The sequence below is a fragment of the Cydia fagiglandana genome, chromosome 20 (assembly GCF_963556715.1).
Source record: "Cydia fagiglandana chromosome 20, ilCydFagi1.1, whole genome shotgun sequence".
Taxonomy (NCBI): Eukaryota; Metazoa; Arthropoda; class Insecta; order Lepidoptera; family Tortricidae; genus Cydia; species Cydia fagiglandana.
In genome coordinates this window covers 12544296-12663601 of record NC_085951.1, presented here as the reverse complement: position 1 = coordinate 12663601, position 119306 = coordinate 12544296, and the positions used below count along the sequence as shown (strand labels likewise).

At 38.2% G+C, this 119306-nt stretch overlaps 1 protein-coding gene across 3 annotated transcripts; it reads left to right on the top strand.

The window, feature by feature from the left end:
• The first annotated feature begins 36305 nt into the window (after positions 1 to 36305).
• On the top strand, positions 36306 to 107449 carry LOC134674457 (fatty acid synthase-like). Of its 3 annotated transcripts, XM_063532531.1 has the most exons (40): positions 36306 to 36399; positions 40726 to 40878; positions 42034 to 42226; positions 59515 to 59635; positions 62337 to 62540; positions 62953 to 63069; positions 64672 to 64835; positions 70296 to 70438; positions 71265 to 71468; positions 71956 to 72145; positions 73220 to 73379; positions 73703 to 73872; positions 74327 to 74478; positions 75147 to 75330; positions 75559 to 75707; positions 76137 to 76321; positions 77315 to 77434; positions 87155 to 87264; positions 88607 to 88797; positions 89120 to 89289; positions 89858 to 90121; positions 90342 to 90753; positions 90847 to 91290; positions 91652 to 91822; positions 92198 to 92328; positions 92732 to 92882; positions 93210 to 93381; positions 93795 to 93907; positions 95177 to 95338; positions 95774 to 95902; positions 96276 to 96355; positions 97120 to 97275; positions 97706 to 97957; positions 98419 to 98572; positions 98897 to 99104; positions 99520 to 99670; positions 100205 to 100376; positions 102769 to 102948; positions 104517 to 104619; positions 106639 to 107449. In XM_063532531.1, the coding sequence occupies exons 2-40, from the start codon at positions 40726 to 40728 to the stop codon at positions 107229 to 107231; spliced, it is 7278 nt and encodes a 2425-aa protein (XP_063388601.1). In that variant the 5' UTR covers positions 36306 to 36399; the 3' UTR covers positions 107232 to 107449. The 3 variants fall into 3 exon arrangements, with proteins under 3 accessions (XP_063388601.1, XP_063388599.1, XP_063388600.1); XM_063532529.1 differs by lacking the exons at positions 36306 to 36399; positions 40726 to 40878; positions 42034 to 42226; ... (2 more) ...; positions 62953 to 63069; positions 64672 to 64835 and adding an exon at positions 64879 to 64987; XM_063532530.1 differs by lacking the exons at positions 36306 to 36399; positions 40726 to 40878; positions 42034 to 42226; ... (2 more) ...; positions 62953 to 63069; positions 64672 to 64835 and adding an exon at positions 65165 to 65291.
• The last annotated feature ends 11857 nt before the right edge of the window (positions 107450 to 119306 follow it).

The following is a 119306-nucleotide window of genomic DNA, read 5'->3' as shown; positions in this document are numbered from 1 at the left end:
GATAGTAGCATACATAAGAAAGGACAGCATGATTCACATCGTCCCGGAGTCAAACCGTTTGACTGTGGTTTTGTTGGACATTTCTTTTCTGTACGGTACTATTACTTATTCTGTGCCGTTGCACCGCGAGGAACGGGGGAGGAGGTTACCAACTTGAAAACTGATGTACCTGATACTTGACTGTATTATATTTTTGGGTCGGTATTGCCAGTTTTCCGATTTCCACAAGTAAATTTAACAATGAATAATTCAAGTGCCTACAGTATCTTGGTTCACTTGCGCTCATAACGACGTGTATTTTTTATTTTTCACCTCAGCAGCTCGAACAAGGGTACTTTGCTTCTTAAAAACAGTGAGCAAAATGCAATTTTGCTCACTGAGTAATTTTGTCTCACTCAGTGAGCAAAATCGCATTTTGCTCACTGGGTGTGACAAAATGAGTGAGCAAAATCGCTTTTTGCTCACTGAGTGAGACAAAATGTAATTCAAGTGACCTTTATAGTCAAATGTCATTTCAACATGCGGGGTCTAATACAAGTTCGATATACTTGGGTTCTATTATCTCTGTCCCTCTAGGTATGTTCTCACTGCTTAGGGTGAAAAATTTTGTGTACTACACGAGATCAAAGTTATTTACATCTCGTGCGCTTTTGAATCCCTTACTACGCTCAAGATTCTAAATTAGAATTATTATAGAATCTTTCGCTTGCACGGGACTCAAAATAAGCACTCGAAGAAATATCAAACTTTGATCTCTTGTTGTACAAATAACTATTTCCTTTGGCATTCAAAGGGTTTACAAATCCATTTAAAAACGGTATCATATCTAGTAACGGCTAACAATAGTAACAATACTAGAGCATACGTAATGCGGTGTCGCAAACGAGCAATGCAAGTATAATAGAGGTTAATGTCGCTATATTATGTAAATGTTATACTATGTTAATGCATTCCAAACCGCAATGCCTAACGGATAGGTTCTTTTCTATTATTACGGCTACTCCGTTGTCTGTCAAGAGCCTTTGGGATTTGGATTTTGAAATAGTCATCTATTAGATATCTTTTAGACATCACCAAGATACGATAACGATATGTTTAAAATCTAACCTGTCAAATTTGACATTTGCGCGATTCTGGAGATACTCTTGAACGATTTCCACAGGATATGACTTAGAGATCCAATTCACATCTAATAGATATCTCACTCTATCTAACGTAAAGGTGATATTGGTTGCCCGAATTGCGCTGCAAAAGAGAACTAGTTGATATCTAAAATATAACGTATCTAGAATGGATCTAGTACGTGTCGTCTCTTGTAAATATCTTGAAGTTCGAATACGGCAATTTATCTCGGGAACGCGTGGAGGCATCGCGTTGAAATTAAAACCATATTATAAACTTAGGTCTACAGCCCGTTGATATTGTGAAAAAAATTAAACTTCTAAGTTAAGGTAAAAAAAAGGTACGACCGTTTATGCCGCAAAAAACGTATACATATTTCGAAAATTTCTAGGGAATGGAATTTATAGGGTGCATCCCGTTGATCTAGAAACATTGAGATTTGGCAAGTAATATTATCTTACACCATACAAGTACTGGGGAAAATCTGAAAACTATAGATACATTTGTAAATATTAAAATGTAAAATTGAATTGGTGGGCGTTATTTGCTTACCACCGGGCGAATCACCTGGGGCCAAATTCGACATGTGCAACTGTCAGATTTCGCATCCACGTCAAATCAACAGTTGATTTTATTGCGTACTGAGTGTTGATTCCATCAACGGTGGATAATATCATTTGGTACAACCAAAACTCAACTCTAAACTAAGAGTGGTTCGGTTTGGTTTGCTTGTCACCCTAACGTGGATTAATTGTTAATGTCAAATTTTGACATTGTACGTATTCGAGAACTTGTGATTTTTCCCACACCAACGGGAGATCAACACGATACGTCAAACGTCGCTTGTCGAATAGGGGCCCTGCTCATTTGCTTCCTGTATCAAAAAATAAGGTGAAATAACTTTCCAAAAACATTAGCCTCCCTTTTGAGCGGTTTTAGTCTTAGCAACGCATATATTATGATTTCGTAACGATGCATGTGTAACTAGGGTTAATGTCACGATATTGTTAATATGCAAATTAGTTGCATTCATAACTGCAATTGTAAAATACTGTTTAAACTGTTTTATTTATTTATTGTTTCGGAAGAAAAATGTTTTATTTTTATACCTAAGCATGTTTTACTTACAGATGTAGTGCATAATTATTTTCAGTCAGTCTCGGAACAAAAAATACTGAGGTTGACTAAAATAGCATGACAAATATGAACGTTTCCGAGAAAATATGATTGGAAAACAATTATGCATTACATCTGTATACTTAGAGCATTAAATAACCGGAGTCGCCTTTAGGAGCTTACCCCTCTGCCGAACACCTTGCACAACTGTGCAAATTTTTGTATGTTACGTTTATCTGACATGGCTATTTTTACGTTACGTAGGTACAAATCATGTACAAATAGCCATACATTTGACGTGCCCCTCCCCCGCAAAAATGAGCAGACTGTTTTGTACAGAAAATAACAGCCATGGCGTCTAAAGTTACTATAGACCGACCGCTTAAATGAGTCCTCGCCTGCGCGGTACGCGGGCGACGGGGTAGAACACAGACAAAACATCTTCCAGACTGAGCATAGTCACGCTACCCCCTCTGCCACGCAAACGGTAATTTTACTCCATGTTCGAGTCAAAAGTGTCTTTGTATGACGTCCGTGTCTTTGAACGGACCAATCACGGCACGGGACTTCGCTCACCTCGTCCCGCGCACCCCCGCATTTTTGGCATCATCGGTTGCATGAAATAATTGCTCTAAACTCGGTCTAGAGGATTCCTAGTCTATGGGGTAGGACGACTAAGGGTGGCGGAGAAGGTACGGGCGGGTGTACGCCTGCCGCCCGCACCTTCCCCGCCACCCTTAGTCGTCCTACCCCGTCGCCCCCGTACCCCGCAGGCAAGGACTCATTTAAGCGGTCGGTCTATAAACACTTACTTTAAGTCTGAATATGATGCTGATTATATTATTGTTTTCAGTTCTCCATTTCTTCGGAGACGTTGCAGTATTCACCTACTACAACCTGAGGTACCTTCATCCAACGTTGTTCTACACTGGACAAGTTGAACATATCTGATCCACGACGTCGCAAAACTTTAGGCAGATGGCGCCGTTAAACGATTTCATGTGTAGAATCACACCAAAAAAAATCTGTCGTGATTATTAAAAAAAGTCGTCGTCATCAAAAAAGGCATGTACTTAAAAAGGGGCCCAAATATTACCAGTTCGCCGGACGATATCAACCTATTAGTTAATCGTAAAAGGTGACAGTTCCAGACAACTGACAGGCGAATATCGTCCGGCGAACTGGTAATCTGTGGACCCCTTAAGGACGCTTGTAAGCGCGAATAATTGTGTACATTAACTTGCCTGGGCTATAACCGCCAAAATCGAAGTTCGTCAATTACGGGCATTTGTCTCCGTCACTCTAATTACGTCTTAATGAGAGTGAAAGAGAAAGATCCCCGCAATTTGCGAATTTCGGTTTCCGCGGTAGACCCCCTGTTCCTATTTTATCGCACGAGCGTAATTATTTTGCTGTTCGGCCCATGTGCTGGCAGTTAATGCCACTGTTCGGGCGGGACAGTAGTAGGTATAATTATCCGCTCGCGATAGAGATAGAGAATAGAATATGCCAGGTCAATGCACGCAATTCTTCGTGCTTGCCGTCCATACTTACATTATTATGATATTAGGAAATATATAAATCATCCTAAATTAATTAGGAGTTAAGAGTACGGTAGAAATAAATGTTCTAAATTTTAAAGCAAAGGAAAATTAATCAGATAAATTAAATAGATAAATGTAATTTATCATTATAACATCCTTGATAGTTATGATATTTTATTATAATAAAATTATAGTTATAAATTGGCTCTCGATCTTGAATTGAACAATGTCTGTGATTTTAACTCTATTTTTTTTTGTATTTTGTTTGAAATGACCTGATTATTTTTGATTGCCAAAAATATACGTACTCAAAGCTAAGAACTTACTTTTTTTCTACCATCGCCCACACTGTTAACATCGGTGGGCCTTATGCCTTTTGTAATAAGATCTACCCATGTACAGTTAGGAGTGTTGCTGTTTGTATAACCATGAGCACATATTAAGACGAAACAGGAGCTGAGATTTAAATATTTTAGGTAAATATACCCGTCTCGCTAACGGAAGCGGCTTCTAAAACTAGTGCGATAAGGATAAGGCGAAAAATCCTGCGTAAAAATCTCAAAAATCGAGGTTTCGTACTCGACTGTTTCCTCCTCCAAAACTTAACCAATCGTAACCAAATTTGGAAATCTAAATGATTATGAAATTATCTGTGTCGGACCATTTTGATTTTTTGGCTAATTGATATCAGTTTTGAATACCACGCCTCTCATTGCGGCATAGTCAATTAATTAGGCCATTTTGGCCATTTTTGAAGGGCTCTAGCGCCTTAAAAAGCAAAACGGTCCGACACAGATATTGACAATATTAATCTGTGTTGAAAAAATCATTGCTCTAGCTTCAAAAGCCACGGAGGAAACAGTCGAGTACGTTTGTATGGAGAAATGAGTACTCCTGTTGGCTCTTAACATCGGTGGGCCTTATGCCTTTTGTAATAAGATCTACCGATGTACAGTTAGGATTTTTGCTGTTTGTACAACCATGAGATCCGATATAACTGATGGCGACTGTACGTCGTTATAAAATGCTAGTCTGAAACCGCCCTACCACTCGGCTGAGTAAATTTTTCAGTTTTATCTCATTTTAATTACTGAACACTTTAAAAATAATTCTAACCATAGAACTTATTAAAACTTAAAACTCAAACCACGTGAATTTTAGTTTGTAATTCAGACTAATTTCGACATTCACAGCTCTCGTTAATTTTGTATTTAAATTTAATCTTTATATGTCTTACTATAAGGTTTAAATTAATATAAACAATAATAAGTTATAGAATATTTCGAGATTTGTGGAGAACATTTTCACGCAGTAGATTCTCGGAGTAAGACTCATATTAAATTTACGGGAGGTCCCTTTTAGATAATTTAAAGCTAGAAATAGTTTAAAATTGGTAGTTACTAGTTTATGGGGTGTTTAGGAACCCTTATAGGTATATTTTATCAAAAGTAACTATTTGTGTTTGTTTAATATAATATCTTTGGCACATCCTGAATACGGATTTTAAGGAGATTGTATACCTAATGTCAAAGCGCTTTGGTAGATACCATAGGGTACTCTATAATAGCTCTTTTTCTCCTAAGATCATCCTCATCCGACAGCCGATATCGGATTGGACACGAAATTGGACACTGTGAAAACGCTCTAAATCATAGGTACAGTCACCTGCAATAATATGTAACACAACGAAAGCCGCAAAAATATCTGACGCGATCTTATTTGTAGAGCCATAAGAGCGTGTCACATATTTATGCGGCCTTCGAAGAGTAACATATCATTGCAGTTGACGGTACAGTGAGCAAAACTGTTAGCTTAGCACCCCTGTCATATTTTTACGCAAAGCTAATCTGACTGCGTATTTCGAACCATTACAATCAAATATATCGGACCGGTCAAGGTTTTCATAAATATTTAACTCTTGTACAGTGTTTCCGTGCTACTATTAAAAATGCTAAAGTATGTCTGTTTGTCTGTCTGTCTGTTACCTCTTCCTTCACGCTTTAACCGCTGAACCAATTTAAGTACTTAGTTGAAATTTAATATACAGATAGTTTGAGCCCGGGAAAGGACACAGGATAGTTTTTAACCCAGAAATCATCTCTTAAGGGGATGAAAAGGGGGTGAAAGTTTGTAAGGGGAATCAATAAGCAGATAGGGTAAAAAATAGCCACTCAATTTATAAATTTCACGCAAACGAAGTCACGGACAAAAGCTAGTACTCTTTATAGAATACATTCTACTTTACAAACTATGTATGTATGTATCTATGCATGTATGTGAGTTCGATTTATTGGTTAAACTTGTTAAAACTTCAGCTCGTGAATTATATGGGCTACAAGTTGTACAAAACTTTAGTCCCGGGAGACAAAGCCACACTGTGTAGATTCCACCATTTTGGTTTCGTGTAGTGTGTAACATAACTTTATTGGAATATAATACGTACGTTTGTCTACGTCATATAAGGTAAAGGGCCCCTGTTTCGGCAGGTTAAGGCTCTTGAGAGTGAGTTGAGAGTTTGTGTATTTTTTTTAAATATTACTAAGCAAATCAATACCTTGAAAGCTTTTGAATATGTTATATTAGTTCTTTGTCAATAATTTAATGTATAAACTGTAGGGTTTTAGTTGAAACTTTTTTTTATATGAATTTTTTCGTGAACCTCTTATTTGGCTCTCATTTCGTGATACAAATTTAGGTCAGCTCCTAAATTCGTGAATTCGTGTCCCCTGTTTCGGCATAAAGTTTTCTTAGAGTAATTGGTGATAAATTGATAATTTGCTCATAATCATTTTAAATATTTAACGGTCTTACCTACTTACGAATAATTGTAAGGTCAAATTAAAAATAATAATTAAAAAAAAGGTTAAATTGAGAGCTAGCTTAAAGTTTTTTGTACTCGTCGACTTTAATGGTTGAATTAAGACTTAGGTAAACCATATGGGTACTTTAATACTTGATTAAAAGTCAAACTATTTAATTTAATAAAAAATAAAAAAATAGAATTAAAAAAATAAAAAATAATTAAAAATAATAATTATTTACAAAAAATAATTTACTATCTTATACGTTAAAAATAAACATACTTACACAAAAATAAATCAAATTTCAATAATAAATAAAATTGTGCTAGTAGTTAATATGAGAATATACGTGGAACATACCTTAAAATTTTTAACTCGGGTCACATTCAAACTCGTTTTATGAGAATTCTAGTGAAAAAAAACATATACCGAATTTCGCTCATACGAAACTTCATGAAATACATTAATTGTTTTCTAATTTATTTTTTTAATTATCTTTGTTGTTATATTTAAAAACAAGCACTCAAAATGTATCTAGAAAATCCTTGATTCGTTAGTGGCACGAAATAGGAGACACACGTAAGATAAAATGACCGCTATTTCGTGAGTCGATTTATTGCAATTTTAAGTTATTTCTATGCATATATTCAATCTTTTTTTCTTATCAAATCAATTACTAAGGAACCCACAGAAACACTCCCAAAAACTTTTATTCGAATGGGTTTAGCTTTTCCTTCCTATAAGCTTAACAAGTGAGAGCGCGCACCTTACGCCTAAAAAAAGTGCACGCATACAACACAGCTATTCGCGGCCGTCTAACAGTTTCGACCGTCGTATTACTCTTAGTTTAATCACTAAAATATTGGTTATCATTTTATTGAAGAGATTAAATAATACAGATTTTTTTCATATGTATAATTTGAATAAAAGATATTTGAATTCCTTATTATTTGCGCCAGAAAAAAAACTAACGAAATAACGTACTAACACGAACTTGGGGCCGTTTACCTTATCCTGAGAATGCTTCTTTTTTATGAATGACATAAAAATGAGAATCTTTAACTATTATTTTTAGGGTTCCGTACCCAGAGGGGCCAGAGGGTAAAAACCCTTTACTTTAGTCTCCACTGTCCATCCGTCTGTCTGTCATCAGGGGCCCATTTCTCGAACGGTAGTAGACTAATTTTATTAGTGTATTTTCATGGTAACCCATACGATTTGACAGTTCATGGACTAATATGAACCATGATAGCTAGAGAGTTAAAATTTTCACAGATGGTATTAAATTTTCTGTTGCCACTATAACGACAAATACCAAAAATAGTATAAAATATTTTTTTAAACAGGGCTCCCATTCAGCAAACCTGATATATTTGCCGTTGCGTAATGGTACGGAACCCTTCGTGCGCGAGTCCGACTCGCACTTGGTCGGTTTATTCTCTAACTACCACCGGCCGCCTGTTTTGAATTTCATTTTTCTCCTATATATATGTCCCCAAAATATAATAAGGGCCTTTTTCTGTCTTTAATTAGAATGATGATCAAAGAACGTCCGTTTTTTTCGGTACAGTATACCTAATTAGTGGAGAGGCTAATTAAAGCAAGGCCCGCTGTGTTTATGTTATGCGGTTATCGTTATTCTTATAGTAGATGTGCGCTTTTGGTTTTAATTATGATGGAAAGTATGTTGCCGCTACGGACGGACTAAAGGGTTTGTAGATTTATATCTATATGTAGACATGTCGGCGGCCGATCGTAAGATCAGGCAGATCATAATGTTCCTGTGTAATGTTTTGACGATAGTCACATTAAACCAATATCAGGAGTGGCTCACTCCGCGATTTCGTCGCTTTGCTACAGGTAGCTAAAACTACATCCGTTCGACCCCAATTTTGGGGTTCGCCATAAGCCGCGCGTGGCGCTGTCGCCAACTAGCGGCCATATCTGTACTGATCGTGACAGACGCGTTTTGTTAGAGAGTGAGTCTTCTGTACCTAGTACTATTATTTATTCTGTGCCAATATATAGGTGGGATAGGTTCGTTAGGATGCTTCAGATGCCCGAAGGGAAACTCCCCAGAAATAGGGAGCCCCCCCGGAGCCTAGGAGGAGATTTTCACGTTTCACGATATGCCTAGGAATTTCACGATATGCCTGATCTTACGATCGGCCGCCGACAGACATATGTAGGTAATAAGAATTTCTCATACGGCACTTTTCTTTACATCCAAATCTATAATTTATCTATCCTTGCCTGTGAATCCGATGGCCCTGGGCTTGAATCTCGGTAAGGGAATGAACACAAATATTTGTTCCTGAGTCTTGGTGTGTGTTGGGTATTTTCTATGTAAGTATGTATGTATTTATTTATATAAGTATGTACATCGTCGCCTAGCACCCATAGCTTTGTTTGCTTAGTTTGGGGCTAGGTTGATCTGTGTAAGGTGTCCCCTAATATTTATTTATATATATATTTGTTTATATCCAGCCTTTCTTAATATAACCTTAACCGTATAAACACCACATTGGCATGGTGCCGTTATCTACCTAAAAAAAACCATCCAGTTTTATGAAGACCATAAGAATAATACCAATGGCTAAGCCGCGCGATCCTTGCGGTGTCACACTTATTATTATTTATGGGCCCTTGGGATCTGCCAGTGCGAGAAACAATAGGGATGGGAAAATGAGTTGGAAAATGGTCGCGAGACCAGCGAAGACTTGACTAGAGCTCAAAAATGACCCTACGAAAATTAAATAACGACGCGATTCGGGAAATGAATTAGAGATTAACTAGATACGATATCTAGTATAATTTCAGTAACATAACATTTAAAACTGTCGCGTTTTGAACACATTAAATCATAATTAGGTATTTGCTGGGGCTTCAGTTATCCGGGACCTCGACCAGTGAAACCTGTATCGTAACGTCAGTAGGAGAGACCGAGGTGAGTTGTGACAGAGGAGAGTTGTGACATCGTCGATTTTTTGGAATCTATTAATTAGAAACTAGGTCGCAATAGCGTGCGTTTGTTGGCTCGTAACTTGAACTATCTATTATAGATTCCAAAAAATCGACGATGTCACAACTCTCGTCTGTCACAACTTTACTCACCTCGGTCTCCAAAAAGGTAGCAAAAAAGTTTAAATACTAATTTTGATATAACTTTAGGTGCTGTAATCCATTAATCAAACCATTTTTTGCGTTCCTCTAATTGATTATTCTGCCCCAAATCCACGGATTTCAAGAGTTATTTTGCGGTCATTAGAATTTTTGGACATTTTCTCGAGAACTTACCGAATAGACATTCTCGAGTTTCAGAGGGCCTACCGCGAACCACGTTCGACGTGTTGCCTCCCTGTCACACGTACGTACGAATTTACAAGTGCGATACGTGGAACTTGGTACGCGGAAGACCCTCAGGACCGCTCGAGCATTATTGTATCCCATCCCTTCAAGTAACGTGATTTGTTTGTAAAGGGAGCGGTTTTTCCGACGGTTAAGTTGTGCTTAACATATTTTTCTCTCTCGTTTCGCTTAGTAATCGGGTTTTGGATCCAATTATTTTTTATTCAAGTACCTACAACGATGGTGGCGAACACTAACCTGCGGCTACAGTCATTGAAAACCCTGTAGAGTCGGACCAAGAAAAGTCTGCAGCGGATTTGATAGCCCACGCAGTGCAAGTGTCATGTATACGTTATAATTTCATAGAAGTATGACGTTTCCACGTGCACTGCGTGGGCTATCAAATCCGCTGCAGACTTTTCATGGACTGACTCTAAGCGCTTTCCGAGCCGGTCTCAACCCCAAGGTTGAGACTATGAGGGCTTGGGGGCTCGGTTCAAGTCTAAAGGGGCCTACTAATTAACAGTTCGCCGGACGGTCTCGGCCTGTCAGTTAGAACAAAGTTTTGACAGTTCCGAACAACTGACAGGCCGTTACCGTCCGGCGCACTGTTAATCAGTGGGCCCCTTTAGTCTATTTTTACGCTTTTAATATATTTACAGATTCATTTTAGCTCCCTTGTATGAGAGAAATATGAATTGAGCTTAAAATAAACGAAAAAAATATGTAAACCATCCCCATTACAAAACCGCCAGACTCCGGGGCTTAAATAAATATTCCCTATAAAAAACTCACCTAAAAATTTGGGGGAATTTTTAAAAACCACGTAAATCTCCCCGGAATTCAAGTTTGACAATATCAGCCGACATTAAGAGTGGGAGGGTTTTAATTAAACGTGTAAAACGGAAGAAACTGTGCGTAGACGGCTCTGGTAAACGCACTGTGGTTCTGCACGCCCTTGTGTCTACAAGGTGATCTAACATGCAAAGAGACCCAGAAGCAGAACATTATAGTCCGGGAGCCGGCTGCATGAAACAAACCTCATCAAAAAATAGAATATACCTACCCTGTAGAGGTACCTGACATTTAATAGATTCCAACGCACTTGGTCGGCCTAGGCTTAACCTGGCAGATTTTGTACAAATGGCAAAAACGTTGGACAAAAATTCATCAAAAAAAACCTCATCGAAAAATAGAATGAAACTTGTATGGTAGGATACCTGACCTTGAGGACAGTAAAAAATAAGTGGTCGGCCTCACCTTAGCCTGGCAGTTTTTGCAGTCCGACCAGATTTATTGGGTCACGTGAGAGCTACAATTTACCTCATCGAAAAATAGAATGAAACAATTGTATGGTACGATAGCTGCCTTTGAGGACAGTAAAAAAAAAAATGGTCGGCCAAATCCTGTGTTTGCAGGTTCCTGTGTCCGACCAATTTTGTGGTACCACGTGAGAGCTACAATTTACCTCATCGAAAAATAGAATGAAACAAACGGATTATAATAGCTTAAATAAGCCTGTTGACGTATGTCTTGGTCGGCCTCACCTTAACCTGGCAGTTTTTGCAGTCCGACCAGATATATAAAAAAATCATCAAAAAATTTTTATCGATAAATCGTATGAAACTTATATGGTACGATAGCTGCCTTTGAGGACAGTAAAAAAAAAATGGTCGGCCAAATCCTGTGTTTGCAGGTTCCTGTGTCCGACCAATTTTGTTGTACCACGTGAGAGCTACAATTTACCTCATCGAAAAATAGAATGAAACAAACGGATTATAATAGCTTAAATAAGCCTGTTGACGTATGTCTTGGTCGGCCTCACCTTAACCTGGCAGATTTTGCAGTCCGGCCAAATTTATAAAAAAATCATCAAAAAAAATTTATCGAAAAATCGTGTGAAACTTGTATGGTACGATAGCTGCCTTTGAGGACAGTAAAAAAAATGGTCGGCCAAATCCTGTGTTTGCAGGTTCCTGTGTCCGACCAATTTTGTGGTACCACGTGAGAGCTACAATTTACCTCATCGAAAAATAGAATGAAACAAACGGATTATAATAGCTAAAATAAGCCTGTTGACGTATGTCTTGGTCGGCCTCACCTTAACCTGGCAGTTTTTGCAGTACGATCAAATTTATGAAAAAATCATCAAAATTTTTTTATCGAAAAATCGTATGAAACTTGTATGGTACGATAGCTGCCTTTGAGGACAGTAAAAAAAAATGGTCGGCCAAATCCTGTGTTTTGCAGGTTCCTGTGTCCGACCAATTTTGTGGTACCACGTGAGAGCTACAATTTACCTCATTTCATTTCATTTCATTTCATTTCATTTATTAAATACTGTTTACTTTTTTGTACTACTGTACTAATTTTTTTTACTGTCCTCAAAGGCAGCTATCGTACCATACAAGTTTCACACGATTTTTCGATAAATTTTTTTTGATGATTTTTTTATAAATTTGGCCGGATTGCAAAATCTGCCAGGTTAAGGTGAGGCCGACCAAGAAATACGTCAACAGGCTTATTTAAGCTATTATAATCCGTTTGTTTCATTCTATTTTTCGATGAGGTAAATTGTAGCTCTCACGTGGTACAACAAAATTGGTCGGACACAGGAACCTGCAAACACAGGATTTGGCCGACCATTTTTTTTACTGTCCTCAAAGGCAGCTATCGTACCATACAAGTTTCATACGATTTATCGATAAAAATTTTTTGATGATTTTTTTATAAATCTGGTCGGACTGCAAAAACTGCCAGGTTAAGGTGAGGCCGACCAAGACATACGTCAACAGGCTTATTTAAGCTATTATAATCCGTTTGTTTCATTCTATTTTTCGATGAGGTAAATTGTAGCTCTCACGTGGTACCACAAAATTGGTCGGACACAGGAACCTGCAAACACAGGATTTGGCCGACCATTTTTTTTACTGTCCTCAAAGGCAGCTATCGTACCATACAAGTTTCACACGATTTTTCGATAAAATTTTTTTGATGATTTTTTTATAAATTTGGCCGGACTGCAAAATCTGCCAGGTTAAGGTGAGGCCGACCAAGACATACGTCAACAGGCTTATTTAAGCTATTATAATCCGTTTGTTTCATTCTATTTTTCGATGAGGTAAATTGTAGCTCTCACGTGGTACAACAAAATTGGTCGGACACAGGAACCTGTAAACACAGGATTTGGCCGACCATTTTTTTTTACTGTCCTCAAAGGCAGCTATCGTACCATACAAGTTTCATACGATTTATCGATAAAAAATTTTTGATGATTTTTTTATAAATCTGGTCGGACTGCAAAAACTGCCAGGTTAAGGTGAGGCCGACCAAGACATACGTCAACAGGCTTATTTTAGCTATTATAATCCGTTTGTTTCATTCTATTTTTCGATGAGGTAAATTGTAGCTCTCACGTGACCCAATAAATCTGGTCAACAGGTGCCTGCGTCGTCACGCAAGTGTCCATGGGCTCGGCAGGTGCCTCAGCTGCGCCATCTATGGCGACAGTGCTGCTAGGGGGCGGTTGTTCCCTGAATTTGCCCCGTGACCCCTCAAACTTCACGTACACCGAACCCAGCATAAAGCCGAGCCGGCGTCCGCGGTTCACAAGGGGCTGCACGACTGTCTCCGGCACACTGACCACAGCGAACGTCTCCGTTCCCTGCACCTCTCGCCGGTTGAGCAGCCAGCGGTCTATTTCCGCCCACGGGTTCTGGTAGCGGAGGGCTCGGCCTACTTCGCCAAAGTCCTCCCAGACACCCGGGAACAGGATGCCGCAGCGTACTCGTTTGGGTACCTCGCTCTGGCGCTTGACTACCACCTTCTCCCCCTCATCGAGGGTGATGGTAGCCACACTGCGCTTGAGCCATGCTAGCGTAGCCTGGTTCTCGCACCACAATCTGAGGGAGCCATTCGCCCATACGGGCTTGCCCCTGAAGAGTGGGCCTGCGGGAAGGCTTGAGGTGGGCTGTCTAGCTTCCTGCGAGAGCAGGGCTAGCAGCTGCCTCTGGACCTCATCCGATTGTTGCGAGGTCAGGTGTCCCGAGGTGGCAGTAGTTACCGCCACCAGCAGGTCAGCCTTTGCCGCCTCTGCATAATCGGCATGGGGGGTTTCACCAGGCGGTCCAGTCTTCTGCCTCTTAGGCTCTCCTCTGGGAGATATTGTCTCATCCAGTCGGGCCCTCTTGGCAGAAGACCGGGCACCCTGGTTACTTTCCTTCTTGGCCCTGGTCCCCTTCGCCCTCTTTTCCTGGGGAGGGGCACGGTTCGCTGCTGGTGGACCAGCTGCAGCCTGCGCCTGACCCTTCCCAGAGACGCTCTGTTGAGGCGCCGGGGCGGTGTTGAGAGCTGCTAGTCTCTCTCTGCGCTTCCTTCTCTGCTTCTTGTTCAGCTTATGCGGCTTAGCCGCAGCTGTAACAGGGGGAGGCGGGGGCACGGGAGTTTCCACCCGTTTATTGGGCTTCCACCTCCGCGCCTTCCTGGACACCTGGACGGTCCAGCCCGCCTCCAGCTGAGCAGAGACGGGGTCCAGCGCTGGTTCCATCACTGGGGTCTGCTCCGTGGCAGGGGGTTTCCCTCCTGTCGGAACAGTGCCCGTGGATGTCCCCGGTGTTGGCAGTAGGGCTTGGGTACGCTGTGGTACCGAACCTACTGGTTTGGGCGTCCACGTAGCAGGTTTGCGTGCCTTTGGTTTCCCGGCGGCTCTAATCCCTGCTGCGGGCTGCCCCTTCCGAGGCGGTGCTGTCGAGACAGCGCCACCACGGGGTGTGTTGTGTCTGATTTGTGGGGGTACTGTCGAGACAGCTCCCATTTGGTGTGTGTAGCGTGTCGGTACTGTCGGGACAGCGCCGTGTGTAGTGGTGCTTGGCAGGGTTGTTTGTGCCTCCCTGTAAGCACGTGATGAGGAGGGAGGAACTATCGGGACAGCTCCGTCTCCTCGTGTAGTGTTGTGTTGGGTGGAGGTTCCGGGTACAGCCGAAACTGCGCCGTTTCCCTCCGGTGTTGGGGCGCCTTCCGGTTTCCCTTCCGGCACCCGCGGGGTTTGGGATCTTGTAGTTTCCATTTTTTGAAATGTAAGAAATTCACCTCTCGAGCTTCCCACCCTCCATGGAGCCCGCACCTTTGGGGATGTCACTTTGGACACCAGGAATACCCAAGAGGTATAGGTGTGTAGAGGTGAGACTCATGCGCGACATCGGGAGCTGCAGACACGTGGCTGAGAGAGACGATCCTATCTCTCCCAGTGGTTCCACGCGCCCTTGCCCCGTCAGCATGGCCGAGCCCCTGGCATCCTCCCAGAGAACGCCCCTCCCCACACCTCGCCTGCGGACCGTACCACCTCGACCGTACGGGACGCGTGTCCAATACCCTGCAGTGGCTAGTTGCAGGGCCACCGTTTCGCCGGAAATTCGGACCAAAAAGGGCATATTGGCCCACAGGGGATAACTAACCCCGACCCCCTGCAGGCCTCGGCCCCCAGGACTCCTGCATCCCCGCTTACGGCGCTCTACTGCGCAGGACTTACGCAGGCAGGTGAGTATAGTCCGCTTAAGTCACCTACACCTTAAGCGGAACCGGGAGGTCCGTATAACATAGCTAGCAATCTGATCGAAATCATATTGCTAGCCATGCCATTCGGGCTCTCCAGAGTGTGTCATAACCCGCTTGGGTTTTCAGGTCCTCACGGGTTATGACTGAGGTCCGTATAGCATAGCTAGCAATTTGATCGAAATCATATTGCTAGCCATGCCTTACAGGACTCTCCAGAGTTTGTCGTACTCCGTTCGGGTTTTCAGGTCCTCACGGGTTACGACGTCGCCTTCATACTCAGCTACTGGTGGTCCGGGGCAGATGGAATGTGCGACGCCCGACCGACCACCAGCATTACCAGGGTGTACGACCCACCCCATGAGTGGGATGGGTTCGGCCATGGCCTGCGGCGGCAGAGCCATGGCCGACGGGGACGTGTATGATAGATTTGAGGGAGTAGGCGTTGTAAGCCCAGCGTCGCACACCTGAACTACGTACCTACCCCCCCCTACACCCCTAACAAGGACTGATACGAGACGAGTACGGCAGTAGTCATTTCATATTTAGACTTACTAAAATTGAGCGGTTAAAAAAGCGCCACTAAAATCCGCCCGTCTCCCCGCTCCGTGCGTACGCCTAATAATTGCGATTCAGGTTTAAGAGGTTATTTTCGCCCAGCAGCGCTTCAACAAATTTATGACGCTTCATAAAACGCTGAGCCGTCTTACAGTGCGTCTGTATTACACATAAATAATGTTCATATTAGGTAGTTACCTACTAGGCTTTATTAAACGTATATTTTATTAGTTTTATTACATTACCATACCTAGTACCTATCTCTTTGCTACGAATGTAATAAAAATTAGTAAGTATAATTGCTTATTTATTTGTGAAAGAGTAATTATGATTTTTTTGATATTCATTCAATTTTAATTTATTTATGTACGAGTATTACAACCAAGTACCAACACATGCAACTCAATGCAAGTTTTAGACAGCTGATGTAGATGGCGCGGTATGGCTTCGTGCTAAGCGGTAGTTTTCGTTGTCAAAAGAACACACAAAACGTATATACTTATATGGTGCTGCACAGTCAGCAGCAGAAGTTGCTATGCGGGCGAGGTGTTCAAGATTACCTTGTCACGCTCTTATTCTCTTAACAATGAAGTCGTGTCAAGATCATTTTGAACACCTCGCCTGCTTAGCAACTTCTGCTGCTGACTGTACAGTCACCTGCAGTTACTCTTCTAAGGCCGCAAAAATATGTGACACGCTCTTATGGCTCTACAAATACGATCGTGTCAGATATTTTTGAGGCCTTCGTTATGTAGGATATTATGGCAGGTGACTGTACATCACCGTCATTTCCTTAAGGGGCCCACAGTAATAGGGTACTGAGGTTGTATGGTGAGAACCGGGAATTCCCGGTTCCGGTACTGTATTTGTATAGAAAACCAGTACTGGGAGCATTCCCTAGCCCACAGATTACAAGTTTGCCGGACAGTTGTTCGGAGCTGTCAATTTGCGTGTAAAGGGTCCCACTGATTAACAGTCCGCCGGACGGTATCGGCCTGTCAGTTGTTCGGAACTGTCCAAATTTTGTTCTGACAGGCCGATACCGTCCGGCGGACAGTTAATCAGTGGGCCACTTAAATGACAGGCTGATATCGTCCGGCGAACTGGTAATCTGCCGACGTATTATGGATAGCTTTATCCACGTTTATCCACGTGATAAAATATCTGTCACTTTTTAACACCGTAGGATAGAAAGTGACGGATACCATTTTATCACGCTGTCACGTAGACAAGAACGACCAGCATATCTGTGCCCCTTTACACTGTGTCGGTAGCGTTAATACGCCAGTAAGTCCCTCTACCGGGTGTGGCCTGTAATACGAGCAAAAAATTAAACTGTAGGCTGTACTCCCCATACTGACCAACATTTGTTCAGCAACTTTTAAAAATAACTTGTGATTTGATTTTTAATACACTTTAAAGTTTATTCTAAGACGCAATGTATTGCGAATTATGTTATGTTTAAGGCGTGACAAGCAACGTCAATCACAATTTATGGCTTGGCGATGGCGTCCATTGAAGATAATATTTATTTTGTATGAAAAATAGGGACTCTAAATACTTCATAATTTTTAAAAGTTGTTGAACAAAAGTGTCACCCTTTGAGGCATACAATCTATGTTTTAATTATTTTCTCGTGTTACAGGCCACACCCGGTATATTAAATATATGTGTTCACATCGAGCAGATAGATGTTATTATGATCATTTTTTCAAAGCGCGCACCCCATTAAGTTTATCTCGCGGATGTGCTATCTCGGCGGATCTCGAGTTCCGGCGCGGTTCCACCTGGCGCGCGTTTCCATTGGCTCCCTTTCCATTTACAAGTCGCAGATTCGCCCTAATGGCGAATACCATCCTGTACCATCCTGTACTCATCTGTGGGCAGGGGTATCATGATGTATTTGTTGCGATTCTGTTTAGGCCCTAAACTGAATTGCTAAAGGACGAAGCTATACAGGGTGATTCATGAGACGTGATCAGGACTAATCCTGCACACCCAGTAACTGATATTTGATCGATCACCGTCGTCGTATTTAGGTGAAACAACCACACTTTTTCTTATTTTTTAACTTTTTGCTGAAGGCAAATTCAATTCTCTACAATCATGGTCGGCTACAACACTTAATTAATAAATATAAAATGATAAAACCTCTTTAACCGTAATGCCAGCATTTTGATTTCGAATAAAATAAACTGTCAAACTTGAGTGAGATACGAGTTTTCAAAAGTAACCGGGACAAAAACATTATTGTGTTACGTCTTTCCTGTAGACATACACAAGAGTTAAGGGCTATAAAGGTTAATTATCTCATTTAACCCTTATCCACGTGAAAGGTCCTCCTTTTATATAGAAAACTATGATAAAATCATTACTTACATGCCCACAGGAGAGAAAACTAGTGTGTTCGCGCGAACTGTACATTTTCCATTTTAGATTTCAAATTGGGTTAATAAATACAAAACATTCCGTTACACTGACAATGGAAACACGTCATGTTAAAATAACTTGCTGAAATAGAGTACATTCCATATTTTCTGCTAGACGTCGGCTTCTCATGAAATTCAAGCTAACATTTTTAAGAAGTATCTAGAAATGATCAAATTTTCATAAGAATCGTATGACTGTTAAGTCCTTTCGAAATAATTGCGGCTGTTGAGATATTTCTATCTTACCGAATGAATAAATGATGTTTACCGTACAAATGTTACGTGTCTGCAAATGTACAGAATTAAACTTATGAAATGAAATTAAACTTATTTCCATACATGATTTAAGTTTCTAAATTAACGCCATTAGAAACTTAAATAATGTTTGGAAATAAGCCCCGGTGGTTTCCGACGGTTTCGGATCACAGAACACAGACATAGCCTAGTGTGGGGCCACAGGATATTGATATTTGTTTACAAGGATTCTTCTTTCAAATAAATTATATTCTTATTCTTATAATTACGTGACTTACGTGACAGACAGATGCTATGGCATCTGTCTTTCTCTGTAAGGTTGCCTCCAGAAACTCGCGAACTAAATTGACATGAGTTTGACAAATAAAATGATACCAGGAATAGCAAAGAAAAAATAGTCACGGGTATATGTCGATAAAATGATATCGATAAGTAAAATATTGCACTTTCTACCCATGTCATAATTATAAAGGGGTCACAAACGATTTCGATTTGTATGAATGTGACGAAAAAAGTGGTTAATTGGATTGTAAGATTGTATCGTTACCGATCAAATCAGGAGGTGCGGATGCGAAACTGACAAATTTCAACGTTAGCGTGCAACAACTTGCCATTGTTTATTTCAAAACCTCGGTTGTCGCCATAAATCTCATTTTGGTGATTTAATTTTATACATGTGGCCGGTAGATGATCCATAATTATTTAAATTCTAACCTAATTGTGAACTTAAATGTCCAGTTTAGGGACTGGTCTTTACAATCGAAGCAATAGGGATACCGAGGCGATTTAATTTTTGCGTTCACACCACTCAAATTAAATGAGAAATTAATCGCATTATACGAAATATTTCCCCGTCTGCGCCGGCCTTTTTTGTATTTTGAGCTAAAATCACTGTTTCTATGTTATCAGCTACAACTTAATTGTTACTCTAGCTGTAAGTGTTCCTAACAAATAATAATAATTATTATATTATTCAGAGCCCACTGTGTCCCATTGCTGGGCAAAAGCCTCCCCCCTCTTTCTCCACTCGTCTCTATTTAGTGCTGCCGTCAAATGGTAGAACGCTGCAAGTCAAAAAATGCAGTTTTGAGAAAAACGCATTTAAAGGTTTGAACATTCCGGCCTTTGAAACACCCATTTTTCATAAACTTAATAAGGTTGAAATTTACACAATATATACCTAAGAGTGCATTTTATATAGCCGACCAATGAAAATTTTATAAATTAGTGTATTTATTTAAATATTAGCCATAAAGTGTTTTGCCAATAAGATCCAACTAAAAATAATTTATAGAAGTTCTTAGCAAAACGCTGTAACTCTATAGTTACATCATTTTGCCATAATTATTTCCTAGTTGCATCGTTTTGGCCTTTAGGTTATAACACATAAAGTGATTCATTGAAAAAAGAAAACATTGTAAGTGTAATTCTTAAAATGGATATGTAATTTAAAAAAAAAAAATTAATTAGGTTATTGGATTTTTTAACTTTCAATTTTGATAAACGATATTAATATCAGTTTTTCAGTCTCTTGCCGCGTTTTGGCGTATTCTATGCTCTTAATTTAACAATATTATAATGCAAGCAGAACGCTGCAGGTACCACTTACAGCGTTCTGCTTTACCCAATATTATAATGTATTAATACGACACAGAAATAAACACGCGTTAACTCTTGTTACAATGTTTTGGTATGCTTAGACTATAGTTGCCGCGTTTTGACAGTTTTCTACAGCACCTCTAGCACATCTTGCATCCGCGACTTAGACCGCGACTCGAGTCGCCATTCCCGCGGCTGTCAAATCTGTCGATTTCCGTAGCATAACTTGTACCCGCGACTGCAACAGCCGCGTAGAGAACTCAAAGTCGCGGCGCGACTCGTCAGTGTTACCCGGCGAAATCAAAGTCTAAACAAATCGATATTAGCAAGTGGCAACACTGAATCGGAAACCAGGGATGCGCTAAATCATTCGTTCTTTGGTGGTAAAAAATCTAGTTTTTTGTCGATGGTTAAGTTTACCTGTCAAAGTCAAGGAACTTTCAAATTTTGTCAACATTTAATTACGGGAAAAAATATAAAAAAAGGTAAGTAATAGAGCCTTATATAATTAATATTGATAATATTCCTTAAAATATATATTGTTTAAAAATTTCTGTTTAATAAACCTTTTAAATAAAATATTTTTGTAAGTAACTATAATAATGGAATTGCTATTATTGGGTTTGTTCTCATATTCCTGTTGTAAATAGTGCTTTTTTTTTCAGAATAAGTTCAGCATTATCCTAGACACGATTGATATCCCAGCACCCAAAGGAAAATATTATTAACAGGAACGTGCCAACGGGACCCGAAGTGGAGATTCAGGAAAAGAAACACACTAGGCAAGCTTGTAGGTTTCAAACGCGGAGCTGTCCCCTTTTCTAAATTAACTAAGATGTGAGAAGCGCTTTAGCTTTAAGAACACCACCGACGAAGTGAACTATTAATAATAACCCTAATGGTTATGGCGTACCTATCTAAGCTGCCACAGTAACTCTCAAATAAGTTTCATATAGTTTTTCTTGTGCCAATAATGGATGGCATGTGTGTGTACTGTGTACCTAACTGTTTATGACTTGACAAATTGATATGAGGAGCTTATTTCATAGTCCTCGATGAAGTCATGACCATATTTTATTGTCTTGTTTATAAACCAATTTTCTTTCCAGGGTGATATTTTATTGTCCTACGCCGCATGTCGAAGAAAAAGGAAGAGAGAAAATACTTTTCAAGGGTAATAAAGAAGATTCTTACAATTTCTCTATAGTGGTTCTAGATGTTAATATATACATATTAGGTTTAATAATAAGAAGTCGAATATTGCAAGAATATATAAGGCAAAGCAATATACTATTAATTTAAATATTGTTTTTTTTTCTCTCCTGTATTTTTACCTGAAAAGAAACAAAAATAAAGTAGGTAGGTAAGTACCTAGAACTCCTAGAAGCCATGATTAATTAGCTCCCCAAGGCCCACTTCATACCTAATGCTGACAGCAACGTATCATAGCATGATCGTATCAGGCCCTGTCAAACATGAAGTGAAACATCTAGAACACGGGTTTGATCTAGAGGAGTTTCAATATGGTAGACCATATGATAACCGTACCTATGCTACCTACGCAGACTATGACATGAGCATAATAACTCCTTCAAAATATTGTTGGTCGGCTCGGTCCAATCACGTCACGGTATGGTGTTGGCAGGGGACGGAATGGTTTAGTGGGTGATGACTGATAATATTTCATACAAAGCATGATTTTGAGCCGGACATGATCCTGTTATAGCCACGTATTACATCATTCTGTTACAGTACGATACAGCGGGCACAGGCCACATGTAGGTATGTTTTGTTGAGGTCGAGGAAGGTTCCAAACGGTACCTAAATAGTAAGAGATTGTTGAAATTAGACATCTAACCGTGATCCTAAATATTACTACTAAGACTATGGCTTACTTAATAAGTTGGATAGTTTGTTTTGAACATTTGTACCTACCCACCTCATCGGCTTCATTTATGTACAAGCAAGCGGGCTCCGTTGTTATAGTTCGTTTTTTTTAGCATTAGAAAGAACTCCACAGAAGCAAGCGTGCAGTTTTTGTCAGGCTCTTTAATTGTTAATAATTATAGAATTATCTTATGTAGCATAGTCAATACATATAATTTACTTCAAATGATTACCGCTAAAAGTGCCGGATTTGGAACCACAAGCTTACTTCTGCGAAGTTCTTTCTAATGCTAAAAAAAACGGACTATAGGTTGATGAAAGTTTTGTGTAAGGAAGTCTTAGGATTACTTTTACAAACTTACGAACCTGAATTGAAATTTAAAAATCCTACATATGTACCTAATTACTTAATTGAGTACCTACAAACTAGCTGTTTGAAATTAAAGTTGTGATGGGTGTGTTGTGGTACTTGTAGGTATCACCGTGCATAATCAATATAAGAGTGCGTAAAACGCATTTAGTGATTGTTCCATACTTCCTTATTCCTTAGGGCAATAAGTAATTATACAAATTATATTATTACATAATATATGAAACTTGTTTTTAAGTTATAATTATCATGAGTTTAGTTAAAAAAGTACAAGCAAACCACCCGCGAGAGCGAGTCGCGTTATAAAGTCGCGTAGACTTCGACTCGCGGATTGACATAAAGACGAGAGAATATTTTGTCTCAAAATAGGCAGTTGTGCTACGGATTTTAGTTCAAAGTCGCGATCGTTGTCATTTTCTGACAGTGACACCTGATCGCGAGTTTGTCGCGGCTCTCGCGCGTGAGTTGTGCTGCCAACACGCGACAAGCCGCCAAGTCGCGCCGATCTGTCACTTCTCACGCCTGTCGCGGCCAGTTGTGCTAGAGGTGCAGACTTAATTAAAACAGATATCAAAAATCTGAAAAAAGGGGATGATAGAAGAACATAAAAGGAATCATTTGGTCCAAGGCAACTTAAAACGCTGTAACTTGATTTGCAGCGTTTTACCATTTGACGGCAGAGTGCAATATCTGGCCAGCCTCTCAAGAAGGAGTCCAAGTTATCCCGCCATCGCCGACGAGGCCTGCCGGCTCCCCGGTTAGACTCGTGGGGCTCCCACTCTGTGGTTAACTTGGCCCACAAGTCGTCCGGCATTCGGCAGACATGACCAGCCCAGTCCCATTTTAACTTGGCCGCTTTCCGAGCTACGTCTATTATTCGAGTTTTAGAGCGCAGCGTGGTGTTTCGGACTCGATCCCTTAATTTTACACCTAATATGCTGCGCTCCATAGCTCTCTGGCAAACCCCGAGTTTGGACTTCTGAGCTCCCGTCAATGACCAGGTCTGAGCACCGTAGGTGAGAACTGGAAGTACGCACATGTCCATGAGCCTACGCTTGAGTGATAGAGGTAGGTCTCCCTTCATCAGGTGTTTCATTGACCAATAGCTCTTCCAGGCGTTTTCGGTGCGTCTTTGGACTTCTTTCTCCTGTCGCGCCTGGAAAGAGACTATTTGGCCAAGATAAAGGTATTCTTGGACATATGCGATGTGTTCTCCGTTTATCTCGATCCTACGTTTTGTGCTATTTGTCATGACCTTGGTCCTAACAAATAAAACAAAATAAATATAATAAAATATTTATTTAATTACAATATGTTTATTCAATATCCTTGTCTCTATTAGGTACTATAAAATTGCATAATTTTGGAAATACCGACATTCTCTAATTCAAACTTTTTTGGAAATATCGATATGAACAGCACTGGCCAAACTGTGGTATCATTTATGCACATTGACCTATCAATTTAGTTCGCGAGTTTCTGGAGGCAACTGTAGTTTGTTGATATACGAATTGTCAACTTGGCTGGGCCCCAGCTTTACGCCTACTCTTAACTTGGGCGCAGAACCGTGTTTCCGCCAAGCTTTCATCTTCTGACTCGAGGGCTGTAAAGTTAAATTTAGACCTTTCAGTCGGAACTTGGGAACTCGCTCCGGAAATCCGGAAGGGTGTTGGTAAAGTGTAACTGAAATTTACGGGCGGACCCTGTTCTGGGGTAAAAGGTATTGTGCATTTGTACGTATGTTCATTTTGTAAAATAAAGACGGTAGGTACTTACTTAAAACAATTGTACTAAATGTGTTTTGTTTTTTATTGCTCAATGGTACCTATACTTAAACCATAATAGGCAAGTACATCAGTTTTTATTAAAAAATAAAGAATAAGTATTGCGATACAGCGAGGAAATGCTGCCAGCGTCTACGGCACCATTCCGCAGGGGGATAGTTTGTAAATATTTATTTTAAGATTAGTTTTGTTTATTTTTAGATTTAGTTTTTAACTTTTGTAGGTTAGTTATTTAATTATATTTTGTTTCTAAGAGCTATGTTTTTATTTAAATCGTAGGTATGTTTAAATGTTGACATCTCCTATTTATTTTTACCCGATTACCGCAAAGCAAAAGGAGGGTTATTTTCACACTACAATCACTGCTTTTCACAAAATTTGTTATATCGTATAAGCGATGAATAAGAATACTCTAAAATTTATGGTTCAACACATTTTTATAAAGTTAGATAGTTTTTCTACTCCCGTACTTTTATTTGTCATTTAAAGGGTCGTGCACACCCCTTTAAAACCCTACCTTATAGTTGTCAAGACAAGTCTTTAGTCTGTTTCCCAAAAAAGAATTTGTGCATACACGCAGTATCTTTTTGGCGATTTTACGATACTTCGTGTAATGACCACTTAAAAAATATTGAATGAAATACAGTGTTGCCAGCCTAATTTTAAATGTCATCTCTGACAAACGAGTGAACCATAAACATTTTTTTTTTAATTTCATTCATTCATTCATTCCATTTTTGCTACTTCTTGAATTAAAAAGATTTGTTAAATTTTATTTCAAAGTGCTTGGTCGTAGAAAAAGTATTGTATGCAACGTTGTTTAACTGAGTCAAAAAATACTCGTGGCGTCTTTACTAACAATTTTCGGCTTCGCCTCAAATTGTTACTCACGCCACTCGCCTTTTTTGACCTCTCTTAAACAACGGTTGCATAAAATACTATTTTTTGTTCATGTGGTCAAAAATCGGTGGGCACTCATATTAGTTAGTCATATAATATATTGCACTCGAAATATTATTTGCCTTCTGTATTACTCTTAAGGGGCCCACAGATTACCAGTTCGCCGGACGATATCAGCCTGTCAGTTGTTCGGAACTGTCACCTTTTGTGTTTAACTGACAGGCAGATATCGTCCGTCGAACTGGTAATCTGTGGGCCCCTTAAAGGATTGCGCTTTGCACATAACATGACAGCAGGCCCGGGCCCGCACCGTGCCACTCCCGAGCCCCCCGGTGCTTAATGCTTTCCATAGAAAACGAAGCTCTGGAAGCTCCGGTCCGGCCACGGCCCGGTCTAACGTGAGTCATCCTTCTAAAATGAAATTTTAATAATTGAGATGTGAGTTGAGAACCCCGGGACTAAAATGTAATTAATAATGAACAAAGTCATTAACACCCGTGTCATTAACTTTCGTATATATATTTATTCCGCTTACGTATGCGGCGTGGGTATTATAATTAATTAGATTAATTAATGTCTCTCTTTTCAATGCTAACGACCGAAAGGTATGGAAATACACTCACTACGTACTTACGCGAAATGGGTGTTTTCGAGTCTTCATTGACTGCGGGCCTACTGCGAACCACGTTCGACGTGTTGTCTCTGTCGCACTTGTAAATTCGTACGTAAGTGTGACAGGGAGGCAACATGTCGAACGTGATTCTGAGTAGAAATAATATAAAAAAAAACTCAATTCTAGCACAAACATTTTTGGTATAACTTTAAATAGAAATGCCATGTTAATGAGGGTATCGTCTTGGGTCGTCCCAGTCGTTTTTCGTCAAGTTCTTAAATTAGTCCTATTCTGCTTTAGTCACACATTCTATATTCGTCACAATCGTCGGTGGCTTTCAATGTAGAATGAGTGACGAAAGCAGAATATGACTAATTTAAGAACTTGACGAAAAACGAACGGGACGACCCAAGACGATACCTTAACGAGGTTTGATAACAACACACCTCTTCCTTAGAAAAGTTGAATTGAAAGGCTTCATGCGTTTCAAACTATTATATTCCATGCTTCCATTTACCTAGGCTTTGCCATAATCCTATGATTGTGTTGAACCTAGGCCTAGATCGAAGCTCCGGTCATTCAAGATCGGTACAAGATTAGTTACAATTGTGTGCTTATAATATTATAGTAGATTAAGGCATTAAAATAAGAGTGTACAATTATGAACCGAGCAGAAAGCGAGTTTCATAAAAACATCTTACGTAATGTGTTCCAAATTATGGTTCAGGGATCCATTTAGAAAGGCTTAGCCATAATCCTATGATTGTGTTGGACCTAGGCCTAGATCGAGGCTCAGACTGAGGCATTCAGGAACGGGACAAGACTTACAATTGTGTGCTTATAGTAAAAAACCGGGCAAGTGCGAGTCGGACTCGCGCACGAAGGGTTCCGTACCATAATGCAAAAAAAAAAGCAAAATAAAAGCAAAAAAAACGGTCACCCATCCAAGTACTGACCACTCCCGACGTTGCTTAACTTTGGTCAAAAATCACGTTTGTTGTATGGGAGCCCCATTTAAATCTTTATTTTATTCTGTTTTTAGTATTTGTTGTTATAGCGGCAACAGAAATACATCATCTGTGAAAATTTCAACTGTCTAGCTATCACGGTTCGTGAGATACAGCCTGGTGACAGACGGACGGACGGACGGACAGCGAAGTCTTAGTAATAGGGTCCCGTTTACCCTTTGGGTACGGAACCCTAAAAACGTGCTTGTAGTGCTTGTGTGCTTGTAGTAGTAGTAGTTTAGTAACGTAATAAATTTAATACGAAAACGCTTTGTACGATTTTCAATTGGGTAGGTAAAGTTTTTTGAAGATAGGCAAATTATATTTTTTCCCGATAGTATTCATTATAGCGATCACGGAAATGCAGCTCTTTTATTTTTATATCATTTTATTGATTAAATATAATTTTTTAAATGATCGATATGACGTTTGTGAGGTGAAATGGCAGACTCGAGTAATTAATTCCTTGGCGCGTAGTAAATGGGACGAGATAGAAAAAAAATCGATGTCAACTGTCAGTGTCATTCTTGGAAAATAACTTGCAAATAATTGGAAAATAATGGTCGGACGAAACATTTGTGTTTTCTTGTAATTGGATGTCGGTGTGATTTCTAGAATAAGTATTTTTAACGTCCCTAGCACGATCAACACGGATATTTTGATAATGATAACGATTGCTTTCGACTACTTGGCACTGTTTCTTGGAGAACATTTTCATTAACACCTCCACCACGACTCTTGGACTGCTACACGAGTCATTTTGGATCTCAGTATCAACACAATAGATGGAGACGATCCCGGAAACGTTCGAATGGAAATAGAATATTACAGAGATGAACTCAAAGTGCGTCGTACCGTCTTGTAGGAAGTACAGACGTTACTTTCCAAATTCAGCGTATTTGAGCACACCAAAGTCTTTAACAGCGATTCGGTGCCAAGCTTTGAAGATATATTGGCCAAAATGGTAACTTATACGTTTGTGAGGACTATATAAACGTGATTGTTGTATTATACATACATAATGATTAAGATTGTAATAGTGTTAATAACTAGGTCGTTATTGGCTATTATATATGGGCTCGGCAAGGTGTTCACAATATCTGAACACGCACGCCCTGATAATAGAGGCGTGTTCAGATATTTATGAGCACCCTAGCTGCACCAATATATCTGATGGCGACTGTACTTTAGAAAACTTATAATATAAATCCAAAATAATATAATATAAATCCAGTAAATTTCGTTTCGTTTTATTTTAAAATCCACAAATTATTATCCTTAAGCATTAACATTACAACAGTATATAGAATCACGCTGTGTGGCGTGCCCTTGAAGAGAGTTGAGAGGTTCAAATATGGTCAATATGGATAAGTATGTCTGTAGGGTAAATGTGCTTCACGTTGGGGCCTGTTTACATATTGATTAGTGTTGATTGCGGGTTTAATACATTTGCCACTATACACAAGTAGCAAGTGTATCAACTCGCAAAAATACTACATTTTTGCTTCCATTGAGGTATACATAGTAAGCACTATTCTCAAATTATGTGAGGAAATAAAACAAATTCAATTTAGTAAAGCGTATTTAATAGGGGTAAAGTGACGCGAATACAATTAAAAAAACAACGCATATTCTTAGTTTATATTAAATGTAGATGGCTTTTTAGTTTTCACTTGGTCACAGAAATACGCTAAAAACCACTTTCAGAGTAGGTGTTTCTTGCGTTTTGGCTGTCCTTCTTGTGTCCTTCCACAGCATGAGCATGTCGTAAGTCCTGTTGTATTTGTCCCAGGACTTAGCAGGAAGCTAGTTATTCATTATTAAGTTTGCTTCTGCTTTAAAATGAGGCGGTGCATGCCGTCTATTCCAGGTCGTTTTCGTCACTTGAACTCATTTTGTTTATTACGAGTATTAAAATAACAAGCGGTAACTTATTGAGTATTGCACAACGAATAAACTTTGCCGCCTTTTATTTGCATATTTTTTAAAATTATATTACCATAGATACAAAGCATACGGTACGCGCATGCGTCAATCCGCGCGCACCGCGCAGCGCCCTTTCGCGGTGCTAAAGCGGTATCCAGACGGGACTGATCAAATCGGTCGATTTGATCAGAAATGAAATTGGCGTCAATCTCCAATTTTAGATTTATGGTGATATTAGACCCATTTAAATTGAAAAAATGCCCCATAACGAAAATACTAGCCTCACAAATTGGTGTTCTTGTGTCCGCACCTCATTTTATTGGTCATTATCGGCGGTTGAATTCGGCGAGCCAAATTGGCGTTTGCGTCCGTACGTCCCGATTCGATCGGGCAATTTAATCAGATTGGCGAAAAATTGACTAATTTGGATACGCCTTAAGCAACATCGAGTTCACGATAATTTGACATATAATAATAATAGGTTTTTAGCATAAGTTGCATTTCATAAAACTTAACCCAAATCATTTGTACATTTTCAAGTCAAAGATAAAGACATGTTGGTTTTAAAATTTTAATAAGTATAGACCATAACATTGTCATGATCTTGTAACATTGTTAAAATAAGAGAGTCTCCCATTTTCATTTTATTGCATTTTTTATAAAATGTCTTTAGATTCTCGGGATATCTTGGTCCTAATTCGATTGCTCTTTTTTATGGAAATAATTATATCCTTCAGATTCACAGGATGCTCGAGGCTTAGCCGAATAACACTGCAAGGAAATATGTCATGGCTCAATGGTTCTAATTAGCCATCAGTATAATACCGCCAATGAATGTTTACATCCACCTGAAAATAAGAACAACATTCATAAAATGAGGATAACCACACAAAACTAACAGATGGTTGAAATTGTTAGAAAAAATTAGACCGATTTCTTGTTTACGAACTTAACAGCTCATGGCAATTTAATAATAAAAATCAAAACACAAGTGAAGAAAGTTTTCTGTACCTATGTATTTCACGGATACGTACTCCTGTACGGCCATTGCTCCTCTAATTCAACGGCATTGTGCTTATCACTGTTATGATAATAATTTCAAATTTGTAGAATCTGCTCGCAATCTCGTATGAACTCGCTTATTTTTCTTGCAAAACTCTGTCCAAGGGTCAGCGTAGGGGCCGTCGTGTAGACGTGTAGGGGGAAGAAAACGTTGTCCAATAATTTATGCAGTGCCAAGTTATCGAAAGTAAATTCAATCTTTGTCCAAATACGCGCAGATGTCGTGGGGAATCAGAAGTCCGTGGGTCGTGCTGAGGTCGCCGAAAATCTCAATGATAACATTAATAGCAATTCGCAAGGTAACATGAGGCTTGTCCGTTATTTTTCGGGAATGAGAGCTAAGTGACACTGACAGTTGACATCGATTTTTTTTCTATCTCATCCCATTTACTACGCGCCAAGGAATTAATTACTCGAGTCTGCCATTTCACCTCACAAACGTCATATCGATCATTTAAAAAATTATATTTAATCAATAAAATGATATAAAAATAAAAGAGCTGCATTTCCGTGATCGCTATAATGAATACTATCGGGAAAAAATATAATTTGCCTATCTTCAAAAAACTTTACCTACCCAATTATGCATTAAACTACATATATAGGTATTACAGTCGCCATCAGATATATCGGAACGGCCAAGGTGCTCACAAACATCTGAACACACCTCTATTGTCAAGGCGTTAGAGTGCGTGTTCAGATATTTTTGAGCACCTCGGCCGCTCCGATACATCTGATGGCGACTGTACAAAATACCTACAAATGTACAAACCTACACATTGTGCATTCGGAAACTATGCAATATTGCAAAGTTTCGATATGGTGAAATTCATCATAATTATTTATATAAATATAGGTACGTGTGGGTTAAAAAATATGGGTTCAAAGCTTGATTGTGCTGTAAAGAGCAGAAACACCCTTTTCGAAAAAATGCAAAAAAACTTGGTCCTTATCATACACGCACTTTTTTCAGTCATAAAAGTTTTTGAGTCATAATTATAAGTGTTAGCACAGAATAAATAATAGTACTAGGTACAGAAGACTCACTATCTAACAAAACGCGTCTGTTAAGATCAGGACAGATATGGCCGCTAGGTGGCGACAGCGCCACGCGCGGCTTATGGCAAACCCTAAATTTGGGGTCGAGCGGATGTACTTTTAGCTACCTGTAGCAAAGCGACGAAATCGCACACGACACGCCTGGTGTTAGGTACATGTATTCTTAAAGCAATTTCTTTTGATCCACGCTCACAAACATCAGCTTACTTTCCAATTCCAAATACGAGAATTCTTCTTTTGGCCCCGCATATTCTTAAAAAGTTAATCTCAGTAACACCACTTTTATACATTTAAAAGGTTTCTCAGTGTAATCAGTGTGTGTGTGTATTGCTTACATAGGTTCTTTCAAGTCCATACAAATTTTTGAAAATATACGTGTTCTATGGCGGTAATGTAGGCGCCGGGGGTCAGGGGTTCCCATCCAGGTGGGACTGAAAACACCTGCTTTGCATACAATGCCGAGTACCGTATAATGTCGCTGTGATATCGGTGGATAAGGATTTCGTACAAATTTCTAGTATTTTATAGGGTGACATCAGCCCGACATGTGTTCGCCACGGGCACACTACACCTGCTTTTGCGATCGTGGTTGCCGCTCCCGTATTGGCTTATACAGCCATGAAAAACGTTGTCGCCCTGCCTGACACTGTTTGTATAGTCTGCAATAGACTGAAAGGCCTATGATGATAGGGTGACTAGATACTATAGTTATTGGCCACTCCATAGTAATTGGCCACTCTTAGCTATTGCTATTCTATTCATTGATGTGCGCAATGAAGTACCTATTTATATTTATGTACAAACACCTTAGATATAAGAATGCTAATGCTAACTATGTAGAGAATAAGATAATGAGCTATTATCTATGTTACTAACCATGTAATAAGAATCTTAGTTATTTGAAATAAATGATTATTGAATTGAATTAACATAATTGGGTACTTCCCTATGCTTAAAATAAATTATTTCGTACCGTGCACGAAATAAAGCACCAGATTATTATTAGAAAAACGCAGATACCAGTTATTTTTAAACAATATTTATATTTAATAAATCGGATGGAAGTATAATAAAAAGTAGGTGATTTGACTGTGACGTCACTACACAAGTTTTCATATAAATTCCATATTAGCAAATCGTTTTGACAGTTCTAAAAAAGAAACTGATTAGACTAGTAGGAAAGTAGCTAATTATATCTAAGGACGGGCCTTACTGGCACTTGGAATGGTCACAATTGTAGTATAGGATTTTGAACAGCGCGACAAGTGTTTGGAAGCGTTTTGGAAACTCCAAATCCGATACAAAATAACACTTAACGCTAAAGCGTAGGTCACGCCACGCTATCGTATAAAATGTACAGTCGCCATCAGATATATCGGAGCGGTCAAGCCGCAAGGCATTAGAGTGCGTGTTCAGATATTGTGAACACCTTGGCCGCTCCGATATATCTGATGGCGACTGTACACTAGGGGTATGGATAAGTGTCAGTCAAGGTGTTCACAATATCTGAACAAGCACTCTAACGCCTTGACAATAGAGGCGTGCTCAGATATTTGTGAGCACCTTGGCCGCTCCGATATATCTGATGGCGACTGCTTCGTGTACCTACATATATTCCATATTCCATCGCTGTTTCAAGTAAATTTTTAGACATTTCATAAAATCACTAAAATTGTTAGCCACTATGACATACAACTTGAAATCCAGCCTGAAGTGAGCACATACAGGATGTTAATTTATTTTGGAGTTTTTTAAAAGTGTCAATGAACTTCGAAAACAAAGTAATACACCTAAGCTAAGCAATGACAATAGGAGAATTGCGTGAAAATTTTTGCTTACGTATCATTTCTTTTCTTTCATTTGATGTAGGGTGGACAGTTAAAAGAAACGTTTTATAAGCTGGCGTTTTTCATAACCGTCAGTTATTTTCACTCTCATCTGTATGTTTTAATTTAATTTATTGTAATTAAATTAAATTGTAATGTAAAATAATTTAAACTATATGTCTGAAGCAAACGATATTTTATATTTTATTTATTTAACAGAAGTTTGATAAGTTTTACGAAAGGGGGGGGGGGGGGGGGTTAAACTTTATTTGAATAAATAAGGCTAATGACTTAGCTGCAAGACTGCAGCGCGATTTATTCCAAATTTAATAAAGTCTTCTTCTTATGTGTAATTTTCAACCAAAATGCTACTTATTGTCGGTTTTCAATAAGGCTCTATTTCCACATAGCTTCAATTTGAAATCAACCTTATCGACAACCGACAATGTGGTATCTTTTGGTTGAAACCGTCACATATGTACAATACAGTTTCCACTTTCCATCTAAACCATTTCTGAGCATTCTCAAAAAGTTTGTACATTTCGATCACATCTTAGATTTCTATAAAAATTGGTATGCTGGTAAAGTACATGAAGCTGAACAACTACCACCATATTTCCCAAAATGTCCCAGAAATTTTCTAAGAAACATTACTTTTTTGTTACCAATTGTGTAAGGAAATCTGGTAACAAAACAGGAAAGCTTTATAATAACTATCTGGGACATTTTGGGAAATATGGTGGAAGTTGTTCAGCTTCATGTACTTTACCAGCATACCAATTTTTATAGAAATCTAAGATGTGATCGAAATTTACAAATTTTAGAGATTTACTCTTCTAAAGTAAACACAATCTCGCTGATCTTGCCGAGCGAACTGAAAAGCTATACAGCTATAAATTACATTCTAACTATGCGCCCGATTCTGATTCAAAACTTGTTACGGTTTCGAACTGATTTTGATACGACAATCTTGATGATTGGCGTGAATCTCACGCACAACTTTCGCTTCATAGGCCAATTCGAACTCACGCATTGGAATGATAATATATACAATACAATACAATACCATTTATTTCTCTCATATAAGCTTACAGTAATTCACCAATACGCTTACACGGTAAAATAATATATTTGAATCATGTTGTTTACATTTAAAGTAAATTAAATACCTTGGTCATATCATGCGAAACGAGAAGTATGAACTCCTTCAACTTATTATACAAAGAAAGATCCAAGGGAAAAGATCATCCGGACGAAGACGTAACTCATGGCTCCAAAATCTCCGAACATGGTTCAAGCAGAGCACACGCTCATTATTCCGCGCAGCTGTGTCTAAAGTTCGTATAGCCCTCATGATAGCCGACCTCCGGTAGGAGATGACACTGGAAGAAGAAGAAGAAATATCTAGGGGCACGGCCGTGCCGCCGCCAAGACGAGACAAAGGGCAAAAGGCAGTGCATATCTTTTCTCGGCACGTTTTGTCGTATTTTTCATATTTTCAGGCAACTAAGGCCCATAGAGATACATACATTTACACACTAACATACATACAATAATAAAAATCTTAAAAGCTTTAGGACATTTAACAAATTTAACACATATCAGTGAAAAAATAAGGATCAAAGTCAAATGGCGTTCTAAAAGTGTTAATCATTTGTGTTGAAAGATGGCAGACCAACTACTTAGAACTTGTAGAAATTAAAAAGTGGCAACATCGCAGAGTCGTCCCGTTTTCTTAGATTGATTTGAATAAGGGACGACACTACAATGTTGCTTCTTTTTAATTTCTACAATTTGTTGTCGGTCTATATTAATGTACTGATTACATAATTACTTCGACAATATTCCTCTAGTCTTAATTCTCTTTGGTCGTATCAAAATAACATTATAACCATACAAGTTGACAAAAATCGAAATCGGGCTATGTCGCTTTAGTTCGCGATAATCCGCGTTCGGGGTGTCGTGTCACGTTTAGCGATATCAGTTTTAGTTTATAATTTATGAAAACATATAACTATAACATATACACGGACTATCCACGGACTAGCAAGCGCAGCGTAGGACGTCCACCCACAAGATGGACGGACGACCTTGTTAAGGCCGCCGGAAGACGCTGGATGCGGGTCGCTTCCAACCGGTAGGAATGGACGTCCAAGGGGGAGGCCTATGTTCAGCAGTGGACGTCTTTTGGCTGAAATGATGATGATGATGATGATATAACTATACAATCCTCCTTGCTTCTTTCTCAGTGCTAAGGGTCATGACCTCCTACGTGGAGCACATGATTCCAAATCGCAGATTTCCAGGCAATCCGATCCCTTGGACTTCTAAGGCATCACTGACCTCGATGGATAGCGATTTGCTATCCTGTAGGGCTAAGATGGTCGGTTCTTTATCAGTTGTCAACGTTCCTGTCACATTCTAACAAATATGTAAGAAAGTGACGCATGGCGTGACAAGTGATAAAAATGCGACCATGATACCGCTTCTGTACGGATATGATGGTCGTTCTTGTCTACGTGACTCGTGATAAAACGGTGTCCGTCACTTTCTATCCCACGATGTTAAAAAGTGACAGTTATTTTATCACGTGGATAAAGATGGATAAAGCCATCCATAATACGCCGGCTGGCAGCGTAGCACGGTCGCATTTTTATCGCTTGTCACCATGCCTGTCATGTTTCAACAAGTATGTAAGTGCGAAAGTGTCGGGCATAGTGAGAGGCGATAAAAATGGAACCATGCTGTGCCTGTTGGGGACGATTTTTGATTTCGATCGCTCGATTTCGTCACTCGAAAATCGGTGGAAAACGGCGATATGCTAATTTTTGAAATACGAGCGATCAAAATTTTGAATCTATTGGTATTGACCACTCGATTTCAATTCCATAGTAGTAGTAGTAGAATTTAAATGCCTAGTAGTGGAGATATTATTTAATAAAATACGCGAAATCGAGTAGTCGAAATTCTAAACTCGGCCCCCTGCGGTCGGATTATCGCGTTGGACTGCCGCCCCTTCTCTTTCCTTCCACCGAACCGGTAAATAACTAAACTATACTATAAGTAGTAAAGTATACCTTGCTGACTCTGCACTAAACTGAAAATCGTAATTCAAGACCAAAAAAAAGTAAGACAATGTTGCCACTGCAATAATTTGTTTGTAAAACAGTAAATTCCTTTTTATAAATAATCACGCTAAGATAATTTATTTATTGGTAATTTTACACCTACGATTTAAAAAAGTACTTTTATTTACTTATTTTTACATAAATCCGCCTGTAAAAAGTGGCAACATTGTTACTTTTTTTGCTCTTGTATTACGATTTTCAGTTTAGTTTTGATACCATACCCTTAATAGAGAATCTATCCACCAAATTTTATCAAAATGATGGAAACAAGTCGACAGCAAAATAAAACTCGGCTCAAAAAGCGATTCCCCGACTACCAACAGCCAATGAACTATGTGACTATTCCAACGGCATTGTTTACAAATCACCCTGTATGCAAATCTTTTTTAATTGTCCGTTTTATAAACATCGTCGGGCGTTACCAAGAGTCAGACTCGTAGTGGGTGCCTGCCGGTGTCCACGTCCAAGGTTCAATTCCAGTTCAGTTCTGTGAAAGTTTTTTGTGATTTTATAAGGTTGGTTCTATATTTAGCTTTAAGGAGTTCTGGTTTATAAAAGCCGCCGGGTAGTCGTTACAAATTCAACCCCATTTTCATCCCTTAAGAGGTTGATTTTAAGATCCTACCGTCAATTGTTGACTGACTCTTGACGTTGTATAGTATAATACCGACAGTATTATACCCTCCTAAGGTCCAGGGATCAAATTCGACATGTGCAACTGTCAGATTTCGCATCCACGTCTAATCAACAGTTGATTTTATTGCATACTGAGTGTTGATTCCATCAACAGTGGATAATATAATTTGGTATAACCTAGACTCAACTCTAAACTAAGGGTGGTTCGGTTTGGTTTGCTTGTCACCCTAACTGTGGATTGTTAATTTCAAATTTTGACATTGTACGTATTCGAGAACTTATGATTTTTCCCACATCAACGGGAGATCAACACGATACGTCAAACGTCGCTTGTCGAATAGGGGCCCAGCATACAAAAATGGTTAAATAACCTAGTTTCGTTGAAATTCTTTTGAACTAGAAGAAGAACAACTCTGTTCCAATTTAAAATGGTTCAAAATACATTGAAGTACACTGAGAGAAAAGTACAACAAAAATACACTTAGAATTACAAAAATAAACTTAATCCGGCGACAAGGAGAGTTAACTAATAGGATCAAATTGACTTTTGCAATTTCTATTAGTTCTTGCAATTTCTATTATCTGTTTGTTGAAATTATATTTGGGATTACTGAGCTGTTTGTAGAAATAAATAAACTTTACAGAAATAGTGAAACGTCCATAATTATTACTAAAACTTCATTTTTCCCCCAGTACAGAACTGTTTTTTAATTCCTGGTGATGATTTTTCTCTCAGTGTACATAATGCAAACTTATACCTTACATTCTTTATCTGATAATTCCATTTTCAACATCATTTGTTTTTGAGACACCGCTATTGGGCGTAGGAGAGCAATTTTAGTCAAGAATGGATTAGCCCCTAAGGGAGTGAAAACAGGGTTGAAAGTTGTAGCGATTTCTCCTTCGGAGGCTTGTTATGGAGTACTTAATTATAATTGGATCATAGTTTTAATACTTACAGAGTCTAGTAAATATGTAGAGGGCTGACAGCCCCTATACCATAGCCCACACTGTTAACTGACAGTTCGTAAACCTTATTACAAAAGGCATAAGGTCCACCTATGGACAGTTAGGAGTGTTGCTGTTTGTACAGTCGCCATCAGATATATCAGAGCGGCCGAGGTGCTCAAAAATATCTGAACCCGCTCTCTAACGCCTTGACAATAGAGGCGTGTTCAGATATTTGTGAGCACGTTGGCTGATGGGATATATCTGATGGCGACTGTACAACGCCACCGGATCGTAAATGTTGTAAGGTGCAGGGGGGCAATTTCGACTGCGGGGTAATCGAAATATCTTCCATGTTTTACATTATTAACTAAATAAAATACAACTACCTACTACAAGTAACAACACTAGACATTTTTTTCTCTATTTGAACATACATGGCACTCGAGATATTTCGATTAGTTGAAATTATCCCGCAATGGAAATCCCCTCTGCACCTTCGATTAAATAATAATATTTAAATAATAATTAAATAATACTAATAAATAATAATATTTAATCTAAGGTTCAAAAAATAACTAAAATGTAAAAATAAGTTTACATTTTAGTTATTTGTGCATGAAATTGCCATCATACTGCTATTTGTAATTTCAAAACGTAAAATTGGGCTTGACTGACCGCAGATACAGCTAGAAATAAAAATAGATTTACATCATGAAGCATTTTGAGTCCTAAGCAAATGTTAATAATCTTAAAACTAGATGGCGTTATTAAAAATTAACATTTTAATATGACATCGGTCAGGAACGTTGGATTTTACGTTTAGAGTCTGTGCGGAAAGAGAAGAGTCGTGGAATGTATGGGGCTCAATACATTCCACAACTCTTCTCTTTCCGCACAGACTCTAGTGCCGATACAGATGGACTGCAAACCGACTGCAATTTGTATGGGAACTGCACGCCAACTGCAACCTACAAGTTCCAGTCGGGTTATAGTCCGTCTGTACCGGCCCGTAAAAATCATAAAAGCACTAGATATGTGAGAGATTTTATAATTATAAAGCTAAAATGGAAAACGCGCGGTGTTGTAATCAGGTTTTACACATGCCTAATGCTTTTTCATAACACTTACAAGTCTTACAACGGCAATATTAAAATAAAAACCACTTTATTAATTATGAATGAATTCATAGTGTGTCCATGCAATTTTGCAGGTCACCGTACATAGCTATATATATAGTCCTCATCGATTTCGATGACGGCGACCTCAGCAATTACGGATTACGCCTGTTAGGGGCCCGAATACGGCTGGCCAGGCCGAACTTGGTCTTAAAGACTCTTCTGCAGGTGTTACAATAGAGTTGGCCAGACGCGTTGTATGTATATGCGTAAGAGGGCTTCGGTCTCTCTTTACGTTGTTGTGTCTATGAGATCATTAAAATGAATATAGCTGAGGCACTTTCAGGGCACTTTTGTGCACCTTAGTCTGAAAATGCCTTTGTCCCACGCTCGTAATCTAAAAGTGCCTTCCAGCCTTTGAATACAAACGTTCTTGCCGTTTCTTCTTTTCGTAGGTAGCCTGAAAGCCTTTATTTTCGAGACACTTTGCACCTTTTTGTAAAAAAATATGTATGACATAAAACACATTCGTAGTTTATTCGATTGTATCACTTATGAGAGAGACTTTAGAGTTGATATTCTTATAAAAATCTTGATATAGTTGTGCTATTTTTTTGCAATATCACGTTGGGTAAGTAGCTTTTTGCTTATGGAAAGCTTTTGCGTAGATTGTCCATATCAAAAATTAGCTTTAGTTGTTTGGGGAATGCCTAATAACTATAAAATCAAGTCATTTAAAATACAGTTGTGATGGCAGGATTTAAAGTGCAATCTTTAAAGTAACAGTAACAATTTTTCCATCATTTTGCAGTTTTATAAAATATGTTTGAACTCAAATATTAAACAGATTATAAACTAAAGGAAATGAATAATTTACATGAAAATAGAATGGAAGTTCTAAAAAGGCAGTCGTCACACGTCTGAAATAGCATTTGGTAAATAAATTAATAATGTATAGGTCTAGAGATTGTTTTTATACGAGTTAAATAAAACCAAGGAATTTTAATTATTTAAATGGATTTGACGTCGAAGGTCATTGACGTGTAGCTTAATGATTGTCCGCTGTTATCGATCAAAATAAAAACACTTATTATAATTCCATTAGAAGTATTAGAACAAATTAAAAAGTTTCAGAAAATAATTTAGTTTTTATTTCAAGTACAAACAATACTAGGTATACAAATTATAAGCTGAAATAATGTCATATACTAAAAAAAGTGACCAAGGGCTCTTGTGCCCCAGGCTGGAATGGAACCAGCGTCCTCTGCTATGGCGCGAGGTGCCAGGGGCCCATTTCTCAAATGGTATTAGTCTAATATTATTAGTGTTGTGTTGCCATGGCAACCCATACGATTTGACAGTTCGTGGATTAATAATATTAGTCTAACATCGTTCGAGAAATGGGCCCCTGGTATTATTTATTATTATTTGGAGATCCAACAGCTTTTTATATTTCTATAGGTTTTATACACTGTAATTTTGAATTATGTTACTTGTAAAAGTAAGTTCATAGGTTTTTAAATGAATTCAAATTCTATGTCCATATTTAACTGCCATAAGCAAATCAATCCAATCAAAATTGTACTTTAATTGATAGCAGTAAGGACTAAATTACATTTTCGTTCCTAGCAATTAAACTTACGTTATATACGACCTCAGGGTTAAAAAACGCGAACATATTTTAATTATTCGATTACATCTACATTGATTACTGGTGTGCATATTCCATTGTGTAATTACGTTTGTTATTGATTTAATTTTTGTTGGTTCAACAATATTACAAACAGAAGGAGTAAGTAGTTTGAGGTATTTTGAGTTGATGTGAGGGAAGTAACACGGTGCACAGACGCGTGCACATCTTTTCGGGTCAATGCGAGTTGTATTTCTTCAACCAAAAACGTTTTTTTGACAATGACGGATTAGTACCGTATTGGAATCAAATCGCATAACTAAAACTCGAATTGTCCTCGCTAGACGGGCATCACAATCGCGGTCACAGCTACTATATTTATATATTTTCAACATACTTGACACACGATTTTTCCTGCGGATTGTTTATCTACTCATTTTATTTAATAATAGTTATTGAGATTATTTCAATAATGTGCTTTACCAATCCTTTCTGATTTTAATCCACAGATGGCGCCGACCACCAAAGTCGAAGATCGCCTTGAGTCCGGACATCGGCTGTCGCACCCTCCCCCCGGCGATGAGGTCCTTATTACAGGAGTGTCCGGATATTTTCCGGACTCAGATTCCGTTGTGGAACTGCAGGAGAATTTGTTTAACAAGGTATGTGGCTAGCATATTCTGTCGCACCTTCCCTCCGGCGATGATCCTCATTACGTACTTACTTACTTACTGCCGTGGCACAGCGACCCGAAGTGGATCTTGGCCTCTGACACTAAGGAACGCCATGCTTCTCTGTCTAGCGCCGTTTCTGTCCAATCGACGGCACCGAGCTCGTTCAGATCTTTCACGACCTCATCGCATCAGCGATACCTAGGACGCCCATTACGTAGTGTCCGGATATTTTCCGGATTCAGACTCCATTGTAGATCTGCAAGAGAACTTGTTTAACAAGGTATGTGGCTAAAATCGGATGTCGCACCCTCCTCCAGGCGAAGAGGCCCTCATTACTGGAGTTCCCAGATACTATCCGGACTCATTTCCTTTCCGGATTCCGGTGTGGAACTTCAGGAGAATTTGTTAACAAGGTATGTGGCTAACATCGGCACTTATTACTGGAGTGTCCGGAAATTTTCCGCATTCAGACTCCGTTGTGGACCTGCAGAAGAACTTATTCAGGGGTCCACAACAAGGTTTACTTTGTCCGTGACGTGACGCGTAAGGCAGCTACTTTAACAACCTGTAGAAATCTGTATTATATAGGTACCGATTAATTTAAATTCTTCCTCACGTTATCTCGGCATTTTGCCACAGTTCATGGGAGTCTGGGGTCCGCTTGACAACTAATCCCATGATTTGACGTAAGCACTAGTTTTTACGAAAGCGACTGCCATCTGACCTTCCAACCCAGAGGGGAAACCAGGCCTTATTGGGATTAGTCCGGTTTACGATGTTTTCCTTCACCGAAAAGCAACAGGACCCCTATTCGACAAGCGACGTTTGACGTATCGTGTTGATCTCCCATTGATGTGGGAAAAATCATAACTTCTCGAATACGTACAATGTCAAAATTTAACATTAACAATCCACAGTTAGGGTGACAAGCAAACCAAACCGATCCACACTTAGTTTAGATTTGAGTTTTGGTTGTACCAAATGATATTATCCACCGTTGATGTAATCAACAATTGAAAGTCGCACGCTCTTACCGCTAGGCCATCAGCGCTTGCCTATCAAACCTTATCATACCAAATCCCGACACTTTTCTGGAATACTCTCCACAATATACTCATACCATTGCTTCTTTTTCACCCCCAGGTGGATCTGATCTCAGGCGACCCCCGCCGTTGGAAGCTAGCCCACCCGGAAATCCCGCAGCGCACAGGCAAGATCAACCACGTCAACAAGTTCGATGCCTCGTTCTTCGGGGTCCACTACAAGCAGGCCCACACCATGGATCCCATGTGCAGGATCTTGCTGGAGAAGGCGTATGAAGCTGTTATTGATGCTGGTGAGTTTTTTTACTATTACAAACTTTATAAAATGACGTATAACAGGCCTATTCGGATTTCGAGATAATCACAAGATCTAGAGACGATTTAGAGATCAACTAGATCTACATTAGCTATCAACTAAATGTGACTTGGATATCTAAGTCATAACTTGTCGAAATCGTTCAAGAGGACCTCCAGAATCGCGGAAACGTCAAATTTGACATATCTATCTTACAAATATCTTTAAATTATCCATATCATAACTTCCATCCATATCGTAACTTGTTGAAGTCTAGTAGAAATCTAATTCATTTTCCGAATCGAGCCCTAAGATGGCGCTCCAAGACTCGAATAATAGACGTAGCTCGGAAAGCGGCTAAGTTAAAATGGGACTGGGCTGGTCATGTCTGCCGAATGCCGGACCCTTGTGGACAAGTTAACTGTTTCCTTGCGTCTTCCATTTTCGAAAACTTTTGGCTGTGGCGGGGAACAAAAAATTATTCACATGACACGACAGGCGTGCCTTACGCCATAGAATATGATGGCACGCCTGTCGTGCCATCCGCACCGAAACGGTTAACCACAAGGTGGGAGCCCCTCGAGTCTAACCGGGGAGCCGTTAGGCCTCGTCGGCGATGGCGGGATAACTTGGACTCCTTCTTGAGAGGCTGGCCAGATATAGCACTAAACAGATACGACTGGAAAAAAAGTGGGGAGGCCTCTGCCCAGCTGTGGGACGCAGTGGGCTCTGAATAATAATAAGATGGCGACCCGTTTATTCTTAAACTTTTTTAGGATCAATTATATGTTCTTATTGAAATCATATTTAAATATTTGTCATTTAAACGACGTATTAGGGTATGTAAGGGTAACAAAGATGAATTAACCTATTTAGACCTTGTAAACTATCTTTAGAAAGAAAATATCTGTTTTCAGAGCAGGAGTTATTTTAACCAAGTCCATAAAATACTACTTAAATATCAAATACTGCCGCTATTCCTCTTCTAAACACAAAAAAAAACAATAATATATGTATTATTGTTTTTTTTTGTGTTCTCCCACAAGTTTGTCCATATGTTTGGGTAATTATTTCCAAATCAGTTTTATTTTTACGAGAAGTAATAGCAAAATCCATACATTCGAAATGCTCATTTATATAATGTTTATTTATAATATCTCTATCAGTATAGATACTTTTGACGTGTAATCCGATTCGTGACTTTTGATACTGACTGTACACACTTCCTGTTTACCAGTAAAGATGTTGAAGTGTATCCGGATTTGTACGGTTCTATTGGATTTCTTGTTAGTTTCCGCCCCAATTTCCTCTGGATTGTCATGTCAATATTTTGCATTGTACCGAAACGGTTGATATTCGGTTTAAGAACATTTTATTTCCTATATTACTTGCATAAGCATATTCATACCTAACTAATTTAATTTTTACTTTATTATTTACTAGTGACCCGCCCCGGCTTCGCACGGGTTAACAAATTATACACCTAAACCTTCCTCAATAATTGCTCTATTGATAGGTGAAAACTGCATGAAAATCCGTTCAGTAGTTTTTGAGTTTATCGCGAAAAAACAGACAGACGCGATGGGGGATTTTGTTTTGTAAATGTAGTGATTATCCATAGGTGCTACTTTTGTAAATGCGAAAGTAACGCTTAAACTGCAGAACCGATTAAGATGAAATTTGTTATGGAGATAGTTTGAGGCCTGAGAAAGAACACTGGATAGTTTTTATCCGTCAATACCATCATCATCATACCACCACCGAGACAAAAGCTAGTTGGTTATACTCTGTATTCACTACGAGCAGAAATTAGATATACCTATTTAATTAATTAACTAGTAATCAGCTTTAGTGGTTAAAATACCAACCACGCTTCATTTCATCTGCACTGCTCAAGCATCACTTAAATTGCAAAAACAATCTTGCGTCTCCCACATAAGGTTTATATTTCAATACATAGCTAAGAAGCCCAGAATTTAAATAATTCTGCCATGTTTATTCAAAATAGTGCATGTTGATATGTAAAAAGGTAATGTTACGTCGTTTTAGAAATGAAGTGATGTTCAACTTACTGTGTGAGCTTAATCAGAGTAAGCCCCGAATTAATATGATTGGAAGCCATGTTGAACCAACTTTTATAATTGAATTGTACGAGATGTGTTTAAAAGTTTTTGATGTGCGGTCAGATCAGCCGTCCAAGGAATTAAAAGGTACAATTGCTATAACCTCGTAAGACCCAAGTAAATTTTTGCGCTTTTGAATTTGGAACTTTCTTTTATTTCTATATGAGTTCAAAACTTGAATTTAATTTGTACTTGTACACATTACGATGTTTTTCAAACTTGAAGGGTAGGATGACACCTGTCATTTCAATACAATTTTGCGAGATTTGGGGTTTTTAGGTTATAAACATACAGACAGAAGTTTTTGTGGCAAAAACGAATGTTAGAGAAAATGAAACATCGGTAAATCTGTTATCGATAAGTCATAGGTAAATTAAATAAAGTTTTATAAAATACCTTCAACGAAAATGATTTCAAAAATAATCGGTTGAACCATTTAGGAGCACAGAATCCTCCATTAATATGCGTTGTACAGTCAACAGCAGAGCTATGAATACAGGCAAAGTGCCAAAAATATGTATACACGACCTTAATGTACAGGCAATATATATGTCGCAGTAAGATAGATATTGCCGTTATATAGTTATAACCCTAGGGATATAATTATATGACGTAACATAGTTATACGAAAGCGATTCATAACTATCTTACTAGGTATATAACTATAATACGGCTTTAGTTTAGTGATATAGTTATATTACTGGATTAAGTTTAGTTATATAGTTATATTACTGGATTAAGTTTAGTGAAATGATTGTAGGTAGGAGTGCAGCGGTGCGGCGGAGGTATAGTTATATCCCTAGGGATATAGTTATATGCCGTATAATACTTTTTAGCAATATTACGTAAAAGTACAGGTCGATTCACGAAAGCTGGCGCGAGATTTCTACTGAGTGACAGCTATTTTCATTGAAATTCTGTCAAATCTCGCGCCAGCTTTCGTGAATCGATCGCAATGCCTCATAAACCCTTAAAAATAGCAGCATGAAAATATATATAATAGTTATTTTACTAGGAATATGATTATAATACGGCATATAACTATATAATTATCCCTAGGGATATAACTAAACCTCCGCCGCACTGCCGCACTCCTAATACCTACAATTACTATCTTACTAGGAATATGATTATAATACGTAGTTACGTACTATACGGCATATAACTATATCCCTAGGGATATAACTATACCTCCGCCGCACCGCTGCACTCCTACTTACAATTATTTCACTAAACTTAATCCAGTAATATAACTATATCACTAAACTAAAGCCGTATTATAGTTATATACCTAGTAAGATAGTAATGAATCGCTTTCGTATAACTATGTTACGTCATATAATTATATCCCTAGGGTTATAACTATATAACGGCTATATCTATCTTACTGCGACATATACATATTTTTGACACTTTGCCTGTATTCATAGCTCTGTTGTTGACTGTACAACATGCACTAGGCTGGTTTATTAAATTTGAATTTATTTATTCTGACATGTTATTATTCGGTGCTCATACAAATAAAAGCTAACTCAGTTATTTCAAATAATATAGCGATCCTCGCGTGTCGAGCCCGTTGTAAAATTTCATCGCCCACCCATTAAGGTTTTTTTATGAAATCCTAAAAAATCCCGACATTTCGTCCTTGCTTTTTTCCTACGCAAATTATTTTACGGGTAACGTGGTAGCCTTTTTTGCAGGCTTTCAAAAATATAGGATTTTTCAAGTAAAGTCCTGTGAGTTTCCGTTTAAAATATTTACATAGAAACTGCAAAGTTTTACAAAGACAACGGGTGACATTTTTTTTATCTATATCTATAGCCGGAGTTCTATGTATAGTTCGTTTTTTTTAGCATTAGAAATAAGATAAACAATCTTGATGTGTCTTTTAATTGAAAAACACATTTTAAAAATAAATTACGGCAAATATGTAACAATTATGAATCTAATACGATCATTTATATTTTTCTGCTTTCATAAGTAATCGTTTATGATTTTTAAAAAGCGTTTTTCAATGAAAAGACATGTTAAGATCGCTTACCTTCTTGCAAGTTCTTTCTAATGCTAAGAAAAACGAACTATAGTGTCTAGTGTCCATTGGTAGTTAAATTTGAATCAATGGTATTAGAAAATACAATTGAATTTATTTTGAACTAAACTTAACAATAAATTAAATTGTAATTGATTTATTAATCTTAAATTTGTATCCGATTACTATACAATAATTTAATTGCTTATGTGTACTTTTACATTAGCTATGAACATTGTATTAAAAGATAGTTACAGTGAAACCTGGTTAATTGGCACCTGGATAAATGGAAAACCTCAATAATTGCAACCAAAAGTCCGGTCCCGGTCCCTTGAGACCAAAAGGCCTCTATAATTGAAATTTTGGAACCTCTATAATTGCAATTTAGATTTTAGTGCTTTTCGTAATTTTGCCTCTGTAATTGACCACATCGCAACTAAGACCTCTATAATTGACATTGTGTTAAAAAAAACCGTTATTCTTGCTCTTTTTTTACCTCTATTATTGAAACGAATCTTACTTATTACCTCTGTAATTGAAATAATGTAGTTGTAGACAGCAGAAACAATATTTTAATAGCAATGATCGATCATTTTATTTATATCTTCATCCAGAATTCAATTTATTTATTGGGTATCTATCACAGCCTGTAGTAGGTGAAATAGTTTTGTTAAAATCATAAACAAAGTATGCTTTTTACATTCTAATAAAACTTTCTTCTAAAATTCAATTGAATTTTTTAAACCCAAATGATTAATAAGAAAATGAAGTAGTAATTAATGTAGTGTAAAAGTGCAAGTATTGACAGAAGCTATATATAGGTATATATATAGCTTTTTATACACTAGAAACCCAGAACGTAAGAGTGGAAATCTACTTTCAATGGTTATTTGCACCTCTATAAAAGAAATATGTCAGAACGCAACCTCTATTAATGAAAACCTCTATAATTGACACAACGATTTTTTGAACCTCGTTAATTGACACGACCTGCTTAAATGAAAAACCTGGTTAATTGACAAAAAATGGCCGGTCCCTTGAGATTGCAATTATCCAGGTTCCACTGTAGTTAAACTAAACTGGTTCCTTGAAAGCACTATTAAAAGAATTGCCACTAACCGCAAACAGGTAAAAAGGCAAAAGCAGAAATGCAGGGTTCAGCGTTCCGTAAGAAGGGTTCCGTAACTAATGTACGGAACCCTGAACTGGCCCAATTAAAGTGTCGTTTGCGGTCTAATTTAGTGCCCCCTGAACGAATGGAACGAACGGGTGAATGGGTTCGAGAATGGTTTCGTTATTGTCTTGCGAAGCAATTGAAAATATTTCAATTTACGTCTTTTTGTAAGGTTTTACTTTGGTTGAAGTGAATGTTATGGGCAGTTTAAAGGTTAAAACGACTGTAATAAAAAATATATGTATATATATTTTTATATTTTTCTTGGGCAAAGTTGGGCACCAACGGTGAAGTTAGGGCTCCCTATATATGTACAGTAGATATGTAATTATTGCAATCCCAACCCTGATTTTCAATGAATTGCGAGTTTGATAACGGGGTTTGGTGTGAGTTATACTCTGTATCTTTACTATCTTTAGGTATTTAAATAAAAGTAAACAAACAATTTTTACATTTTTGGTTAGTTATAACATTTATTGGTTAACCAACCAAATACAAAACCGCCTGGATCAGTCACCGAACGACCTGACTTTAACCTAAATTATTTGATCGTGTAATGTTTTCATCTAACCTCAACTGGCTTCAGCCATTTGAGGGTAGATTTTGTCTACTTTTATTTAAATATCTAAAGATGCAGAAATAGGCAGGGTACTACAGCGAGTTAAAGGGTTATTTTGGATATATTTTCGTAACATTTGTTTTTATTATGCCTCGCTGAAATACAATAACAATCCAGCGCGGGAACGCAGCCTGCGTGTTGGGCACACTCCCGAAGGCACCAAATTTTGATAGGTATTTTTAATTTTTAGTTTTAGTTATTTTAATTGTAGTTAGTTTTAGTTTTATATACCTGTTTATGTCTTTTAGTAATTTATGTAATTAAATATTTTGTCAGTGCAATAAAGACTAATTTGCAAAAAAAACAATAGTATATACATATTTAAAACGTTCGTATTTTTGTAACAACACACCTATGTCACCTAAAAAGGCACTGAGAATCCACTCACCAAATGATAGTTTTATAAGTTTCTGAGGTTTTGCAGACAGACTCCATTTGCTACACAAGTCCCCAGGTATCATTATATCCTGAAGTGCATTAAAGTCTCTAGTGTAGGATTTTATATATAAGCTTAACAAAGAAAAACAAAGGAATACTTTTCTCACTTAAACTTCTTACTATCAACCGGCAAACTGCAAAGTACCTCCTTGTTATTTATTACTACAGTCAGCAGCAGAAGTTGCTAAGCGGGCGAAGTGTTCAAAATTATCTTGACACGCTCTTATTCTCTTAACAATAAAGATAGAAATATATTAAAAATACATAATAAAATAATTAAATATATTAAATAATAATACATGATAGAAATATATTAAAACGTGACACGTATTTAAAGTTAAAGATTGCTCGAATTATTTCGCTCCATATCGGTGAGCTTCAACAGGCCACGCGTTGGCGGAGCGACACAAACTGCTGATGTCTGAGTCGGTTATTAAAATGGAATCTAAAGAAACAAAATGAAGAATATTTTCATGAAACTAATTAGAAAGAGCACGTTAAATGGAATCACACCGCGAAACGGTCCGTTTTGCCGTTTCGCCGGCTAGTGCTTATCAAGTACCATTAATATTGGCTTTGCTTCCTTGAAGACCGCATTTTCACTGCAGTGTAATAAATTGGACCACGAGAGTACATGTTACCTACTTACTCATGAGTATATACGTTGGCCACTATTTACAGTTGTACAGTCACCTGCAATAATATATGACACAACGAAAGCTGCAAAAATATCTGACACGATCTTATTTGTAGAGCCATAAGAGCGGGTCGCTAATTTTTGCGGCCTTCGAGGAGTAACATATTATTGCAGGTGACTGTACACTACCTACTCTTTATTCCGGTTTGAGAATTGTTATGTTGTTTCTACTTAGCCGGCCTAGCCAAGGTGACAATCGCTATCGCTTCGACAACGAAACGCTTTGTGTCTCTATCACTCTTCCGTATTAGTGCGATAGTGACAGTTGCGTTTCGATCGTCACGGAGCATAAGCGATCGGCATGTTGGCTACGCGGCCAGAATCACGAGCTCTACCGATCCTATTAGGAGAAAAAAAAGTCTTAAATTTTTCACACATCTTACTTTCCTTCCATTCCGTTACCATCGTGTAAGTTCCTATGAAAAATGGTAACAGAATAAAAATAATCCAGATACACTTTTTCCCTCTATTAGTTATTAGAATCGAAAGAGTTCGTGATTCCGAGTAGAAACAACACACAAAAAAACAACGGGTTGCACTCCGGGAGTGCCGGCAGAAGTGAAAACTCAATGACATTGTAACAGTTTTTCGATCAGGTCACGTGTCCGTCTTACGAATTTTCAATCTGTCGAATCTGTCGGTCACGTGATCTGTCGCGAATTCAACATTTTTTCCCCATCACAAAAAGTGCACATCGCCGCTAAAGAAGTTTTCTCTTCAAAAATTCCAAACTTGCTTACTATGGCTACTCTCTACTATGTATGTAAATGTTCGGTGTGATAGTCGGCCCATTTATAAGATTACAGAACGAATGATGTACTCGAGGGACTCGGACTTTTCCAATAATTAAGATCGGACGTGGGGCCATGGCCACTATTGTCTTGAAATACTGTTATAGTTATTACTGTTATTAGTGTTATTGCAGCTTGCCTTCGCTAATCATTAGCTATACCAAAGAAATATGTAACTTCGTATAAGATGAATGAAGTCTAAGAAAAAAACGTGCCTCGGAAAACAAGAAAAAGTCATTCTTGGATAGATGCCGCACACACCTTTAGCCTATCCTCGGCTAGATGGCGTGAAGACACCGTTTGATATTTAACAATTTTAACACACAGATATCAGTGAATGAACATGGATCAAAATGATATAAAAATGATAAAATTGTTTATCCATATGTATACACTATTTTGATAATTTTATACGTTTTATTTTGAGTTTTAGTCGGGTGTCGATAGATGGCAGTGAATTTACAGTGACTACAAAATTTACTTTGACAGGACCCCTCTATACTATCTATTCTCTTTGGCTATACATACTCACTAGCATACCTCGCAATCGAGCTAGCAAAACCGTAGCAAATGACAGTAGGATGTAAAGGTTAGCGTTCATATGTCATGAATCATCATCATGACTCATGATAACATAGTCACTATTTTTTAAATTTTAAAGTAAAATTTGTGTTTCAGGAAAGTAAATTATTAAATTATTAAATTACTTCTTTAAATTTTTGTTTATTTGATCTCAATTTGTTTACTCTTAATTTGAAATACAAAATAAATTCTACCTACTTATAACGTAATGATGTGTGTATAGCACAAGGATGTAAATACCTTATTTAGCGTAATCACACGCAAACAGATCTTAAACAATTAATTTAAAACATAGTTTTTGTATTTGACTTAGTAAATACGTATATATGCGTCAACCTTAATGTGCAACTGCTACGGTTTTGCTAGCTCGATTGCGAGGTATGCTCACTAGTAATCATAGTAGGTTTCTTTGCGTATAATTTAATGAATGTCGCCCGTTTCTATTAGTCTACTTGTTGTATTTAGCCTTTAAAATTTATTAAACAACAGGGTGTTTATTTAGTCTCCTGCAAGAATTCGCCTAGCCTCGCCTTTGTACTGCCTATCCTGTGCCATAAATGTTTGTTTTTTGTTTTGTACAATAAAGAGTTTATACATACATATATACATACATAATTTACGCAGTGAACATATAGACCAAGAAAAGTCTGCAGAAATTTTGATAGCACTCTTAGTGCAAGTGTTATTGATACGTCATAATTTCATAGAAGTTTCATGTTTAAAATAACACTTGCACTGCGTGTGCTATCAAAATCTCTGCAATATTTTCTTGATCAAACTCTAGCTAGAGTTAGACCGTAAAAAGTCTGTAGCGATTTTGATAGCCCACGCAGTGCAACTGTCATTTTAAACGTCAAACTTCTATGAAATATGAGGTATAAATAACACTTTCACTCCGTGGGCTATCAAATCCGCTGCAGACTTTTATTGGTGCGACTATAACGTCATGTGACGTTAACTTTTCATAAAAGTAGACGTATTTGACGGCTAATCTTGTAGATCTGTGGAACCTGCGTAGAATCTTTGATGCCGTTTACATTTTTGTATGTAACTCCCATGGGGAAATAGCAGGATTATCAGTACTTTAAATAGTAGTAGTAGTACCTACTGTCAAGTGACAATTAGATGTAGCACTAACCTACATCTATTGTCACTTGACAGTACTACTACTACTACTTAAAGTACTGATAATTCCGCTACTCGATGCTAGATGTCGACTATGAAAATACTAATATTTTTGGTACCAAAACTGATGTATGGAGTGAGCACTCTTGTCTTACTATATTTCTCCATGGTAACGCCTCACCTGCTCCACACTCTGACTCACTTATTGAAACCTCCATCCATAATGAGGGTAATCTGTTTGATCCTTGGATTGAATTCTCGGTCATTGGGCGCCAATTCCTTTCCAGACTTAAGTCCTTTCACATTAACCCCCCATTGGGAGTGGTTTCTGTATTTAGAAATGGCGACGAATACGAATTGACATTTCACAAATGTAATTGGGTAATTTACTGGGGTTTTTCAATATTTCTCTTTTAGCGTTTCTTTTTTTTTTTCGACATGTTTAGGAGTGTGATTTTTAGGAAATGGTTTACGCGTATTTCTTTTATATTTAGGGAAGTACCTAGAGTCAAACCAAGAATAGTCTGCAGCGGATTTGATAGCCCACGCAGTGAAAGTGCTATTTTAAACGTCAATTCTATGAAATTATGACGTTATAAAATGACACTTGCACTGCGTGGGCTATCAAATCCGCTGCAGACTTTTTTTGCTCCGACTCTAAACAGTAAATGGGGGCATAGTCAAGATGAAAATCGTACATCGACAAACGCTAAATAAAAAGAAAAAATTTTGGGATGACAGATGTTACGAAAAGTCACGGTTCCATATATTTATTAACAATGTATTTACGTGTCATAACTATGTCGTGTATCGTGACGTCGCGATAGGCAGCGCGCAAAGCGCTGCGATGGCAGGATCGCCATATGAGGATGGAAGTCGGGAGGTGTATTTGTACCCTCCCCCTCATATAAATATATAAATAAATATCCCCTTAATAAATACTCCTAAAATTTGGCCTTGTAATCGTCTAGTAAACAGTTAGGACCCCTGAAGTGGACCGCGGAAACCTAGATCCTTTAATGAGTAATGCTTATTTTGGACTCTGTTTTATTTTATTATTACCTAGTTCATAAAATAGAGATTTTATTACTGAGAATATTTTTTTATTATGTTATTAAAGGAAAATTTCAGGAATATTTTATTAAGTTATTGTCGCAGCATATTCAACGTGTTCTAAGGTAAAATATAAATGGTATTGCTAAAAATATTAGAATGGTATGGTAATGCAGTATATAAAATATTAAGAAAGTTATATATTCTTGATAAAATGAGTTTAAAAATTTTGTTGGTAAAAACCTGCCACACCTATTAAGCCTCCGGGATAACATATAAGTAGCATTCCTGGGCTATGCCCGCTTACACCCTAACTTTACAAGATTATAATTAACTACCAGCTTCTTGCGAAGATGCTACTCATACGTTCGATGCAGGATTGGGGGCTCTTAGTCCAGTCAACAAGGTTAGTCGGAACACCTACCCTAACTTGTTAGCCAGACGGGCTTTTACCAACACTTCGGAACTTATGCGTATCTAGATGACTATGAAGAGAAGTGCCAAATATTCATCAGTCATCAAAATTAATCTTTTTTACATTCAAAAGCTAAGGGATATTAATCCCATTTCCATTCCCCAAACTAAAATATAAGCTGCATTTCTGGTCTCTTAGTAGTATAAACAAAGTACTAAATTTACTATGAAACTGAAAACGAACTATGAATGTCAAAATGAGTATTATTTCACTCAAAGTATCCTTTGGTTTACTCTTGCCTGCCAAAGGTCCCCTAAAACAGCTATTCTTTGATATTCCATCTCAGAATAGACTGCATTTCCTAGCAACTTAATTTGATATTTTAGAATTTGTTTTATAAATACCTTGGAAACCTGATTATGTTACTCAGTACTTCATCTCTACTCCAGACGACCAGAATTTTAATAGATAAAATTAGAATAAGATAGAGAATACCCTTTACCCAGCTAAATTATAAGTTCATTAGCAGTAACAGTTAACTCCGCATAATTTTATAATAAAGAAACCATATTCGAAGGTTTTAAACGAGGAAAAATATCAACCGTTTCAATCTTAGACCCTAAATCTCTAAAGAAACCCTAATTCACTAGTAATAGTGTGCGATTCTACCCTATTAACCCTATCCTCAGTCCCTACTCTAGTATATATAACCAAAGCACAGTTCGTACTTACCATCGACCCTGGTACTTTGGAATATACGCAAGTGTGTCCCTATTAGATACAAGCTAAGCATTCGGCGAGTGACTCCGAGATTGCAACCTATCAACTCGAGTTATTGCCCCCCTCCATGGCGTTTTGCACAAAGGCAGGGAAGCAACATGGATAGGACAGGTCCCTATTGTGTATATAATTGGTATAAATAAATATATTTAAAATACAAAGCCTTCGAATACTGTAGATTTCAAGCAAGCCCAGGTTACCCCGGATGACGCACACGTGACGTCCTTGCTATTTATCTACAGTTGGACATCGAAAAGCTAAGGAGGGAGACGTTTTAAGTCTGCTATGTTGATATAAAGCAGACCCCAAGACAACCCTCATCTTGGAACAAGTTAGACCTCCTTCCATCCGCTGTTTGTCACCGTTAGGATAGCAGATGAAAGGCTAGACTAAACTGTATGTCTAGGCACTGATTTGGTTTTGAATCATATGAAAAAATAAAAATTAGGAGTTTTCAGATTTAGGACAAGTAAACACTTTCCAAACAACTACATTTCTATTGAAAATCTCCTATAGAAAACTATTAGTAAAATGGGCACACTCTAACCAAAGATGCTTAAGTTTCAACAAAGCGGAAACATATTTCCGCCATGCCAAAACAAAGACACAGTTCCAAGTGCTACTCTATGAGATTTGGGAATTGCGTCTTAATCTCGATAAAGCCCAGCGACTCAGAAAAAATTGGACAGAGTATCCCCACCCTTCACCAATAATCTCCGCGTACTATACAAAAACCAAAGTCAGTTGTCGGTCCGGACGCTAGTAAAAGACTAACTCGCGTCCTTCCCCATCAATCCTTTTATACTTTTACCCATGTCGTCACTGAAGACATCCCATTGTTCTCGGACATTCCATCTGTCGTCAGTGAAGACAAAATTGACCTTGGCGAGCGCAACCCATTGACCTCAGACATTCCTTTTGTCATCAGTGAAGACAAAATTGACCTTGGCGAGTGCAACCCATTGTCCTCAGACATTCCATTTGTCGTCAGTGAAGACAAACCATCGTCCCATATTATACCCACTTACTTTACCGAAACATAAGTCTTACATACTTTACTTAAAGCTTATTTTTGGTTGGATAATTTAATAAAGCCGTTTAATGCCGATTCTTGACATGCTTCGCATGTAGTCCCTATGCCTTGTACTTTAAGATTTACTCTTGATTAACCATGATGATTTTAATCTGAGCCACCTATGAATCTCTTACGTAACTACTTAAACCTTATATCCTACATGTTAAGGTCCATATTCTAATAATAAAATGCTGATGAGGGTAGTTTTAAATCTTATTTACGTACGCGCATGCACAACCAAAGTACGTTTGAGTTAACATTTTTCCCTTTATGATTCCAAATATTGCGTTCATACTGAAGTATTTCATGTTTACCTTTATAATAATGTTTTTTAAATAAAAGAAATATAAAAGAAATTAATTATTTAATTATTGTAACCTTTTATCTACCTCACGCTTTTTGAATTTTACGGTTTAAAACAATACCTAAATGGCTCCTCGCCCATACCTGTCAAAGTCAACGTAAACAACCTTTCTTACTGTCAAATGTTTTCGTAAACAAATCCTTGTCGTTATTTTGTTTTTACTAAGTCAATTAGCTATTAATTTTATTGTGGATACATGTGATAAAGACTGGACTATGAAATCAAGTGCATTTAGTTACCAAAATCGCGAACGTAAACACACGGCCGACAAGAAAGCTCCCGAAAGCTTTCCTTCACCGCTAAAATGTAAGTTTTATATTGATAATTAAGCTTAATACTATGTAATAGGCATATGGCCAGTCACATATTGATACAACCAGATTCTAAATAAGACTTTCATTGACATCATTTTCACATTTTATTCATAAAGATCATCGATTATACATTGAAATACACGTTCATAAGCATCTATAGTTCTATACACTACAATACCAGAAGGTTAAGGAGTTGGCAGAGGACCGGACGAGTTGGAGATTACTCCACCGACAAGAGCTCTTAAATATAAAGAAGAAGAAGAAGAGAATGTATTTACACGGCATTACAGTCAAGCCAATACACCGAGAAATTAAACATTGCAAAAATACACAGTACCTATACAAACACATGAAATATATATATTTTTTTGATCAAAATCGTTGATAGAAAACGCCAACTGAAACTTAAACTATCCATGGATACTTGGATACTATCCATGGATAAAACGATAACTTTTTAAAACTAAACACAAACCCATCGTACTTAAATTTAAATACCCATCCTACAGAATCTTTATTTCAAACCTACAAGCGTCACTAAACGGAGCGCACTCTAAAAATAAAACCTCATCACTGGCACAAACAAAATCCAAAGTAAAATTTGCATACCCGATTTTTCCATAAAACCCGCAAAGTTATCCGAAGCCCTATCTCCGAATCCATTAGAGATATAACTGGTGATATAACTTTGTATAACTGGCGATTATAACTCAATATTGCCGACCACTCGGCTTACCATTCAAATTTCTTCATTTTATATTCGGCTGGGGTGCGATTTTCGTAAGCTTTGTTTAATGAAGTCCTTTAATCGACTTTGTAGAATGGGACTTGACACAAAGGACTTGAAGTAGTTTTAAATATTTTGGATGCTAGATAATTATTTTCGTTGTCCTGTTTCTGACCATACGGTCACGCTTGTATTGCTATCTTCTATCAATTAATTAAATTGTGCATATTACATGTCTTTATTGCTGTAGATAACGTGAAAAAAATTAGAAACTTAAAATCGTCTCATACAAAAAAAATACACTCCGTCACAATTTTCGGGGATAAATAACAAGACAACGAAAATAATTTTGACCCAACTACTAAATAGGTACCTGTATAAAAAGTCACATTCATTTGACGAATTTTGAATACACTATCCAATATTCTACTTAATATTACACGACATATATTATTATTGCTATTTAAAACGCTATTGAAACGCGATTTTGAGGAATTCAACCCCTAAAAGGGTTAAAAAGGGGATGAAAGTTTGTACGGCGTTCAAATTTTATTTTAAGCTAGCAATTTGAAAATTGTAAGAAGATATAATATATGATTCAAATACAATGAAACGCTATTATATTTCATGTTATCAAAGCAATAATATCAACCCTACTTTATTATGACTATTCTCATTAGTCATTAGCCAACTTATTTGCCTTGGGTGCGACTAGAATCCAAATTTAATTGCCCCAGAATCAAGCATTCCAAGCTAGGGACGCGATAAGTCGAGGGCTATAAACGTGAAAATCGAAGTTCGCAAATTGCGGGAATCTTTCTCTGTCACTCTTATTACGCCTTCATTGGAGTAAAAGAGAAAAATCCCCGCAATTTGCGAATTTCGGTTGTCGCGGTAGCCCCTGAGATTCGAATTCGAAGCTGCAAGAACGTTGACTTCGTAACTTCGTTAAGTTTTTAGCCGTTTTATTCTACTCCTTTATTTGAAATTCTAGCTCGTTAATCAGTGTTAATTAAGTTTATTACGTTGTACTGTAGATTTGTAGAGATTCATACCAAAATTTAAAAAAATCTATTAGAATCCAGATCACATAAAACTCACAAGAACCTAGCCGTGACAATACCGTCAAAATTACGCATTCATTTTGAAAAGACATACTTTTTACATGAAACTTGGCATAAACATTAACATAACAAGTCTAATGTCTATGTATGTACACGTACAGTAAAGTATAAAAATATAGATGCATACAACTTACTAAAAATATGTCCCATAACTTCTTAATTAGCTGACATAAGGTAAGGTATAACTTTGAGTATGAGTGCACCCATATTTTTACACTTGACTATACTAGTTTTCAATGCTAAAAATAGTTATACAAAGAACATAGAGCGAGCAAAAGTTTTGCAAGTATTTTTTAAGTCAAAATATGTCCAGCAATTTTCGACTAAAAAACGCAAATGATTAATTTTATAATATTTAATAAAATGTCCCAACCCTACGCAATCATGAAAGCGCTCTAATATTGCTGGCTGTGTTAGCAGATTATCATTTCGCTGGAATAATTTGGGCGCCGCCAGCGAAATGATAATCTGATGTAACGTGTCAGCTAATGGAATACTGAAATGGAAGAAACGAACGTCATCTGTCGGAATTAAAACGAAATTTCGATATTCTACAGAATTAATATCGCATTCCGGGCAAATTAGAAATTTAATATGATAATGTAAGCAGGCTTGTTTATTTTCGGAGGGAAATATACGTAATTGATATTTTATGTTGTTTTTATAAGGTTTCCTGGGTGAGGTGCAATTAGTAAATTGATTTAAGAGTTCTTTTTTGGATCAAATTTCAATTAAATTTTGTTTATTTCTCGTTTAGGTTTAGGTACCCGTGCCTTAAATTGCCTACATTAAAAAAATGTTTGCATAACAAACAAAGTTATTACTACTTACACAAAAATGGGATTTGGGAACTTTGTGCTACCTGGTTCAATATTATTTCTAAGATATTGAGCAAAATTTATTCCCTTATTATTTTTGAATTACATACCTACTACTAATTCAACACTAATTATTTTTTTCAGTGCATCTGAATTGTATTACAATACAGACATATTAAATATATTAAGAACGGTCACTCACGTATTTTAAGTCGTAAAACCGTCCTCCTCCTCGGTACGGAGTGAAACTTGTCGAGCGTTTTTATACGTGAGTGACTCGTTCCCCGTTCTTCATATATTTAATAATATATGCCCTAAGTCTCACAGAAGTTTTATAAAAAAATACATATATTATTAATTATTAATAATACTACAATACTGCCGTGTCACGCCAAACTCCGTTAACTCGAGTTACATGAGTTACGGATAACCAGTCTAAATCGTCTTAAAAACCATTAATCCATCCATCCATCCATCATATTTTGAAAATCTTCATTATTTACTGAGAAAAGCATATGACTAACTCATGTAACTTCATTTTTTTGCCGATGGCGTCAGGCACAACTCAGTTAACTTGAGTTGTATGACTGACACTACCAAAATATCAACATCGTTTCTTAAGTTACCGGAGTTAGGCATGACTGGCCGAGCGCTTGATTTATACGACAACAATATTTGTATAGTAATACGTGTCACGTTTGATCACGCGTATGTCATGTAACTTGACTTACATGACTTCGTGTGACCACTATCTTTAAAACTTTAAACGTAATTATCTCGAAACTCATCTTTTAAAGTTACATGAGATGCGCGTGACACGGCAGAATACACACATTTATTAAATTTACACTTGACATCAAAATTTACAACTGCAGATACAAACTCGCGTTTATTGTCAGGTTTTTTAAATCCTCAACTGGGCCATTATATCTAGTAAGAGGGCACTTAAATACCATGTGATGTATGGTCTGTTCCGGGTCATTAAAAACCATACATACACATGTACACTGAGTCATTAATATGTTGTTTTGTTCCCAGGTGTGAACCCCAAAGAGCTGAAGAACCAGAAAGTGGGCGTGTTCGTGGGGGCCTGCTTCTCCGAATCGGAAAAAACATGGTTCTACGAGAAGATGCAGGTCAACGGGTTCGGTATCACTGGGTTAGTATTCTACTAGTTACGCCTACGACTTTGTCCACAATGAAGTCGAAAAACTAACCCTCATCCTCCAACTTCTGTAAAGTTTCAACTCCAAATTTACCCCTTTAAAATACGGATAAAAAACAATTTTATATCTCTTTGAAATTTATACAATAACCTTCATAACGAATTTACTAAATAGTGTATTGTTGTTGGTAATTTCGGTAATAAATATTAATAATGCCCTTGCCGTAAAATCCCAAGCGCAATCAGAGACATAAATCATTATTTAATATATTAAATCTAAGAAATATACTTAAATCTAAAATTTAATATAGGCGCAATCTATAAACCTATTGAAATACCTAGGCTACCCCGGCCCCTCCTGGTGCAAAAATGCCCATGCCCAACTCACTCGCTACGTCGCCGCGTTAAATCGTATTGTACAGCCCATTATATGTCGTCTTGTCTAAGGTAGATACAAACTATTTGTGTGCCAAATTAAATAATATATGCTTAACAAACTTCCATTCATTGAATATTGAATAATTTTACGGTTTAGACTCACTTGTTTTTAGTCACTCGCGCGAATTTCCATTCATTAAATATTCGTCGTGAATTAACAGCAAACATCCAAAGATCCTTTATTAAAATATAAGTTTGAATCTTACAAAAACACCTTCAATCTTCTTTACGGTTTTAGCAGATTCCATATTAAAAATGTCGGTATTAATATAATAATTTATAGATTATATTATTAAATATATTAGGGATGAAAGTCATGTGACGAGAAAGCTATTACGTATGAATGTGGAGGGAAGTACGAGGAAAGGAAAACCGAGGAAAAGGTGGATGGACTGTGTGAGAGATGAGAAACGAACGCAAGTGAATGATGAAATGACGGGCGACAGAGAGGTGTGGAAGAGAAAGACATGCCGCGCCGACCCCAAGTGAATGGGACAAGGGCAAGAGAATGATGAATCTATGGATTATCATCTAAGGACTCAAAACTTACTAACAACGGTAGCAACTTAAAAACTACTCCGAGTCTCCAGCAATTATATTTTTCCAAGCTTGAACTCTGCTCGCCAACTTTTCCGGCCCGCTTGACATTATTGGAAGCTACGGGAGTTCCGGCTTCGATTCAAGTTGAAAACTTTAAACTTTGTGTGATATAAGAGTACTTAACTATATGGAGTTCTTAGCAAAAGGTGTTTAGTCAATTTTAAATATCTGAGAGACCGAGTATTGCTCGTAAAACAGAAAAACTCAAAAATGCGAGTTTTCTCAGAGATAAGGCCTAGCTAGATCGATTTATCGCCCCCGAAAACCCTCATATAGCAAATTTCATCGACATCGATCTAGCTAGGTCTTATCTCTGGGAAAGCGTGCATTTTTGAGTTTTTATAAATGTTTTCCGAGCAAAGCACGGTCTCCCAGATATTTTACAAGCTTTTATTTAGTTTCACCTGACCGTTGTCTGTCTGTAATCAAATCTTGCAAGCTAAATTTGATCCACTTCCCGGTTTCCGATTGAGCTGAAATTTTGCATGCATGTATAAATCGGATGACAATGCAATATTATGGTACCATCGAGCTGATCTGATGATGGAGACAGGAAGTGGCCATAGGAACTCTGTGATGAAACAACGCAACCTAATTGTGTTAGGGGTTTTTAGAATTGTCTCGATGATTGTCTGTCGTAAGAAAAGTACAGTCAGCGATAAAAGCTTGTACCAAAAACAATTTTTTTGCCAAAAACTTATTTTATTTAATTAACTAAATCGACTACACATCACATTTACGTTGTAACTAATGCATTTGCACTAAAATCCTTACCAAACACCTAAAACACACCTTTTCCCACCACATTCAAATATCAACTTTATCCCATTGAACTAAGATCCACTTTCCAAACACGAAGTAAGTTAGAAGTTTGAATTGAATTGCCTGAGCCTTTGCCTTCAGAGTTGCAGATTAGTTAAAATGCTTTTATAACTCAATGTGAAACGCTACAATAAAACAGAGAAACTATGAATCGGAAAGTTATATGAAAAGCATTTAGCTTTCGCCGTAATAATATAAAAGTTACTAATGTGTTGTTTGAAGTTACGAGTAATTGTAATAAATTACTAAATGGTATAGTCAGACCGTAAAAAGTCTGCAGCGATTTTGATAGCCCACGCAGTGCAAGTGTCATTTTAAACGTCAAACTTCTATGAAATTATGACGTATAAATAACACTTACGCTGCGTGGGCTATCAAATCCGCTGCAGACTTTTATTGGTGCGACTATAGTAGTAGTTAATAGAAGGGTTGTTTGGTAAATTTAAGCCACAAACAAAATATCCTCTAGACTGAGCATAGTCGCGCTACCCCCTCTGCCACGCATGCGGTAATTTTACTCCATGTTCGAGTTGAAAGTGTCTTTGAGTGACGTCCGTGTCTTTGAACGGACCGATCACGGCACGGGACTTCGCTCACCTCGTCCCGCGCACCCCCGCATTTTCGGCATCATCGGTTGCATGAAATAATTGCACTAAACTTCCTAGTCTATGATTTAAGCATTCTGAATTTTGTAAAATTATTTGCCGTTAACATAATTAATAAACAGGTCTACCGCGATATAAATACATTGTTTTTAACTTAAAATCCGACGTTGAGTTTCACCCGTTTGTTTAATTAAATATACTCAAACATTAACGATCAACTTTCTCCACAGTTGCTCCCGCGCTATGCTGGCCAACCGCATCTCCTACTGGCTCGGCGTCACCGGTCCATCTTACACGGTAGACTCAGCTTGCTCAAGCTCCCTCTACGCCTTGGAACACGCCTTCAGGGCTATAAGAGACGGCCACTGTGACTCCGCCATCGTCGGGGGCTCCAATCTCTGCCTTCATCCTTACGTCTCACTTCAGTTCTCAAGGTAACTTGTTTTGAAATATCATAAAAGTTGTTTACCTATATGATTCTACTAGTTACAAGTATTATTTTTGTTGACTCGTGGGAAAAGTAATAATCAAAAGCTTTTCAATCTCGTACCCAATAAGGCCACTCAGCAAGTTTCATGTCCTTAACACGGCATTCGACTGAAAAATGAAAAGCTCTCCTTTACATCACAATTATATAAAATACTATTTTTCCTTGGATTGTCCCTTTCACTGCCAAAAATATATTCAGTAATCTATATTCATTAAGTGACGCGCGCGGCTTCAGCCCAATTTCAACCTTCGTGAATTCTGATAAGGTTCATGAAGATGCGCCGGCGCCGCTCACGATGGGCGCGGCATTTAAAGGGTTAAGAGTTATAAATTCTGTGAAAACTTTTTTTTTCATAGATTGGGAGTATTGTCACCCGACGGCCGTTGCAAGAGTTTCGACAACAGTGCCAACGGTTATGCGCGATCGGAAGCCATTGTCGTCGTGTTCCTACAAAAGGCCAAAGATTCTAGAAGGTAAGACCATTTCTTCTTCTTCAAGTGCCATCTCCGTCCAGGAGGTCGGCGACCATATATGTCTATATATGTCTCTCTATGTCCAGTCATGCGAATTAGTTCATCTATGCTCTTCACTTTTAAGTAGTCTCTTATATTTTCATTCCAATACCATTTAGATGTAGCTAAACCTTTGAAAAAAGAATTTGGTCGTATAGTCAGCAGCAGAAGTTACTAAGCGCGCCAGGTGTTCAAAATGATCTTGACGCGACTTTATTGTTAAGAGAATAAGAGCGTGTCAAGATAATTTTGAACACCTCGCCCGCTTAGCGACTTCTGTTTCTGACTGTACCATATGAAATACCCTGGATTGAATTTCAATGACTTTCCTTAGTCTTTGTGAGATGTTAAGATTTTAAAACATAGACTTTAGTGCAATCAACGACCGCTTTTAAGGATCGGTCGATTATATTTTTAGTTATAATAATTATGGATCCTTCTTTAAATATAGGGGTAGGTACATATTATGAGAAAGTTCCAATAGGCTTCCGATCGAATTATTTGATAAAATACAATAATTAAAATTATCATCCTTATTTCATTAGCACAGCTCAAAGATTTTTCACTAAGATATAATTTAGATATTTAAATTTACTTCTACTATCACTAAATTCGGTATATATTATTGACAGAACGCTAAGATGTGAGTTAAACTAGCACTACAATTGCTAATTCATTGCAATATGTTTAAAAAGTATAGCAAGCACATACAACAACACAACGCGGACAAACGTATAATTTTTAAGTTTCTGTAGGCACACTGCGCTACATTTCTTAAAACCATTTTAAAATGAAAACGTTGCAACTAATGCTTTACAAACTTCAATTTTGAACCTTATTTATACACGATTAAAGTTGATATTGCTCGTTATTTTACGTTTCAGTTGTGACGTTTTCTGACTACATATGTAACTTCAACACCCGTCTCACCTGTCATCTTGAATTCAACTATTCTCGTGGAAATGTCTCATCTTAAGAATGAGAACAATATTGCTCTAAGGAAAATGTAGGCTATATAAGAAGCTTATCTACTCGTATTGTAGTCGGTATTTTCTTTAGTTATATTTTCTTTACGTAGACTTGAACTTTCTTGGGTACCTAGTATACAATAAAACAGAATGCAATATAAATTTATATTACGAGAAAATAATGACTGGTTTATTTGGTAACCCTCCAAAACTTATCTCATGATTTGCCGATTCAATTTGATTAACCTCTAGCCGCCCAGAGACCTATAAAAAGGTCTCGTGTTCCATTCTAATTTGAACTTTGTGTAGACAAAATACAATTTCATTTTGCTTGGCAAGGTTTGACGTATGGGCGGCTAGAGGTTAAAACGTTTTGCTTCATTGATATTGAGTGTAATATTGAGAAATCTACTTTGTATATAAATTTCTAAGATTGTCTCTCTGTCTATAATAATATTCTTAGCAAATAAAGCTTTAGTGCTAGGGGCCTAGTTTGAAAGTGCCCCTAAAGTATCTTAGAATACCTACTTCTTAGATACTTTAAGGGTGCTGTATAAGGGCTGTACCTAATGCATTTGTTTCTATTATTGACCAGAGTATACGCCCAGCTGCTGCACGCCAAGACAAACTGTGACGGCTACAAAGAACAGGGTATCACATACCCCGCCGGGCATATACAAAAGATGTTGCTTCGAGAGTTCTACGAAGAGTGCTCCGTGCCTCCTCAGACCATGGAGTTTGTTGAGGCCCATGGAACTGGTAAGACTTATATTCTGTGAACTGCGACTGCTACAAGGATCAGGGTATCACGTAGCTCAACAGGCATATCAAGAAGATGTTGCTTCGAGAGTTCTACGAAGAGTGCTCCGTACCTCCTCAGAGCATGGAGTTTGTTGAGGCCCATGGAACTGGTAAGACTTATATTCTGTGAACTGTGACGGCTATAAGGAATAGGGTATCACGTAGCTCAATGGGCATATCCAGAATATGTTGCTTAGAGAGTTCTACGAAGAGTGCTCCGTGCCTCCTCAGAGCATGGAGTTTGTTGAGACCCGTGGAACTGGTAATACTTATATTCTGTGAACTGCGACTGCTAGAAGGAAAATTGCATCACGTACCCTGCAGGGCATATCCAGAAGATGTTGCTTCGAGAGTTCTACGAAGAGTGTTCCGTGCCTCCTCAGACCATGGAGTTTGTTGAGGCGCATGGAACTAGTAAGACACTTATATTCTGTAAAGTCTAAACTATGACGGCTACAAATAACAGGGTCAGGGTATTACATCTCCGGACATATACAGAAGATGCACTTATTAAGAGTTTTACAAAGAGTGAGTGCTCATTGCTCACTGACCCCTTAAACAAAGCAAATTCGACATATTATGTTGATGTTTAGTAAGCATACAATTAGAAATTGCACGCCTTGGTGAACGAATGGTCTCGCTTTTATCACGTCATGAATGTGTGTGCAAGACAGATCCATGACACGACATTAAAGTTCTCATGATAGAAAATTGAATAAAAATCACAATAAAGCCTCATCTTATCGCATCTCGATTTTATAAAAATTGTTATTCGAAACGTTACCACGAGGAATAATAAAATAAGTAAGTAAATACTTAAATCATATTCCTTTGAAAAATTAAAAACGAAACACCTAATCGCTTTTGTAGAATCTTCTCGGAGATACTACTTTAGATCCACTGCACTATATATTTATGGATGATACTTACTTTGCGGTCAAAAGCAATATCCCAGAACCCCGGATATATCACGAAATGAACATTCGCAAATCCATCTCGAATCTAGGTTACCCGCGCAGTCGGTCATGTTAATTAAGGTGCAAATACAGTACCTACAGCAGATACACAGGTACCGTTCGAATTCCGACTTTCGGAACTGTAACCATTTGCGACTAACTGACAGGCTGATATCGATGATGCCGGCATGCCTCTCAACTAGGTTAATAAAGTTGGTCAAGCAAATCTTGTCAGTAGAAAAAGGCGCGAAATTCAAATTTTCTATGGGACGATAACCCTTCGCGCCTACATTTTTTGAATTTGCCGCGTTTTTCTACTGACAAGATATGCTTCGCCATCTATAGTAATATTTCTCTTCCTGTAGTAATATTACTGCAGGAATCTTCAAATTTAATATACATTTTTCGGTAAAATGGCCTTTTAGAATCAGAATGTTATTGGAACTGAAAAGTCAATTTGCCTCACCCAGTCAACCTAGATAAATAATTAAAAGCAACAAAGCAACGCTAAACCTAGTTTGTCAGCCATTGTTTATTCACGTCAAAAACAGCAATGCGCTTCTCGAACCGACAAAAGACTTTCTTCAATCTACAAATTGGACTTCCTTGAGTCTAAGACCTGGTCACGAATTATATAGACGAAGCTCAGAATTTTTCAGTTAAAAAAATGGTTAACATGATTGACACTAACCTGACACGTATCACTGACAGTTACAGATGTAGTGCATAATTATTTTCCATCGTATTTTCTCGGAAACGTTCGTTTTTGTCATGGTATTTCAGTCAACCTCAATACTTTTTGTTCCGAGACTGACTGAAATAGCAAGGCACGTTCCGAACATTTCCGTGGAAATACGATGGAAAATAACTATGCACTACATTTGTAATACAGTCGATGTCCACTTTGCAAGGGAATGGGTTGTGAATAAATGAATAAATGGAAATCGGCAATCAGAAAATATCGTTACAAATTAAATATTGGTAAGAAAAACTCCATAACGACGTTAAGAATTTCTAAAGAGGAATCGAAAAGTGAAGTCTACAACTCTTCCTACGGCGCTGTATACCCGCCGTATATATACAATTGAAAAACCATTCAATTATGTAATTTATAGCTTTCCGATAAGTTCTACAATTGAATGACTTTTCAAATGTAGATAAAGCCTTTTATACTTAGAAAGTTGAGCTGCACTATCGATAGGTAAGTACTCGAAGCGTTCAAAATCCAAAGTCTTTTAACAACTCTAAAAGGTTTCTAAAGCATTCCTGACCATTGAAAATGTGAATCTCCACGCGATAAGTACCTTCTGCGATATTTCCCGTTAAAATGTGCTTGGAGGCGGATTCTGATTTTACAATTAGATAGCGGTTTTGATATTATTTTGATACGACAATGACGCTGATTGGCACATGTGAAATAAAGTAAGAGTCAAGATGCGTGCCAATAACTAAGATGATCAATTGATCATCAAGGTCCTATCACAATCAGTTAAAAATCATAACAAATGGTTAAACAAATCATAATAAATGGTTAAACAAATCATAATAAATGGTTAAACAAATCATAACATATGGTTAAACAAAATCATAACAAATGGTAAAAAAATCATAAAAAATGGTTAAACAAATCATATCAAATGGTTAAAAACATCATAACAAATAGTTAAACAAATCATAACAAATGGTTAAACTATAATAGACCCCCTGACCATTAAACATGTGAATTTCCACGCAATAGTTTCCAGAAAATTTTCCGTTAAAATGTACGGCTCCATTTAAACAGGGTAGCTAAACGTAAACTAATTGTGTGGGCGTTGTGCTAAAGGCAAAATGGGAACGCGTAGCTGGGTGTCTTTATTGTCTGTGCATAAACGAGAATAGCGAAAATAGATATAGGGCACAATTTCACTAGTGAAACTGACATGTGATGTAGCCATATGACAGTAATTGCTACTCTTGTTAATAAGTTAATAACTTTATAAATGTTTTTATTGTTATATAAAAAATTATAAACTAAAATTATACTAAATTAATAAAAAGAAAACCTAAACTACAATAAAAAATCGCCCCTCGGCAAGGTACCGTAGACGCTGCCAGCATTACCTCGCTGAATTGCAATGCTTATGCGTTGTGCGAGGAAGCTGCCAGCCCTACGGTCCCCAGTTACATCCACCAGCCTCTTTGCTAATGCGCCGAATAATTTTAAAGCACCGAATTTTACTATAACTTTATTAATTTCTGAATATCAGGGTATGAAATAATAAGTAGGTAGAACTTAAAATTGTATGTATTTAAAATTTATGGACCCGGGTATGTCCTTAAACTACGTCCAAGGCCACCGGTAGATGGGCAGCAGCGTCCCTCAAATTCGGTTTACTCGACTGCGATCGCCAACCCGCCTACCAAGCGTGGTGATTATGGCATTCACCCCCCACAAGGGGGAGGCCTATGTTCAGCAGTGGACGTCTTATGGCTGAGATGATGATGAAAATTTATGTGATTTAAAGTGGTACCTAGTGTATATTTTCCATCATATTTTCACGGAAACGTACCGACGTCTCTTGCTATTTCAGTAAGTCTCGGTACAAGACTGAGGTTGACTGAAGTGGCATGACAAATACCTACGAACGTTTTCGAGAAAATACGATGAAAAACAATTATGCACTACATCTGTAAGAGCCAAGGTGACAATGGTACATCGACTAACGCCAAATTAAAAGAAAATCGGAATAACTATGACTATTGTAGTATAGTTGATAGAAAAACTAGGCTACTCTAAACATTGTTAGCGCTCAAAACTGTAAGCATGATGTTAAAAAGCCTTTGTGAAAACTACGCTTAATGCATGAAGAAAATAACTAGAAGATGCAAACTTTAAAGAGCAAAGTGCGGCCAATTTGGCTCGTTTGTGATGAAACTACAACATTGTTGTACAAAATATAACATATAAACATAGACTACTAAGTGTAGACTCCGTATTTGGAAGGGGAAGGCATGGCCTTGCACTTGTAAAAATTACGTAGCTAGCCGCTTGATTCGTCTTGCATCTTACTAGGGACAAGAGTATCAGCTCCATATTATACTACAACATTTTTATATCCAAATTATTTATTTAAATCTAACATGTTTGATATTGGTTACTTACAGTGGCCCGTATTTTGAAAATAATATTAGCGAATTTCTTTACCACTTTTTTATTGAGAAGTTTTAGCGTTTTATAAAAGTAAAAGGCGTTGTAAAACGAGGTTGTAAAATTAATTCAAACAGATATTAAATAACAAAACAAATAAATCATAAATCTAGCCCTAAATTAGCCTGAGGCATTGTTCCCAGGACGCTGGCCGTAAAAGGCAATCTAAATTAGTGTGGAAGCCCCAATGAGTTGTGATCGCGATCTAGTAGATAGTCATCTGTGTGCCGAACGCTAACCTAATAATGCTCACACGGTAAGAAGCGAGGCATGCAGGGTATTTTGTGGTTTTTAAATAGACTGGTGCAGAAAATACAGCTAGTTTTGGCATGAATATAACATGTTGGGGGCTGTTCATAAATTACGTCATCGATTTTTGACGACGACGACCCCGTTTCCACCTACGTCATGCTACCATCATCCGATGTCCAGCCCCTCCCCTCTTCCCTAATTTGAAATGACGTAATTTATGAGTAGCCCCTAGGTACTATTGACACAAGATGGGATAGAAATATGAATTTACTTTCAGAGTTTACAAAAGCTATTGGGTGCTGGAGAACAAATAATTATTATTTATTTTGTTGATAATTTAATTAAAGAGAAACAGTCAAAAAATATTAATTTTCAATTTACGCAGGATCAATTTGATAAATTACTTTATGAACTAGTCTCAGTTTCATGAAAAGACGTACATAATTACGTACTTAGTTAGATTTTTTTTCTTATACATAATAGGATGAACAGCATTTAACTGCCAGGGGGCGTGACCTAGGAACAAACTTGTATGACGGTGGACGCACATGTGCGTCGGGGGCAGTGAATGTGTTAAATAGCATTAGGAAAACTTTAAAAAATCTAATTAGTCATCGTTGTCCTAGCATTTTACTACATCGGCGGTAGCACGGTACCATTTTTATCGCTTGTCACGTCCTAACAAGTATGCAAGTGCTGAAAAAGTGACGGGCATAGTGATAGGCGCTAAAAATAGAACCATGCTGTGCCCGCAGGACACTTTAGGGAATCTAGTAGGTGTCGAGGGAATCTACTGTAGGGCTAAGATGATCGGTTTATTATCATCTGTCATCACATTATAAGAAGTATGTAAGTGCGAAAGTGACGCTTGACATGACAAGTGATAAAACTGCGACCATGATACTCGTAACGCCGCTGGAATCCACTTAGCAATCTCAAGAACTGGCCTGTTCTTACAGACTTTACAGAGTTCTAACAAAATTATACCTACCTTTAATAACCAGATTATTTTCCACACAGGTACCAAAGTCGGTGATCCAGAGGAGCTGGTCGCGATCGACGAGATCTTCTGCACTGGTCGAGACAAGCCACTCCTCATCGGCTCCATAAAGTCCAATCTTGGACACAGTGAGCCGGCTTCTGGTCTCTGCTCTGTAGCCAAGGTAACCACATTAAGATACAAATAAACTTACTTACTTTACTTCTCGTTTGCACATAGGTAGGTACATTGACAACACAAATAATTTACATTCAGTCCGAGCAAGCTTAATTTAATAAAATCAGTTGAGTTTTACATTTGACTCCGCCAGTATTCCATTATGTTCTCCAGCGTAAAGCTTATAGAGCGCTCCAAACAGAACTCGAGCGAATTTCTCAGTAATATATTAAGGACTTAAAGCTTTGTAGAAGCTGGCCATTGTACGTCTTCACAGAATAATTTAATACGCGTTCGGACCAAAACGCTGTATAAAAGTGGTAAAAAAGTGCACTTGCTTTCTTATTTCACGGATAGAGGATACAGTTAGTGAGCCAAAAAGAAATAGATGAATAAAATCTTAATGCATTGCACTAGGATTTGCTGAAAATTGTGCACACTCAAAGAAAATACTTAAACTCTGGCATGCTTTTTTATTCTTACTATCTTGGATTATATTTAGCACTTACATAGGTATGCAAAGCTGTGGTGAATCTGCATAAATGTAGGCAAAAATTAAAATGCTTCCAACTTTTTAAAAATCTTTGAGTCTCCTTTTTACCTACACAATTAGTAAAACTTGGTTGCGAAAATAGAGCAATTCAGCTTCACACTATTTTTTTAATCGTTTTTGAAAATCTGAATCATAGCAAATAACACAAGGCTACGCTAATAAAGCAGAAATAAAGTCTTTCCATCAAAATCAAAATATGACGGAATATTTTTATATGGGATATTTACAAAAGAGACTTTATGTTCATATACGTTTCTTCTAACTTATTTCTATCTCCCAGATGTGCATCGCCTACACCACCGGCTTCATCCCCCCCAACCTAAACTACCACACCCCCCGAGAGGGCGTGGAGGCCCTCGTCAACGGACACCTCCAGGTGGTCACGGAGAAGCACCCTTGGAACAAGGGGATGTGCTCCATCAATAGCTTCGGATTTGGTGGTGCCAACGCTCACGTGCTGCTGAAGAATGTGGCAAGGCCTAAGGTAAGATTAGACTAAAATCTACTAGATTAATTTTTCCCCTCAATAAAAGACAGTCGAAATTAAAATCAAAAGTAACCTCAAATTCCGTTTTTTTCTATTGCATAATTTTGCTGTGCTATAGTCGGGTAAAATCTGAGGTAATCGTGAGGTAGCTTTTGATGTTTTGCAAAACAAGAGAATGTCAGTTTACTTTACCTTCACAATCTGCCATTTACAAGTTTAAGCCAAATTATTAGCCCAAAAATATTACAATTTTTGGTACTCATTAAGTAGTAGCATCGTAAAAAATAGGTGCATTAGCTATTTGTGAGATTCATTAGTAGCATCGTAAGACAGCTTTAAAAACGAACCAAAACATCCGCTTCTGAAAGGTCGGCTATCAAAACCAACACTAAACAAAGCGAACCCATAATTCAGAACATCAATGTATGGCATTTGAAACCAAGTTTTTCTGAACTCTTAGAACTTAAGCATATTCTCTCATCAGATCAACAACGGCCTACCAGAAGACGACCTACCCCGCCTAGTCTGCGTATCTGGTCGTACGGAGTCCGCCGTAGCCAAGATCCTGGACGACTTGGAGTCGCGGACGGTGGATGCTGAGCAAGTGAGGCTGTGGCACGCCATACATGATGAGGATATCGGTGGACATGTAGTTAGGGGATACACATTGCTGCGTAAGTATTTCCTAATGTTTGGAATTGCTAATGTTTGGATTTATATGAATTATTTTCACATTCGATAGTGTTTGTACTCCTGCTGCCAACAAGTTAGGTACGGTCAGCCAAGAAAGTGGTGTACCACTGTTCGACTCTATCAATCAGATGATAGAGTCGAAAAGTGGTAGACCACTTTTTTGGCTGACTGTACCAAAAATCGATGACAGCGAGTCCACTTTGCTCTCATGCTTTTACTAAATCTTAACAAGGTTCATGCGAAAAGACTTTAGATAGTAGCATGAGTATACAGGGCGGTTTTTGAACAACTAGCCATATTGTGCGAGGTGATTATATAGGCCATACTGAATAACTTTTTCTATGGGACCAACTCTGAAATCACAAAATTTTTTTGGCCGTTTTGGTCGAGTGGATGTCGACGTTTTCTATGAGAAGCCCAAATTTTTTTTGGATTTGGGTAAAAGTTGTTCAGTATGGCCTATATAATCACCTCGCACAATATAGCTAGTTGTCCCAAAAACGCCCTGTATTGACAAGATGTCCGCAGCTCTGACGACGCTATGGAAACATAAAGTTATCACAGCTAAGATGCGCCCTTTATCATTCTGTTTCTTGTAACTCGGTAACTCGGTACATTTTCTACTCTATCATCTTTAGCAATGGTCGATACCAACCATTCATATGTTATGTTAGATTTGATCATCATCATCATCATTGGCCACCTCATCTGTTGTAGATGCTTGTTGCGGCGCTTGTGTGTTTATGGGGTCCCGCATCGCCGTTGATGGCTATAAATTCCTATAAGTAGCAGCGCGGGATTTCTTGCCACATCGATCGCACACAAAACGCGAGTCGGTAGGAGGCGGTAGAGGACGATGAAGACTTTTCCGTTTAAGGTTCTCCAGCCAGTCATCGTCATGCTTAGAAGTTCCGAGTTTAATTCATGACGCCACTCAGGTGCGCGGCGCGTTTCTCCCAGCCCTCGGTCCGAATGCCAAAACTGTCCATGCCACGCTTACAGTTAGATTTGATACACTGACAATATGGTTGTTATTAACAAACGTATTCGTGCAGGCTCAACCCCTACAAAGAGCCAGTCTATGGCCCGCAGCATGGAATACTTCTCTGGCTTGAAGAGGCCGGTCTGGTTCGTCTACTCTGGCATGGGATCGCAGTGGGCCGGCATGGCCACGCAGCTCATGAGGATTCCCATCTTCGCTGCTGCTATTCACAAGTAAGTAGATACACCATATTATACTAATTTCTAGTAGATGTAACTCTTTTAAAGCAACAATGTTAACTCTAGTGCGTGATTATAATAGGATATTGCAATTCTTAATTTTCGTCATCGTTCGATATGGCCGTTGATTTGTGGCAGCGTACAACCAGTTATTTTTGTAATTCTAAAGAAGTATTTGTCTTACACATTAAGATGGTATAGTATCAGATGAAGATGACTAAGTTAGAAATTAAAGATATTTGCTACAATGATACTGTTCTCGCGTCGTTTTAATTTAGCCGTCCTTCCCACTAACAATTCTCATATTTTCTTGTCAGATGCCACAAAGCCCTTGAGCCCAAAGGCATCAACCTGACCAGAATCATCACGGAGCCCGACCCAAAGATCTACGACAACATCCTCCACTCATTCATCGGCATCGCCGCTGTCCAGATTGGTCTCACTGATGTGCTGAAGTCTCTTGGCATTGAGCCTGATCATATCATTGGTAAGTAAGCAGTTTATGAATGTAGATTCACGTAAACAGTAAACACAACCTTCTGTGTTGATAGAAATTCTAAAAACCGAACAGATTTAATCATTAATTCGATGACGAGTACTTAAATAATATAAATAAGCAATAATTTAGAAAGTGCCATTAGTTCTGACTACTTTCAAGACTGATTCACAAAATCAGGTTTTAAATAATTTATGCTAATATTATTCACCAATTTTCTAATCATTCTTGTGGCGTATTAGTGCCAAACTCTGGTTCCAGATAGAAGTTCAAATCCAGAAGAATGGCTTTATTTCGTTTGTTCACTGTCCTTTTTCTTTTAACATTTTCTGGCATCCCAGTGAATCATTTGAGAGTATATTTTGAGTCCGTGGGGTATCTTAATTCCGGCTTCTCACCCTTTGCTCTTTATTCTACAAGTCTACAACAAGTTATGTCTTCTCAGGTCACAGCGTAGGCGAGCTCGGTTGCGCATACGCAGACGGCTGCTTCACCGCGGAACAGATGATCCTGGCCGCGTACTACCGCGGCAAGGCCTCTGTTGAGACTCCCTTCATCAAAGGATCTATGGCTGCTGTCGGTCTTGGATACAAACAGGTTAGAAGCACTTTCAATAATTTGTAAAACATTGAAAAATACTGTTAAAAGCTGGCTGGAAGTAGTGATTCATAATAAACAATGGTCTTTCCTACAAAAGAGGATGCAAAAGATCGTTCGGAGTAAAAAAAATAGTGGAACAGCGGACCCGGAGGTCCGCTGTACTTCGGAAGTAGTAGATGAGGATGCACCTAGATAAATAATGAGGGAGACAAAGAAGAAGATTACTTCACTTTTTTGCATTATGGGATTGAAATTCACTTGTAACTTATGGTTAGCCTGCTCTTTTAGACTCTTAACGGACCTCAAATGAGCTGTTCACAACACAGTTGATTAAGCGATGTTTAATGATTATTATTTCCATCTGCATTTAGTTTTCTACAAAAATCTTAGGTCCTTTTCGTTGTTGAACATTTATTCAGTGAGCTTTCCATTTGCTCCTGCCTCTACGCTAAGGTCATTACAACTAAGCCCCCCCCCCCCCCACAACCCCACATCTAGCGTCTTTCGAGCGTCGGCGTCTGTCGGCGTCTGGTCAGCGCTATGGAAAATGACGTCGCTGCGCAGTTGCGTCGACGTTGCGTCGAGCAGCGGCCATAGAGTTGTAGACGCCGACGCTCGAAAGACGCTAGATGTGGGGGGGTCCTAATATCAACTATCCTTACCAGATGAAGACAATGTGCCCCCACGAGATCGAAGTAGCCTGCCGCAACGGCCCTGAGTCCAGCACCATCTCCGGCCCAGCTGATGCCATGAAGGAGTTCGTCGGCAAACTCACTGCCAAGGGCATCTTCGCCAAGGAAGTCCCTTGCTCCAACATTGCTTATCACTCCAGATATATTGCTGAAGCTGGTAAGTCATCATCATTCGCTTGCCCTTTCCCCATTCATTTGGGGTTGGCGCAGCATGTCTTTTTCTTCCATACATCTCGGTCACCTTTCTTTCATTTCATATCATCTCTCGCACTTTATCCATTTTCCTCGGTTTTCCTTTCCTGTCGGTCTAGCATGAGTTACGTTCTCGCGCGCAACTTCTCGACTCCATTTAGTATATTTTCTTCAATTTTGCAATTTTCTTCAGGTCCTACCCTCCTGAAGTACCTCAAAGAGGTGATCCCCGACCCCAAACCTCGTTCGGAGAAGTGGGTGTCCACGTCAGTGCCCCAACAGTTCTGGCACGACAAGAAGGCAGAGTTCTCCTCTGCTGAGTACCACACCAACAATCTTCTGGTAAGTTAGTTATCATCAATGTCTTCTAATACTGTTATCACTACTTATCACAGAATGTCAATACTTAGGACTTTATTCCATTTCAATAAGTAAACTGACGTAACTTAACAAAACGGTAAAAACACCTACCTACGTGATTTCTGAATCTGAACCATGGACAAGTTTAGTGTGAATTGCTAGCGCATAAGCGCACTACATGTGCCTACACTGCAGATTGGGCTGCATAATGCATGCGATCCTTTTGCAAACATATGCATTCGCGACGCATACGCCAGATCTGGCCACAGCTTGAGATATTAGGGCTTGGCAGAGGACCGGACGAGTTGGAGATTGCTCCGCCGACAAGAGCACAGCTCTTAAATATAAAGAAGAAGAAGAAGAGGGATTATATCTTCATCAATCCATTATAACTTGACCTGACCTTCACAGAGCCCAGTTCTCTTCGAAGAAGCCTCCCGCTTGATCCATCACAACGCCATCACGATCGAAATCGCGCCCCATGGTCTGCTGCAGGCCATTTTGAGGCGCTCCCTGAAGAAGGACGTCGTCAATGTACCGCTGACGCAGAAGGGACATGAGGACAATGTCCAGGTCTTCCTTACTGCTTTAGGAAAGTGAGTATTCTCTATTGTACGTATTTACTTGGTCAACCGAAGTTCGGCTAAAAAAACTAAATGGATTTTAACAAAAAGTGAACGCAGGTTTTAAGTTTAACACTCAAACTTGCTCTTCAAGGAATGATTATTCGATATTATAATTTGACGGTTTTAATTACAATACCAATAAAAGTCCAAGTAATAATTAACATCACTTTGATCAACTTTATAGATTAGTGTTAGATTAGCTTTTTAGATAATTAGTGCCTACGTCAAATCATGGGATTAGTTGTCAAGTGGACCCCAGGCTCCCATGACCCGTGGCAAAAATGCCGACATAACGCGAGGAAGAAAAGAGATCAACTTTTTAGATTATTAATTATTATGGTCACGTAACACTCGTAACAGATAATAAAACGGCATTTATTATTAACGGTTCTTATAAATGAATGAATGAATGAACGTTTATTTACAAGAACATATGGTACAGTACAGTGGAAGTTATTGCAGTCTTATTATTAGTACATTAGGGGTCATCCATTAATTACATCACACGTTTAGGGGGAGGGAGGGGGTCAAGAAAATGTGACATATTGTGACATGGGGGAGGGGGGAGACACAAACTTTGTGACGTCACTTTAAGTTCATCAGTAACCGAAAATTTATTTAAATTATTTTAATCGCTGTACATTTAAATAACAAGTTTTTAAAACGATAATCGTTTTTATTCGTTTAATTTTCTTTCCTAAGCAGTTTTGGGTTATAAAATAAATAATATTTATATCGTCAAACATATTTTGATAAAATATTAATAATACTTAGGTACTTACTTAATTCGATTTGGCAATTTCGTAGAAAAAATGTGACGTCACACTAGGGGGGAGGGGTTTGCCAAATGTGACCAAGTGTGACAAGGAGGGGGGGAGGGGTCAAAAAACCTAGAAATTCGTGTGACGTAATTAATGGATGACCCCTTATTGTGCATTATTTTCAAATAAAACTTTCTTTCAGATTGTACGAGGCCGGTTTAAACCCGCACCTGGCCGAAATCTACCCGCACATCCAATTCCCAGTGTCTTTGGGAACCCCGATGATGGCTCACTTGGTGGAGTGGGAGCACAGCGAAGACTGGTAAGAAAATTAATTAGGAATTAAACCCACTACTGAGAATTGTTGCAGCAGTGGTGGCCGAGTGGATATGACGTCTGACTTTCAATCCGGAGGTCGCGGGTTCAAATCCTGGCTCGTACCAATGAGTTTTCCGGAACTTATGTACGAAATATCATTTGATATTTACCACTAGCTTTTCGGTGAAGGAAAACATCGTGAGGAAACCTGCATACATCTGCGAAGAAATTCAAAGGTGTATGTGAAGTCCCCAATCCGCATTGGGCTAGCGTGGGGACTATAGCCCAAGCCCTCTCGCGCATGAGAGGGGGCCTGTGCTCAGCAGTGGGACCTATATAGGCTGAAATGATGATGATGATGACTGAGAATTGTTATTAGAGAAAAGTGATTTACAAATACCTATCCTGTTTTCAGACAGCGAAGGACAATATTAAATATTTTTTGAAACGCAAAAATCGAAATTTTGTTATCTGCCTCTTTATCGCTCGAATATGCAAGAGTGATAGAGAGGTTAGATAACGAAATTTCGATTTTCTTGTTTTGCAGTAGACCCCCAGATTGTTACGGATAGTGATAGTAACGCCCCCTTCGCAGAGTTTCGCGTAATATTCCCTATTATTCACTTATTTGGACTAGGGCTCGCGGTCGGGTCCGGGTTTCGGGTACCCGTTGCCGGGGCCCCGTTCTCGTGCTACACGAAACCGGATTTGTGGCCCGTTCGGAACGGATAATTAGGATCCGTGTAATTAAGATCCGTGTACCCGTGTTACCCGTGTGTCCGGATCCACGGATATTAATTACACACGGGTCCGGCCCGTTCTCGACGTATAGTGACGATGACGATCGATCGCGTTCTTTATAAAAGCAAAGAATCTTATACCTTTAAACGAGCAATTCCATTATATTCAAATACTAAATGTACTATTTAACTAAACAGACTTGTAACCATTGTTACCAATAAACTTTCATTTTCATTTTATCATTTTCATTTTTTCAATTTCTATTTTTCGAGCATTTCGGAAATGGCTCTAACGGTTTCGATGAAATTTGCTGGGCGGGGGGGAACAAAACGAAAAAAAAAACAGAACGGCAACAACTAGGTATGACCAAATGAAAACAGCTGAACTAAGATTAGAAACTTTGACCGACTGAGTGGCAAACTAAAATCTTAAAAAATCCATTACTGAAAAAAATCCAATTCTTGTTTATAAAACAGCACGCGGGCTACTTCTTTAACTTTCCAAACAAAAGGTATGTCGGGTAAAATACCGGTGTCAAAATTGCCACGGCTATTTTATTGCATGTGCCGCCCGCAAACCATTATTATCTTAATCTACACGTGTACATTTCTATGAACTTCGCACGAAATAAAAATTATCTAAGTAATAAGTGGGAACGTGAGAAAAAACTAGAGTTGGACAAAAAAAAGTCTTCAGCGGATTTGATAGCCCACGCAGTGCAAGTGTCATTTATAGGTCATAATTTCATAGAAATTGTGATTGAAAAAAAATGTAGATTTAACCAAATCAATACGTTCATTTCATAAATTAACGTATTGATTTGGTTAAATCTACACTGCAGTAAGCCTATGATTACAGTTCTTATTTAGGTAAGTATTTATTATTTTAAGTGTTAGTTGAGTTTAAGATTATGTTTAGTTCAATTACCTACATATTAGTAACGTGCAACGTTACATTACAAAGTATGACGTTTAAAATAACTCTTCCACTGCGTGGGCTACCAAATCCGCTGCAGACTATTCTTGGTCTGACTCTAGTATCTTAATATTTATTATAAACCTACATGCTCATTATTTAATCATTTTTACAAGCAGTAACATTTAATATACAATTGGTGTCTCATTTAATATAATCCGACTAAATTACATTTCAGCAACACCTCCACATTTCACAAAATAAAATATCAAGACATTATCCACCAGTAGAATACCACCTCTTAAATATTGTTTATTCGAACCGGCCGGGGGAGTCGGTCCGCCGGCGCCGTGTATTCAATACTCGAACGAAGCCGAAGTCCGCGGCTCCGGAGCCGAGCGTAGATCCGGAGCCGAACGCACTACACGGGAACGGATCTTGACGGGTTCTTGTAATTCGGAGGCTTAGCTCCGCCGGGGCTAAGAACACGGATACACGGGTTGGCGTGTAGCACGGATATCGGGAGCCCTAATTTGGACCCGGGTATGTCCTTAAACTACGTCCAAGACCACCGGTGGACGGGCAGCAGCGTCCCTCAAATTCGGTGTACTCGACTGCGATCGCCAACCCGCCTGCCAAGCGTGGCGATTATGGCATTCACCCCCCATAAGGGGGAGACCTATGTTCAGCAGTGGGCGTCTTATGGCTGAGATGATGATGATTCACTTATTTTATTTAGGCGTCTTGTAAAATCAAAGAATCTTTAGTAAAAAGGCTTTCAACGGAAATCTTTGTTTAATCCAATGCTTAATGTACAAAAAATGAGCCTCAAGCGAATCTGCAGCGAGAATCTTTAATTAATCCTTTTGCTAATTATCTTTTCAATGTTTAAAAAAATATCTCGGAATACTTATTTATTTTCTCTTTTACCCATTTCATTTCGATTAAGAACCTTAATGAGAAATTAGCATTTATGCTGCTGATTATGACCGATTTATACTTTTAAACCTGCTGTATTTGTTAATTATTGTTTTTTGGAAGTCAAAAATTACCGCGAACTTTCTCAATATACCTATGCTAGCGAACCGCCCGGGCGTCGCACGGGTTAATGCACTTAAACCTTCCTCAAGAATTATTCTATTATCAGCTGAAAACTGCATGAAAATCCGTTCAGTAGTTTTTGAGTTAATCATGAACATACAAACAGACAGACGCGGCGGGTGACTTTGTTTTATAGGATGTAGTGATTCCATCGCTGGTCTTAAATAAACGATGTTATATTAATTCCTCCAACAAAGCCAAGAACTGGAATATCAGGGATCCTATTGAAAGGGCCGTCCTTTCTATAACAAGGGCCCTCACGCCCTAGGCACTAGAATTAGAGGGCACAAGAATTAATCACAATTAAGATGTCAATCAGATAAGAAAATGAAAAGCTTTAGGCTCTCAGCAACAAATAAATATAATTAATTTCTGTCTTGGCCAGATGCGATACAAGAGATACCTAAGATTTTAATTATAGGTAACTAGTTTCTGCCCGATACTTCGTCTGCGTAAAAGTTAACCCTTAAATGCATAACAAACCGGGCAAGTGCGAGTCGGACTCGCGCACGAAGGGTTCCGTACCATAATGTAAAAAAAAAACGGATAAAATGCAAAAAAACGGTCACCCATCCAAGTACGGACCACGCCCGACGTTGCTTAACTTTGGTCAAAAATCACGTTTGTTGTATGGGAGCCCCATTTAAATCTTTATTTTATTCTATTTTTAGTATTTGTTGTTACGCTACGTCTTACGTAGGCGAACAACGCGCGAACGCGGCGCGGCGCGGCGCGGCGAAAGCGGCCGCCGCCGCGCCGCGCCGCGCCGCGCCGCCTGACATTCGCGTGCAAATCGCGCCGCACCGCGTTCGCAACAAGATCGCTTACGTAGGACACTTCTATGGGCATCAAAGGATTGATTTCGCCGCGCCGCGCCGCGCCGCGTTCGCGCGTTGTTCGCCTACGTAAGACGTAGCGTTATAGCGTCAACAGAAATACATCATCTGTGAAAATTTCAACTATCTAGCTATCACGGTTCGTGAGATACAGCCTGGTGACAGACAGACGGACGGACGGACGGACAGTGAAGTCTTAGTAATAGGGTCCCGTTTTACCCTTTGGCTACGGAACCCTAAAAAACATTTATTCACGGAAACAGTATATTTTTACATAAATGATATGTACAACCTCCGCCAAACTGTATAAGAGTGACATTCCATTTCCAACTGCAGCTGCAATACTGTTCATTTTACTATGGAAATTGACAGTGACAGCGACGCGTTTCCATAGTAAAATAAACAGTATTGCAGCTGCAGTTGGAAATGGAATGTCACTCTAACAGGGGCCAAATTCGACATGTGCAACTGTCAGATTTCGCATCCACGTCAAATCAACAGTTGATTTTATTGCATACTGAATGTTGATTCCATCAACGGTGGATAATATCATTTGGTACAACCCAAACTCAACTCTAAACTAAGGGTGGTTCGGTTTGGTTTGCTTGTCACCCTAACTGTGGATTGTTAATGTCAAATTTTGACATTGTACGTATTCGAGAACTTATGATTTTTCCCACATCAACGGGAGATCAACACGATACGTCAAACGTCGCTTGTCGAATACCACCCCTGGTCCTGTCTTACTTCAATCATCATCATTGAGAGCCGGTTGTGTCCCACTGCTGGGCAAAGGCCTCCTCCTGTTTTTTCCATTCTTCCCGGTTTTTGAGCAGTCGTCGGCCATTCTTTAGGAGTCTAGCTCTTCTCGCCATCGCCGACGGGATTAATTCAATAGTAAAACCTAATCCATTTACCAAATTTTTACTTAATAAATTTAAGTAAACATTTGGCTGTTTCAAACATTTTGGCTGGTCCATTTTCTATGGGAGAGTAAATATTTTTTTCGCCATTTCAGGGTTGGTCCCATAGTAAAAGTTGCTCAGTATAAACCCCAACACCTCCCTAGCAACTCCCAAATGCTCTTATTTTTGGCCACCCTGTATTCGACATTGCTCCTTGCTCTTAATTACCATGAATTAGACTCACATATACTGTGCGTCTAAAGGCTCCTCTTCACGTTGGGCCAACGCCAATGCCAACGAGGGACGCAACCATGCGGTAGAATGAGATAGCAATATCACTTGCTCCCTCTAACGCATAAATGCGTCCCTCGTTGGCGTTGGCGTTGGCCCAACGTGAAGAGGAGCCTTAAAACTAAAATGTTTTCTAACCGTGTTGGCGTATCTCTCACAATCTTAGTGGCTATTTGGGCCATAAACTGGCACATTTTAAGTCACACCCCAGTCCCATTGGCAACTCACCAAGCACGCATTGTCTTTATGAGCTGTGTGTGTTGTTTAGTGAGGAGGAATATTTTTTTTGTTTTTCTAGGAATAAATATTTAATCGACTAGGGAAAACAAATGACGCAAATGTATTAGCTTATAAAATCTTGTTGTTACTATTGGTGATCCTTCATAATAAAATAAAGTGATTTTTACAAGTTGGAAATGTGTAATAAGGCAGAAGTACTAGTGCTCGACGCTGCACTAGTATTCGACATGGGCACTTTATGTCAAAGTGACAAGGATTAAATTTGAATACAGAAAAATCTTGGCCTTTCAAATTTAACCTATATTAAGCACTAGTACTTTTACTATAATTGCTTATGATTAGGTATGTTATTATAGGTATGTATGTTAGTATTTAATCATTTAGGGAATTGGACTTCATCTTGAATTGGAAGAGATCTTTTCCCAGCAGTGGGACACGGAAGGCCCCAAATAATCAGAACAAAATAATTGAAAACAAATAGGATTAAATTGCAAGGAAAAAAAAAGATTAATGTTAAAGATATTGTACCTAAATATTATAAATATTATATTATAAAAATAAAATTATACTGTACACCTGTAACGAGACTATCTGAGTAGATACGAGGGCTGCTACTTATGTATCCGGAAACACAAAAAATAAGAAATATCTATAGTTATAAATGGTTTTATTGCCTTTGTATTTGTCCACCAAGATGAATGATGCACTTTTGCAAATGTTGAAACGACTTTTCATAGCACTTTTTCCATTCTGATCTTGGTATACAAGACGTGCATTTTGTAGGCAAGAACGGCTCTTTCGCGAGTTTTTCTTTTTTTTTAACCTAATGTTCATGTTATATCTTACAAATGCTCGTCATATTATTGCCATGAGATGCCTCTATCTTGCGATATGTACTATAACCATCTTGCATTATGAGCTCGTTCACAGCATCTATATTTTGTGGGATGACAGCCGATTTTGAGTGTTTTTTTTTAAATTCGTCCTACTGTAAATACCGTAATATACTACGACCACAATTTATTCACTAAAACATTGACCTTCGATGGAACTTACTCCCCAAAAGTCGAAAAAAGTCGATCCATGCACTATTTTTGAGTTTATCCATTCCGAACATCGTAAAAAAAACATCTGCACGAAAATTTTCACAAGTAAATCCGTTGAAGGTGCAACAAAGAATTTTTAATAATAATGCTACAATGTAAAACCAATTGATAGACATGTGAAACAAACTGTATTTTGCTTCCAAAGAGTTCCATTTTTATATGTTATATCTATATTTTTAATATAGTTCCAGTAAGTGGCCCATTCCGGATACTGTATAAGTAGCAGCCTATGTACAGAATAGGACAAATTATAAAACTAATTATTAATTTGTATAAATTAAGGATCTGTGATTCTCAAATAATGCAATCTTTTCGGATTTTCATAAAAACTTCCAAGATATTTATCAATTATCATCTTGTTAATTAAGGTCTTATGTATACTCCATTGTAGCATTTTCGGTGAAGCGGAGTGATATTAGCGGAACTGGTATAAACAATTAAAACCCTAATGATTAATTAATTAATGGTTAATTATGTTAATATTTACCTTAGTTTACCATTTCGGAATTATCTATAGATACCAATTGGTATAGATACCAATTCCGTTAACACCACTCCGCTGCACCAAAAATGCTATAAAATTAACAATGTCTGTTAATTTCCCATTATTCGTTTGATTTTTCCCAAGAATAGAACATCACTAGTGGTGTCACATCGTAAATACGCCCACTATAATATTGCCCACTCTACTAACGAGTCTAAAGTATAGTTCCAACAAACTGAGATATATCACAATATTAGGTACCCTAACTTACTAAACGACTGTTGGCTTATACGGTACAGTTTACCACTATTTATGAAACAAGTTCGTACTTAATTATTGTATTTTATGCGGGGGTTTCATAAAGGAGAAATAGGTACAGTCACCTGCAATAATATGTTACTCTTCAAAGGCCGCAAAAATATGTGACACGCTCTTATGGCTCTACAAATAGATGGTGTCAGATATTTTGCGGCCTTTGTTGTGTAACATATTATTGCAGGTGACTACGCTGAGAAAAAAAAACAACTGTGTGTTAATGAAGCACGCTAGATACAAATACCTATATTACATTTTTGACCTTTCGTCATCGTACAATTATGATAATTTAATATACCGGGTGTGGCGTGTAACATGAGCAAATAATTAAAACATAGATTGTACTCCACAAACGGTGACACTTTTGTTCAACAACTTTTAAAAATTATGAAGTATTTAGACTCCATATTTTTCTTACAAAATAAATATTATCTTCAATGGACGCCATCACCACGCCATATCATTGTGATTGACGTTGCTTGTCAAGCCTTAAACATAACAAAATTCGCAATACATTGCGTCTTTGAATAAACTTTAAAGTGTATTAAAAATCAAAGTACAAGTTATTTTCAAAAGTCGCTGAACAAATGTTGATCATTATGAGGAGTACAGCCTACAGTTAAATTTTTTGCTCATATTAGATGCCACACCCGGTATGTAATTTTATTATTAACTTAAAATATTTTTTGTCACTTGGTTAGAATGGAAGGCACCGCTCTTTTGCTCAGTTCCTTAGTGGCAAACTACTGCCAAAGTAAGTTAACAGTATCTGTCTTGGAAACCGAACCAATCCGTCAGTTTCTTTTAATTAAAACTAGCAAGTCGGGAGTTCACCCTTACGCCCGGGTTTCTACCGACCGCACACGCACAGCCCCGATTTTTGTTCTCTACTCTATGTGGCATTACATCGCTTGTTACATAGAATTATTTCCGGGCCCAATTATTTTTCCGCTTCACAGCTAATTTTAGGGTTCCGTACCTCGAAAGGAAAAAACGGAACCCTTATAGGATCACTCGTGCGTCTGTCTGTCTGTCCGTCTGTCACAGCCTATTTTCTCGGAAACTACTGGACCAATTAGGTACACATATGTAAATTAGTGACAAATATGAAAGATGGACATATTTTTTTTATAATTTTAAAATACATAGGTTCGAAGTTATTTAAGAAAATAGACAAAAAAATGACCATTCCCCCCCCCCCTTTATCTCCGACCCTACTGGGTTATTTCGTGCATGGTGTGAAATAATTTATTTTAAGTAGAGAAAAGTACCCAATTGAGGTAGGTGCGTGCGCGACTAATAACGAGCGGCTAATATTAATCGCAGCGCATCCGTCAGTGGCCGCAAACAAATCGCTGCCGTTGATCCGTCGCGCACTCACACATTGACACACGCACATTGCCGGTTATATGGAACCAAATGTTTACGGTTTTTAGGCGGCTTTGAAGTAAATACAAAATACATACTTACAGTCAGCGATTCCTCGACTTCGAAAAATGGTCCATATGAAATACTATACCTAAATGAAAGTTGTCCCATCTTTAAAAACACACTCCGCCCGTAATGGCTTTGATAGTAAACAATACACGATTTTCAGCTATCAAAAAAATTGTAATTGGTCGTTAAAAGTTTAGATTGGCTGAAATAAAATCATATATTTTAATATTAATTGATTGGCTGATGGTCCGATGACATAAAAGAGACTGCGGGACCAGTCTGGATAAGAGTGACCAACAACCGCTCAAAATAGAGAGAGATTGAGAGGCGTATGCCCAACGGTGGGCGAGCACACGCTGAAGAAGAAGAAGAAGAAGAAGAAGATTTTAATATTATATTGTCAAAACTCTCTCGCGGCAAGGACTTACTTATATTACTTATATACATATATAGCTACATTAAATCACAGTGATAGATGGAAACATAATGTCACTCTGTCCTCAGTCACAACGTTTAACGTTACATGCGTACCTATACTACGTTGCAAAACGATTTAATTCACTATCTAAATGTAAATTAGACTAAATGAGTTCTCTCCAAAGCAGTACCTAAATGCTAGCGGCATTTCCCTGTTAAATCGCAACAGTGACGCCACATGCGTTTCGGAGCAGACTGCCCGAATTAGGACCAAGAATAGACAATTGAATTTAGCCACGTCACAGAATAAATAATAGTACCTACTAGGTACAGAAGAATCTCTAACAAAACGCGTCTGTTACGATCAGAACAGATATGGCCGCTAGGTGGCGACAGCGCCAAGCGCCGCTTATGGCAAACCCCAAAATTGGGGTCGAACGAATGTACTTTTAGCTACCTGTAGCAAAGCGATGAAATCGCGTAGTTAGCCACGCCTGGCCACGTTTTGCCCAAATTCTAGTGTTTCTGTTTGATTTTATAATGTTATTTTTTACTACTTTATTTTAAGCATTGTTACCTTTACCTGATTAGAAATGGAGTAGGTTTATTATAACAAAACATGTTTAAATAACAAATAGCAATCAGTAAACATTTCAATAATCAATACCTACTGGCTGTATTTACTTGCTCTCTTTCGACTAAATGATTCACAGTATTGACTTTTTTTAAGACTGCCTTGTGGCATTGACTCCTACCCATGTAATTGTATTAAGTTTACTGAATAAGTTTTAAATAAATGGAAACTTGACTTATGCTACCGGTCAGATAGGTAACATCGGTAACAGCCATTTACACCTGTCATGGCTAGTGGGAAAAGAACATAACCTTTGCCATAAAATAGGAAATAACTAAACTAAAATTCTGATTCTATTGCAGGTACGTGACTTCATACAAGGCTCAAGAGAAGATGAAGTCTGGAGAGCGTACCGTGAGGATGTCTATCGTGGATGAAGATAGCGAGTACATGGCTGGACACGTTGTGGATGGTAAGATTGTTAGAACATGTCATGACATGACATGAGACAGTAGCTTTTACTGACCCTGGTCATGGAAATACAACATACTAAGTAGCTTTTGCCCGCGACTTGTGCGTGGAACTTTCCAGCAGTTAGAGTACCTAAGTATAGGGCCTGGATAAAATCCAATGGTAATAATTTTGACTTTTTCTTGGTCTAACTCTGAGTAGCTTTTCATTTCATAAATTTAATCAATAAATCGAAAATCTCAATAAATTGTTAGTCACATAATTTAAACACACCTAATATAAATTTGAATAAATTGTTATTCACATACCTAATTTACACATACCTAATATGAGTTATAATTATTATCGAATATGTCAGATACGAAATACAATTAACGAATTCAAATTGAATTTAGGTTCCAATATGGCTGTCGCAGCCATTTCAATTCCGAACCAGATTAGTTGCGGTCTCGCTCAATTAATGCGGACCGAGTTTCATTTGAACTTTGAGCACTTCATCTACTCGGTATTTCTGTTCTATTTTCGGTGTCCGCTCCATTTAAAAAAGCGTAGGCCGTTGAAGTTTTAGGGACTTTGAAATACCTGTTTTGGGTAGCTAGGTGGTTCTTGTTACATATATGTACCTACTTTATAAATATTCTATAGTCGCGTTATCGGTTTACATCCGTAGCGACTTCCCCTGTTTATAATGTGATTCATAACCTTGTACGGTCAGCCATGAAAGTGGTCTGCCACTTTTCGACTCTATCAATCAGATGATAGAATCGAAAAGTGGTAGACCACTTTCTTGGCTGACTGTACCATTTGAAGATACATAACATACTGCTACTTAATGCCAATTGTTAATCAACATGCCATATCTGTGTAAGAGAATAGGCATATAGACGCTTACAACTTAAAAGCGATCGCACATGTCAATTACAAACCCTGGATAGAAATATTTCATGAAATTGTCTACCGTTGTTCCGAACAATTGCGAATTTTCTGAAGATTTGTAGGTATAGGAGTTTATTTGTCTTTGACATATCACCAAAAAATGCATATAAAAATAATCATCGAGTTAAACCGCTGAACGAAAAAATTAAACACGAAATCAAATGCGTCTGTACGGGAGAGCCCGTGAAATGCTCCAATATTCCTTTTCTGAAGGACCCTGATACTATCTTCTCTTCTCAGTCTTGCACTCTTGTCAGAGTGGTCGTGGCTGTTTGGATGACGCACATGGCTGGTCTTCATTTCCGGTTATTTTGGTGGACTTCAAACTTTCAATTGCAATGCCTTGCCTGATACTATAGTCCCTTGATAAAATCTGGACCTCCCAATAAATTCATCCCTTCTTCCAGGACGCAACCTGTACCCTGCCACCGGTTACCTGGTGCTGGTCTGGGAGACCCTCGGCATGATGATGGGAGAACTCTTCACTGAAGTATCCGTGGTCTTCGAGAACGTGCGGTTCCAGCGAGCCACCAACATCCCGAAGGACGGGAACCTGGAGTTTATCATCATGATTCAGAAGGGTAGCGGTAACTTTGAGGTTAGTTAACTTTTGGTTCAAAATCTTTTGAAAAAGAAGTAATTTTTGTTCGTAGGTCTACTTCTCGAAGAAGTGCTATTTCGTAGGCCAAATTTATCTATAAGCTGCTGTTAGTTACAATTGCATGATTGCAGTAATTTTGGAACCCCATCTAGCGAAAGGTACCTATTATTCTCTAGGAATCTTGTTTTGTTCTCTCTTATTAGCTCGGATGCATCTAGCTCCTAATTTTAACAAACTCGTAGCATCAAATCCCTAACGTTAAGTCAGGAAAAGGCCGTTAAGCAAAGACAATTGTAAAAATCTTGTTTGTTCTTTGTAGATCGTCGAAAGCGGAGCATCTATCGTGACAGGCCGCATTTACGCTCAGAAGGATGTTGGCCAGAACTACAGAGTATTGCCAGCGTTACCAGAGCTCAGTGGACCTAACGTCAAACATATGCTCACCAAAGATTTCTACAAAGAACTCAGACTTAGAGGATACCAATACAGGTAAGAAGAATGATCGACCTCATCATAAAAGTCAATGTAGTCCATCTACTTCTGAATATTAATTTATGAAAATGAAATGAAAATATTTCTTTTCATGCAACTATAGGCCCATAGATTAATACATTAAAACTACTATACATAATTATTGTAAAATATAATAGGTATTTATCTTAAAACTAAAAACACACAATTATGGCTGCGATGCAGTTCGCAACTCCATAGTGTCAGGGATAGGGTTTGCATGACGGATCCGAAATGTATGGGAAGATCCGCGGATCCGGATCCAGATCCGGATAATTTCATACATTTCGGATCCGGATTGCAAACCCTAGTCAGGGAGCCGGCAGCGGAACCGCCGGAACTTTACACTCGGCCAAAACTTCTCCTAAGTGCTTGGTTACACCATGATTCCCTCCTTAATCTAATAAATGATTTTAACGTACCTTACTCTGAACATACTCTTCTCTCTTGATCATGAAGTCGCGTGTAAATCACTACAGCTACTTTGTATGCTAAATGCATTCAAAATGGTCACAACAGTAGACACAACTTGTAATTTTTTCTCCAGCGGTCTCTTCCGTGGCGTCATCGGGTGCAACATCGAAGGCACCCGCGGTCGTCTGGCCTGGGTCAACAACTGGGTCACATTCATGGACTGCATGCTCCAACTGAAGATCATCGGACACGACACGCGCGGCCTCTTCGTGCCCACTAGGATTGAGAGGCTGTCTATTGACGCTTCCATGCATTATAACGCTATTTCCAAAATGAACCCTGAGTCGACTAAGCAATCGTTTGAAGTTCGAGTTTATCCTGACGTAGGAGTGATCAGGTTAGTACAAAATAAAAATAAAAAATTACGTGTAAGAGTTATCATGAGATTTTCTTCTTTCTGTTACTTTATCATGTATGCCATATACATATAGGAAAGCAGAGTACTTGGGTAAAGCTTCAATTTCTTCAGCTAGTCCAGAATGCAAGTAGAGCGGGCAGGGCCGGAATGTATGTTCTAATACACCGAAATTGTACAACCATTTTTTTCTCATATTTAGATCTGGTGGCGTAGAAATCCGTGGTCTCCATGCCACTCCAATTTCAAAGAGAGTTCCACTTGGAGTGCCTGTGCTCGAAAAGTACGAATTTGTCCCGAACTTCGGCAAGAACAAGATGAAGACTGAAGATATCTTAAGAGCCAACATCCAAATCATCCTTGAAAACATCCAGACCTTCAAAGTAAAGAGCATTGAGCTGGTTGATGAAGAATACAAGAACAACAGTTTGGAGCCCTTGATCACCCAAGTTGGTGACATACTTGGTGACATGCCGCTGATGCAAGCTGAACTGCTGGTTATATCTGAGGAAACCTTAGAGATGCCGAACAACATTACTGTGGAGAACAAGAAGATTTCAGGAGAAACGAATACGGTGCTGTTTGTAGGAGCTAACCTTTTGTCAAGGCCTGATGTAAGTAAACTTAGCCTTGTATGTAAAGGTAGTGATATAAATTGGATTTTTCTCATGGCAAGTACCTCCTAACGTTTCATATTTATTTCACAGACCCTACAGCAAGCCGCTTCAACTCTAAGAGACAAATGCTTCATCATTAGCCGTGAAAAGGAACGTCCCAACCCCAAGGAATACGCGGAAAAATACGACATTATCACCATCCACGACACAGGCTGCGAATACCTTGTCCTTTTCAGAAAGAGAGTTGGTGCCAAACCAGCAAAGTTCATCAAGATCGTTGCTGCTGATGACACATATTCTTGGATCGAGCAAGTCAAAGAGGAACTCAAAGAAGGCCAGAAAGTGGTACTTTACGGACAAAATGAGCACATTAATGGTCTTCTTGGTTTGGTTAATTGTTTAAGAAGAGAGCCCGGTGGTGAAATTGTTTATGGCTTCTTGATTTCCGATCCGTCAGCGCCTGAGTTCAATTCGGATTTGGAGTTGTATGAGGAACAGTTGGATAAGGATTTGGCTATTAACATTTTCCAAGATGTAAGTGTTTAACATATACAGTCAAGTTTTCTTTATTAATTTTGGCAGGAAAATGTTAATCCTTTGTCTAATTAAAAACAATATGTTCACTGCCTATTGAATGTTAAAGAAAAACAAAGGCAAAAAAATATCACTGTAAAAATTTGGCTTGTTACCAAACTCTTTTCACCTACAGTCTACCCTTTCTTTCCTCGTTATCTTAATTACTCATCACTATACTAATAAGCCAAAAATCAATATCGTTTGCGTCCATTTTACGTTTTTGTTATGTAATTGCAACTTTATTTTCATTATCTTATTTTACATATACATGATCGTTATCAACACTACACCAGCTATAGATTTAATTTTTTTTGTCAAGGGCCAATGGGGCACATACCGCCACTTGCTGCTCGGAGACTTGGAGACCACACGAGCTGAACATGCCTTCGTGAACACACTCACCATCGGAGACTTATCCTCACTGCGATGGCTGGAAGGGCCACTGAAGCATGACACTGTGTTTAAGGACCATGAGAAAGTTTTACTTCACGTAAGTACCCCTTAAGTTAGTCATAAAATTAGGCATCCTCTCTCTCTCTCTCTCTTCTTCTTCCTCGCGTCATCCCGGCATTTTGCCACGGCTCATGGGAGCTTGGGATCCGCTTCACAACTAATCCCAGGAATTGACGTTGGCACTAGTTTTTACGAAAGCGACTGCCATCTGACCTTCTAATTCCAACCCAGAAGGCGTCCTCATATACTAAAAATTAAGCCTGACAAGATCCAATTTCAAAACATTGTTTATTTATTGCTACGTGTTCCTGCCTTCTTTTATTGATGTCAAATTGTAAATATTTTGTTGTAAAATGTTTTTCTTGTCGAAGGTGAAGTCAATTATTAATCTCGTTTTTTTTTTATTATTCAGGTGTACTGTTCAGCGTTGAACTTCCGTGACGTCATGACGGCGACGGGCCGCGTGACAGTAGACGCTGTCGCCCGAGGCAGACTTGCGCAAGAGTGCGTACAAGGATTCGAAATCGTTGGAAAGACTAGCAAGTAAGTATAATTGCTCTTCCACCTCCAGCTTGAACAGGGACTGGATTGGAGACTATTGTATCCGGAGTTGTTTGCCCTGTAAAAACACTCACAAGGGCACATACCCAGTCCTTCCACGAGCATCCCACGGGCTGTCCCGTAAAATACATTTTATTTCGTGTAGATCAGAACTTCTTTTCGGCGTTTTAAACCGGTGATATACCTACTTGATTTCCTTCACCACTTTATTGGTACAACTCGACGATATAAATTACGCCTATGCGTGATTGGTTGTCGGCGCTACTCTTGCCAGCCTAACTCGACCAAGAAGCCTGCCGACGACTTCTGGGAGAGACCTCGGAGAATCGAGGTTGTTCCCGGTACTCTGTCAAAGAACTAGATATTTATGATTAACGTTTCACAGTGGTTCCCGTGTCATGGCTATGGTAAATAACAGCGGTATGGCGAACTTGGTGGAAGGCGACAGGGCGTTGATGTGGAGCATCCCTGACGACTGGACCTTCGAGGAGGCGGCCACAGTTCCGGTCGCTTACGGCACTGTGTATTATGCCATGGTGAGTCTCTTTCCTTTTCATATTAAATACCGCTAATAACTTTGGCCTCGCAAATTCTCCGCTCAGAAAATTTCTATAGGGATAGCGTACTTTAGCGATTCATAAGGGTAGTCATTGGAAATTATATGTTTCCTCGTCTGGACATAGAAATATAATTAGTCAGTTCGAGATCACACATGGTAATATTTAATTAACACTTATAACGAACAAAATAATATGTAATCTTCCAGTGCCCTTCCACTACTTTAGTTAAAACTTCTCTCAACTGTCCTTTTGTGTGTCATTTCTCCTCATGCAAGCAGAAACCTTACACCGTGTTTGTTCTAGGTCATGGTTGGTCAGATCCAACCCGGCGAGTCCATTCTGATCCACGCCGGTTCTGGAGGTGTAGGTCAAGCTGCCATCAGCGTAGCGCTTCATAATGGCTGCGAAGTGTTCACCACCGTCGGCACAGCTGAGAAGCGGGCGTTTATTAAGAAGCTGTTCCCACAACTTAAAGGTACGGTGTCTGTTTTGTAGTCATCCATCCACACGAGTCTATCCTTGTTACTTTTCCTACAGCTTAAAAGTAGGGTGACAAAGTCATTGTCAAACAGATCCAAAGAGTCGATCAGCGACCACTCTGCATCTACAGACATGCTACACATGCTGCTACGTTATTATATTATTTATTATTTATTTATTTAAACTTTATTGCACAAAGGAAAACTTATCGTACAAAAGGCGGACTTAATGCCAAAAGCATTCTCTACCAGTCAACCTTAAGGCAAAGCATGAGATTGTGGGTGTGAGTGGGAGATTATAATCGTCCTCTTTTCATTTCTTTCACCTTATTAATAGTATTAGGATTTGCCTTAGAATTTGATTTTGAAAAAAATAATTGCCTTAATACATTTTTTTCTTGTTATACAGACAGCCATATTGGAAACTCCCGTGACACATCGTTCGAAGACATGATCCGACGAGAAACCAACGGCAAGGGTGTCGATATGGTTCTCAACTCTTTGGCTGATGAAAAACTGCAGGTAAGACTCGATAGAAATTTTATTCCTGTTTTATATTAATTTGCAGTGAAATACCTGTTTGAAAATGTCACGTTTCTCTTAACAAAGATAATTTTCCTTGATTTCGCGAAGGACTCCTAATACACTTGAATTCTTACTTACACACAGCCCATCGACACCCCATACTTTGATAAATTATGAAAGCCCTTGTTACCAACATTGAGGCATAGAAATAATCTTATCGAATTAAAATGACTGCTGTTGCATTTTGGTGGCACATACCATACTTGCTTTTAACATAGACGTATTATACTTACTTTTCTTTAGGTTGGTATGATTGGTAGTAAAACGTCAAACGTCATTTGAATTGTCGTGAACGTGAAAATACGTGGTTATTTTTTATTGTAATTGGTAAAATAACTTTAGCTGTTATTTAAATGGGGGCCAAATCTTTAAGGAAATGTGAAGTTTGTAGTGGGTGTGTAAGAAGACTAACTACTGACGCATTTTTGGCCAAATTTCCAACTTGATCCGAACAGGTCGGTAAACTGATGTTTGTATGCAATATTTTCATTTTTTACTTTGAGTCGTTAACAGTTACTAATTTAATTAGTTTTAGTCGTGTACAATCCATGATTAAAACGAAAATATTTTGTGAATAAAGTATTTTTAAGTAAAAAACTAAGTAACCTATGACACGAATAGTGTACGACCAATTTTATCGATAATCTCTTTATTTCAGATGTCGATTATGGGCAAAGCTGAGGAAAAGGAAATGAGGATTTGGCGTATTTATTTACCTATTCAAAAGCTGAATGGAAACAAGTTCATTTGTGGAAATCATTCTCCATCCAGTGCCTTCAATAAAAAGGGACCAGATTAAAAAAGAATGCGCGCGAATTCAGCATATTGTAATATGCCTACTTGAATAATAAACTATGTTATTTTTATCATGTAAAATAAAATTGTTTATATATATATATAATGTTCTTTTATTTTATTAATAGGTAGTACAGTAGGTAAATACAGCAGCACGTATCGCACATTTATCGATATCGATAAACAGTAGGTACTGGAAGTGTCGAGCCCTAGCGTTGTTTTTTTTGTGTTGGTAGTATTGTGTGGTTTTTCTTTTTTTAACAATTATGGCCTGGATGCGAGATCTTTAAGCCTGTATTTGGTGTGTTGGGATATGTACGTTCATAATTCGGTTCGAGGATTGTTCGAGAGTGCCGACTCTTAAAACGTAGTGATTATATGCTCTTTGCTTACACATATTCTTTCCTACAGGCCTCAGTACGCTGCCTCGGCTACCGCGGGCGCTTCCTCGAGATTGGCAAATTCGACATTAGCCAGAACACGCCTATAGGCATGTACTTCTTCTTGAAGGAGACTTCCTTCCACGGCATCATGTTGGATTACATCTTCGACCAGAGCTTCGAGTTCAGAAGGGTTAGTATTTTCTGATGTGGCTTTATATTTACCATTTACTGCAATAATTAGTTTTTGTCTTAAGGCTATGCTTAATCTAATCTAATGATAAGAGTTTACTTAACGAATTATCGTGTCCACAGGTAAAAATGTAAATTATCAATTAGAGTCTGTGCGGAAAGAGAAGAGTCGTGAAATGTTTGTGCAAATTCAAAGTTTAAGTTTCTGATTTGTGGATAGACCATATCCGTTCTTTCTTGTCGTTCCAGTTATCTATAACGATGGTTCGTTCACCTACCCTCTGTTGGTTTGTTTTTCTTATGGACTTGTTTATCTCCATTTTAGGGATAAATATTTCATTCGTCACGAGATCCTACTTCGTAGGAACTTACAAGTTACCTTGCAATGACCAAGCAATTCGAGAGATTTCGCACTAAATCTAACATTTATTTACAGAAACTGCAAGGCCTTCTAATTGCTGGTATCGAGAGCGGAGCTGTACGCCCGTTGACATACTGCACGTTTGAGAAACATGAAATCGAGACAGCTTTCCGTTACATGGCGGCCGGGAAACATATTGGCAAGGTACACTAAGCTTTTACAAGCAATCTCATTTCTTTTGGTCCTGCTAAGGTAAACGTCCGCGTGCTCGACGCTGTACTAGTATATAGCATGGGCAGTCTATGTCAAAGCAATATGGGTTAAATTCGAACTAAGAGGATCTTTCTTCATTCGAATTTAAGCCATGTCACTTTGACATAGAGTGCCCGTTTACTTATTTGTTCAATGTCTCTATCGTGCAGTATCATCTCTTTTATATTTTAGCCGAAGTTACGTTGTTAAAAACTTCAAACCCAACTCTTTCTTTTTCTCTCTTTCTTTATCTTTATGCGGTGGTCAAATGAAAATTGGTTTTATCAGTTCTAAATATAAATTCCTATCTATATTTGTTGGACAGGTGATAGTGAAGGTTCGTGAAGATGACCGCAGCCATAGAACCGTGAAACCAGCGACCATGCACGTTGACGCTGTTCCAAGGTAAGAAACAGGGTACCTAAAGTATCAGCCTAAAATTCTCGAGAATTTCAATTTAGTTCTAGATTCAATAGATATAAGATAGGTACTGGATTTAATTAATATTTTACAACATGAAGCAAGTGTTCCCATCATAAGATCTATGATGCATGTAATTGTATGCTGTATCAATAAGACTGGATTTCAGTACATTCACCTGTTCGGATTAAAATTGGTGATATCCTCAGCAAAAAATATTTTAGGAAAGTGATATTGAGGAAGGATATTTAGAGGAACAAAATATTCACTGTGAATCGTCATTATTTAACAAAAATCTTCATTGATAGGTTATAACTTTATTAGTTACTCTTCTTCCTCGTATTATCCCGGCATTTTTGCCACGGCTCACATAGGAGCCTGGGGTCCGCTTGACAACTAATCCCATAATTTGACGTAGGCACTAGTTTTTACGAAAGCGACTGCCATCTGACCTTCCAACCCAGAGGGGAAACTAGGCCTTATTGGGATTAGTCCGGTTTCCTCACGGAGTTTTCCTTCACCGAAAAGCGACTAGTAAATATCAAATGATATTTCGTACATAAGTTCCAAAAAACTCATCGGTACGAGCCGGGGTTTGAACCCGCAACTTTCGGATTGCAAGTCGCACGCTCTTACCGCTAGGTCACCAGCGCTTCTTAATTACTTATTACTTACTGTAATTTAAAAATTCTCTGAAATGCGCCCCACTCCAGTTGGTATAAAAAATCTAAGTTGAGATGTATTTTCAGATATATGTGCGATGCAGAGAAATCATACGTGATTATCGGAGGCCTTGGAGGCTTTGGTCTGGAATTAGCTGATTGGCTTATCATGCGTGGAGCCAGGAAAGTTCTACTCACCTCACGCCGTGGCATCACCAATGGCTACCAGTCTTCGAGACTTCGGTGGGTCATTATGTCCCCATCCCAATCCTGTCAGTCCAAAGACGTCTTATTAGACATGTATAAAGTAAAGAAGATGCGTTGAAACTTAATGAAACTTAACCACTTTATCTCAACCAACCAGCCTTTAATATTTCATCCAGAATATATCTGTTGCTACATTTGTACAATAATCAAACCAGGAGTAGACTTATTCCTACAAATGTTCTTGTTTGGCAATCAATCTATCTATCAATTAAAAAAATCCGCTACATTGGTTTTATAGATTTCTGCCAGAACATTACATAGGTAATATCTTTCCTATAGTTATAATAGTCATCAACTATACATTTCAGGCTACTAGAATAATTAGGACTCTACAAATCTACAAGGAATATTAAACGTCCTCCCTTGTTTTCATACATTTGACAACTTAACTTATTTTCTCTAACAGCGCATGGGCAGGATACGGAGCCGACATCCAAATCTCCACCCACGACGTCACAACCGAAGCGGGTTGCGAAGAAATGCTAATGAAGGCGCTGAAAATGGGTCCCGTGCAAGCAGTTTTCAACCTTGCCGTCGTGCTCAAAGATTCCATTTTCCAAAATCAGACCCCGGAAACTTTCAAGACGTCGTTCGCGCCTAAGGCCTTGGCGACGATGCATTTGGATAAATTGACTAAGAAACTTTGCCCTGGATTGAAGTAAGTTTGATTTCTTCCAATTAAATGGTTTTATACACCCTTTTCTAATTAAGTCATTTTTACACTCTCCTGCTCTCCCCTTTTTAATCGTTTCTGAATTATCTATTTCATGAATTTTCGCATAAGGTAACAGTAAATAATTTTCCCCGTTTAATTTCCCATCATTTATAGCAGTCAGTATCATGAGACATACCTCTAAATATAATCAAGCAGATTGATCGGCCTCTTTGTAATACTTTGTATCTTGTCACGGTGACTATCAATATAAAAGCCTCTAATAATCTGAAATTATTGTCGCTGTTGCAAAGTACAAAGTGGCATAGAAATCATCTTAACCGTACATTATCATTATTAGAAAGTGAAGAGCCTATTGTTTGTCTCTGTTTTCAATCGTCTTCACTAGGCATCATCAAAGTTCACATCAAGTTCTGTCAGGAAGTAAAGCCAACCTTATTTCACAGGGACTTCGTGGTATTCTCATCTGTATCCTGTGGTCGAGGGAACGCCGGTCAGACCAACTACGGTCTTTCCAACTCTGTGATGGAGCGTATCTGCGAGTGGAGACGGAAACTCGGATTTCCCGCTCTCGCTGTTCAGTGGGGAGCAGTTGGGGATGTGAGTACAGTACCGTCTTTACCATAAGGGCACACGAGGCCCGTGCCCAGGGCCCCAATCTTCAGGGGGTCCCGAAGGACGTTAGTAGGAAGTAGAAAAATGTTAGTTTAATTTGCTTTCTTTACTCTCCAAAAGGGCCCCAGCATAGTTTAAGACTAGACATCCTTTTGAGTGAATTGCATTATAGGGTTGGGCGCGAAAACATTGAAATTGAGAGAGAGAGAACACGATGAAATTTTTTCAAAGCAGTGACGATATTTCCAATGCAACTTGAATCCGCTGTTCCGATATTCCATAGGTATCTAACTCAAATTATCCATCCAGGTGGGCCTAGTGGCGGACATGCAAGACGAAGACATGCAGCTCGAGATCGGAGGCACCCTGCAGCAGAGGATCTCCTCCTGTCTCCTGGCGCTAGACAAGTTCCTGAAGCAGGACCAGGCGGCCATCGTGTCGTCCATCGTGGTCGCAGAGAAGAAGGCTGGAGGGTCTGGGTGCGGCAACCTGGTTGACGCTATTGCGCAGATCATGGGTAAATATACTCTTTATTGGACTAGTGGGTGTGCGTGATATAGGCCTTGAGAACCCCAATGGCTCCGCCAGTTTTTAAAATTTTCCGGAAACAGATTCGAAAAAATAAATGAAAAAAAGAAATTTCACTAGAACCGGTTGAGAAATGTGAGAACATCCGAACATACGAAAGGATTTTTGTCAAATCTGAAATGTTGCATTTGAATGTAACCTATATTAAGTTACATCATTACTGTGTACTGAGAAGACAACTTCTTCTGTTTTTTTTTTCTAGTATTAGGTAGGTAGAAAACAATGTCAATTGTTTGTAGTGTGCACTGTGTGCAGCTATGACACACGTAGCAACAGTTAACGATCCTAAATTTTACTTGCATTCTCTTAGTTTGCAAAGTAACTAACCTGATGATATTTCACAGGCATCAAAGACCTGAAGACAGTATCTCAGCAAGTGTCCCTGGCCGAGCTTGGCATGGACAGTATGATGGCTGTGGAAATCAAGCAGACCTTGGAGAGAGAGTTCGAGATCTTCCTTACGGCACAGGACATTAGGACACTCACATTTGCCAAGTAAGTATACGAAACCTGATAAAATCGTTTATTCGAGTGATTCCCAATAATTCCCACTGTCGGGTAAATTCGAAAATGGACAGTAAAAGGATAAAATTAAGAGATAAGATTTTCTGTAATATTATGTACCTCTACAACGTTCGAGAATGATTCGGAACTACCTGAATACACCTTAAATAGAAAAAAAAAATATAGACTCTTTATTTTAAGTTTATTTAGTTTATAGATAGTTTGTATTATTATTTTTAACCAAATTATAGTTGTATATTTATTTAATACTTAATAGTGTTGTAATAAATTTAAAAAAAAATTGAAAAAATCTGAATAATCTGAGGAATAAGGGAGATAAGAAGATACCTACAAAGGTTGTTAGAAGACTAATCAAAATCATCAACTGTATTGTTTTAGGATAAGTCAAAGAAAAAACTGCTAACCAAAAATATAATTGGCGGTAAACCGAATGATTGCAAAGAGGTCATTTTTAGATGAGCCTGAATAACAAACTAAAATCACATAATTATTCTACTTCCATAGGCTGGTAGAACTCACGGCACAACGCGAAGCAGAATCCTCAACCACGGCCGCTCGTCCCAACACAGCTGAAGGTGCTGCTGGTCTCAGGGTACTCATGAGGAACTTTGGTGAAGAGCGATTGGTGTCTGAGCCTTTCATCTACATGCCAACTATGGTCACTGATGGAACTGAGGTGAGAATCTTTAACAACTTGTCCCAATAGGGCTGCAGGTGCAGCTGATCTCAGGGTACTCATGAGGAACTTTGGTGAAGAGCGATTGGTGTCTGAACCTTTCATCTACATGCCAATTATGGTCACTGATGGAACTGAGGTGAGAATCTTTGACAACTTGTCCCAACAGAGCTGCAGGTGCAGTTGATCTCAGGGTTCTCATGAGGAACTTTGGCGAAAAGCGATTGGTCTCTGAATTATTAATCTACATGCCGACCATGGTCACTGATGGCACTGAGGTGAGAATCTTTGACAACTTATCCCAACAGGGCTGCAGGTGCAGCTGATCTCAGGGTTCTCATGAGGAACTTTGGTGAAAAGCGATTGGTGTCTGAGCCTTTCATCTACATGCCAACTATGGTCACTGATGGAACTGAGGTGAGAATCTTTGACAACTTGTCCCAACAGGGCTGAAGGTGCTGCTGTCCTCAGGTTACTCATGAGGAACTTTGCGAAGAGCGATTGGTGTCTGAGCCTTTCATATACAGACCATGGTCACTGATAGCACTGAGGTGAGAATCTTTGAGAACTTGTATTCATATTAATTCTAAGTACTATTAAACCTCATCGGTTTTGAAGTTCCATATGAATTTTAATGACTATTATTGCCACCAGTAATCCCCTTTCTGAATAATAATTTGCATAGTTCAGAGTAAAAGGCACTCAAGTATGCGGTCTCACGAATTCATGCTAAATTTTTTCCCAGAATAGCTTATCCTTATTTTTGTAATTTACTCCTACAAAATATTTTTAAGGAGAGGAAAAAAACATGATGTTTTACCACTTAGTTTTTTGTACCTGAAAATACTATACTAGGTGAGTCACAATCACAATACTCACAATGCAGTACCTATAGGTAGGTACTATAAATTTTGCCGTTCAAGGATCGGGTTATATAGCCACGAGCGACGCTGTCGCTATAGATAATACAAGTCATAGATGCTGCTTAAATCATCTGTAAAGATGCATAGGGCCTAATGATGATATAATTTAGGTATTTAGTTAATTTTGAAATATATTTCTTGACTAAAAAGCAACCCCTTTCCGAACTGCACACCACTACATGCACAAAGGGTTTCAGCTAAGTTTTTGACTTATAGTGACATAATAGTTACCTAACTAAAGTTCAGTTCTGCGTTAGGAAGTGAATCATATGCCTCGATTAACTCTATGTTTCACTGTATAAATGGGTCTTAGCATCAGACTAACTTAGTAACTTAGAGCCGAAACTTTGTGTCACAAGCAGCGATTCGGTCAACCGTACTAGACATGCCTAAAATGTGCATTTGCTCTAATTGTAATTACGAAATTGCACTAGAGTTAGTATGAACTCCAGTCAAAAAGTTCCGCTTTCGTTCCGGAGTCGTGGAAAGCGTGAGTCAAATAAATGGGGGAAAAATAGCCTGCTTTTGATAGCTCTAGTTGGCTCTAGTTACTAGCGGTCACCCGTATTATAGTTGAATATTTTTAAGCTGACAGTTTAGGACTATGAGAGCCCACATATCTACCTACCATTGGAATAGAGTTCATTGCAAAATATGAAGCATGTGGGTCGTTATGTGGCTTAACGTTATATGAATAAAAACGTTAAAATTTAGTTATACGTAGTGCCATTTTAGAACATTTAAGTATTTGGGAATTTCCCTACCTATGTTGGCTTAGAAAACTTACCTAAAGTTCATGTTTCATTCAAATATATATACCTTATGGTTTCTGAGTAGGTAAAGTTGCTGTAATATACGGGAAGATGAACATGACAAAACTATATAAGGTTCGATGGGGTAAGGGATGGTAATCATTGGGGCAAGAGACCACTTGTAGGGAATCATCAACATCATACTGATTTTCTTGCCCGGAGAAAAATAAACTATATACCGGGTGTAGCCTGTAACTTAAGCAAATAATTAAAACATAGATTGTACTCCTCAAAAGGTGACACTTTTGTTCAACAACTTTTAAAAATTATGAAGTATTTAGACTCCCTATTTTTCATACAAAATAAATATTGTCTTCAATGGACGCCATCGCCACGCCATATCATTGTGATTGACGTTGCTTGTCACGCCTTAAACATAACAAAATTCGCAATACATTGCGTTTTAGAATAAACTTTAACGTCTATTAAAAATCATCTGAACAAATGTTGGTCAGTATGAGTACAGCCTACAGTTAAATTTTTTTGCTCATATTACAGGCCACACCCGGTATACTTAACTGCCTTTCCTCAAATGACCTTACCTACTTGCTTTTGGTTACTATAGTTATCATTCGTCGCCCGCCGCCGTATTTTAGAAGTCATGTGGGTATATTAATTCTACCAATGACAGATTACTAGACCCTACACATGTTTCAGGGTCACGAAGCCATCCACGACACAGAAAACCCGCCCATGTTCATCCTGCCTGGCCTAGAGGGCGCTGCGTCCGTCATGGAACCGCTGTGCAAAAGGCTCAAGTGCAAGGTCTGCGTGCTGCAGCTTGGCGTGGAGAACTCGAATGAGGATATTGAGGCTATGGTCAATAGACTGTACTTGGTAAGTTTATTCGTTTTTCCATGATACAGAGAGCCCATGTTCATCCTCCCTGGCCTGGAGGGCGCAGCGTCCATCATAGAGCCACTCTGCAGGAGGCTGAAGTGCAAGGTCTGCGTGCTGCAGCTAGGAGTAGAGAACTCGAATGAGGATATTGAGGCTATGGTCAACCGGCTGTACTTGGTAAGTTTATTACATGCTTTTCCATGACACAGAGAGCCCATGTTCATCCTCCCTGGCCTGGAGGGCGCTGCGTCCGTCATGGAACCGCTCTGCAGAAGGCTCAAGTGCAAGGTCTGCGTGCTGCAGCTTGGCGTGGAGAACTCGAATGAGGATATTGAGGCTATGGTCAATAGACTGTACTTTGTAAGTTTATGCGTTTTTCCATGACACAGAGAGCCCATTTTCATCCTCCCTGGCCTGGAGGGCGCCGCGTCCATCCTGGAAGCTGAAGTGCAAGGTCTGCGTGCTGCAGCTGGGCGTAGAGAACTCGAATGAGGATATTGAAGCTATGGTCAACCGGCTGTACTTGGTAAGTTTCAGGGTCGAAAACCTTTCACAGAGAACCCCTCAATATTCTTCTTCTTGGTAAGTGTGTTATTTAAAAATGCCAATCGAAACATATAATCTGGAAATAAGTACGTAACTTTTCGTTTACGTCAATTATGTCTATCATCCGAATACATTTGTCAGTTTTCGATTGGTTTCTGTCGATAAACGATTGTGGTATTTGTGGTCTTGGGGGTCATCCATTAATTACATCACACGTTTAGGGAGAGGGAGGGGGTCAAGAAAATGTGACATATTGTGACATGGGGGAGGGGGGAGACACCAACTTTGTGACGTCACTTTAACTTCATCAGTAACCGAAAATTTATTTAAATTATTTTATTCGCTGTACATTTAAATAACAAGTTTTTAAAACGACAATCGTTTTTATTCGTTTAATTTTCTTTCCTAAGCAGTTTTGGGTTATAAAATTACTATTATTTATACCGTCAAAAATATTTTGATAAATTATTAATAATACTTAGGTACTTACTTAATTCGATTTGGCGATTTCGTAGAAAAAATGTGACGTCACACTAGGGGGGGAGGGGTTTGCCAAATGTGACCAAGTGTGACAAGGAGGGGGGGAGGGGTCAAAAAACCTAGAAATTCGTGTGACGTAATTAATGGATGACCCCTTGGCCGCTGCTGTCAATTTATTTTAGGTAGAGATTTCTGCATCTTTTTTAGTATTAAGTGTCAGTTAATAGATTCGAGGCCCAAAGCTATAGCAATCTAGGGGTTGTGCACAAATCACGCGAGGTGTTTTCGGCTACTTTTCGTTTTACTTTTTTTGTGTGTTTTCGTGACCCCCCCTCCCCCAACGAACCTCGCGTGATTTGTACACAAACCCCTAGTGAACCTGTATAAATACAGTAGAGTTTTATTATTTATATACATGTTTAGAATAATAAAGAATTGAAGGTTGCGGGCGTGTATTTAATACAATAAGTAGCTAATTAGTGCGTCATAGACCACATTTTTATGACTTAGACTTTACTTAACTAACTTGTATATTTCAGACGGTGCGGACTCGCCTGGCCCCAGGAGGCCCCTTCACGCTGCTCGGCTACAGTTTCGGCTGCCAGTTGATGCTGGAATTGGCTGCTAAGCTCGAGGCCGAAGGTCAGTGACCCATCATTAAACTTTAATTACTGCCGGATTCGAACTTTAAGATACATCAATTAATCTGAAACGATATGGATTAGATGTGTCAGTGTCAAAAGTGACGTACTTATTTGTTTGAAGAAATGTCACATTTGACAATGATATCTAATCGATATCGTTTCTAGATCTATTAATTGGCGTACTTATCTTAAAGTTAGAATCAAGCCGTTAGTTTCTTAACGACAACTATTTTGGGAATAGAAAATTTTCTGATGGACCGAGTTTCATCTTTTTGCAGTTTTTTCGTCAGAGTTCGATAAAGTTTGATGCAATATATTGAGTTCTCTATTATGTACAATATAAACGAAATTTTACTGACCTACAAAATCTTAATTTGAGTTACGAAAACGTATGGTAGGTATTTTCGTAAATCAATGAAAAATTACTTATAACATTTTTTGTCCCAAATTGGATTTGTATTGGAGGAAAAAACTACAATACAAAATAAAATTCGGTTTTGATACTGAGCGGTATGGATACAGTAATACAGTAAACGTTCGGCCCACGCTGTAGGTATTCGCCTTAGCACAGTGAACTAAAAAGGTTTTTACGGCACATATGGTCCTATTTTTCCGCACTAGTGCGTAAAATAGCACTTTTCGTGCGATGTCAAAAGTTTAAAGGGCCATATGTACTGTAAAAGGTTGTACGATACACGTGCGAATAGATAATTCGCAACTCGTGTCGATTTAAAACACTCCCTTCGGTCGTGTTTTAATTTATCGCCACTCGTTTCGAATTTTCTCTTTTACGCACTTGTATCGTAAATAACTATTCTAACATTAATAACGGTAGGTATGTGTGAAATTCTTTAAAAAACTGTATTAACTAACATGTTTTTTGTAATTTAAAATGTCCTTCTAGATTCCCCCAGGGGACTAACATGACATTTATGTATTTGTATTTGAAACCAAACTCACTTAAAATAGCATAACTCTAAATAAACTTGCCAACAATAAATCTAATTAGATATTGAGCTGTCTCGACTTCACTCTGTCTACGAAACGTCAGTGATAGTGAAAGTTTTAGTTAGTTAGTTAGTTAACTAATAATGAACGGACTAAAGTTTAACGCCATTGTTCTCGAAATATCCCGTAATTGTAAAGGATAGTCGCAGTTTTATTTTCAGAGGAATTCTACTTTGTTTTACTTTTAATTAGCGGGACTAGCGTTTGTTTGTTACGAAATCAGTACCTATCATTTTTAGGGTTCCGTACCCAAAGGGTAAAACGGGACCCTATTACTAAGAGTCTGCTGTCCGTCCGTGGTCCCGTCCGTCCGTCCGTCCGTCTGTCACCAGGCTGTATCTCACGAACCGTTATCACGCTATCATCATCGTCATCGCGTTAGCTATCGCTAGACAGTTGAAATTTTCACAGATGATGTATTTCTGTTGCCGCTATAACAACAAATACTAAAAACAGAATAAAATAAATATTTAAGTGGGGCTCCCATACAACAAACGTGATTTTTGACCGAAGTTAAGCAACGTTGGGCGGGGTCAGTACTTGGATGGGTGACCTTTTTTTTTGCATTTTTTGCATTATAGTACGGAACCCTTCGTGCGCGAGTCCGACTCGGACTTGCCCGGTTTTTTTTTTAATATGTTAAAAATGTTTAATTGTTCAATTTTAAGAAGCTCCCCTCAATACCAATGAGACGGGAACTATGTTCGAAATGCCATTAGATATTCGTCACTTGCATACCTACATCGAAAATAATGCAAAAATCGAAAGTCGCGAAACGTGTAAGTGTAGTGTAAAGTGGGGTCAGACTATTACCGGGGTTATAACACTTTTATGGAATCCTCATACTGTTTGTCTTGCCCCAAGCAAAATAAACTATGTTAGTCTTACCCCACCTTACCTCAATCCTAAAAAGTAAACTAGGTTATGACCATTTTTAAGCTGCACCTATGTTAAGAGCGTATCAATATATTTTAAGTATCACTAATACCTATCAACTTTCTTCCAACAGGTCACAAGAACGGTCTAGTGTTCTGCGTTGACGGAGCCCCAGACTTCCTCCAAGCCATCCTCACCACCGTCATCTGTTTCAAGAGCGATGCCCAACTCCAGAACGCCCTGATCTGTCACACCATGGACATTGTCGCCCCCAACAACGAAATCTCCACCGCCCTCATTGAAAAACTCAGTCAAATGGAAAACTTCCAAGAAAAAGTCAAAACTGCCATCGAAATGTCCCCAGTACAATCCAGATACACACCGAAATTCATCGCCTCAGTCGCTGCCGTCACTTATGATAGAGTTAAGGTTGTTCTTAATTACAATTCGAAAGATGTCAAGAAAATACAAGCGCCAATAGTTCTTCTGCGTCCTAAAGAGAATCTTCCTAACTTAGTATGTGATGAGAACTATGGTCTCGATAAGTTCACGCATAGCAACGTCACTGTGCACTATTTGGAAGGCACTCACGTAACTATTATTGAAAATAAGGACTGTGCGAATATTATTAATAAGGTTTTGATCGAGAGGGATGGACAGACGGGCAAGCAGATGCAGAGTGTTACTACTATGATCCAGAGTCACAGGCAATTTATTTGCAGCTAAATTTAACCAGATTCCTATTGACTGTGTAACTTTTCCTTTCTATTTATGAATTAGTACTTTTGCTTGAATATTTTAAAGAAAGTTGTGTTTGTGTTGCGTTTTACGTAATTTATTGCGTTTGATATTTTTAATCACGAAATTCCTGTAGTAATTAGTTCTATAATTAATTATTTATTGTTTTTGGGGGTAAATTAATATACTACCTAATATTATAAGTGGCCGTACCTATGTTATTTAATTAGATTATATGAAAATTGTTTAAGTTTCGTTCCTTTAGGTTAGCATTGTCCAAAGAGACGCCAGTACCAAAAAATATTCACTAATTAAGATTAAATTTTTATAACATATTGTTTTAAATATTGGAAAAGGTAAATTTTTAGGTGCAATAATCAATAGCAATTATTCGGTGTTAAAGAAGGGACTATTAAATTAAATATTATAATAAATTACAGATTTTCTTTTACCTTCCTTTCCTTTTTGTAGCTTCGCTGATAAGTTTTATTTAAAATATATATTATATACTTGTGTTATTAAAAAAAATACAGAATATACCCAAAATATTAAATAAATAGGCAAAAATGAAACTGTTTATCTTTTCAGATAAAAAAGTACGTACAAGTCAGCATTTTTTGTGATATTTTTCTATATTCATTAAATTGTGTGTATAACTAAAAATATAACTAGGTATAAAAGTAACTGAAAATTTAATACTTTCCTTATTCTAGTAGCCTACTAAAATGAAGGTAATTATATGATTAAATATTTATACATTAATAATATGGTAACTAGAACAAGGCGCTAAAATATTCAGTCACTTCCCCGTTTGAAATACACAATTAACATACACACACTCATTTATTCAGGAAATTTGCATGTGAATAGGTAGGATGATAATTATTTATTTATGTATCAATTAAATTGAATAAGCAAATAATATCTCAGTGAAAATGCAGAACATTTTAGGAACACAACAAAGGAACATCATAATTAATTAATTAGGACAAATGATATGCTAACTTATGATTAAAGTTAAATTAATATCCGCACTCGCGCCACTTGAACAATTCCCTTAACCGGGGTTTAACCGGTTAAACAGTTAACCCAGTGTCAAATTGTACTGGTAACCATGGTAACTCCCGGTTTAACCGGTTAACCACGGGTTAGTTAATGGTGCCATGTGCACTCTCTTAGCCAAAAATGTCATAGATTCCTACTGACAGAAAATGCGTAACCTAAACGGTTTAACTAAGAACTTGATGACATTCAAAACAAGCTCCAATAAAAGGATATTTTTAATACAATTTAAACCCTTTTTAAACCGAAGGAATGCGAAACGCGTTCAACAGATTGCAAAGAGTAGCTAAGTAAATTTAATTTTAGCGTCCGCCCATTTAACATTAATTAGGTACGCTATAATAAAAAAACTTAGGACAAAATCTGAAAAAATGCCATCACAAAATATTCTTCCAAATTGTCTTCTAACCCTAAAATTCCGAATATCACTTTCCGCCCGTAACATAATAAGATAATAACATAGTTTCGTTTGTTTTAATATGACAACATTCCGAGGCACGCCCGCATTGTTCAAGAAACAAAACCTTATGAAATTCCACTGAAATCAACGTTTCGGAGAGTCGTCCCTGACTCTATCCGACATGTGTAAAGCTATATGATGTTTGTTTCGTTTCACATCGTGTCATTCACGAAGACGCGTGCCTTGACTCGCATTGTCATATTGCGCGGATTTGTCAAATCCAACCTTTAAGGTTAGATTTGACAAATCCGCGCGTCATCGTGGATGACACGAACTAGTTATACCCTACCTAAAAAGATTTAGGTGCAGTCGGACCAAAAAAAGTCTGCAGCGGGTTTTGATAGCCCACGCAATGCAAGAGTCATTTATACGTCATAATTTCATAGAAGATTGGCGTTTAAAATAACACTTTCACTGCGTGGTATCAAATCTGCTACCGAAAAATTCTTGGTCTGACTTTACTTACATTCGGTGTGTCCCTTAATATTTTATTAACCTTTAATATGTTATCAAACTTAGTAGCCGATAATCCGATCACAGCTAGAAATTCGCTACCGTTTCAAGAAACCTGGCAAACCTATTTTATTTTATTTAAAGCCTTCTGCTGCCGTTTTTCAGCCAACAGTTGGCATTAGATTATCCGCGCCGAGTCACTAGTTTATATTCTCATTGCTTTAGCGAACGCAAGCGAGTTTCGTTATAGAAACCCACAGACGACACAGGCGGCCTAGCCAAGGTGACAATCGCTTGCGCTTCACCATCGAATCGCTTTGTGTCTCTCTATCACTCTTCCATATTAGTGTGACAGTGACAGTTGCGTTTCGTTCGCTACGGAGCGTTAGCGATTGGCATGTTGTCTACGGGGCCATGAAGTTGCAACGCAAGCGGACTTGTGCGAGTTCCATGCCGATAACTGGCGGGAGATGGCAGAGGATCGAGACAACTGGCGTGTACCTACTCGTACCAACCAACCAACCAACCAACCAACCAACCAACCAACCAACCAACCGCCAACCAACCAACCAACCAACCAACCAACCAACCAACCAACCAACCAACCAACCGCCAACCAACCAACCAACCAACGGCCCGATTCCGACTTTAAGATACGTCAGTTAATAGATCTAGAAAAGATATGGATTAGATATGTCAGTGTCAAACAAGTGTCAAAATTGACGGTTCTTCAAACAAATACGTCACTTTTGACACTTGTTTGACACAGACATATCTAATCCATATCGTTTCAATATCTAGTATTTGACGTATCTCATTATTCGAATACGGCTGCAAGACTTATTTTGGGTCGCTGTGTTTTTTCAATAAAAAGACACGTCAAGATTGTTTCAAACATCAACATTGATGTTTACCTTTTTTCTAATGCTAAAAAAACGAACTATAGCGTCGGTTTTCTGCTAGCAATTCTAACTATTCTAACCTTCAAAGATTTTCACCAGAACGTCACTTAGGCCCACTTGCACCATTCTACTAACCCGGGGTTAAGCGGTTAAACCGTTAACCTAGTGTCCAATTGTACTGGTAACCATGGTAATGCCAAGTTTAACCGGTTAACCTCGGGTTAGTGGAATGGTGCAAGTGGGCCTTAGAGGGTCTTCCAAGGCGGTCTTCTCTCAAGTCTCATTTATAGCATAAAAAGTAAGCGAATGGAATAAGAGTCGGTCGTAACGAACTACGATCAGCTAAGAAGATAAATTGGCTTGGCGGCCATTTTTGACGATTTTTAACCCATTTTCATAGGTACCGAAATTTCAAGTGTCTGATTCATTTACTTTTACCAAAACCTCATATGAAAAAAAGATTTATTAATAAGATTTAGGCTATTAGGCATTTTTAATTATTGAAATTTGTTTAAGTAACGCAGTCTTAATTTTACTTCCTGGATATTGACATTGTGGAAAATATCTTTACACAGTTAATTGTATATTAATCGTATTTAGTTTTTTTAAAAGCTTCTAACTCTTATAATTAAAAATAATCAAACATGGGGAAAGGGGCACAGCTGTAGTTAACATGCATAAAATTGCGTAAAAATATTTGCTATAATGTTAACAGGTTAATACCCCAGAGAATACGTTTGTATGAAGGATCACGTGACATTTGTTCCCTTTCGTCTTTTTGTAAAAAATAATTAAATAATTCAGCCTATATGCGTCCCACTGCTGGCCACAGGACTTTATTACTGTGCCACAGCCACAGGCCTCCTCTCATGCGCGAGAGAGGCTTGGGGTATAGTCCCCACGCTGGCCCAATGCGAATTAGACTTCACGTCAAGGCCTGTTCACTTTCTAAGAAAGTTATGTCCCCAAACAATTGCGCATGTGTGCGCCTGAAGCTTCTATGTGTGCGTTGGCCTCCGAGAAAAAGTTGCGAGTAATAAAAATAAAAACATTTTTCTACAGCAACATTGCTCCCAACTCTGATTTAAATTATCACGAATTTTATACATTATTAATCATTAAACGGGACTTAAAACGCTTAAACCTTAATTATACGCGACTCAGTTTTAAAATTGAATATTTGCTTCCAACTGTCTTTATCAAAGAATATAATACTCACTAGGAGAAGAACGGTAACTCCATACAAAAAAATGTCCCCAACCGTTTATACGTTTATACTACTGGCGCCCTCGATGTGTACCAATGGAACTAAAGTTGACAACCGGTTTAGCCTGGCGGGTATTGGTATTATAGGTATATAGTAATTATGTTGATAAACATATTTGTTATCTTCATATCACGAAATATATGAAAGATGCAAATATTACCCCTTGTTTGTGGTATTATCTATTGATTTAAATAAAAGGCATATTTATGTTTATAACATTGTATTATGTTTTACATATAGACACACACATACACTACACACACTATATACACATATACACTGAAAATTAAACCCTGACAACTTAATAAAAATAGACATTAATAAAACGCATTCACAAAGTTTTCAGTATTATACAAATAACATTAGGCATGCCTACCTATTACACTTTACACACAGATACACTACACTTTACACACGGCATTTTACACAGATTTCTAACTTGTATTCATTCATACATTTCTTCACGGTTAATTAATACGCTTTCCAGATGCGTTATGACTCGGTTCCTTCTGAACCCACTAAAGCTGTATAAATTTCACTCTGGCTGCTTCAACAGCCGGTGCTCCGCATTTAGCACATTTTCTATGTGCATTGCTGTAATCTATGTAGGTACAGACTTACAGTCTTAAGTGGTTGTACCGCTACGTTGTATTTATTATTTAAAGATTTAATAAATAAAATTTTCGTTATGAACTTTAACCACAGCAGTAGGACAGAGTCATTGACAAATATATTTTTTTATTATGGTGGGTAGACGTACCTACCCTCCATATATTTTATGAATATTGATAAAGACAGTTGGAAGCAAATATTCATTATAAAACTTAATCGCGTGTAATTAAGTTTTAAGCGTTTTAAGTCCCGTTTTATGTTTAATTATGTATAAAATTCGTGATAATTTAAATCAGAGTTGGGAGCAATGTTGCTGAAGAAAAATGTTTTTATTTTTATTACTCGCAACTTTTTCTCGGAGGCCAACGCACACATAGAAGCTTCAGGCGCACACATGCGCAATTATTTGGGGACATAACTTTCTTAGGAAGTGAACAGGCCTTGCTAGTCTTTATCAATGTCCATAAAATATATGGAGGGTAGGTACGTCTACCCACCATAATAAAAAATATATTTGTCAATGACTCTGTCCAACTGTTGTGGTTAAAGTTCATAACGAAAATTTTATTTATTAAATCTTTAAATAATAAATACAACGTAGCGGTAACAACACTTAAGACTATAAGTCTGTACCTACATGGATTACAGCAATGCACATAGAAAATGTGCTAAATGCGGAGCAACGGCTGTTGAAGCAGCCAGAGTGAAATTCACAGTTTTAGTGGGTTCAGAAGGAACCGAGTCATAATGCATCTGGAAAGCGTATTAATTAACCGTGAAGAAATGTATGAATACAAGTTGGAAATATGTGTAAAATGCCGTGTGTAAAGTGTAGTGTATCTGTGTGTAAAGTGTAATAGGTAGGCATGCCTAATGTTATTTGTATTACACTGGAAACTTTGTGAATGCGCTTTATTAATGTCAATTTTTTTATTAAGTTGTCAGGGTTTAATTTTCAGTTTCATTTTCTATATGTAAAACATATTATAATAAATAAAATTATACAATGTTATAAACATAAATATGCCTTTTATTTAAATCAATTGATAATACCACAAACAAGGGGTAATATTTGCATCTTTCATATATTTCGTGATATGAAGATAACAAATATGTTTATCAACAGAATTACTACCTACCAATACCCGCCAGGCTAAACCGGTTGTCAACTTTAGTTCTTGGTACACAACGCGGCGCTACTAGTATAAACGTATAAACGTTTGGGGACATTTTTTTGTATGGAGTTATCGTTCTTCTCCTAGTGAGTATTATATTCTTTGCTTCACATACCCCTTTGAATATCTTCGCAGATGTATGCAGGTTTCCTCACGATGTTTTCCTTCACCGAAAAGCTAGTGGTAAATATCAAATTATATTTTCGTACATAAGTTCCAAAAATCTCATTGGTACGAGCCAGGATTTTAACCAGCGATCTCCGAATTGAAAGTCGGACGTCATATCCACTCGGATACCATGGCTTTTCTTAATGTAAAGTTCACATTTATTTTAATTCATGACATCTCAAGCATTTAGTAGCTCCGTGGTGGTGTTAAGTAAACGGGAAATGGCCCGAGCTCTTTAAGTTCATTGAGTAATAAGGCAAATAGACCAACTACAGATCGCTCTAACTAGCAATTGGATCTGGCGCTTACAGTTTTCACTCTCGACGTAGTTTGAAGAGAGCTGGTGGCCTTTCAATCCAAAGGTTGCGCGTTCAAACCCCGGCTCGTACCAATGAGTTTTTTTTAACTTATGTGCGTAATATCATTTGCTATTTACCAGTCGCTTTTCGGTGAAGGAAAACATCGTGAGGAAACCGGACTAATACCAATAAGGTCTAGATTACTCTCTGGGTTGTGAGATCGCTTTCGTAAAAACTAGTGCCTACGCCAATTCTCGGGATTAGTTGCCAAGCGGACCTCAGGCTCCCTTGCGCAAAATGCCGGGATAAAACGAGGTAGATGATAATGATGTACCTAAGGGATTTAATGGTTTATAGCGTAGGGGTCATCACAAATATTTGTTCCTGGGTTATGGATGTTTTCTATGTAGGTAAGTAGGTAAGGTAAGTAGGTACATAAATCAATTCGTCTAGTGCCCACAATTAACACTAGCTTTACTGAGCTTACTGCGGGACTAGGTCAATATGTGTAAAATTTGTCGTACAATATTTATATTTATTTATTTATATTTCATACGATTAAATTTAGAGGCTAAGTAAACTAAATTAAAATATCAGAACCACATTAAGTACAGTCAGCTGCAGAGATAGTTCATCTTTCTGCAAACAAATTCCTATGCAGGGGGTCAGTTACCTCCGCAGTTTTTTTAATAAAATTATCAGATAACTTAATCTACCTGACAGTCAATGATCCTCCATTGACCACAAACATTTAACTTCCTGAAAAATCTGCTTATATTGAGTCATAACAAAAAACTTCCTTTTAAAAAACCCTTAACATTTTCCTTACTTTTAACAACAACATAAACTTATCTTTAAAAAGGTTGTCATTACAAAGCCATTACACATTTTTTCATTACGTAAGAATTTTCTTAATTTTAGCAAAGTCACGCTGTATACCGCAATTTAGACTTAAAAGTATACGGCAAAGGTTGAATTTAAATATACAGGGTGTCCCAATGTGTGGGTAGGAAGATTATATCCCTTGTCCGAATAATCTCGGGTTAGAATTAATTCTTTTCACAGGGTACAGGGTGAAACGGTAGAAATGTTTTGTCCCCATTTAATTAATACAAGGCTCAGTTGTATTTAGTTGGGACCCTCGAAATTATTTCGACCTCTACGATTTTATTACGGAAAGATAAACAGATGTTGTGGACCTTTTTAATATAAATATTTTAGAGCTATTACTAATTGAATTTGAACTGAACTTATTCATCATCATCTTCCACGTGTTATCCCAGCTTTTTCCCACGGCTCATAGGAGGCTGGGATCCGCTTGGCAACTAATCCCAAGAATTAGCGCACCACTAGTTTTTACGAAAGCGCCTGCCTGCTAAGTTCCGAAACACTCATTGATTCGAGCCGGGGTTTGAACCCGCAACCTCCGGATTGAAAGTCGCAAGCTCTTACCACTAGGCTATCACCACGTCCGACTACCAACGTGATGGTATTAAATAAAAGAGTCAAAATTATGGTTATTATTTTACGAATGTCAAAAAGAAGCTTAGATTTAAACAAGTTATATTTCTTTTCGTTATACCACTGTTATATATCGTGTTTGTAAATAAAAAAACAGAAGCGATCGATTTTCTAAGCGTCTTTCCTTTTGACCATCATTACTAAGAAATACCTAATTAACATACAGGGAACGAACTTTCAACGTAATCTTAACAAAGCTCTCTTAATTATTCAAAATCTCAAAAGTCATTAACTTTGAGTCTGTGATAATTAAAACACACATGGTATAATATGTAAAATCTGGTTTAAAGTCATTTACTTATTAATATATTTTGAACACGCAATTGACGAAGTTCTCATTAGTGTTCCCCGATTTCTCTTAGACGGCCAACCAGCCTAGCCAAGGTGACAATCGCTATCGCTTCGACGACGAAACGCATGTTGGCTACGCGGCCAAGATCGTTAGAGTGACATTCCATTTCCAACTGCAGCTGCAATACTGTTCATTTTACTATGGAAATTGACAATGACAGCGACGCGTTTCCATAGTAAAATGAACAGTATTGCAGCTGCAGTTGGAAATGGAATGTCACTTTTAGGGTCATTTGCGAACATGGGGATCATTTTCGAATTTCGAGCGTTTGATTTCGTGTGGCTACTTCAATACTACCTCCAATACTTAAAGCTTGTAAATTCTACTAATAAGACTGTTAGAAAGTCTATTTTATTTCGTTAAGATTAAAATCATACGTAACAAACATAGTAAGTATTTTTTTCTAAATACAAAATGGAAAAGAAAGTAAATAAAAAGCCAGAGAAAAAGCGGCGACCACATAAATTTCTAAACGCAGACGAAAACATTTGTACAAAGGAAACGCAACCGCCGAAAAAGGTCCAAAATTTAAAACTGGGCGTTCACCACAGACATATAACGAAAGGAATACAGTGGTTGGAGGACAAAAGATAAATGTTCACACTTGACTGACTCAGACACGATTTTACACACACACAAGTGGATGATTTAAAAACATAACTTCAAACTAAATATAAAATACATCTCCAAAGTCTCCCACTTCTAGAATGGTGCCCAGCCGGCGTATTATGGATGGTTTTATCCACGTGATAAAATAACTGTCACTTTTTAACACTGCGGGATAGAAAATGACGGACACCGTTTTATCACGCTGTCACGTAGACAAGAACGACCATCATCCGTACAGGATGCTGGCGGCGTTGCCACTTTGCACCGCCAGACTTAAATGTTGGGTAAAGAAGGAGCCCGCCCTGTGGTTGCCCGATAGACTCATGGGATCGACGCTTCTTCTATATATTTTTTTATCTCGGTCGACCATCGTTGACGTCCACGTCCATGGACCCAGTGTCATGACACTCATGACCAGACAATCCAGACATAGGAATCCGCGGGGCAAATTGTGAAATTAAGACTTTATGTTTGTGCACTTATGGTACTAATCACAACAAAATAGTTAAAAATTAGTTTTTAATTGCCTATTCGTTTAAAAACAGCCTAAATTTTGTTGTAATTAGTACCATATGTGCCAAACATAAAGTCTTAATTCACAATTTGCCCCGCGGATTCCTATGTCTGCTCATTACGTTCGATTTGACACTTGTCACGGATAAAGCAAAGAGACCTACCTATGTTTGACGGAAATACTCAATTTTAGAGTAGCCATGCATGTCGTAAAACTATTTTATTTCATCTTAAAAAAACGTTAATGTCACTAATACTAGGAGGAAACAGAAGATTATCGTCTACTCAGTAGAGTAGAATCTACTGAATACGTATGGTTGATCCTGATCACTTCTCCTGAATCATCATATAAGTATGCGACTTCTATTCTGGTATATGTCAGCGGTACAAAAAGAGACACTACCAGAGAATTAAAACTGAATGTGGTTACACTTTGAGGGTGTTTTCTTTTGTTGTGACCATTCATTCATTCATTCATTGTTAATGTGTTTTTCTTTTTCCGACGTTCAAAAGGTTTATTTGGAACTATTCAACTGAAGGGTGACAACACAAAACGTATTTTTATGGGAAACTTACGACTTTTTTTCGGAATTTATTTATAAAGATTTAATACAATGAAATCCCTTCTAAGATTATAAATAAGTAACTCTATCTGTTTGTCTGTCCGTCTGTTGCCTCATCACGTTGAAGATGGATGGAGACTTGGAGAGTGGTATGGAGAGGTAGGACATATATAGGATAGTTTTTATCATTCATCATTCCACGCAGACTACATGTATCTTTAGGTATTTAAATAATAGTAAACAAAATCTACACACAAATGGCTCCTTATGCCAGTTGAGGGTAGATCACATTACACGATCAAATAATGTAGGTTAAAGTCTGGTCGTTCAGTGACTGATCCAGGCGGTTTTGTAATTGGCCGGTTAACCAATAAATGTTATAACTACCCGAAAATGTACAAATTGTTTATTTAAATATCTAAAGATACGGACTATAAAGCATGAGCACAAGCTGGTGATATATAGCTGGTGTGTAGGTACCTTTATAATAAAAGCGCAAGCATCCTTGCCACGGCTCATAGGAGCCTGGGGTCCGCTTGACAACTAATCCCATGATTTAACGTAGGCACTAATTTTTTTGTAAGCGATTGCCATCTGAACTTCCAACCCACAGGGGAGACTTGGCCTTATTGGCATTAGAATGGTTTCCTCACGATATTAAATCCTTCACCAAAAAGCAACTGGTAAATAATATCAAATGACATTTCGTACATAATTTCCGAAACTCATTGGTACGAGCCGGGGTTTGAAGCCGCGACCTCCGGATTGAAAATCGCACGCTCTACCGCTAGGCCACCAGCGCTCTCTCGCCTACAGTTGAATAATAAAATTATGATGTAAAAAGTAAAAATGGTCGTCCATCTCCCATTCAATTGCCCGATATCTGTCGTCAACAAGCTATTAATCATATTTGTTTCTTTCTTTATTCGTATAAATATCCATTAATCACTTAAATTGAATTTATCTTTCGGAAACAGCGAAATGGGAAACAATGGGGGTTACCTTTTATAAAGCAATAAGTTATTGTTACTACAGATGTACCTAGTGCATAATTTATTTTCTTTCGTATTTTCACGGAAACGTATCGTATCTTGCTATTTCAGTCAGTCTCGGTACAAAAAGTACTGGGGTTGTCTGAAGTAGCATGACAAATACGAACGTTTCCGAGAAAATACGACGGAAACAATTATACACTACATCTGTAGTTCTAATAGCTCTTGCCTGCGACTTCGTCAGCGTGGAAGTCATTTGGGTAGTTTATTTTTTATCTAATCTACTTTTTATTGATTCCCCATACAAACTTCCTTATTTGTGAAACAATTCTAACGCCTACATAAAGTGGCATAATGGCAATCATTCAATTTGAGCATAGGTATGCTTACATCAATTATCAGGTGATGCATCAATTATATCACTTCAACCCCGCTTTTCACCTCTCTTGATTTCCGGGTTAAAAATTATCTTATGTCCTTCTTCGGGACTCAAACTAATAGTTATCTCTATACCAAATTTCAATTCAATTGGTTCAGCGGTTTAAGCGTGAGGAGGAAACAGATAGACACATTTTCGCATTTATATTATTTATATGAATTTGCTACTCTTTCTAACAAATATGGTTAGAAAGAGAGGCTTTCAACTTTCCCCCGTGCCCTCAGTTTGTATTACTCAATTATTTTGTGGCAAAAGTTTGCTTAACAAGTACAAATTACTTTTGTACCCAAATAATGGAAGTTGCTTATAAAATAATGGGGATTTCCTTTGTTTGTGGTTTTTTATACAGTGTGTCTTTTTGATAATGCCTCACCGCAAAGTTAAACTAAGAAACCAATAGCAGACCGGTTCTAGTACTTCTAGTAACTATGAAACGATTCCCAAAGATTTTTTACTACCTGAGCGTAAATAACTTTTGATTTTTTTTCGAGCTGTATACTTATTTCATACAACATCGGCATCGTGATCACTTGTGACAGTTTTCGCGTCATTATAAGCGACGCTATACTTTAAAAGAATGTAGAGTGGGACCAAGAAAAGTCTGCAGCGGATTTGATAGCCCACGCAGTGTCAGTGTTATTTAGACGTCATAATTTCATAGAAGTTTGACGTTTAA

What these genes read in the sequence shown, in the direction of transcription:
- LOC134674457 (XM_063532531.1), top strand. Translation starts at nt 40,726, where the DNA reads ATGGCGCCGACCACCAAAGTCGAAGATCGCCTTGAGTCCGGACATCGG. An exon ending in GTCTCACTTCAGTTCTCAAG is followed by an intron (nt 62,541 to 62,952) that starts GTAACTTGTTTT and finishes TTTTTTTCATAG; the next exon opens with ATTGGGAGTATTGTCACCCG. An exon ending in AGAGCTTCGAGTTCAGAAGG is followed by an intron (nt 95,339 to 95,773) that starts GTTAGTATTTTC and finishes ATTTATTTACAG; the next exon opens with AAACTGCAAGGCCTTCTAAT.